General features: G+C 36.2%; 3 protein-coding genes and 1 non-coding gene across 4 annotated transcripts; 2 read left to right on the forward strand and 2 right to left on the reverse strand.

Moving 5' to 3' along the window:
- Positions 1-36166: 36166 nt before the first annotated feature.
- On the forward strand, positions 36167-48745 carry LOC129266157 (uncharacterized). Its single transcript, XM_054904000.2, has 4 exons — positions 36167-36286; positions 41937-42201; positions 42718-42951; positions 45601-48745. Exons 2-4 carry the CDS (start codon positions 41946-41948, stop codon positions 46056-46058), a joined length of 948 nt encoding a protein of 315 aa, XP_054759975.2. The 5' UTR covers positions 36167-36286; positions 41937-41945; the 3' UTR covers positions 46059-48745.
- Positions 48746-52066: 3321 nt separating this feature from the next.
- On the forward strand, positions 52067-74831 carry LOC135155187 (NADH dehydrogenase [ubiquinone] iron-sulfur protein 2, mitochondrial-like). Its single transcript, XM_064104048.1, has 12 exons — positions 52067-52315; positions 59734-59837; positions 61299-61408; positions 62993-63194; positions 64833-64945; positions 65523-65597; positions 66918-66995; positions 68680-68885; positions 69579-69708; positions 70563-70658; positions 71979-72120; positions 73202-74831. The coding sequence occupies exons 1-12, from the start codon at positions 52212-52214 to the stop codon at positions 73237-73239; spliced, it is 1398 nt and encodes a 465-aa protein (XP_063960118.1). The 5' UTR covers positions 52067-52211; the 3' UTR covers positions 73240-74831.
- On the reverse strand, positions 74207-89954 carry LOC135155188 (zinc finger HIT domain-containing protein 2-like). Its single transcript, XM_064104049.1, has 10 exons — positions 89590-89954; positions 84060-84209; positions 83120-83262; positions 82428-82552; positions 81494-81657; positions 80496-80565; positions 79980-80072; positions 79134-79293; positions 78039-78182; positions 74207-77108 (listed from the first exon to the last, which is right to left on the reverse strand). The coding sequence occupies exons 1-10, from the start codon at positions 89688-89690 to the stop codon at positions 76996-76998; spliced, it is 1263 nt and encodes a 420-aa protein (XP_063960119.1). The 5' UTR covers positions 89691-89954; the 3' UTR covers positions 74207-76995.
- A 6214-nt stretch (positions 89955-96168) lies between these two features.
- TRNAR-UCG (transfer RNA arginine (anticodon UCG)) lies at positions 96169-96240 on the reverse strand. Its single transcript has one exon. It is a non-coding gene; the product is annotated as a tRNA-Arg (tRNA).
- Between the last annotated feature and the right edge of the window lie 23577 nt (positions 96241-119817).

Raw genomic sequence — 119817 nt, forward strand, 5'->3', positions numbered from 1 at the left:
TGGTTGAATAATCCCCAAAACCAGATGTTAAATCATGATGGTTTAGTAAACCTCCAAACTGGATGTTAGCCCGTTAAGGTAGCAAGCCGAAGAACTGGGGGTTAAACCCTGATGGTTGAATAAGCCCCAAAACCAGATGTTAAATCATTATGGTTTAGTAAACCTCCAAACTGGATGTTAGCCCGTTAAGGTAGCAAGCCGAAGAACTGGGGGTTAAACCCTGATGGTTGAATAAGCCCAAGAACTAGATGTTAACCCATGATGGTTTAGTAAACCTCCAAACAGGATGTTAGCCCGTTATGGTAGCAAGCCGAAGAACTGGGGGTTAAACCCTGATGGTTGAATAAGCCCAAGAACTAGATGTTAACCCATGATGGTTTAGTAAACCTCCAAACTGGATGTTAGCCCATTATGGTAGCAAGCTGAAGAACTGGGGGTTAAACCCTGATGGTTGAATAAGCCCCAAAACCAGATGTTAACCCATGATGGTTTAGTAAACTTCCAAACTGGATGTTAGCCCGTTATGGTAGCAAGCCGAAGAACTGGGAGGTTAAACCCTGATGGTTGAATAAGCCCCAAAACTAGATGTTAACCCATGATGGTTTAGTAAACTTCCAAACTGGATGTTAGCCCGTTATGGTAGCAAGCCGAAGAACTGGGGGTAAAACCGTGATGGTTGAATAAGCCCCAAAACTAGATGTTAACCCATGATGGTTTAGTAAACCTCCAAACTGGATGTTAGCCCGTTAAGGTAGCAAGCTGAAGAACTGGGGGTTAAACCCTGATGGTTGAATAAGCCCCAAAACTAGATGTTAACCCATGATGGTTTAGTAAACCTCCAAACTGGATGTTAGCCCGTTAAGGTATCAAGCCGAAGAACTGGGGGTTAAACCCTGATGGTTGAATAAGCACCAAAACTAGATGTTAACCCATGGTGGTTTATATTTCATACATTATTTAATACACACACCTAAACATACTAAGACAGTGATGTTAACAATCCATACACACATCGATAACCATAGTGGCTGGACCTTTACCATACATCAATTTTTATTACGTGTCGCCTTTTTTCAGTTCATCTTAGAATCAGTCAGCGCCAGATTACAATTTAGCTATAGCACCAGGGGCCTGTTGCAGAAAGAGTTACGTTTAAACGTAAGTCAAAATATCAAGCGCAAGTCCCGAATACGGGTGCTTCATTGGGTGAAAATCAAGTTACGCAAGATTGTTTGAGTTGCGTTTGATCGCAACTCTTTCTGCAACAGGCCCCAGAGCTTGCAGTTAACCCATCGTCGCCTGAGAAGCATCGTGACTTTATCTAATTGCAAAAAAAAGTTTCGTGAAAATCTGATTTCGAGTTTTGATACAATGTTTGAAGATGATTTTTGCAATAAATTCCTTAAAATTTTCACACAAGAAACCATAAAGATGTCTTAAAGCTTATATTAAGTAATTACGAGAAATATATGAGCATTTTTCAGATTATACAGCTGATGAGAAGTTAGCACCCTTCCGCTTCTTGAATCTTTGTGGATCGCGTAGGGGCGTAAACTACTTAGCGACCCTATGCTTTTCAGTGATTATTCACTTTGTAAGAAAGGAAGGGGCAGAAACTTGTACAGCGCATGCGCATTTTGAATCGAGTAGTGATACCACATGTATGAGGAAATAATTATGATTGTTCCGTTCTCCCTTTTTTTATATTTTTTTCTTATTCAGAACCTATTCACAGCTCATCTTTACTTGTTTGCTTTATTTCTAATCTCCATCTGTCTATTTTTATATTTATTTCTTAATTCCTTGTTTTCATTCTTCGTTTTATTTCTAAAATGTCTGTCTTCTTTTTTTCCTAATAAGTGGTAAACATTTTTTTTTCTTTTCCTCTGTTCTTCCCTTCATTTTGTGGCTCTTGTAGCTTCGTCATATTCCCATTTACATAATTTCCATCTCAAACTAAACTTTTTTTTTTTTTCATTTTCTGATTTATAACTGTATTCATATTTCTATTTGTATTCTTGTTAATACCTTCTTCATCTTCCTCGTCTTTTTTTCGCTCTCTTTCAAACTTAATGTTTTCTCTTTATATCCCGTTATAAAGTCAGTTTCTTACACCTTTCACATTCTTTTTGATGTCAAGTTCTTTTTTTTCTTGATTTCAATATCGTTTCCGTTACGTTTCCTCTTTTAGGAAACACTTTTTCAAATATAATCTGAAAAATGAATTAATACTTCATCCCTTGAAAATTAGTGCATTATTCATTATTTTGTTGTTTACTTAAATCACAAATATGGGTTGAAAACATAGGCACGTTTTTATCAAATACCTGATAGAATGCATTGAATAAAACACATAAGTTCAATATCAATTAATTATATTTATTGCTATTGAAATTCACATTTTAACTAAAAATTTCAAATATGTACATGTGCATGTATAAAACACTGAAATACAGATTATTCTCATTGTAATTTATAACATCTCGTAAAATGTACATATTACATTTTGTTTGTTCTTCCATAAATACATTCAATTCATGAAAGCAAACTAAAATACATTATTATACAGTTCATGCATGTTTAAAGACATATTTTCAAATACATTACCTCTTTCTGTTGAGCACTAGATCTCTATTCTAAATAAAGCAATTTTTTAGTGTAGGCTAAGAAAAATAAGGCTACATGTAAAACTTAGCGTCAATACTTGTATATAGTATACAGAAATGTAACACAAAAAGTCAAAGGGAACCAATCAACTATTCTAAATAACATTCCTATGTATATCATTTTTATTGTTATTTATTCCTAAAATAGATATTTTCCAACCTTTTATTTAAATTTGATCGATATTTTGTTTCTAATCCCACTATATCTTCTTATTGTCATGCATATTAATTTCAAAAAGCTATTATATATAAATTGTTATTGTTTTAGTGATAAAGTGTATGTATAATCATGTTTCTATTCTTTCGAATGTTGCCTTACAAGTCATGGTCAGGGAGGAAAGCCTGTGGGCTTTAGTGATTTGAATAAATTTTCTTTCCCCAGGCATCTTGGACTTGTAAAATGTAAACAAAAAATGATCCCCAAGTTTATAATTAAAACGAACCATAAATGAATTTGCATTGAAAACATATTTTTTTAACTGAAAATAATATTTTCAAAGCATTACCAGCAGTTTTCTTCTTTTCCTAACGCGTGTTGAGACCTTTATAAGGTGTAATGCGCTATACAAAAACTGTTCTATTATTATTATATATAATGGAACTAAGTATTTATTTGTTACAAAAGTGATATTTGAAAAACATATATAGTGGTCTATGAGGTCACAGCGATTCTCGGCCATTTTGTCATGCCTTTGATAACAGAAAAGATTATTTATTCAGATTTGTTTTGTCTCTCTCGGTGGGTTCATAACGATTCTGTGCAATTTTTTCATACCCACGCCTGGCCAATTAGGGCGTGATGAGTATTATGAATAAAACGCTATTTTGTGGTTTCTAATATATTTTTTTTTCAAAGAGACCGGTTTTATTCTGTGTCTATAATCACTCAATGTATATAGGCCTGCTACCCCTTCCGAGCCTCTTTCTCCTACCTGCCTAGATTACAGCAAAAACTGCTGTGTCAGTTGGTGTACACTGTAAAACTATTGGGTAAAATTTTAACCAGCACGAGGGTAATTATGTGTCCAACCAATTTTGGGCAGTATTTTACCCAATGCGGGAAGCATATTGTCCAGTAAGGTAAAAAAAAAAAAAAAAAAAAAAACAGCAATTACTTTAGAATGGGCAAAATTTTAATCACACTGGATAAATAAAAATGCCCAAAAGAAATGTCCAATGTTGGTTGGACACATAATTACCCTAATGGAGCATTTTTACCCTATATTTTTTTTTAAGTGTACAAACCACACCATTCATTTTGTGATGGTGTTTAATTTGGTGAAATGCCCCCAACGTCCAATGACCATGTCGTTCAATGGCATTCAGTTCAAATTCACGTCGTCCAATAGCCATTTCAGACATTAGGCACCTCGTCTTAATGCCACTTCGTACACAAACCACTTCGTCCAATTGCTATCTCGTCAAACAGTTAGCTGGTTTAACATCATTGCCAGTTCGTCCCAATTGCCGTTCAGTCCAATCTGCCCAACTTTGGCAAAAGGAAGCAAGTGACACATCAGTCTCATTTGAGTTATTGTTATTTCTGAAACGGCCTTTGCATGTTGCACGTTCAGGCAAAATTTGGGGGAAGAAATTATTGTTCTATGGAAAGATATTAAAGAAAATACGATGTTAAATTGCATTGACGCCTGTGAAAGTGACGAATACACATTGCTCATTAATAACAAATTATGCTTTTGTAACTTGCTTCCTTTTGCCAAAGTACGGCAGCAATACCTACTTGGTCCAATTAGCAGATGGTGAAATACACACTTTCCTAATACCCATTTGTTTCAATTCTCACATGGTCTAATAACTGTTACTGGGGGCAGGCGTGGATGCAGTAGAAACGAGGAAACGGCCGCGGAAACGGGGGGGGGGGGGCTAGGTGGGCTTCAGCCCTCACTTTTTTTTCCAGAAACAATGTTCAAAGACGTAAAAAATACTATCTGATTGTGATTTGTTGCATGGTCAGCCCCCCACTTTTGGCTGAACCTCCCCCACTTTCAAAATCGTACCGTGACCCCTATGCAGGGGATATGCACCCCCCCCCCCTATTAAGGAGCTCCTAGCAGTGGCTGCACCAGGATTTTAAAACTGGTGGGTGGCAAAAAAGAAAAGTTTGGAGACTGAGGGGGAATAAGATTCATTTTGCATGTTTCACAAAATGGAGGGTGAAGCGTGAGCTTTAGCGACTAGGCCGCTGGATCCACCGTTTGGGTCCCTGGTGGAGTCCATGCAGGGGCAGAGAACGCATGTACACTACAAGAACTCCGGTGTTGATTTAACACCAGCCCGGAATCTATATATGTCCACACCAGAGAAGTGTTAAACAACTCCAGTTTCGTTTTGGTCTAAAACCAGAAAGGTGTTTATACAACACCAATTAATATTAATACAGCATCGGTTTGATTCCAAACTGGTGTTGTTCCAATACTTCTCTGGTGTGGACAGATCCCGGGCTGGTGTTAAATCAACGCCGGAGTTTTTGCAGTGTACGTGTTTCTATTACAGCATATGTAAGCGCTATTTCGCCAAAAGGGGGTGGAGCAGAAAAAATTGTTTCTTTTATTTTTCCCCGATAGGCCGCTAAAAGCATATTTATGTTGTTGGTTTATAGAGAAAACAGTCCCAACTGAAGTACATTTAGCTTTATTCTTACAAACACGATATAGGGTATCTTACATGGCCTAATAAATAGATAACGGAGCGCGAAGCGTGAGTTTAACTTGGGATACTTGATGTATTTAGACCATAGAAATAACATTCTTAGCAGCATTTGGCAGTATAATTAAGCGAGCGCGAATCGCGCTCTAAATTTTGTTATATTGATGGCACATTCCGAGTAATTTTTTTATCAAAATGTCATGAACAACAATGAAATGTAATTAAATTTCTATTTCATTTTCAGCTAGATGGCTTCACCCTCTCGCAAAATCAGTTGAATTACTTGTAAAGCGATATGCGCAGATAAATGGCGGTATGCGTATACATGCGTTTCACTAGTCCACACAATGCAGTTTTTTGTTAAGTCTACACCCTCCTCCTGATAATGAATTCGATATTGGCCCCCCTCTCCTGCATCCCACTAAGCACACTTTTAAAACGCTCAGATGACAGAGCTTGCACAAATTAATGAGTGAAAACCTATGTCATGTCTTATATTTAACTCGAGTCCTGAAGCGAATACCGCTGCTACACTTTGCGTTAAGACTTGCGACGTTATGAGTTAATATAGAAAGGCTACGACATTTTGCGGTTACTGTGACCATTATGGGCACATGAGAGTAATTCATCTGCGCGCAAAGCATGTCGGACAGGCGTAAGTAAAGATCACATGACTTTATTGATTAAAATAATTCATTAAAAATAGATCAAATGTTTGTATATCAAAAGAAGAACGATAGAGATAATGCTATGTTCATACTCTTTCATAATTAAGGCGTTTGGGGAGGCTAGACTGCCTTTTTGTCTTTCATTTTAATTATTATTACCCACAATGCAGTTCTGTTTTTTCTGGCAATGAACTGGCCGAAATTATGGTTAGTCTTATTTCAGGCCATTTAACTTTTGATTGAGCTGGGCAAGTACCTGATTAACATATCAAGTCTTAATGTACTGTTAATTGTGACTAATGTCAGTGAATTAAAGCAAAATCTATCGAGGGATTGATTTTTGATGATTTTTTGATGAGCTATGATATAACACGTGAGTGAATGGGGGTCTGTAATACTCATGTGTGCCCTTATGCGTTGGATAGTCATCGCATGATGTCACTTCCTGCGACGTGTTGCGTTGCTGTGACATTATCGGTTGTAACAGCTGAGGGCAGGGGCGTCGATCCATTTTTCAGATTGGGGGGGGGGCAAAATCATAAACGTTCCAAAGGCGCTCGATCGTACAAAACACCCACCCACACACACACACACACACATATATATATATATATATATATATATATATGACTCATGAGACACAGACACGCATCTCACTACACAGATAGTACGAGTGCCGAGAGTGAGCTCAAATTTCTTTATATTCTGAGCTGGCAAAATCATAAACGTTCCAAAGGCGCTCGATCGTACAAAACACCCACCCACACACACACACACACATATATATATATATATATATATATATATATATATATGACTCATGAGACACAGACACGCATCTCACTACACAGATAGTACGAGTGCCGAGAGTGAGCTCAAATTTCTTTATATTCTGAGCTGAAAACTTGATATTCTAAGCATTTTTGGTACCAATGATTAAGATTTGTATCTAAAAGAAGAATAGATGCGAGCGCGAAGCGCGAGCTGAAAATTTTGACATTTCGATCTGAAAAAATGACAGTTTACTGGACGTTTTTGATAAAGAACAAGCTATATATCCAAGAAAAGATGATTGCAAATTGAAGCAGTTCTTTTGAGGGTTAGAACTGAAAACGGGACATTTACATTCACCAATTTAATCATGAAAAGTATGGGTTTTTGCTACAGAAATGATGCGAGCGCGAAGCGCGAGCTGAAAATTTTTATATTCCAATCTGAAAAGCGGACATTTTGAGCACGATTTTAAATAAAGAACGAGTTGTGTATCTCAATCTCGCTTGCTGAACATTACAATCTTGTTTTTTTAATGCATATCCGGAATTATTGGGGGGGGGGGGGGCAAAATGATATGTTTGCCCCCCCAATATTTTCATTGGTGGGGCGATCGCCCCCCCCCCCTGCCCCCCCAGGATCGACGCCTCTGGCTGAGGGTGTACCAATCGCCAATTATTTCCCCCAAAAAATTGATCATCGCCCGATCTCAATTGCTTTTCTTTTATATGCAACATCGACGGTTTGGATAAACTCACAATATTTGTCTTGACAATCTAATTTGACACCAAAGAATGATCTTTATTCGTCTAATCCCGGATGGCTGTTTCATAACGCTGTCTAGATAATACTAGCGACCCTACGAACTACTGGTGATCCTTTATTGTGGATATACACCAATATCAATTGATGTAGATTGGTCTTTGATTTGTCTAAGATATATTGTCTTTACTCGTTTACTTCCAGGTTGGTATTTCATAAAGCTGTCAGAAAGTTACGAATGCCTCTATCTACAAACGACCGGTGATCCCTTCTCGTGGTGAACGATATACACCAAATTTTCGTTGATGTTGATTTAGCGCCTAAGAAAGAATCGCCAGTTTTTCGTAAATTCGCTCGTAACTTACGAACAGCTTTATGAAACACCTACCAGGGAGTTCAACGGACTATTGTAAATCAATAAGGAGTTTTCGCTACCATAACGCACGACGGATTCAAGAACACTGTAAATCTATTAGAAATGCCCGTCAAATGACAATGAACAGTTGGGAGGTCTTTATGACATTTTTAAACCGGAACCGCAATTTCGTCCTAAGTTTCGGACCTGACGAAGAGAAATTGCAATATACATGTATGTCTTTTGTCCAGTAGTTTCCATGACGAAACTACCTTTTTCATTTACCAATTTACGACAAAGACTTATTGTTGTTCATTGCCTTTAAGGGCAATTGACAATAGGTTTATATGTTATCGTGTCCGTCGTGTATCATGGAGCGAAAAAGTCCTAATGCCCAGTCCTAATCAGTCCTAGAATTCGGCTCTGTTAGGGAAACAATACACTGCAAAAACTCCGGTGTTGATTTAACACCAGCCCGGAATCTATATATGTCCACACCAGAGAAGTGTTAAACAACGGCAGTTTCATTTTGGTCTAACACCAGAAAAGTGTTTATACAACACCAATTAGTATTAAAACAGTATCGGTTTGATTCCAAACTGGTGTTGTTTCAATACTTCTCTGGTTTGGACATACATAGATTCCGGGCTGGTGATAAATCAACACCGGAGATTTTGCAGTGTACGGCTAGAAAAAGGTGACGTGAACCTTCGCGAGGCACGTGATCCATCGATGAGGCTGAAACTCGTCTACCCTTTCTGCTCCCCAAATTGGCCTCTATAAATATATTTTTAGGGTAGTTCATCGAACGACAGTAGTCAGTATACGCGAACTGTTAGAGAGGAATTGTGCCAAATCTTTATACCCCGGTGAACCCATTTACAGTGTACGGAGAATGCCCAGGCCAGGAGTTATTATCCAATAATAGGGTGAACCTTTGGAGTACACATGATTATAAAGCGAAATCCATAGTTGTCAAACGTTGTGCATATTTTCAGAACTATAGTTCAACGAACACCATTGTTTGGATCTTTAGATTGAACTTGTGTAATGCAACGTGGCTCCAATGTGAAAATAAATCACGATATTTATCAATCCTATAGGCTCCGATCTATCACACTGATTGTCGTACATAGTGAATCGTTTTGGTTGTGACATGTAAATCACGTGATTGTGGCAGGCTTTTAAGGAGTAGCTTATTTCATGTCTAGTGATAATATTCATGACTATATATATTTTGATGAACAGTTCATGAAAAAGGTTGCAGACCAAAACACACGTTTCAGTGCATCATCGCTGCTCTAAATATTTATCAAATTTTATGTTCGTAGTATCTTGGCAATTATTCTTCCAACTTATGTAGTTGATTTTTGTTTACTTTATAATGAAGGTAACATGCTATGTAACAATTATTCTCGAGCATAGTGTAGGTCGGAGCATAGCCGTACCCAGCAGGAGGGGGCAGTCCGCCCCCCTGTTGCACCCACAAATGTAATAACGCCAACAAATGTAATAACACTTTACCCACAAATGTAATAACGCCCACAAATGTAATAACACTTTACCCACAAATGTAATAACGCCCACAAATGTAATAACACTTTACCCACAAATGTAATAATTTCACCCACAAATGTAATAATGCACTTTACCCACAAATGTAATAATTTTTGATCGCCCACAAATGTAATAATGACTTTACCCACAAATGTAATAAATTTGAAGGGATTTTTGGCGAATCCGTTCTAAACTAATATCCTATAGTAATACGTTCATATAGCACAAAAGTGCAGTCTTTTTTTCCAGACCCGGTTAATTCAAAAATTATAATATAAGTCTGAAGTCTTTTTTCCAGACCCGGCTGTTTCAAAAATTATAATATAAGTCCAAAATCTTTTTTTCCAGACCCGGTTATTTCAAAAATTATAATATAAGTCCAAACTAAGATACGATAATGATATTCCAGTGGAATAAAAATGAGAATCGAGCTTAGTCTTTTCTCCAGACCCAGTTAATTAAAACTGTCGGAATAAATGTCTTTGTTGTTCTTTTGACTTGTACGGCGCGTATTGTGAATATATGTGCTAAGAGTAAATTGAGAATCAAGCATAGTCTTTTCTCCAGACCCGGTAACTAAAAACTAAAACCCTATAGTAATGCATTCATAAAGCACAAAAGTGCAAAGTCTTTTTTCCAGACCCGGTTAATTAAAAAATTATAATATAAGTCCAAAGTCTTTTTTCCAGACCTGGTTGTTTCAAAAATTATAATATAAGTCCAAAGTATTTTTTCCAGACCCGGTTGTGTAAAAAATTATAATATAAGTCCAAACTAAGATACCATAATGATATTCCATTGGAATAAAAATGAAAATCGAGCTTAGTCTTTTCTCCAAACCCTGTTATTCCAAAATTATCAATAACAATAAAACAACAAAAACAGTATAAAGACCCTATAATCTCATTAATGCTGGATAACAAGAACGTATAGCGTAGTCTTTCAGCCAGACCCAGTTATTTTTTTCAAATAACACTAATAGTAATAATAAAAAAAACTTCAAATCTAAGACCAAACAATCCTTCAACCTAAGAACCTGTTTTAAAAAGAGGTGTAGAGCGTTGTCTTTATTCCAGACCTAATCATTAAAAAAAATACGGAAAAAAATCTTCTAACGTAAGACCCTATCATATTCTTATTCTTGTGGAATAACACGAATTTTAAAACGTACTCTTTCCTCCAGACCCGGTTATTTAAAAAATGAATTAAAAAAAACTTCAAATCTAAGACCAATCTTCAATAGCTACACCCAGTAAAAAAATATGTCTATTACCAACACCCAGTTTTTTTTAAATAATACTAAGACCCCTACAAAACATTGTGATAATGCATGGGTAAAGCAAACATCCTTTCTCCAGACTTGGTTATTATTTGAAAAAAAAAATAGTTTTTACAAATATTCTAAAACGAATACCCAATAATCTAATTACTGTGGAATAACATGAAGATCGATTGTAGACTTTCCTCCAGACACAGTTATTTCAAGAATAAAAAAGCAATAGAACCCAACCCCCAACAACGAATCTAAGAACCAAGAATCCTCCAAATTAAGACCATGTAGAAAAGCACATGTTTAGAGCGTTGTCTTTAATCCAGACCCAGTCATTTAATAAATAATTTAAACAATCTTAAAAACATAAGACTTTGTCATATTCTTATTCCTGTGGAACAACACAGGTATTATGCTTAGTCTTTCGTCTAGACCCGGTTATTTAAAAGATAAACAAACTTTGAAAAAAAATCAAAGCTTAGACCAATCTTCAAAATTAAACCCAGTTAAAATGCTTGGGTTTAGAGTGTTGTCTTTACCTTACACACAGTTCTCTTAAAAATACAAATTAAGCGAAACATTAATCTTAAAACTTAGTCCCCAGCATCTTCCAAACTATAAAACGCTGTGATAACGCATACCACAAAAACGACAAATTAATCATAGGCGTAAATATTCATATCTGAATGATATGCGCCTTAAAACCCAAGATAACAACAACAACGTTATTCTACATCAATGATATTGTGGGGTCTTTATTAATATTGTTTGTTTGGTTTTATTGTTTCTTACAATTTCCTATTTTGAAATAACTGGGTCTGGAGCAAAGACTACACCATATTTCTATGCTATTCAATGTTGATAAGATTGCAGGGTCTTTGTTTTTTGTTGTTGTTGTGTTTTTAATGATTTTTATAACTGGGTCTGGAGGAAAGACTACGCTATATTTCCATGTTATTCAACATAAATAGGATCGTGGGTCTTTTTTTAAATTATTACTATTAATTTATTATTATTATTATCCATTTTTTATTTGAAAGATCTGGGTCTGGATGAAAGACAACGCTATATTTCCATGTTATTTAACATTAATAAGATAGTGGGGGTCTTTGTTACTTGTTGACTTAAAAAAAAAAAGATTTGTAATTTTGAAATAAGTGGGTCTGGAGGGAAGACTACGCTATATTTCCATGCTATTCAACATCAATAAGATTGTGGGGCCTTTGTTTTAATATTATTAAATATCTTTTTTATGATTTGTTATTTCAAACTAACTGGGTCTTGAAGAAAGACTACGCTATATTTTCAACTGGGCGTTGTGGCGTGCGCCTGTGATCCAAGCTAAGTGGAGGAAGTTACATATTGATGCAGAGGTTCGAGGTTCGAGCCCTGGTCACGTCTTTCAGATGGTGACGTTATAGGTCGGTCCCACTGAGACGTAAATAATCATATCTGATTGATACACGTCTGACAAAACTCAAATGCACACACACACACACAGTTATTCAACATCAATGAGATTGTGGGGTCTTTGTTAATATTGTTCTTTATGATTTGCTATTTTGAAATAACCGGGGCTGGAACAAAGACTACACAATATTTCGATGCTATTCAATGTTGAAAAGATTGCGGGGTCTGTTTTTGGTTGTTGTTGTTGTTTTGTTTTTAATGATTTTTTTTAACTGGGTCTGGAGGAAAGACATTTTGTTCAACATTAATAAGATCGTGGGGTCTTTGTTTTTTTATTATTATTTATTATTTGCTATTTGAAATATTTGGGTCTGAAGGAAAGACTACGCTAAACTTCTATGTTATTCAACATTAAGAAGAATTAATTTTGGGATCTTTATTTGGAAGATTGTTAAATATTTTATATAACCGGGTCTGGAGAAAATGTTTTATATAACCGGGTCTGGAGAAAAAAGGACTGTGACTTTGCGCTATATGAACGCATTACTATAGGGTTTTAGTTTAGAACAGATTCGCAAAAATCCCTTCAAATTGATAACATTTGTGGGTAAAGTCATTATTACATTTGTGGGTGACATTATTACATTTGTGGGTAAATGGTTTTAGTTTTTAGTTTTAAGTAACTGGGTCTGGAGAAAAGACTTCGGTTGATGCTCAATTTACTCTTAGCCCATATATTCACAATACGCGCCGTATAAGTTAAAAGAACAACAAAGACATCTATTCCACCAGTTTTAATAAACTGGGTCTGGAGAAAAGACTATGCTTGATTCTCAATTTACTCTTAGCGCATATATTCACAATATGCGCCGTATAAGCTAAAACAACGACAAGGACATTAATTCCACCAGTTTTAATGAACTGGGTCTGGAGAAAAGACTAAGCTTGACTCTTATCTTTATTCCACTGGAATATCATTATCATATCTTAGTTTGGACTTATATTATGATTTTTGAAATAACCGGGTCTGGAAAAAAGACTTGACTTATATTATAATTTTTGAATTAACCGGGTCTAAAAAAAAGACTTTGCACTTTTGTGCTATATGAACGCATTACTATAGGGTTTTAGTTTTAAGTTACCGGGTCTGGAGAAAAGACTATGCTTGATTCTCAATTTACTCTAAGCGCATATATTCACAATATGCGCCGTATAAGCTAAAACAACGACAAAGACATTAATTCCACCAGTTTTAATGAACAGTTTTAATGAACTGGGTCTGGAGAAAAGACTAAGCTCGATTCTTATCTTTATTCCACTGGAATATCATTATCGTATCTTAGTTTGGACTTATATTATGATTTTTTAAATAACCGGGTCTGGAAAAAAGACTTTGGACTTATATTATAATTTTTGTATTAACCGTGTCTGAAAAAAGACTTTGAACTTATATTATAATTTTTGAAACAACCCGGTCTGGAAAAAAGACTTTGGACTTATATTATAATTTTTTAATTAACCGGGTGTGGAAAAAAAGACTGCACTTTTGTGCTATATGAACGTATTACTATAGGATATTAGTTTAGAACGGATTCGCCAAAAATCCCTTCAAATTTATTACATTTGTGGGTAAAGTCATTATTACATTTGTGGGCGATCAAAAATTATTACATTTGTGGGTAAAGTGCATTATTACATTTGTGGGTAAAGTGTTATTACATTTGTGGGCGTTATTACATTTGTGGGTAAAGTGTTATTACATTTGTGGGCGTTATTACATTTGTGGGCGATTATTACATTTGTGGGTGTAACACCCCCCCCCCCCCCCACAAATTTTGGAAACCTACATTTTTTGCAGACTTTTTTCCAAAAAAAATAATCAAAAGTATTCACAGAATTATTTAATTTCACATAAAAATATGCAGAAGTGCCTCAATGACAAGCTCGGTCGCTTCGCTCCCTCGCTTTCGAAATTCTTCGAAAATCATCAAACGTCCTGCAACCCAGAAAAAAATTGCGTATGGCCTTGTAACGGAAAATCTTTAACATTTTCGAACTAGCCAAATTTTTGGCATTTAAAATGAAAATCTAATTTTTGATATATTTTGACATAATATCCCACAAACTATATACCATATTTACCCCCTTTCTTTTGTTCTTATTTTTTTCTTATGTTCTTGTATGTTACTTGGTTTTATTTGTTGGTATATAGGTGGCAGCACTTCATGAGACTTCATTGTTCTATTATATTTTTACCTTGTAATTTATTTTAATTTTCAATGAAATAAATTTAAATTGAATCGAATTGAATTTCATCTTGGCCATGGATTTTTTTTTTCCAGTGATGGGCATACATGTCAGTAATTTTGACCATTTTGTCTAGATTTTTACTGCCATATATCTAAAGTGGATTTAGTAAAACAGGCTGCGCCGATGAAACATGAAGTGTCTTATTGTTACATTTATTTTGTAAAACCAAACAGAACCAAATTTGTATCTAAAGTAAACTTGAATTTAACCCAAGAAAATTAGCATGGAATATATTATATAACAAATATTTATACGCAATTTCCTTTATTTCATATTACACATTGTTAGCCTTTCCATTCATGAAATCATCACTTCAAGTATAATTAGTATAATTTTACTCCCATATCCCAGCTCTGCGAATTTATATTAAAATTGAAATGATAGAGAAATCACTTTATGAACAATATTTTCTTTGATTAAACCTATTTCCTCATTATTTTCAATTTATTATAAGAATAATTAAGTAATTAGATATGGTTTAATTATAAACAACATGATCATTTTGACTTAGTGTCCTAAGGGGAAATAAAATAAATTACAGATAACATAATTTCTTGGTTCTCATTCTCTTGCGATTTCATAGCACATTAAAATTTATCCAGCACTTCGGGATTACACTTTAACATGCCCCAATCTTTTTTTTTTCTGAACATGCTGAAAGAACAACATCTCACACACATTTTGCGAGATTAATGCAGAGTCCTGGGGGGGGGGGGGTTAGGAGTACTTGGGGGTATTTGGTTCTGTTTTGAGGATTGTTGTCAGAAATAAAAGTTAAACACAAAGGACATAGCTCCAAAATATCAATGGAATTCGGAACAATAGACCTTCCTTGCTTGCTTGCTTGTGACCCTGTTTTCCAGCCTTTCAGGGGGTGCTTCAGCACTCCCACCACCCCTGTTTCCCAGGGCCATGGATATATGAGGGCTCTTCATTTTTCTTTCTTTTTTTGGCCTTGAAATCAATGTAGACCCAAGGTCAAATTGACCATGTTGTTGTGTATAGTTAAACCATATCTCATCACTTAATTATTCTTATATTAAATGGAAAATAATGATGAAATAAACTTAATTACAGAAAGTATTTGTTTATAGAAATGATTTAAGTCCTGCTGAATAAACAAACAAACAAAAAATATAGCAGAAATGATTTCAGATATACATGTATAGTAATTGATTTTTAAATTTTTTCACGTAGGCCCTACTCCAATTTGAAACCAATTGCCAAATGGGTATTCGATTGGAAATTTGTCCTGCGATGTTCCGCTCTTGACAACAACACTGAACATGCCAAACCTGGTTGGCACTTGGCGACAGATGGCGCTAATTTCAACGGATACCGCATTCGCATTGAGAGCGCACACTATTTTTTTTTTCTTTCCAAACGCTCATGTAAGTGAAAGTGAGGTTTAACAGAATCGCAAAAATAAGTATGAAGACAGACATCATACGCTTGTCCTTTATTGATCATCAGCACACTTGATTTAAGATGGTTTTATTCTTCTTCTTCTTTTTTTCTTGTGTTTTTTCCTCTAGGTAGGGGCGTTCGCATCCCATTTTACCCCGGAATGTAGAAAGTAACCTCACTATTTTCCCTACGCATTGTCCCATTTACATAGGTTTTGACATGTATGATGGTGGAACCTAAAGCTACGCACTTTGTTTACAAATATGCCAAAACTATGCCAATTTTAATATTTGAACAAATGATCTTTCACTAATTTGTTGCGAATATTCTAAAGATCCTTAACCGATTCAATTTCGGCTTATTAGAAAAACAGAATACAATGCTGTAGTCGGAAGACTAGTGGTGCAATGTTTACATTGAATATGATTTACATTCGAAGAGTGTATATCCATTAAAAAAAATCAAATTTAAATGATAAATAATTGATTGATTGAGACATGTACACATGTATGTATAAGTGAGATTTTATTAGATTATACCAGCCTGGGATTTTGATGATTGTGTATATACTAACCGACCAATCAGATAAGGTTTTGAGTCAGCACTCGATGTCAAGTGCCGCATGGTCGTGTGACCTTACTTCGCGCGTGACCATATTAGTCCGGCAGCCCAGGAGGTTTATTCAACCGAAAGCCGGACAAGCAAATGACCCCATAGCTGGATGGCATGGACCCTGAAGTTTACAAAAATGCATTGCTGCCGGGTTCTATCCGTGGTCTTATCTCCGAAATGACGTAATATATGACGTCACTACAAAATGGCCCTATTTCACAATTGTTCAGACATTCTACACATAGCATGAAGTCAAGGGGGAATATCTCAGCCAAATCATGCTTGTTTTGTATGAAACTTTCAAAATATATTGTTCAAATAGTGCACAAGAGATATGCAAAATTTCACGAACAGAAATTATTGTTTACATATGCAAATTACGTAATGAAATTTGCATATCATTAGTTTGGGAGATTTCTTGCATCAAAAATTGTCGAAAATCGAATCAGAAATTTATTTTCTTTTTTAATGTACTTTTAAATATATTTCCTCTCAAGCATAATATCATTCCCTTTATCTATATCTCTACTTTTAGAAAATATATGCCAATAATTGGAAATAACATTATAGACTGTGATTTCAGCCCCCTTTTCAATATGATGCGCACATAGAAATCATGCGTTTTTGGCCTATTTTTATCATATAGCTGAGGTGTGCGAACGATATGCCTACTTTATTGATGTTTCCTGCATTTTGCATAATATTTAATCTTCCAAACAACATATTTTCATCTCCACTATATCTCTGCTGATAAATAAATGATTTCAGCAAAGATTGATTGCCCACTGGGCCGTCTATAGGCTTCGTTTTCAGCCCAGTTTTCAACAATGAACCTATACCATGTATGACTGCATTATTGTAGTCGAGTCGGAAATGGGAGTTCCTTTGCACCATCATAATATATTTTTTTCACTCAACGTTTTTGTATTTAGTTAATGAATATTGATCTTCCCTTTGCAAAATCGTGTCCAACGGGGTTCAATATTGATATCTTTGGCGGTCCTCTTGGTTTTTTTTTTATGAAAAGTAATTATTTTCATATTTTTTGCACAGAGTGTGACAATGGGACAATCTTAAATGAATACGCATTTCACTATGATTCGGATAGTAGAAATCGATTGAATTCGTTTTCTGGACAGCTAATATATTTTGAAATAAAATTCATCCCGAAATTGCCATGATTTTGGTCAAAAATTTGCATGTGCATTGATATCTATCTGTTCAATCATTAACATCAACAACTATTGCACAATATCAGCATTCGACACGAAAGAGGACATAATATACCGATAATACTGAAACGCTTCATGACAGTATGTATGTCTAAATTTGCTTAGTTAAAGGGCAAATACCATATATTACTCGATATTGCGATAAAATGACACCAAAAAGCAACCTCTGTGACAGTATAATTTTTGTCTATCAGCTACATTATAAAGAAATGAGGGCGCAGCAAAGCCTACCCCCCCCCCCCCTTATGGGACCGCCGGAGTCCCCCATCCTTTTTTCGTATTTTGCCCATTTCTTGGAAAATTCAAGATTTTTGGAGCCCCATTGAAGGGAAAAGACGTTTCTGCTTTGCAGTAAAGGCATTTTTACTGTTGTTTAACCACTAAGGGATAAAAGAGTAGAGTTTTCTCTATCTGCTACATATAAAGAAGTGCTGGTACAGCAAAGCCTATCCCCTCTGGGGACTGCCAAAGTTACCCACCCTTTTTACGTATTTTATCCATTTACGGGAAAATATGCTAATCTGGAGCCCCGATTGAGGCAAAAAACGTTTCTGATATGGAATAAAGCCACTTTCATTCATTTGAAACTCCATGGAGATAAAAGAGTATAGTTTCCTCTATCTGCTACATATAAAAAAGTGCTAGCATATTGAAGCATACCCCCTTAAGGGAGCGTCGAAATCACCCACCCCTTTTTCATATTTCACCTATTTATGGGAAAATGTGCTATTTTCGAGCCCCCATTGAGGCAAAAAGTGTTGCTGCTATGTAGTAAGGCCACCTTTATTGTTTTTAAACTATATGGAGACGAAAGAGTAGAGTTTCCTTTATCTGCTACATATAAAGGAGTGCTGATACAGCAAAGCCTACCCCCTCTGGGGACTGCTGAAGTTATCCGCCCCTTTTACGTATTTTGCCCATTAATGGGAAAATATGCTATTTTCGAGCCCCCATTGGGGCAAAAAGTGTTGCTGCTATGTAGTAAGGCCACCTTTATTGTTTTTAAACTATATGGAGACGAAAGAGTAGAATTTCCTCTATCTGCTACATATAAAGAGGTGCTGGCATTTTAAAGCATACCCTCTTAGGGGGTCGTCGAAATCACCTACCCCTTTTCCATGTTTTACCTATTTATGGGAAAATGCTATTTTCGAGCCCCCATTGAGGCAAAAAGTGTTGCTGCTATGTTGTAAGGCAAATTTTTATTGTTTTTAAACTATATGGAGACGAAAGAGTAGAGTTTCTTCTATCTGCTACATCTAAAGAAGTGTTGGCATATTGGAGCATATGCCCTTAGGGGGTCGCCGAAATCCCCCACCCCTTTTCCATATTTTAACTATTTATGGGAAAATGCTATTTTCGAGCCCCCATTGAGGCAAAAAATGTTTCTGCTATATAGTAAAGCCAGTTTTATTCTTTTGAAACTACGTGGAATTAAATGAGTAGGCTTTCTTCTACCTGCTGCGAAAAAGTGGTTGCACAGCAAAGCCTATCCCCTCTGGGGGTTCCCAAAGTCACCCACCCCTTTTCCATATTTTTTCCAATATATGGGAAAATCTGCCAATCTTGGAGCCTCTGAAGAAGGAAGAAGTCGATATGCCAGCACTCTTTTTACTCTTTTTTATGTAGCTGATAGAAAAAAGCCTATTCTTTTATTTCCAAGTGGTTTCCAAAATCAAAACTAGCATAACTATATAGCAGAAATGACCTTTTGCCTGAATAGGGGCTCAAACACTGTAATTTTTTCAATAAAGAGGGAAAATAGACGTAAAAGTTGGAAGAGTTCGGCAGCCCCCTGAAGGGGGAAGGCTTCATTGTGCTACCACATCTTTATATGTAACTGATAAAGAAGATCATACTTTGTCATCTTTTTGTGCTTACAAAACAAAAACAAGAGCTTTACTGCAAGGCAGAAACACCTTTTGCCTCAATGGTTCTCCAAAATGACGAATTTTCCGAGAAATTGGCAAAATACAAAAAAGGATTGGGTGACTTTGGCAGCCCCCTGAGGGGTAGGCTTTGCTATGCCCTAACTTCTTTATATGTAGCTAATAGAGAAAAACCTACTCTTTTGTCTCTGAGTGATTTAAAAGAAAAAAATACATACCCAAAACAAAATTTTGCCACATTGGGGGCTCCGAAAAGCACGATATCATAATAGTCAAGCTACGGATAAGGGTGTGGTATGTAACCTTCTACTGGCTCTTGTGGGACTATGCTTTAAGGTGCCCGAAAGTAATTGCATGCAAAATGAAAACGCAGAGCAATGCCTCGATCCTCTATCTTTTTCAAAAGATTTCATTATTATAAAAGTTGCTTTGTGTAGAAAATGCCTTTTACCCTCATACACATGATACAAGTAATACATACCTTTCTATCGATCGCTAAGCACGTTACATGACTTTTCTGCATGTTAGGCACATCAACAAATGCGATGCAAGACAAAACAGATAGATGTCAATGCACATGATTATTTTGGTTCAATTATATTTATACATTCTTGTTGTTTTTTTCAAAATATATTATTACAGAAAACAATTTCAACCGATTTCTACTATCCAAATCATACTGAAATGCGTATTTATTTAAGATTGTCCCATTGTCAGACTCTGACAAATAATTGATTTTCATTAAAAAAAAGTCCAAGAGGGCCGCAAAAGATATCAATTTTGAACCCCGTTGGACACGATTTTGCAAAGAGAACATCAAGATTCATTAACTAGACACTTCAGGCAAATACAAAAACGTTGAGTGAAAAATATTTTGATGGTAGACAGGAACCCCCTTTTCCGACTTGACTACAACGATGCAGTCATACATGGTATAGGTTCGTTGTTGAAAACTAGGCTGAAAACGTAGCCTATAGACTGCCAGTGGGCAATCAATCTTTGCTGAAATAATTTATTTATTAGCAGAGACGTAATAAAGATGAAAATATGTTGTTTGGAAGATTTAATATCATGCAAAATGCAGGAAACATCAATAAAGTAGGCATATCGTTCGCACACCTCAGCTATATGATAAAAATAGGCCAAAAACGCATGATTTCTATGTGCGCATCATATTGAAAAGGGGGCTGAAATCACAGTCTATAATGTTATTTCCAATTATTGGCATATATTTTCTAAAAGTAGAGATATAGATAAAGGGAATGATATTATGCTTGAGAGGAAATATATTTAAAAGTACATTAAAAAAGAAAATAAATTTCTGATTCGATTTTCGACAATTTTTGATGCAAGAAATCTCCCAAACTAATGATATGCAAATTTCATTACGTAATTTGCATATGTAAACAATAATTTCTGTTCGTGAAATTTTGCATATCTCTTGTGCACTATTTGAACAATATATTTTGAAAGTTTCATACAAAACAAGCATGATTTGGCTGAGATATTCCCCCTTGACTTCATGCTATGTGTAGAATGTCTGAACAATTGTGAAATAGGGCCATTTTGTAGTGACGTCATATATTACGTCATTTCGGAGATAAGACCACGGATAGAACCCGGCAGCAATGCATTTTTGTAAACTTCAGGGTCCATGCCATCCAGCTATGGGGTCATTTGCTTGTCCGGCTTTCGGTTGAATAAACCTCCTGGGCTGCCGGACTAATTTCGCGGACGGTCGTATATCTCAGAAAGTACTTGATATCGTTAAAATCTGATATCACTACCAGAAAAAGTGGTCAAAAATTATCCTGTTGTGAAAGTTTCTAGTTGATAAGATTGGAATTTGTTTAAGCTAGGGCTAGGCGATTGGGCAGGCGCGCGCACCTGCCTCGGCCGATCCTCGCCCATGCGCCCACCACTAACTTAGCACTTAGCAGGCAGGGTAGGACTTCGGACACATCCACACATAAACATCTCCAACTAAAGTGAGTACACTAACTACCCCAACTTTCACTTCCAATCTAAAAAAAACACAAGGTAAGAGGATGTATTCCCTGTATGGGCAATGCCCCCCTCTCACCACCCAATTTTTTTGATCAACAACTGTCCTTTTTCCAGCCAAACGTTCTCTGCTCTTTAATTAATGATTAACATGGGCAGTGAAACCTGATCTTATCCTCAGCATAGCTTCAAACCACTACCTCTCTCTAAAAAACGCCCATTATCAACCACAATACAGTCCATGAAATAGGCACAATTTGAACACAAAACCAAACCAAAAAGCCTGTGTATCCACTAGCGTACCTACGGGGGGGGGGGGGGGGGGGGCAGGGGGGGGGGGCAGTCTGCCCCCCTGACGAGTCACAACCAATGCAAAAAACGTATACATACCCCCCTGACGAGCTTGAAAAACCTTTTTTGCCCCCCTCCTGACGAGGTTGAAGAATTTTTTTTTGCCTCCCCTGACGAGCTTGAAGACCTTTTTTTTTTTTTTTTTTTTTTTTTTTTTGCTTGTCAATTTTTTTGGCGGACGGTTTTGCCCCCCCCCCTGTGGAAAATCCTAGGTACGCCACTGTGTGTATCCATTGACATATTTTATGATTGATAAGATATCCAGGCATAAAGGATTTGGACATGTTCAAAACCATCACCCCCACCCTATGTGTGCCACCAATTCTACACCCTACACATACTACAATAGCCCCCTTTCAGCTCACCAAACGCAACATATGTTATTCATATCTGGTTCCAAAATACACTGGATTTACGATAGTGATCACTGGTGGAGGTGAAACATTACGCTGGAAACTTACATGCATTATCTTGCATTTTTCAGATTTTAGTTTCATCGAATTCAGCTCACTCCAGGCAGATAGAGCATCCACATGAGATTGCAGATGACTTGACTCGGATTTATGGAAAACCTCAGCAATCGTTAGGTCATCAACATATTTCCATCTCTTTGTGTTTGTCTCCGCAGCATCATTGATCATCATGAGGAACATCGCCCGGCCGAGATCGGTTCCTTGAGGAACCCCACTTGATAGCTCTCTCTGCGAAGATGAGACACCGCAATATTGAGTTGTCTGTGTGCGTTACATGAGAAAGCTAGCTATCACTGGGATGATATGACCGGGACGACACCCATTAAAATCTGATTTTATAGAGCCTTTGTATGGTCGATAAGATCAAATGCCTTCATAAAGTCAATTGTACAAATCGTGGCATGGTGGTCAAGAAGAAATATCTCAAAAGTCACTAATACGAAGTAACCGCGGTGTTTTCCGAACACCTCTCGATTTCGCCGCCCGATGTAGAAGGGGTCCTATAAAGGCTACGCACTCGATTTATCATGCAAAGAGTTAGCTATTCCTCCTATTTCCTGTGCCTCCATTTCTATAATATGTTCATAATTGTATAGGAAATTATGAGATTAAAGTGAATATAACTCCAAAATTCCAAACAGTTGCTGGTTTTCTCTGCATTTAGTGATTCATTTTCAGCCTCTGTAGAAATATTGAATAGTAATCGTTCGTCTCTGTCAAATCACAGTTCCACCACCACACTCAGAGTGCGCATTTTGCCATTGAAATTACATGCGCGATGAGTGGTGCGTAGCTTTAGGACCCCCTACCATAAAGGATTTTTTTATTGACTTTATGGTACACCCATTGTTGTGTGTCCGGGCGATCAATTTTAGAAGTTCATTTGGCAAAATATGTTAGGTAATATTATAAAGAACAAAATAGAAGACGATTACAACTGCTGAATTAATATTTTTAGTGTAATCCAAAGACAAAAAAGAAGGCTTCAAAATATCAAGTGTCCGAACACCCGACTCCCCCCATCCTTTATCTGAAAGTGGTCAGGAATCGGCATTGAAGATAATAGATGAAGAAAAAAAATCAACATCACTTCTGCATTTGAATGATTTAGAACAATGATGACACTTTTCCATGAGCATCATAAGTTTTTACTTAAATTTGAGAAAAAGGAGGAATGTACATTAATTTTGTTCTTTTCAATTTGTTTCGCAAGAAACTGGATTTGTTTTTATGATTATTGCATTAACCTCCTAGGTCATTTAAGTATATACATGTAGTTTGAACAAAATCAATTTCATTTAATCTATGATGTGTCATTTGATGAAAGTGTGAGTCTTGCTAAGTAGTCTAGTACTTATACGGATTTTGTGTGATTTGTGCAGCGATACAGGCAGCAGCGCAATTTACCCCTGGTAGAGTGAAAATTCAGACCATTAGTCTCTATAATGCGAAAGAGCTAAATAAATGCGGTCCTATATCCGCTCGGAGTGAGACGATCTTACCCCCTTTTGGAGTGGGAATTGCATCTTTTGAGAGTGGGTTTCACCTTTTTTTCAGTGATAAGGTCTAAAAGAGAGAGAAAAAAAGAAGAAGATGCAAAATACACTCTAGAATGGGCCGTAAGACACTCTATAAGGATGCATAAATCACTCCAAATGGATTTATCCATAGTATCACTCCGAGTAGATTGGGATAAGGGACTGCTGAGCTATTTTGTATTTGGAGGGGATTCTACAAAGAGGAGAGATCCTACATTCTTGTACTGATGTGCCTATTGCTCTCTTAATAATAATTTTAAAAAATATTTAAAATCTATGAGGCGCCGATTATCTAGTTATATTAAACAAATATATCAGGCTTTGAGAAAGTATAGTGGAATTATTTATCCGAGGTTGGACTGGCAATTACTATTTTTCCCGAGGGGCGAAGCCCCGAGGGAAATATAGTAGTTTTGCCAGTCCAACCGAGGATTAATAATTCCCACTATGCTTTCGAATGAAACGCCTGGTATATTTGTTTTATATCCTACTTTTGATAATTTACAACCAAAATCTATGTGTTGAGCTTGCAAAGTCCGGTTACTTGAGTTGAATTACCTACTTTTCTCCGAGCCACCGCGCTCAGCGGAACGCAGATTAATGCCTGCGCCGACGCATCACGGGACTTGCCCGGGAGAGAGAGCGCGCTGGCCGGTGCGCCCGAGAGTTTAGCTAGATATCCAGTTTTGCGAAATAATGACGTCAGACCTCGATATATCCAAAAATATATTGAGGTCTGACGTCACGCAACATCATAGTTGAAATATATTAGGTCACATAAATTGATGCTACTTGAACCAATCACTATACAGGATTTACTCTATGTAGGATATAATATTATATATTATCCCGTCTTTAACAGCTGCTTAAGCGCTTGGTTCATTCAAGGAATAAATCCAGCCGGGTACCCATTCACCTTACCTGGGTTGAGTGCAGCACAATCAGGGTGAATTTCTTGCTGAAGGGAAGCACGCCATGGCTAGGAATCGAACCCACGCTTCTCTGAACGACGCAGAGACACTCTTAGATGCAGCCGTTGTTTAGCCCACCTACATATAATATCGTAGCTAAATCACTGCGCATGGAAGATATATATATACATACATATATATATATATATATATATATATATATTTATATATTTGTGTAATACTACACCTACATTCAACTTCATCCTTTTTGGTAAGAATGATATATGAACAGATAAAACAAAATGGCCTATCGACAGCAAGCTTTTGCTTTACTTTAGGGGCATTCAATTTAAAGTTGAATGGGCTACCAGAGGACAATTTGTCTTTCTCCGACAGTTACCATAGTAACTGTCAGAGGCCAGTGCCTTTCAGCCAATCAAAACCAAGGATTTCACTGAAATTGTCAGCTCTGACAATCAGTATCAGCGCTGACAACTTTCATGAAACACCCCCAATTGTGGTATTGATCTCAAAATGATTCCAAATAGATTACAATAACATGACCACCCAAGTGTTTATATGTATAAATGATAAAACATATGTGCCAAATGGCTCAAGAAAAAAAAAAGTTGGGTAATCGCTGATAAATATGCAAAATGAGCATGGAATTCCATAAAACGTCGGGTATTATTTTGAACAATATTAATACACTGTCCCGCATATGCGTGTTTGTGTTAGTGATCATCATAATTATTGGTTTTTCAGGTATAAGGTTTTCATGATTTCACAAAGATAAGTTTATTTCAGAGTACCAGAACAAGATCTATGATAATATGGTGGCGTTTATTCTTGATTTTTACTAGTTTTTATTTACTTTATTTTACCTTTAAATGTAGAGCTCACTGTGTATTTCTCCTTTTTTGTCTATACACTTTTTTGATTGATTTGTGGAAACAAGCAAAATGAAGCAATAATGAGTCGATAAGCGAACAAGGTTTCACGATTTTGAAGCCTAACTGTCATACATCTATATTAGCCGATTTCTTAAAGTGATTGGTTAACATTGTTTGACTTTTTAAAAATCTGAGCTAGAAGGTCACACTTGTCACCCGTGTCTGTGATATGTTACAAAAATGAAGCCCAGAAAATATTGCGTTCAAAAATAATTATTTAGTGCTTCAAAAATTGAAATATAAAGTGACCGAAAACACCATCTTAATTTCATCCCATACACTTATGTGTACTATTTAGGCGTCTATAAGACGCCTATTTACAAAATCGGGGTTTGCCTTGTAGTTTTAGCTTTTCATTCTCAATAATGGTTGTTTTCAGGGTTTATTAGTTCTAATACATGCACTTGTACACATGTTTCATCTTGGTTTGATAATTTTTTAAATCGGCTGCTCACAAAGTTAAACAATACCTTTAACATTCACAGATACAAATAACAATTCGAGGGAAAAGGAAAATACAAAGTTAATAGTTTTTAATAGATTTTAATAGAGTTTTTACTCCACCACCTTTACTTTTTCACACCAATGATATCACACAAAAGGTGGATTCGGAATAACGAATCGTCGGAATTACGAAGTGTAACTAGATTTGTAATGTACGATAGATGCATGTGTGCTGAGTTTTCATTTCAGCTGAATATTTTCATGATATTTCAGCAGACAAGTGAATGTCCTAGATACCCTTCAAATCCTAGGTGTTCCCACTAGGGACGACGCTTTCATATGGCTTGCAACGTTTACTTACGTACTCAAGTCACGGTGCGCTATCACATTTTGAGTACTTTCGTAAAATTCGCGTCCTCTTACTTACGAATTTTTGGCTATTTGACCCAATTGAACCCAATTGGCTATTGGTCCCAACTAAAACCAATTCGGGGATCAAGTGGCCCAGTTGGTCCAATTAAAACGAGTCAAAAACCAATTGGGCATTTGCAGGGTCCCATTATAATTCCATTGGGGACCAATTGAGGACCCATTGAAGACACATTGGGACCAATTGGCCCCATTAGACTTCCCCCATGAATTGTAATGGGGCCAGTTTGCCCAATTGACCGTATAATAGGAACTCAACTGGTTTCTTATTTGGACCTATTGGACCTATTGAAACCTATTGATACCAATTTAATCCAAATTGAAACTAACTGAAACCCATTGAAAATTCAATGAGTTGGACCTATTGAAACCTATTGATACCAATTTAATCCAAATTGAAACCAACTGAAACCCATTGAAAATTCAATGAGTCTTGGTCTTCAATTGGTCCCCACATTGAATTCTAATTGGGACAATTGGCCCAATTGATACCAATTGACCCTAAAATGGGATCTACCTGCACTCAACCCAGGTGAGGTAAATGGGTACCTGGCAGGAATTTATTCCTTAAAACGCAGCGCGCGTAACAGCTGCACTGCTAATTAAAGCCAGGGTAATTATGCTGCATATACTGTAGAGCGCTTAGAGACTTCTGACAAAGTAAGTATTAAGCGCTATAATAAGCAAGTATAATTATTATTATCATCTAATTTGGACACGTTGTACCTATTGAAACCAATTGATTCCAACTGAATCCAAGTTAAAATCAATTGACATCAATTGAAAATCCAATTGGTATTGGTCTTCAATTGGTCCCCACATTGAATTCTAATCGGGCCAATTGACCGAATTGAGACCAATTGACCCAACAATATAGGACCTCAATTGGTATCTAATTTGGACCCATTGAAACCCATTGATATCAATTGAATCCAAATTGAAACCAATTGAAAATTCAGTGGGTGTTTCAATGGGTTTTAATTGGAATTTTGTCCTGTGTGTGCAGGAGGCTATCCTTGTCAATAGTTGAACGCCAAACAGGGTAACAACAATTCCCATATTTTAACATCTTTTTTGGTGTTTAAAGCTCCTTGGTCATGTTGGTCTGACGGGGCGGGAACTTGAACTCCCAACCTCATGATTGTGAGATGGACGCTCTACCAACTGAGTCAACACACAGGTTAAAAACTGCATATCATTGTAACCAGTCCAAAAGTATTATTTTAACCTTGAAATTATGGTATGGACAACAAAATCATACCTCCTTGGTGGATTTTCAATAAACTATGTCCTTTTTTTTAAGTAACAGCAGTCATTTTAGACACTATTTTGAAAGCCATCTTATATTTTGGACATAATGGACCACAATTCCCTTGCCAATTGTAGAAAAAATATATTCCAATTTATTTTAATCAATTAATTATGCTAATTAATGCATAAAATCATTATTTGGGTGTAAATGTTATACAGAATATGCCCCAAAACTGCCTGGCACTATTTTGTTTGGACACTCTTCTTACAATTATTATCAAATGTATATTTGAATGGCAGTATCCATTTTGTTTTTCTTTATGCATTTTATTGTTTTATATATTTATTTTTTATCAATTCTTTTTTAGTCTTCATGCTTTTCATTGATTTGTCGATGAAAAATCATCGAAAACATTATTTCAGTCATAAATAACAAGAAAAAGATTGCGCTTAATAAGTAAAAATAAAGCAAAATTATGATACATTTGTGAATGTTGGCTACATCTAAAATTTGCTGAATTCGGATATAAAATCACGTTTTTACGAGCAATTTGGGGGTCTGACATGCACTTACAAAATGTTGCGTAACTTCAAAACCACACATTATGACACGCCGGAAGGGAATCAAATATTTATATTCGACACCAACTAAAAAACTATTTGACGCGGCAAAATTCTATTTGACACAAAATATATTTGACAAAAAATATATTCTACAAAAAATGTATTCGATAAAAAATATATTTGACAAAAATATATTCGACAAAACATGTATTCGACAAAACATATATTTGACAAAAATATATTTGACACAAAATATATTTGACAAAAATATATTCGACAATACATGTATTCGACAAAACATATATTTGACAATATAAAAGAATATATATATATATATGTATATATATATTTGATAAAAAATATATTTGACAAAATTATATTTGACACAAAATATATTTGACACAAAATATATTCGACAAAAAATATATTCGACAAAATATATTTTACAAAAATATATTCAACAAAACATATATTCGACAAAACATATATTTGACAAAATTATATTTGACAAAATTATATTTGATAAAAATAGATTTGACAAAAAAATATTTGACAAAATTATATTCGACACAATTTTATTTGACACAATTTCATTTGACACAATTTAATTCGACACAATTTCATTCGACACAATTTAATTTGACAAAAATTCATTCGACAAATTTCATTTGACAAATTCGACACAATTTCATTTGACTTTACACATTTGGCGTACCATACGTGCGATGTCAAAAATATATTCGTCAAAATTTCATTCCACAAAAAGTAGATTTTCTAGAATAGAAAGTAAAAACTAACCCGAGATACGGCCTGTAGCTGGACAAGCACTAGATCTAGGCCTATGCCTACTGCTGCTGCAGATCGTCCTGCCTCGACCTCGTCCTGGTCCAGTACTGGCTGCACTACTAGCACCTCGTCCAGATCCGGATCCAGATTTCTATACAGATAACTGACATAATTATCACTAATACCATTCTGAAAACACCATATAAGTTTAATCCATCAGAATAGGCGGATTAAGGTGGGGTTCGAAACGGTTAATTGCCCCTCCCCAATGATGGCGGTGCAAAAAAGGAAGAGAAAATAAAACCAGCAAAATAGAAAGAAGAGGAGGAAAAGAAAGAAGATTGAGGATGAAGAAAAGTAAAGGAAATAAGGGGCACGGAAGGATTCGGGAAAAAAATCAGGTCATCAAATATTTTGCTCGCACATAATTCGCGCTCGCATAGCATGTTGAGTGAGACAAAAATGTTTAAGACGGATCACACTGAGCTTAAAATATTGCGTTTTCAATTCGAGTCAATATAATTATGAAAATAAAATCTACTCACCATCAGAGTTTTAATTATTTTGTTAAGCGAACTTATCGTGTCTATGTAAAAAAATATTAAAATGTATTTAGAGATTGTGGGCCAATCAGAAAGCTTGTTACACCTGAAATCTTTGTACATTTTCACGGGTTAGCCAAGAGTATTTGCTTTTGAAACGTGTAAGGCCGAGGTCGTGCCTTGAAAAAAAAAGCTTAAAGGAAAAAGAAACCTTTGAAACAAGATAGCTTGTGTGAAAACAGAAAAATCAAAGAAACAGATCAACGAAAGTTTGAGAAAAATCGGGCTAATAATGAGAACGTTATAAGCAATTGAATATTGCGATCACTAATGCTATGGAAATCCTCAAATTGGCAATGCGACAAAGATGTGTGATGTCCCTTGTGAACAACTTTCCACATTACTTTAGTATATGTTTCACTTAAATTGCCTCTTTTATCACATCTATCAGTAGATCATGTGTTCTCTCTAAAGGAGGGCATGTAATACAGATTTTTAAGGAATACATCATGAATAAAGAGTTTGTTCACCATTAAAAAAAGCAAAAAGATAAATTTTGAGGGTATTTTATAGTCCATCAAAGGGAAAGTTGTCCACATGTGACATCACCACTGAACTAGAAATACGTATTTCTAGTTCAGTGGACATCACACATCCTTGTCGCATTGCCAATGGGAGGATCTCCATAGCATTAGTGATTGCAATATTCAAATAAGGACCAACTTGATTTAACAATCCTAATCCCACATGTTCAGGGAGGAATTATCGTTGTTTCACATGACAATGAGGAGAAAATTAGAATATTCCATACTTCATATAATAAAATGAAAAAGAAAAAGTGAGTGGATGACGTCATCAGTCTCCTCATTTGCATACCGACCAGGATGTGCATATAAATGTTTTGTGAAATTAAGCAAAACTTTAAAATGTCATAACTTTCTTATTTTACATCCGATTTTGATGCAATTTTCAGTGTTATGCTTGTTGGATTTTTCTCTTTTTATTCAAATCAACTTTTTGTGGGATAAACTTGTCCTCTAACAACTAAATCTAACACGCAATCTATCAAGCAGACCAATAAAAATGAAAAACTATTTGTTGGAGTGGACTTGTCCTTTAATGAGTATAATAACTCACTGATGTACTGTACAGACTGATCTTCGGCTGATCGTTTATATAGATCACTATAACGATCAGCCGAAGATCAATTTCAGCTTAATCTGGCTTATCTAAAATCTATCAACATGTTTTCAAGGCTACTCATTGTTCAAAGTCCTCACCCGATACCATTTTAACCAAACTTTCTTATCACCATCTGCAATAGGCTGGAATTTTCCGGCTAAATTGGGTGGCTTTCCTTGAGCTGGGCCTTTTACTTTTTAATAGCAGTCTATTTCCCATTGTCGAAATATTTCTGCAGTCATAAAAAAGTCACGTAGCTCCTTGAAGGGGAATCCAGCCGAAATTAAAACTTGCTTTACGAAGAGGAACAAAAAAAAACTAGACAAGTTGATCCGTGAAAAAAATGAATTTTTAAAAGTTGTATAAATTGGTAATGAACTTCAAATTTGCCGCACGAATAATTATGATGTCATAGTGATGTAAGGCAAGAACTACTCTTCCATGTACTCCAATACATGAAATAGCGAAAACGTATATTTTTTTTCAAAAGTTTTACTTCGAATTGTATATTTTTTTATTTCATGAGGACATAAAACAATACACTACCTGGGTTACATTTAGATTACTGCCCCACGGAAATTGGTACTTAGGCGTAAACCACAAATTACCGATAAGTAAGTACATGTTATCCTTGCACTTTGTTATAATTTTCTTACCCAGTTGCCAATCTGAAATCTACATATTCTTAGGGATCTCAATTTTAAAGCAGCGATAACTTTCTTATTGCTTTCAACATTCTGTTTTATTCATTTTTATCTTTTCCGACACAGAAATTTATGACCAAGGCTGGATTCCACTTTAAACCAGGGACATCATGTTTACGTAAAAAATCATAATCTCGACACAATATGCTTTAATCTTATATCTCGATTTCCTTGATCTTATTAACCCTTTACCACAACATAGCTCCTGGGGGCCTGTTTCTCAACATGTGGACAAGTTAGTCATATCTTTATCCACCATCCACAGAGTTAGTTCCAATCTTACTAAACCTGTTTCTCGAAAGGCTTCCTAACTAGAATACCTTGATATCGATACTATCGGTAAAAAGAGCAGACGAGACGTACCCTTAGTCACAAAATAGCATAATTTTCAAAAAGAAAAATTATGACAAAATTGCAAATATTGTGATAAATTGGGAAATAAATCTTTTCATAATAACAGCACAGGAGAATTATGCATCATACATGCTTAGACCATGAAGACTGGAGCATTCAATTGCAGGGAAAATTAAATTATGAATAATTCATTTCATGACTACAAAATTCACTTGTGGACTTTTTTTTTATAGTTTACGAAAGTAAACCATATCGGATTTCTTTGTAAAATGATAATTATACGGTCTTTTACGATTCCAAACGTCATCAAAATATAGTTTAACGAAACATTTTTAATTATTGATACCGAAACATACGATATTTGACAAATTATATGCATAAATTAGAGATAGAATTTATCCAACTGTTAATAGGGGTCGGAAAACAACAAATACGAGTTCAGTTATGGATGGCCTGACGATCTTTATCGATTAAGTCATTTTACTATTTCAAAATGAATAATTTTGTGGCGTATTACCAAAAGTTTTTATAGTTTCTTTGTATTACAATTATCATTGAATGCATTATCCCACTTGTTTTGTGATGTAATTTCAACATATATGATTGATTACGTAAGATTATAATTTTAAAATTTCTAGGCACTTTTGCATGTCATAGTCTACCCACGTGATGCCACTACGTCATTAAGAAAGAAGTTATGACAGGCTCGGAGGTGTCTTAAATATTAAGTGAGGTTGTTGTACCCGATCTTGGTAAAGAGGGCTTCGTGAAACGGTTAGCGGACAAGTAGCTCACTATCTCCGTTTTAGTCAAGAAATTAGACTCATGACTGTGTTGAGAAACTGGGCGTTGTGGCGTGCGCCTGTAATCCAAGCTATGTGGGGAAGTTACAAATTGATGCAGAGGTTCGAGGTTCGAGCCCTGGTCACGTCTTTCGGATGGTGACGTTAAAGGTCGGTCCCAGACGTAAATAATCATATCTGATTGATACACTTCTGACAAAACTCGAATACACACACACGGGCCACTTGATGCTTTGGGTGCTGCGCGTGTTATTCTCCAAAGGCAGCACTCCCTGCAAATCTTGTAGGTATGGCAAATTGGAGGAATGAAGTGAAACCCTTTTTTCATTGTCTGATTTCTCTGGACCAAAACGACCTTCTTTTTAAGGCGAAGCTTTGTTGTTGTTTTGTTTTGCTTGTCGAATTTACATAATAAGCACCCCCTTGTTAAAAAAAATCCTTCTCAGGGCTCTGTACCGCAATGCCATTCCGATCATCCTTATTGTAGTTTACGTTTTTAATCTGTCATTCTTCGTCAACGTATATATCTAAGAATCGTGGTTGAAGGACCTTTTTTCCTTCATGGCATTTTTCAGTCTCGTGAACAAAAAGAATGGCCATTAGCCGATATCCCAACATTCTAGCGAATTGCTCTACTTATTATGGACCCGTTTGCAATGCAGAGACGGATCAAGCTCTTGCCGATAAGGGAGTCGAGGGGCTGAAAAATATTTTCAGCAACATTTTACCATAAAAAGCTTAATTTTTAGGGAGTATAGTCCTTACTAAAACCCAAGGGCCATTCTTACGAATATAAGGTATCTAATAAGGCCTGAATAAATAATGCGAGTGCGAAGCATCAGCTCATTTTTTTTTTCATATTCCATGTAGGTCGACCTGAAAATCGAACATTCTAAGCAGTGTTTGTAGCCATTGGTGCAAGTTGAAAAACGACTGTTTGTAGTGAAGAGAATAGGGGAGACTAGGTCTAGTTGGGACACTTTTTACATTTTGAAATCTATACCATGAACAATACAACAAACAAAGAAGTCTGTATTATTTTCTCAATGAGAATAACGTTTGTCCGTTTCTTATTGCAAACAGAACAAACTTTTTGTAGTCAGACATATTGCGTAATCAAATTTTTGTAACAACTCCCCCCCCCCCCATATGGAGGAAAATTGTGAATTCACAGAACCCCTTGTTATGTGAGTGATTTCACCACTTTCATTTTTTTTAGAGTACCATTTTGAAATGTGTCTGTACCAATTGAAATGAAGTCACTGATTTGCCTTTTTCCCTTGATATAAACCGATGCATGCGAGTTTTACACACAAATGAAATAGTGCTCGCTCAGTTCACCCTGATAAAAGTTTGTTGTAAAATAACAGAAACATGTTGATGAAGCTGTGAGGAAAATCCGTAATAGATTAAGAAAGTTTTTCGAATTCTAAGTTATGGATTTGTGACGTTATAATCGAGCAGCTGCCCATTATGTTATGTAATATATCATGCTTGAATTTCATTTTCTAATGGTTCCTGATGACTTATTGTCTGTTTTCTTTTCATGATCGGGTGTGAAATGATTTGTCTATTGAAGTACAAAAAGTACAGTAAAATCGATTTTCGATTTTCTGAGAAAATGAAATTTCATTAATTTTTTTAACATTCGCTATGTAGAAATGCTGCTCGCATATGACGTCACAACTAAAAAAAATTATAATAACTTTCAATTATGTGATGGATTTATCTCAAACAGGGGCGTAGACAACGGGGGGGGGGGGATGAGGGGGATGCATACCCCCCCACCTCACAAGGTGGGGGGGGGGATGGCATGTACAATCATCCCCCCCCCCAGGTTTTGGGGAATTATATTTGGTTACTTAATAAGTCATAATGATGATAATAATAGTAATAATAATAATGATAACAATTATAATATTAATAATAATAATAATTATGATGATGATAATAATAATCCTCATCATTATTGTAATTGTGTTTATTGTTATTAGCCGCATTCACACGGTGAAAGCCAATTCAGACGGTAAAAAAAGAAAATAAAGAGACCGATATGTTTGTTTGTTGAGCCATGAATGCTCCTTAAGTAAGTTTACCAACTTACCGCATGTCTCTATTATCTGATTAGCAACTGTTAATCAAGCTGTTTTTGGTATGGGAATGAAGCAACAACTTTTTTCTTTTCATCGAGACTACTTTTCAGGCACGAACCGAGTACTAGCAATACCTTCTCATATATGATATGTATTATATTTATTTATTTATTTATTAGTTTATATCAGATTATATTACAGGTATATGATATTTATACATATATATATATATATACATTATATGCATTTATTTATTAATTCATTTATATATTTATATACACGTTATTTTCTCAAGTCGGTTTTTATTGAAATACATGTGTGGTCTGGCCCACTCGTGTTATAGGCATTATACATTGTGTGCAAAATGCATCAGCGCAATCTAAAACAGAATAGAAAATGAATGTGATACAACAGTATACATAATAATTCGTGACAGAGAGTACCATACTACTATCTTTATAACAAGTATTATTCAAACAAACATATATAATTATGTAAAATCATGAATTGTTCAACTTCATGCTCCCACTATATGATTATTGTTACACTAATACTGATATCAGGACTGACTGGTATACATTAGTTTGCAGCAGCTACATCTTTTCTGTATTGTTAACTATTTATTTATTTTTGTTTTCTTTAAGATGCACCTTGTTTTGTATTCATTTAAAGTATGTTGATTGATGCATGAAGACATAAGTTTGAAATGTTTTAAGAAGTTTGTTTCATGTAAAGCGCAGTGTGAATTTACCCTGTCTTGAAATGCGAGATAAAAGGAACCTATTAGTATTAGCATTATTATTTATATTAGTAATATTTTTTATTTGTATTATTATTGGCAGCCCAGTCATCCCCCCAGGTGTACGAACCTGTCTTACGCCACTGATCTCAAACCTTCAGCAATTTTTAATGCTATTTTTACAATAAACTTTTTGTTAGGGTTAACTCCCGCTTTAACATTCTGTCAATATTCTGTTCCGATTCACCAAATATCGACAAACACTTTTTTGCTATTTGTCAATATGACGGCCATTTGAGCAAACAAAAAAAACATCGAAAAAAAAAACGAGGGGGGTTAGTCTCGTATCTGGAATTCCCAGGAACTCTTTATTAGTCAGATGATTGACCAATCAGACGGTTAACCAATCACATTCTTCTTATTCTAATGAATATTCATAACGGACAAGAATATCTGGCATGCGTGTTGTAAATCAATAAATAGAGCTAGATGCCACACAATCCCGGCATTTCCTTTCAACCGCAGACAAGCAATTATCGATACGTCTTGTCTTCACTCTGTTTCTCATTTTGTACTTTTTTTGATTGCGGTAAGTGTTATATACCATCAAGTGATTTATATTTGCATTACGTTTATTTACACATAACGCAAAGTGTGCGTTTGCGTGTGTGTGTGTGTGTGTGTGTGTGTGTGTACATGGGCTATGGGCTATGAGATGGTTGTATAGCGTCCTTTATTTAGTAGTCTAGCTTTCGATCTTTGATCTTCATCAGGACTGTAACTCTGTAAGCATAAAAAACGCAGAATACAATATGATGGCTTAAATCAGAGGTAGGCTATAAAATGGTGATGTTTCAGTTTGCTTAGAGTATCGGCACCAGCTTAGATGGAAAAGGGTGTTCTTCTGAGTATTTTGATACCTCATTTAACAAAATCGGTCAAAAATTGAGAAGGTGCCGCCAAAAAAAATGATTTTGGCTCCATAGGACCACCCCCCTTTGAAAACGTGTATATTATACATTTCTTGACATATTTTGTAACATTTCTTGGCGATAAATGCACAACGCGGATATATAATTTTTTACCGCACCTCTCACTGACTTTTTACTTTCAAGTCTCGCACAACTTTTGAGACTGAATTTGCGACACTCGGGTGCGCGGTTCCAAAGTTGTGCAATATTTTAGAAATAAATGTCGGGCCTAAAATTGCCCCAATAGATGATTCCGTGTACAAATCCAGTGTAAATTCTCTATGTAGCCACAATTGAAAAATATTTCATTACTTTTTTTTACGTTTGCTGACTAAAAACAATTGATTTCATATTATTTACGACTGAAAAAAGTATCGCTGACGATTTCCGTCGAAAAAAAAGCATTAAAAAACAAAGAAATACATAATGTATAAAAATTATGTACATGGATGTTTAGGAATGGCTGTCTGATCCAGCTTGGGTTGAGTCATGGATCACATCCGAAGGGTTTTCTACAAAAGTGCATAAGAAAAATGACCTGTTTAATATTCAAGGTCACATGATCTAGTGGCCCAATAAATGATCAAACTTGGTAAAAAATATAAAATTTCACCCAAAGTATCAACTCTGGCTTCGATATTATTAGATTCATTGGATTATCAATTGGTTGATAAAAACTTATAAATCAACACAAAATTCACCCAAACGGATACGGAACATATAGGCTATTACAAAAATGCACTCAGACACTTCCATATTTGGCCTATTTGGGGCCACGCACACCCAGATAAGATGTTTAGGGCGACACCTTCTCATTTTTTGGCCGATATCAATAAAATGGTATCAAAATTCTCAGGAGATGAACCTGCATCAAATAAGCAGGTGCCCCAAGAAATCTGGAACATCTCCCTTTTTTACCCCTGTATAGCCCACCTCTACTTAAATGTATTACTTAATTTGTTTATATGTATAAAGGTTTGTGATCTAATCGTAATCACCCTTGTTTATGTAATCATCATTATTGTTAATAACATTGTTATTCACACCAGCCCCACCAGCCCCCCCCCCCCCCTCACATGTAACCATGTAGTAATGACCCCTAAGTACCCCTGATGTAATAAACAATACACATGTACCCCTTCAGTTACCCCTTTCATCTCTGTCAACCCAATGTTATACCCTAATGCACATGCTCTGTATACTTTATTCTGTCCAAAAATTGTGTTCTTCATACTAATCAGTCGCTGATGAGCCTTAGGGTGAAACAGTCTGTACGACTAGCTTAGTTAAGCAATCCAACCAATAAATTATTTATACTCAGCTCATACACAGTCGAGCACTATTAGATATTGCAGTATATCACTATATACTTACCTACCTAACATTGTTATTCATATTTTTTATCACTAATAAAATTAGCATTGTTTGTACCATCATAACTAATACTCTTAACACTACTGCTATCACTGGCGTAAATCCGTGTTGATGGGTGGGGGGGATGACTGAAATATTTTGGCATTTTTTTGCAATCATGTTTTAGATATGCAAGCAATTGTCATTGATATGTCCACAGTGGCGTACCGTGGGTCACGGCATTGGGGAGGGGGGGGGCACCAGCAAAATTTTTGAATCACTAAGTGAGTGCGCTAGTGAGCGCGCGGAGCGCGCTAAGTTGCCATTTATACTGACCTAATAGAGACATTTTAAGGACAATGTCATTAAACGGATATGTATCTCACTGATCAAATAATGCGAGCGCGAAGCGCGAGCTGAATTTTTTTTTATATTCACACCTAAAAAGGGACAATATAATCAAATTTGTGTAATCATGATAGGTACCTGTCTCGCTGAACAATGCGCGAGCGCGAAGCGCGAGCTGAAAACTTAGATAATTCAGACCTGAAGTGGGGCATTCTAAGGTTTCTTTGTAGGAATTAACTAGGACCATACGTATTTCATTAACCAAATGATGCGAGCGCGAAGCGCGAGCTGAAAAGTTTTGATATTCAGATCGGAAGAAGGGACATTTTAAGGACTGATTTTAGGAATTCATGAAGAGCAGACATATCTCACCAATCCACTAATGCGAACGTAATCACGGACAGGAAATGTTTCATATATACGAAGACCTTAACATGGGGCAATCACTTTTGAGTCATGAAAAAGAAGCATATGTCACTACATTAAACAATGATAACTCAAGTGCTAGGAAATATATTTGGTTTATATTGACTTGAAAACGGGATGTTTTAGTACAACAGGATTATATATCTCGTTAAACAGACAATGCGAGCACCAGGAACAATAAAAAAATGTTTCATATAGTTGTAATGTAACATAACATAATTATAATATAATATAACATTATAATGAATAATATTTTCTTCTTTCCCACTACGTTTCTCTTCCTTTCTCCCTTTTTTCTCCTTTTCCCCCTTTCCCCGTTTTTTTTTTGTCAGCCGATGGGGGGCATGTGCCCCCCATGCCCCCCCGTAGTTACGCCACTGTATGTCCATATGGCAAATACCCCTCCAATATTATTATCTTTTTTTACCTCATGATGGTTTAATGGTTTTATTAGAGATTACATTCAAAATATTTTGACATTCCATCTTAATCCCTTCCCAAAGACCCCAACATTGATGAATTGGAAGAAACAGGGGTTTCTCTTCAATGTTATAATAAGGACATAAGTATTTCGTTTGGAAATGGTGAAATGGCTCTTTATTTGCATTTTATGATTCAATAATATTGTTTTATTTGTTAAGCGGTATTTTAGGAAGAATTTTCACCAATAAAACAATTATCTCTTGTGATTTTTTTTTTCATTTCTTTCGTAAAAAGTGGGGAGGGGATATTTGTACAGGCCATCCCCCCCTCCTCGAAAAGTGGGGGGATATATCCCCCCCATCCACCCGGGATTTACGCCAGTGACTGCTATTGTCATCACTATTACTTCTATCATCATTTCTTAATATCATAATAGTTATTTCTGCTAACTTAACTAATATTGCACATCAACAAAAATGCAATGACACAAGGGAATTTGACAAAGTAATCAAGGAGAGTAAGTGACATTTTCATTCAGTATATGGCCTAGGTTTGAACTGAAAATGAAATAAAGGTATTTTAACGATTATCAGCCGATAGTTCGACAAGTCTTGACTCTCAGACCCTTTACTGACTTAATAAACCGATGTCTATGGACAATTACACGCACTAGATCCTGCTCGAAATTTGACGGAATAAAGTCATATTTTGGTATGTATTTCCACTCCCCCATCATATATGTTCTATATTAGGGCTAGATATATTATTCTGAACCTTCTCCATCTTTTTATTTCCAATTTTAGTGGGGATGCATATGGATATATTTCATATTTGTCAGACAATTTACAATGTCTCGATTTGCCCGGTTTAGCAACAAGAGCAGGGCGTTTAGGTTTCGGCCCGGTTTCCGGCTATTTTATCTGGATTCAGTGTATGCTGAATTGAAAGCGTTGATCCACCAATGTGAAATATTGTATAATTTGTATTATTTATTTGTGAAATGAAAAGGAAAATAATGATATGTGAATGTTGATATAACAGAGCAGAATATTATTCGTATAAATAGATGGACGTATGGACACTATATCAAAACAATTTTTTTGTTAGAATCAAATCATTTCAGAATCAAATGAATGTTTAACTTCATTGATGTAAACAAAGTATTTGGTTATTGTTTTATATTTATATTTATAGAAGCAATTTAATACGTATCGTATTTTTCGTTGCTGGCAAAAGGCACTCATCCAGCATGTCCAGGAACGAGGTTATATCATTAACCCGTAGAAACCACGAAGAAGTATTATGTCAAAATATTAAAAAAATATCATCACGAAGTCTTCAAGGCTAAGTAACCAGTTGTTACTATTTCGATGAATTATAAACAAATGCAGATAAACTTGCGGCCTTTGTTATAATTAAGTTCAACCATTTATATGCTATATAGGCAAAATTATTTAAATCAATGTGTGCAAAGCTTAGCAGCAAATTGATAAAGTCAAAGAAATTTGTGACTAATTCCAAACTGCAAGAATTTTATAGATATTACCTCTTCCTATTATTTTGATCAAACAGATGTGAATTATAATCATAATTTCGATAACAATTCGGTTTCATGATCATTGTGATTATACTGTTTTAAAGGACAATAGAAATGCTTTTTGAAAACAACAATGAAATCATTGCATGTGAAACGAGATGCAGTTTGATATAGCAATCGTATTTATAATTAGTATGCTGTAAGCTGAACCATGAATTCATTTTATGTAAACAAAGAATTATTTTTGTTTTCTATATTGTTCAGAAAGATCGAATATACGTTTCATGACGTACTATATCGGTACTGAGGGGGTGTTTAACAAAGTGTTAAGTATACTTACAGGCTGTACAGCCATGCTTAAATGCCGACGCAAACATGGTTTGTTTGAAAATCTGAAAGTTTGGGCCGTTTTGAAGGGTTGAAAAATTTGAAGTTTATTTATTTAATCAACAACCTATTCTGGATATCGTAGATAATTAAAACAAAACGAATTTGGGACGCTTAACATAACGGTATTTCAATATTACATATTCAAACAAGCAATTCGGTAGTGTATTCGCGCTTTACATTGTAAAGCGCAATCTTATTAATCAATAAGCAGCAGTGCGCGTTCTTTTAAGGCCACCGAACACCTTACGACTGTTCGCGATCCGATTTAGGAACAAATCGCATTTTGCTCATTTTCTGAAAATGTGAATGGAACGTGTCATTTTATTTGAGGTTAAAATTAATTGAAAGAATACTAATATAACCATTTTGAAAGATTGCAAGCCTTTATCTTGGAGTAAAGGCCATATTACTTATTAGTTTCAAATCGTAGCCATTCGTACGACTGCTATGACGTCATTACGACAAGATATTAAATTCGCTTTCATTCTAAGAAGGGTGATAGCATAGTCACAGATTTGAAGTAGGTATTCGTATGATGATTTAGAACATTGCACAGTAAGATATTCCAAGTCTCAATATTAGCTTCAAATTCTACTACATTTTATTCTGAAATCGGGTCGCAGACCAATCGTAAGGTGTGCGGTCGCCGTTATATACTACCAATGCGGTGCTGCCTTTTATACCGCACGCAAATGGAAATTTAAGTGTGACTCTAAGCATGCTAAGTAACGCTTTGTAAAACACACCCCGTACCTCTATTTCTTATCACTATTTATTATTATTTTTTTTAGTACAGAGCTATGGCTGAGTTCAAAGTCATTACGACCAGTAGCGATGTTCCTGTGGGGTGGCGATTGGCGACGCATGAGGAAGTAGAAGGTTATGAGGAAAAGGTTGTGGGCTTACTTGGCGACATAGATGTATGGGCCATCGCTAAGCTTGCAGACGGATGGAAAATTTCCGGTTCGGGGTATAATAACCAAATTCAGAAATGTGCAGATCCTTCCGAAGAGATGGGCCATCGAGTGATCATCAATATGAACAAATCTTTCAAAAGTAAGGAGATCATATTTATCTTAGAGAAAATCCCATTCGGTCCCAATGTGGATTGTAATAATCCTACATTATGATTTATCCGATACCTATTTCTCCTTAAAGACTACAGTTCACCACATAAAGTTGATTTCAACCAATAGAGGAAAATCAAACAAACAAGAAAAGCGACGAAAATTTCATCAAAATCGATTGGATAATTTTCAAGCTTCGCTTATTTTTACAAAAATAGTTATAGTTACAATACAGCAAATGAGTGTCAGTGGTGTCACTCACTCGTTGTAATGAATATGAATACCGAACATGGTTAGAATGTTCCGTTTAAAGATATAAGTCTAAAAAAAAAAAAAAAAATAGCTCTCCCGATTCGCGCTGGCATACTAGTTTTTCTTTCTTCATGTCTGATCAAATAAAACAACGTGCCTATCCACTTTCAGTTATACTTCAGGAATATATGTTTTTAAATTTCTGTTTGTAATCTTTCCCAGACGTTTTAACCAGAATTCTTTTTGATGTCAGTCACTAGAGTCCAAGATGAGATTCCTGGTGGGTGGAGGTTGGCGACTTACATGGAGGTGAAGGATAATATGAGAAGTGTTATAGATTTACTTGACGAATGGACCATCGCCAAGCTTCAAGATGGGTGGCAAGTTGCCGGTGGAGGATATGGCAACAAAGTTGAGAAATATGATGATCCCAACAAAAATTTCGGGGACCAGTTGCTTACCAACGTGATGAAGAAAGAATTTAAAGGTAAATTCATCGTTTTTATATTAGAACAAAAACCCATTTCGGTGCCTATGTGGATTGCGATATTCCTAGATTACGATTGTCGGATACCTCTAATATAATAATATAGAGCATTTCTAAAGCGCCAAATCCACATTGATTATGTGCTCAAGGCGCTGTAATATACTTGGCGTATTATTATTACCCCGGCTGTAGCTGCGCGGCCATACAACGGAGGGAAGCTGGAAGAGTGTTCCAAAGTCGTGGGGCAGAGCTTGAAAAGGACCTATCACAAAAAAAAAAAAAAAAAAAAAAAAAAATCGTTTTTGCTTTTTTGACTGTTAAGAAATTTTGATTTGCAGAACGTAAGGACCTACTGGGAGTATATGCCTGGATTAATTCAGAGAGATATTTTGGAGCATGTCCTTGAAGAGATTTGAAAGTTAGGGGTAGTATTTTTAATTGTATACGAAATTTAATGGGGAGCCAGTGCAATTGTTTAAGAGTAGGTATTACATGGTCATGTTTTTTAGTGAGGGAAACTAGACGGGATTTTCTGGAATTCCATGGAGCAGGCTATTGCAACTGTCAAGAAGTGAACTAATAAATGCATGAATTAGGACTTCAGTAGATGACTTAGAGAGATATTTACGAATTTTACCAACTTTTCTTAGAGCGAAGGATGCTTTACGACAGTTGCTGTTGACATGGGGACGCATTGAAAGGTTTTAATCAAACAAAACACCTAAGATAGTAACCGTTTTAGAGGGATGGATATAAACATTTGCAATTTGAATTGGAGGTAGCTCAGGGGTATGTCTTCGATGGGAGGAGATATGCAGGACTTCAATCTTGATATCGTTAAGGAGTAGATAGTTCACAGTCATCCAGGAACGAATGGCACAAAGACAATCTTCCACTTCAGTCTGCAACATTCGGAGAGCTTTCCAGACTTGAATGAGATATACAGTGCGTCCCAGAAAAAAAACGAAACTGAGATTTAGCGATGATTTATCATAACTTAATCACAAATACAATAGACAAATGACCTACCAATGTAAAGCTTAGAATCTCCTCTTTCATCTGATATTACTGAAATTATTCCTCATTCACGCATGAGCGAGCAAAAAACAATTTGAAGAAAGGATACCAAAAACTCATTTGGCGGGGGGTATCTGAATTTCAAAAAGAAAATCACATGTCTTAAAAGTTCAATATCTGCTCTTTAATTTGATACCTCAATTACAGAAAATGGTCAAGAAATAACAAAGTTCTGGTTATTTGAAATAAGGCTTGAATTTCCATAATTTCATTAAATAAACTGTTTTCACCAGTTTCCCACAGAAGCTATCGCATGGTTAACAAAAGACTTAATGCATGACTGATCGTAAACAAAACGGAGTGTCGAGTGAGTTTGAACGCTAGCCTGTAAAACCTCTTCATTTTATGAAATTATTGAAATTCAAGCCTTATTTCAAATAACTAGAACTTTTTTATTTCTTGACCATTTTCTGTAATTGAGGTATCAAATTAAAGAGCAGATATTGAACCTTTTAAAAATGTGGTTTTCCTTTTGAAAGCCAGATACAACCCGCCAAATGACTTTTTGGTATCCCTTCTTCAAATTGTTTTTGCTCACTCATGCGTGAAGGAGAAATAATCTTAGTAATATCAGATGAAAGTGGAGATTCTAAGCTTTACATTGGTAGGTCATTTGTCTATTTTATTTGTGATTAAGTTATGATAAATCGTCGCTAAATCTCGGTTTCGTTTTTTTCTGGGACGCACTGTATAATTGTGTGTCATCAGCATATATCATACACGATAAACCATAGGAATGTATTAGATATTCAAACGGTGTCGTGTAGCATATAAAAAGTACAGGCCCGATGACCGAACCTTGCGGCACCCCCCATTTAAGTAGAGTAGGATCAGATCGTGAGACATCTATGATCACCTGTTGATATCGTCTAGTGATGTAAGAGTCAAACCACTTTGCTACAGTTCCAGAGACACCAAATCGTGTTTTCAGCCTGGAAAGAAGAACATCGTGATCAACTGTATCGAAGGCTGATGTCAGGTCCAAAAGTATGAGGATAGCATCATCTTACTTATATTCCGATGATAGATCTACGAACATGGACGGGATAACCTAAATTATTGTTGTTGCCGTTTTATTGTTTTTTATTATTATTTTGGTTAATATTTTTTGGTGTTTGTTTTCAATTCTTCATCCAACTAGTTTTGTGATGGAGTGCTATTTTGTTTTACTCTATTTATAACGCATTTCTTTCTTTGTATTTTTTTTTCATTTCAAGATGGAAGTCGTCGACGGTCCTATTCCGAACATAAACAGCATGATAATAGTTGATTTTAGTGAATAAAAGTTAAAGCAAATATACATTAACAAGATGACTAGAAACATTTGATTTGTAAATTATATATAATATTTTTTTTGAGCAGGTCTGGATTTGAAAAAGCCTTCCAAGAATGATATGTAGAGTAAAAACGTTGTTTGAATTCAACGCTGATTGTATATGAACGTTACATTCGACGGTAACAAAAGATAAACATAAGCATTTAATCAAAGTCCTACTTTAAATATATTTTCTCAAATTTCTGTTTGTAGTCTTACCGAAATGTTTCATTAAAAAAAATCTTGTTTGGTTTCAGTCACTAAAGTCGAATATGGGATGCCTGGTGGCATGAGGTTGGCGACTTACTGGGAAGTAAAGGATTCTATGAAAGATGTTACTGATTTGCTTGATGAATGGACCATCGCCAAACTTCAAGATGGGTGGCAAGTTGTCGGTGGAGGATATGGCAACAAACTTGAGAAAAATGATGATCCCAACAGAAAGTTTGGAGACCAGGTGATCACCTTAATCAGGCCAGTGAAGGATGTTCGTGTTGTTGGAATCGCAGAGGGCATCACACGGGATTGGAGTTGGGCGACGAAATCACAGGTCGAAAGCGTAAAGGGAGATGTAGAAAAATTACTCGGAGAATGGTCTATTGCAAAGCTCCTAGATGGATGGAAAATTGATGGTAAAGGATACGACTATAAGATCACCAAGTGTGATTCTGATGAGGGTATTACGGAAATGGTTATTGTACAAGAATCCTTCTAGAAAATAACGATATTAGCAATTCTGGATTAGGGGTGGAGGCAAACTTTCCAGCCAGACGTTCACCTTGATTCGGGGGGGGGGGGGCTCATATTAGATTAGGCAATTCGGGCCATGCGAAGAACTTTTCCAATGGGAAATGGGTAAGAGGGTTAATGTGGCTATTTTAGAGACATTTGAAAGCGAGGGATTGAAGAAACCTAGTGGGTTATAGAAGCAATAAGTTGCATTTGCACTTTCATATTAAACAAGGGAACATGAACGATTTGTTACGAAATTGTGCTGATTGTTTCATGAAGGATAGCAAAGTTTTCCATTCGGCGGTTTAAGGGGGTTTGATTCAGCACCCCCCCCCCCTCATTCTTGAATTTCATTATTTCTGGATTTTCAAGAAGTTTTGTCTTATCAAGTATAGGAATGAAGAAAAAAAAGGATGTTTAAGGAGGATTAGGGACTCCATAAAGAGGCTGATCAAATAATCGGGATACATCTAACATTTACATGTTAGAAAAATATTAATGTATTTTTTTGATAAAATATGTATATTTTGTTCACTTGGCTCATACTCAAGAAAATTAAGTATCAAAATAGGTAAACGCAGAATTTCTTCCCTTTCAACTAACAATGAAAACAAAGGGCTGTTTTGATAACTTTAGCATGTTTAGGACTGTAATATAGGAGTTGCTAGTGTTTATTTATGATCGGTGTTGACAATTTCAGGCCTATTTCAATACTGCCTTCTGTGTTAAAAAAAAGTCCTTCAGAAAGCAGTACACGATTGCATTCGTATTTTTAAGGGATCGTCCAGGCTGGAAATATTTGTATTTCGATAAATACAGTAAAATTCACAAAGCAAAATGCTGAAAATTTGATCAAAATCGAATAACAAAGTTATTGAATTTTAAAGATTTGCATTATTTCAGTGAAACAGTTTTAGGCATGTCTTTATGAATATTCATTAGGTGGGCTGATGATGTCATATCACCACTTGTTCTTTTGTATTTTATTATGTGAAATTAGGTTTAATCAACAATTTTCTATTAAGAACTAATTGGATTGACAACTAATTAAATGCATTAGTCATTGATTGCCGCAACTTATTTCATCATAATGGAGACACATCATTTACACAATGTATGAAAAAATGAAACATTTATGATTTCATGTAATGACATAAGAAAAAGGAAAGTGGGGATGTGATATCATCAGCCAACCTAATTAATATTCATGACGATATGCATATAACTGTTTTCACAAAATATTGATAAACTTTAAAATTCAATAATTTCGCTATTTGTTATCAGATTTTGATGAAATTTTCAGCATTTTGCTTTGTGATTTTTTTATATTTATTTAGATGTAAATATGTTCAGTGATATAAACAAGATAGTATATTCATCCACAAAAAAGCTTGGTCATTTCTTTCGGCACAAAAGGAAAGTTGGAGAATAACCAATTCACGATCAAAATGATATAGTAACAACCTACCGTGTACTGATGAAATAATATATCTATAAGTGTTATACTTGACTCACAACTGACGTGGTCTTAACATATCAAGTATTATTTCACGTACAATGGGATGTATTCACCGCATAAAGCAATGCCTGATAAAACTCTTGTAAATTTATATTTTTGCCTTAATTTTACCACAAAATGATTATTGTTGCACTGCATTGGGAAACTAATCAAAATAATAAATATAAAGGTTACACTTCGTAATTCCGAAGGTTCGTAATTCCGAAGGTTCTTTATTCCGAAGGTTCGTAATTCTGAAACACGTAAATTGCCTATACCTCGATGTTCGTTAATCCGAAAACGAAATAAGGTTCGTTGTTCCGAAGGTTCTTTAGTCCGAAAACGAAATAAGGCTCGTTAATAATTTCGTTTTCGGACTAACGAACCTTCGGAAATCCAAGCCTTCGGAATAACGAAGCTTCGGAATTACGAATGTATGCGAATATAAAAGCCCTAATTTATTTCAAATCGCTGATTACTCGTCGCACATTTTTAAAGCATAGTGGGGACCGGTATTGGGGACAATATTAAAGTATATATATATATATATTGCACCTGCAATGCACTAAATTTTATCCTCGGCATTTTATTCCCAGAAATTGAGTTCAAAAGGAGGTCATTCTCTTATAAAGCAAGCTCCCTATTAAATTAACCCCCCTTTTTCCTTTTCAATCCATCAATGTTATCAATTCTTTCAACGAGAATACCAATTGTCCAAACATTTATTTTGACATAAACTCTGGTATTGCTTCCTCCAATGTTTTGGTTTGTTTGTTTTATGTTTATTTTATACATTATAACTTTTGTTTTACTTTATGTTAATTATCATTTGTATTTATGTATATAATATCATGTTTATGTTCTAATATATTCTGTTTGTAAAAGCGGAGGGTTCCGTTGTAAAGCCGTTTTTGTATTAACTAAACAGGAATACCAGGCACCTTAGTATATCATATATAATAAAGAAAACATGAATAAATGAATAATAAATAATAACAAGATTTTAGAAAACAGTTTTGCGCATGAGTACAAGTGGGCCTGTATAACATGTATAATATATTGTCTTGGAAATGCGTTTATCCTTAATTGTGAACAAAAGATAGAAATGTACTTTTATTTAGAATGGTTATACGTTAAGTAATTATAGTAGATTAAATGAAATATATTTAAAACGTGATTTTGATCACTCTAATATGTTATCATGTCTATTGAACTTGTATGAGGAAATAAACGTATGTCAGGGGTGAGATTCGAGGGTGTGAGACTGAGAGTGCATCATGTGTGCCTCTGTTATGGGCAGGTGAGGGTGTATTAAGGTCGGTTTTGACAATCTAGTTCCAAGTGCATTTTCTGGTATTTTACCATTAACCGGGGATGTCCCCGGTTCAGATTGCCATGCCTTTCAATTCCTCATGTCGTTCAAATCGTTTCATATAGCATGTATAGTAGACTGATGTTTTGTTCAAGGACAAGTCCACCCCAACAAAAAGTTGATTTGAATAACAAAATAAAAATCCAATAAGCATTACACTGAAAATTTCATTAAAAGTGGATGTAAAATAAGTAATTTAGAAAATATTTAAGTTTCGTTAATTTCAAAAGAAAAAAACAGTTATTATGCACATCCTGGTCGGAACGCAAATGGGGGATCGATGACGCCATCCACTCACAATTTCTTTTTTGTATTTCTTATAATATATGAAGTATAATAATTTTCCTCCCCATTCTCTGTGAAACAAAATTTTCTTCCTCCCTGAACATGTGGAATTACCACTGCCTTAACATTTTTAGTTCTGTCACGTTGGTCCCTATCAAACCTATACGAAATTTAAATATTGCGTAATTCAAACATAACAAATTTTCTCATTTGCATGTCACGGAGTTGTGCATAACTTTTTTTTTTTTGGGGGGGGGGATAAGCGATTGTTTTAATGTCATAACTTTGTTATTTTGTATCTGATTTTGATGAAAATTTTCAGCGTTATTCTTGATTGATTTTGCTCTATTAATTCAAATCAACATTTTTCTGAGGTGGACTTGGCCTTTAAACAGCACCATTCGGTCAATTAATGACAAGTGATGTGTGTATAGGGCTGCAGGAATCGTCCACGGTTAGTGAACCATGCTTACTCTTGCAAGGAAGTGGAAGAGAGGGAGAAGGAAATGAAGGGATGGATAGAGGGAAAAGTAAGTTACAGAGAGAGTAGGAAAGTGAAATAGGAAAGAAAAGAAGGGGAATAGAAAGAGAGGGGATAGAAAGGAAAGAGAGAGAGAGAGCAAAAAGAAGGGATTGGGTGAAGAAAACGATAAAGGGGAGAAAGAGAAGGAAAGGGGAAGTAGAAGGGCAAATAAAGGGAGGAGGAAAATAAGAGAAAGGTGAAAGAAAGACAAAGGAGAAAGCAAAAGGGAGAGAAGAAAAAGTAAGAAAGAATGGGATCATATAGATAAAACGAAGGAGAGAATGGAAGGAATGTGGGAGAGAAAAGAAAAGGAAGGGAGAAGGTGAAAAAAATATGCGAAGAAAAAGAAGTAAAGAGGGGAGGGGAGTAATAAAATGGAAACGGAAGAGAGAGAGAAAAAAGGGTGTTGAACATGGATACCAACTAGAGAGGTTTCGGAGAGATGAAAGGAGTCTGTTCCAAAGACGGGGGGGGGGGGGGCAAGAGATTGAAAAGACTGAGTTGAAGCAGGCCTTGTATTTTTAATGACATAAATAGCAGTTACAGAACGAAGAGAGTATGTGGATCTTTGTTGTTGAAATAATGAAGAAATGTAAGAAGTGTGGTTGACCGAGATTTGGGGGTTGGAACAAGCATTCGATAATGTGATAATGTATTCTATCAGAAACAGGTAGCCTACAAAGTTTGAAGAGGGGTAGCATGACACCATTTTGGTTTTTGAGAGATTAACCGTGCATATTTGTTTTGAAGAACAAAACAAATAACAAAGAAGAAAAACAAATGGAAGGAGCAAGAATATTTTTAGTAAGGGGATGTACATTTTTGTAAAACAGAGGTCTCTACTGAATTAGAATTAGAAATCATAAATATTGACACGACGTAATTCAGTTTTTTTTTCTCCACGTTTCACTAAGAGGGAAACAATTTTTTATTCATTCGTTTTTTTTTTGGGGGGGGATAAGTTTTTGCCAATGGGGGGGGGGCGAAAAAATCACCAAAATTTCCTCGATCGCGGCAGCTAATTAATGTTGATTTTTTTTAAATAAAAAAGGGGAAGTCCTATTGAGGTTTTAAGTACATTATTCTTACATGCAAGGTAATGTAGGTCTATGAAATAATTTCATTAAGCCAGAATAAATAAATCCGGCGTGAAGCGCGAGTATATTTTTATATGATATATATATATATATAGGGCCTTTATATATATATTTTTTTTTTGGGGGGGGGGGGGTTATCGCCTAGCTCTTCAATTTTTTTCTTATTTTTCCTTTCTATGCGTCGATCGGCAATGGGGGGCGGCCGCTGTTGCCAACTGGATCCGGCAATGTTGTACGTGCCCCTAAAGTTAAAGGGGAAGTCCACCCTGACAAAAAGTTTATTGTAAAAATAGCAGAAAAAATGATAAAAAATATTGCCGAAGGTTTGATAAAAACTCATCAAATAGTTAAAAAGTTATTAGAATTCCAATTATTTGATTTGTGACGTCATATGCGAGCAGCATTCCTACATAGCGAATGGTAAAAAATCAATGAAATGTCATTTTCGCAGAAAATTGAAAATGGTTTTCACTTTACTTTTTGTATATCAATAGACAAATCATTTCACACCCGATCTTGAATAAAAAACAAAAATAAGTCATCAGGAACCATGCAAAATTTGAAATTCATGCATTTTATATTACATAACACATGGGGCAGCTGCTCGTCTATGACGTCACAAATCCAAAACTTTGAACTCTAATAACTTTCTTACTCTTTAACGGATTTTCCTCAAATCTTCACCAATATTTTTTACTATTTTTTCTGCTATTTTTACAACAAAGTTTTCTTCAGGGTGAACTTCGCCTTTAAATGGAAAAAAAGTAATTGAATAGTATTATTTATGAATTATTAGTACCCGCATAGGGCTACCCCCTACCTTACTTTTTTTTTTCCTATACTGTATATGGAACAAAAAATGATGAGATCAGCCCTATGCGGGTACTGCATCTGCATGCTGACAATTCTCCTGCCGATGGTGATTGTTAAAATAATTTATTTGGTGTCCATAGTGGTACAATTTATTTTGCTTCATCTCTATGTATAATTTTTTTTGGAATGATATTTTAAGCTATATAATAGGCAATCTGTAAAAAAAAAAAAAAAAAAAAAAAAAAAAAAACCTTATCATGTAAAATGTATACTATTAAATGAAAGGTTTAAGTATCAAAGAAAACATTAAATTTCCCCCAAAATGACAGATTTTCCTCGTTCTAGAAGAGCAAGATATGCCATTGGCAAATTGCCGAGGATCGAACCGCGGACCTTCAGTCGCCATCCGGATCAGTGACGTAACCGGTACGTACGTAAATGTTATACAAACATGTGATGCTCGCGCGTCACGTATCGCCGGCGGCCTGCGCTGCCCGCGGCGCGGCCCGCGCACTCGCTTGATCGACCGATCGCCGGCAATTTCCAACATGGCGTCAATTTTGGGACGAGCATCGCACAAATTGGCGTCTAATCTCAGAACCGTTCTTACAAATCCTGCTTTAAGCAGAACACCAGTTGTATCTTCGACAAGGTAATGATAATTTGGTTGAATTATCGTATCGGTAGTCACGAGAACCTTCAATATTTTTAAAATTTTTGTCAAGATCATTCATTGCATAATTAGGTTGTCTGTACTGTAGTCCCACACGTTGTTATTTACGTTGGGATTAGTGTAGGCCGGCCTAGCCTAGGCTAGGCCTAAATTCTAACTTCTAAGTTAGTAGGGCCTACGTCCACTTACTTAGATCTACCGCTTCCTCGAGCGAAGTTCGTGCAGGCTCCACTCCACTTCACTACGCTCCACCTACCCGAACTTCGGGCCCGTGAACTCGATCTGATATTCGGAGTAGGCCTATGCCTGAGTCGAATCGATTTAAAAATCGGTGTTCGATCGATGTCGTCGAACGCCGGTGCAGATTTTGCAAAATTGGTGCATCGAAAAAAAAAAAAAAATACGTCGGCCTGGCCGATTCATTTGGTTCACACAATCAAACATCGAAATAAACAGTAATATCAAACTTGACTACTACTTCATAATATATATTGCCCCCAAAATGAAACCGATTGTGTAAATGTCATGATGCCTATTCTGTCTCAGTATTCACCATTAATTTGAAGTTTATTTCGATCATAGTTCGAGTCTTACTCGTCTGCTCGTGCCGAGATAATTTATGCACGATGAATTTATGAATGGAAGTTGCATTGATCCACCCATGGCTACATCTCTGCCGCCGACTACAGAATAATTGAAGCTGAAGGCACGGCGCATTCAACAAATAACTTTATTTTCCGAAAAATGAATAAGAGGACTTACAGAATGAAGTCCTCCTACGAAACTTACCAAACGATGTGAAGTCAATTCCTCATAATTTGCTGAATATCCCTCAAAATGCGTCATTTAAAGGAGAATGAAACCCTTGAAACCAGCTGAATCCATATCAAAGAGAAAAATCAAAGAAACATATTGTTGAAAGTTTGAGGAAGATTGAATGAATAATAAGAAAGTTATGAGCATTTAAATATTGAGATCACTAGTGCCATGTAGATCCTCCCATCGGCAATGCGACCAAGATCTGTGATATCACACACGTACAACTCCCTCATTACTCTAGTACTTATTTCACTTATATTCTCACTTTTATAGAGTCTATCACAAGGTGAGGTGTTCTCTTTATGAGAGGACAAGTACAGAGGTTTCACAACATTATACCATTGAATAAGCAAAAAACCATAGAATAAGCAAAAAGAGATGTTTTGGGGTATATTTTCAGTGTCCAAATGGGAGAGTTGAACGTGTGTGACATCACAGATCTTGGTCGCATTGCCAATGGGAGGATCTCCATAGCATTAGTGATCTCGACATTCAAATGCTCATAACTCTTTTATTGCTAGTCCTATTTTACTCAAAGTTTTGTTGATCTTATTCTTTGATTTTTCTGCTTTCACAAAAGCTAACTTGCTCCAAGAGTTTCATTCTCCTTTAAGCATTGATTTTTCTTCTCGTTGACAAAATACGAAACTAAAAAAGTCACCTTTCTAGCTCTCAAATTTTTCGTCTAATGAGCGAAAGAGGGCGCGCGATTTATCTTCATATCAAAGACACTACAAGGGAAAGACTAGACCCAAAAATTATCTTACTCGTAAATCGATGCAAAGCGTTACGCAAAGTCGGCAAAGTGTTCAATCTTTTTACTGTAAAGACTTTGGTGGAACGTTAATTGACAAACGAACGGTAGCACTTGCGGGGCTTTGTTCAAGGTACATAGAATTTTCTATATTTTTTGTTTAATTTGTCATCGTTTTGAATATTTTCCAAAAAGTATTATCGTCAGCAAAAATAATAAAAAAGTATGTTTTTTAAGTTATTGCATTTATTGGGGTCTCTATTTTATCAAACAATTATTGAAATTGCGCATACAATGAATCATGAATCTAGTTAAAAAAAAAACACACAGCTGAATTAAGGTTGTGAACTGTATTAGCGCCACCAACGACCTCCTTTTTATTTCCGTGGAAGAGACATGCGAAGCCACTTTCCAGGCGGAGGTAAGCGATTTTGCTCTTTTTTGTGTCCTTTTAAATTAAAAAAATATGTTAAAATTGAAAATAGAACGCTTTATACCATAAAAAGCCCTGGGGCCCGTTTCTCGACACCTGGACAAGTTAGTCGTATCTTTATCCACCAACCACGGAGATAGTTCCAATCTTTCTAAACCTGTTTCTCGAAAGGCTTCCTAACTAGAAAACCTTGGTATCGATACTATCGGTAAAAAGAGCAGACGAGACGTAGCCTTAGTCACAAAATAGCATATTTTTCAAAAAGAACAACTATGACAAAATTGCAAATATTGTGATGAATTGGGAGATACATCTTTTCAAAATAATAGCACATGTAAATTATGCATCATACATACTTAGACCATGAAGATTGGAGCATTCAATTGCTGAGAAAATCAAATTATGAATAAATCATTTCATGACTAGAAAATCACATGTGGACGTTGAGATGGGTACCCCCGGGACATCGAATTATAATAGTTTACGAAAGTAAACCATAACAGTTTTCTTTGTAAAATAATGATAATTATACGCCCTTCTACGGTTCCAAACATCATCAAAATATAGTTTAACAAAAACAAAAATAAATCTTTGAAACTGAAACATACGATTTGACAAATTCTATGCATAAATTAGAAATAGAATTTATCCAAATGTTAATAGGGGTCTGAAAACGACAAATACGAGTCCAGTTATGGATGGCCTGACGTGGTAGAATCTTTGTCGATTAAATCATTTTACTATATTTCAAACTGAATGGTTTTGTGGCGTTTTACCAACAGTTTTTATAGTTTCTTTTTATTAGAATTATCATTGAATGCATTATCCCACTTGTTTTGTGATGGAATTTCAACCTCTATGATTGATTACGTAAGATTATTATTTTCAAATATCTAGGCACTTTTGCTTGTCATAGTCTACCCACGTGATGCCACTACGTCATTAAGAAAGAAGTTATGACAGGTTCGGAGGTGTCATAAATATTTAGTGAGGTTGTTGTACCCGATCTTGGTAAAGAGGGCTTTGTGAAACGGTTAGCGGACAAGTAGCTCACTATCTCCGATTTAGTCAAGAAGTTAGACTTATGACGGTGTTGAGAAACGGGCCCCTGGTGAGTAGCGGAATGGGTTTCGGCTAACATCATTCACGTTATGAAGCGATGTTAACGACAACTCTAAAATCCACTACAAAAACACAATGGTTGTTCGAGGTTCGTATAGAATATACTAACCTCGCAATAGTGTGAGTGCCATTGATCGTGCATGCGCAGTACTGTGCTTTAATCAAATCAGAAAATGGCCGGAAAATTGATGCGATCAACGTAAAGTAAATCTTGCTTTTTCATGAACAATATTAATATCATGACCATAAAACATGATTTAATCGTAATATTTAAAGGACAAGTCCACCCCAACAAAAACTTGATTTGAATAAATAGAGAAAAATTCAACAAGCATAACACTGAAAATTTCATCAAAATCGGATGTAAAATAAGAAAGTTATGATAGTTTAAAGTTTCTTCATTTCACAAAACAGTTATATGCACATCTCGGTTGGTATGCAAATGAGGGAACTGATGACATCACTCACTATTTCTTTTGTATTTTATTATATGAAATATGAAATATTTTGATTTTCTCGTCATTGTCATGAGTAATGAAGTTTCATTCCTCCCTGAACCCGTGGAATTCCATTTTAACATTTTGTGCTTCAGGCAAGGAGGTCCTAATCATCAAATTCGTAAAAATTGAAATATTGTAGAATTCAAACAATAAAAAACAAAAGAAATAGTGAGTGAATGACATGATCGACTCTCTCATTTGGATGTAACTGGCCTGTTCATATAACTATTTTGTTAAAAATAAGCAAAACTTTGAAATGTCATAACTTTCTTATTTTACATCCGATTTTGATGAAATTTTCAGCATTGTGCTTGTCTGATTTTTCTCTATTGATTCAAATCAACATTTTTCTGAGGTGGACTTGACCTTTAACAACAATTTGCATATGATAATCATTCATATGAATTTAGAGCTTGATGTGAAACGTTTGTATTTCGTTTCAATTTTAAATGGCGGACATCACATGACGATCGACATGAGTGAGTGCACTGCACTTTTCTAAAAAATAATTATCACGTCAGGATTGATTATCGAACATTGTCAACATGTAGAAACTCTTTTGAAGATCGTAATATCACCATATAATAATATTTTACATGACAAAAACAGAGAAAAATTACTTTGATATTTTTCCCCATCAATTTGAAGCTTGTTTGTGCCCATATTTGGGCTCTGATTTCATGAATGGAAAATATGTCAGATGTCATCGAACGCGCATGCGCATTGTGCTTCTTTTCTCGGAGCTCGGAGACGTCCATAGATGGAATAAAAAATAAAAATAATGCCAGTATAATACTATTAATTCTTCCATATGAACATAACATACTTTGCAGACATCGTCAATATTTTTAGTATGGCCATAAAATCTTATTAAATTGTAATTATTTAACATCCAATAATAATTTATATGAATTTAGAGCTCGATCCGAGACATTCAAATTTATTTCGATCACAAGCTCTTGTGTCTAAAAAATGGATTATCATTATCAGGATTAAGTCTCGAACATTGCCAGAACTCATATTCCACAATCTTTCCTCACAATTGTTATATCAGTATTGAATACCATTTCAAATGACCATCCAGAGAAAATGACGTATTTATTCCCATCAATTTATTTGGAGCTAATTTTTTATCCAACCACCCCGCCAACTACACAATCTCAGGCAAGTTACAGCGCTCTCCCCGCTGTTTGCACAAGTTAGATGGCACTGGCAAGCACGCCTGTCGTTTCGGGAGAGTACGGGGCTGCGGACGGGGCTGGTGCGTGCGAGTCTGGACTGCGAATGCTAGTGGACCGAAAATCATTTGGATCGACTCTGCGTGATTCATGTCTTTAATATTGTTTCATTTTAAACTTAAATATGTTATCATCTGCAAATATCATTGTTGAAGATATTTTGGGAAGAATTCTGCATTGCTCCCCGGCCTTTTTTGTGTTTTGTGATCATGGAAAATACAAACAAACGTTGCTCTGTCATCTGCTTTTGCAACGCTCACCCGGCCAGCGCAGACCGTCAGTGCATGTAGTGCATGCATAGCGCATGCATCGACAGCTGGCTGGCCGGAGAAAAAAAAATGACTTGATTTTCCCCGTCTTCAAATTTCGATGCATCAATGTTTGATCGAATTAAAGCTGTCGAACACCGGTTTTCAAAATAATCGATATGACTCAGGCTTAATTCGGAGTGACAAAGGTGGGATCAAAAAGTTATTTATTGTAAAAATTAAAGAAAAAAATATAACGAGAAAGAAAAATATTAAATAGCTTAATTTCTTACCAGTAGAGGCGCACGGCCAATATGGGAGACTGTCTCCCATGGGCATGAGAGAGATTATCTCCAATATCAAAGACTTTTGTAAAGAATTTGGGTATCCAATTTCAGATACAGTCTCCAGTTTGGGAGACCAATTTCCTTTGTTTACATTTGCTGCAAAACAAAAGGATTACGGTACCTTGGCAGCAAATAATAATGTGATAAGCAGATTACTCATGAAAAATAAACCCCCTTTCACCGTCTATTTTTGTTTTGATAAGGCTTTTTTTTGTCATCCACACTCAAAACAAATGGGCTTCTGACATCAGTGAGACAAAATTTTGGGTGGAAAAAATTACACTTTTGTTGGTGTTGTTTCTTTTGTTCTTTTGCAAAGCAAGTCTCCAATATGGGAGAGAATCTCCCATATTGGAGAGAGTCTCCCATATTGGCCGTGCGCCTCTACTGCTCTACACCCTTATTTCACTCTGTGTCCATCCTCCTGTTATCCTCAAAATTGGTGATTTTGGTGATCCAAATCCTCACATCTTTTCACGGCCGATTTCAAAACATCGCATGCGATCGGTCGCAGGCCAAACAGCATAAATATTTATATTGTATTGGATGGCTCAGAAAATACCTGAATTCAGAAATAATCAAAGACTAAGAGTTTGGAAAAATATTCCAAGAATCAGTGGATCTCTTGTAAGCCAATGCAGAATGCAGCACAAACTTCAAAAGTTCATGAAAATATCACTTGTTTTAACCAAAAAAACTGATTTCCATACAGTTACAATTTATTTTTCATTAGTAACTTGGGGATCATTTTTGTATTCACCAGAGCGTTCAAAAACTTGAATTTTTGGAATATTTTTGTGTAGACCCTCTATTTGTGGAAAGTAATACAGTGTATGGCAAGAAAATTTTCATTTTTTAATCTCTAATCTTAATTCAGAAAAAAATAAAAGAATCAAATTTACTTAAGAGCCAAGGTATATGATGAATAGATGTAATAGAAACTGACAGTGTCAAAAAAATCAAGCATTAGTCTCAAAGACAAAAAAGAGGAAAACAAGCCAAACATTGCCAACCTTATTTAGCCACACGAAGTATTAACAGAGAACAAGGTTATATCATAACCTTGTTCATTAAATGAGTGGTACATCTGCTGTTTGGGAGGAGTTTTTAAAAATTTTCAGATTTTTTTTTCCTCCTACACAGACAAACGTCTCCCATTGGGCTCGTAATGATGGAGGTTTGATCTACACAGAGTATTATTTACAGTATGGAGAAAAGAGTGCACTCACGGCAGCACCCTCCTCGACCTCAATCATTTAGATTCTAAAGTTATATCTAGAGTGGAAATACATACCAAAATATGGCTTTATTCCGTCAAATGTTCGAGCAGATTGGAGTGCGTGTAATTGGCCATAGGCATCGGCTAGTCTAAGTATCGGCTTATCTCTAGAAAACCCCTTCCAGTATCAGCTCTGCTATGCTAGCGAGAAGAATCTCGACTGCAGTTACAACGACGTGAGTTTGAGTCCCAGTTCGGTAAGAAACACTAAAAAAAAATAGAGAAACAGGAAGCGAATGAACCGGAAGTCTCAACAATTTTTTGTTATTTTGGGTGGCTGTCGCTAGAGGAACTTTATCCCAGACGTAGAGAGCTGGACAATAAATAACCAGGGGGTACATGACAAACATTCCAAGATCGGGTTCATTCGCTTTCATGTTTGTAATGCAGCTGAGCGTACGAACGCGGCAGCCAATCACGTTCGTGTTACCATTTTCAGTTCATATCGTAACACAAACATTATTGGCTGGTCCGTTCGTATGCTCAACAGCTTTTTTTTTCCAGCATATTTTTCGGAAAGGTAGTAAGATAATTATATTTATTATTATTTTCTCTTGATTAATTGCAGCTATTTTTTTTTTTTTTTTTTACATGTACATGTGTGACAGTATTTTGTGAGCTCTCAAAAAAAAATTTGTTGTTGATTTCCATAAACAGAGGTAAACAATGGCAGCCAGAGGTGAAGGACATCGAGCAATATTCCAAGGCTGTGATGTATCCCGATGAAAACACTGCTAAATGGCCATCACCACCGTGGGATGGTAAGAGGGTCATTCTCAAATACTTGCCATGATCAATAAAATGATGGGAGCATTTCACGAAAGATTTGTCAGTGATTTTTTGTTTTCTGATGAAGGTTACAGAGTTTCAGCTGCTTGTTTTAATACTGTACATGTATGTTATAGGTACTTTCTATAGCTTAAATTCTATAAAAATTTCTTTAGATGGACAGAATTAACAGATATACTTGGATTCAGTAATAAAGTACGTACATGTAGGAGCTCGGGGAAATCCCCCCCAAAAGAAAAAAATAAAATAAATGCTTATAATAGCCCTAGAAAAAAAAAAAAACCCAGAAAATCCTCATTTACTTAAAAGTGTTAAAGCTTATCCAAAGTTGCATGTTTAGGCAGCACGTTGTGGAAAGTAGCCCTTGGAAAAAAAAAATGATCTTGGCATTTTTTGCCTGTTTGGATTGGTCATACTATATACAAACATTGATTTTCACTCCAATTAATGGTAAGCAGCATATTGATAGATATATATTTCATGAAGTTGCATGTAGATTGATAATTATAAGGAACAAGTGAAATTCACTGCAGGATTCATTTGAGAGTGTATTTACATTTATATCAGTTTTTCAACTTAAAATATGTTATAATCATATCATGTCCAATAAAAAATTAAAACTGCATACATGGAAGCACCGTGGTGTAGCGGTTCTGACTCTCGCCTTGTAATCAGAGGGTCGTGTGTTCAAATCCCACCATGGCCTAGCGTCCTTTGGCAAGGCGTCAATCCACACTTTGCCACTCTCACCCAGGTGCTAATTGGGTAACGGTAGGAAACAACCGTCAAAGCGTGCGCCTAACAGGCTGCTCGAAATGCTATGAATCCAGTGACCGGGTAATAATAATTGTGAAGCGCTTTGAACAGTCGTAGATTGATAAAGCGCTATATAAATTATTATTATTATTATTATGACCAGCCATCCCTGAATCAACAATAAGTCACCCACAATGAATTTTAAGATCTTTATTGAGATTGAACAAGCACATCCTAAGCTTTAAAATAATATGTAATTAGTCCGATTTGATCACCAATTACTCACTCAAATACTTTGATTGAATGCAGAGAAAACAAAGCGAGAGCTCGAGAAAATAAGGAGAAAGTAACCTTTGAAATTTGGGTCCACTCAAGCATGAGACGTGCACACTGCAATTTCAATGAAACTTCCAAGCAGTCCGCAAAAACTTCAGTTCAGGAAACTCTTGTAGCTTGTTTTCTATTCAACTTAACAACTCCAATTTGTTACAGTATAAAGATGAAGAAATGCTCCTTCAGACAAGCAAAGTTTTGAATTTTGGCTTTTTGAAGACCAATTCACTGCTTTGGCTAATTTGGCCTGGCGACTTATTGGTGGTTTTGGGGTGGTTGGTCACGTATACTCTTTCGTGCAAATCCATCAAAGCTTCTTCTTTTTTTTCCCATTCTATTCACAGATCGAGATCCTGTAGCAGAGAAAGATGTTGCCAATTTAGTGATCAATTTTGGTCCTCAGCATCCTGCTGCTCATGGTGTGCTTCGTCTTGTTTTGGAATTGAGTGGAGAGGTAAGAACCGGGGGTGGTTTCGTATACGTGTACAACCATCCTTGCACTATCTATGGGGACATGCCACGTGTAAAAGGCATGTACAGTGTAATTTCAACAACAAAAAAAAGGAGAGAAGAAATATGTACATGGATATCTTACTATCAACCTAAAATCTGAAACCAACAAAAAAATAAAAAAGAAATGCTTTTGATACATTTGTAATTGAAGATTTTGTGTAATTTCTATTGTGCCGATAATAGTAGAACACGTAAGTGTATGTGATGAAATTAAGATGGTGTTTCCAGTCACTTTATATTTCACCTTTTTGAAGCACTAAATAATGATTTCCGGACGCAATTTTTTTCTGGGCTTCATTTTTGTAACATATCACAGACACCTGTAGGTGACAAGTGGGACCGCGCAGCTCAGATTTGTTAAAAGTCAGATCAATGTTAGCCGATTCCTTTAATTCATTCACATATGTTTCTAAGGATTGCCTGAGAAGTTTATGCTTTATCATATATACTTATATGTCTTTTGCACATTATCAGTTGTTCCCCATTCTTTTCCTTTTTTTTCCCCCACTCTTATGCACCAGTTTATTATGCCTTTCTTTGTAACCTGTTTGACCCACCTCTCACTAATTATCTTGTTATTCATCCCTCTATCACTGTTTTGTTCCAGATCCTGTTTGATGTTGCCTGCCTCATTATCTTAATCCCTCTTGGCTTGAGGTCTTTTACTGGCCTTACTTACACTAACTTCCCTTTGTGTCTGCCTACTCCTTTTCTTTCATCCCCTCCACTAACCTGATTGGTCTTCTCTACTCACTAATGCCCCTTTTGTCTCCTTGTTTCTAGTGTTGCTGTAGCTTGTTTGTGGTCTATATTATGGTTGTTCCACTTTATATGTTTGTCATTTTGCCTCCGACGAAGATTCTGCTAGGATCAAAAGCTTAGGCCCCTTTTTGACTTTCTAAGTTATACTTCTGACGATTTGAAGTTACTGTCCAAAGAATAAATGCCACGGGCCAGAGATGCAATTTAAATGAGTTTATTAAAGAAAATGGTATACTGAAGATCATTAACTCAGAAAACCACATGTGGTACAGTGTGTTATTGCTTGGAAAAAGACCCTACCAGCATGACATTAGGAAATGTTATGCATATTTTGCTAATTTCTCTGCGTTTTAGTGTTATAAAAAGAAAAAAATATATAAGAATAGAACAAATTGGGTGGTAATTTTATTATATTTTCCTGTAAAGCATGAATTATGTGACTTGGGGAATACATGTATCTCATTGGGTGATTTCAAGTCCGGTGTTGGCCTTGGTGTTGGAATTTGGATTGCTTCCCCTAGCTCCAAAACTTATTCTGAGTTTGTAAAACTGATCCAGATCATATTATTGACATCTCAACAACTAGTGAGTAACTTTTCAGGACCATCTTCGTTATATGTTAGGTGTTATACTCATGTTAAAATTGACCTAACACCAACACCAAAAGGTCAACACTGAACTTGAATTCACCCATTGAGTTTCCCCTGGGTACTGACGGATTTCCATCCTTTAAACTAGAATATTCCCTTTTCACTCTGTTTAGAGTATAGTCCGCTGTGACCCCCACATCGGTCTCCTGCACCGTGGCACAGAGAAACTGATTGAATACAAGACGTACATGCAGGCCTTGCCGTACTTCGATCGTCTCGACTACTGCTCCATGATGTGCAATGAGCAAGCCTACTCCCTCGCCGTTGAGAAGATGCTGAATATCACCGTCCCCGAGAGGGCTAAGTACATCAGGAGTAAGTAGACATGTAGTATACAGATATTACACATCATCTAGGGCAATAGCAAGAATTATACACACGAGATACCTTTCAGACATCAGGAGTAAGTAGACATGTAGTATACAGATATTACACATCATCTAAGGCAATAGTAAGAATTATACACACGAGGTACCTTTCAGACATCAGGAGTATACAAATATTACACATCATCTAAGGCAATAGTAAGAATTATACACACGATATACCTTTCAGACATCAGGAGTAAGTAGACATGTAGTATACAGATATTACACATCATCTAAGGCAATAGTAAGAGTTATACACACGAGATACCTTTTAGACATCAGGAGTAAGTATACATGTAGTATACAGATATTACACATCATCTAGGGCAATAGCAAGAATTATACACACGAGGTACCTTTCAGACATCAGGAGTATACAGATATTACACATTATCTAAGGCAATAGTAAGAATTATACACATGAGGTACCTTTCAGACATCAGGAGTAAGTATACATGTAGTATACAGATATTACACATCATCTAGGGCAATAGTAAGAATTATACACACGAGGTACCTTTCAGACATCAGGAGTAAGTATACATGTAGTATACAGATATTACACATCATCTATAAAGGCAATAGTGAGAATTATACACACGAGATACCTTTCAGACATCAGGAGTAAGTATACATGTAGTATACAGATATTACACATCATCTATAAAGGCAATAGTAAGAATTATACACGAGGTACCTTTCAGACATCAGGAGTAAGTATACATGTAGTATACAGATATTACACATCATCTATAAAGGCAATAGTAAGAATTATACACACGAGGTACCTTTCAGACATCAGGAGTATACAGATATCACACATCATCTAAGGCAATAGTAAGAATTATACACACGAGGTACCTTTCAGACATCAGGTGTAAGTATTTACATGTAGTATACAGATATTACACATCATCTATAAAGGCAATAGTGAGAATTATACACACGAGATACCTTTCAGACATCAGGAGTAAGTATACATGTAGTATACAGATACTACACATCATCTATAAAGGCAATAGTAAGAATTATACACGAGGTACCTTTCAGACATCAGGAGTATACAGATATCACACATCATCTAAGGCAATAGTAAGAATTATACACACGAGGTACCTTTCAGACATCAGGTGTAAGTATTTACATGTAGTATACATATATTACACATCATGTAGGGCAATAGTAAGAACTATACACCTGAGGTACCTTTGGTAGTATTTGAAACAAGTGGGGGTGGTTATTCTAATGCGAGAGCATAATGATATGTATTACATATTTAATGAGATAGTGAGGTGGATCCTTCTTATCTGATAAACCATCCTCTTAAATCCATGACTGGTCAATAGAACTAGTCATTAGTACCAGTCATTAGCAAATTTTAATGACTGGTCGTGTGATAGATTTCAGCCAATCATTTGTTTAGAATTCATATCACTGATTTGTACACGCAATACCAAATGGAATTGTAAACTGTTGTGAATGACGATTATAAAAAATGATAATACCAACATCTCTTGAGCACCTTTTCTTAAAAGATACCGGGAAGAAAATGTCTCATCTATTTAATTTCTCTTTTGATCTTTAGTCATGATGAGTGAGCTGACCAGAATTGCCAATCACATCATGGCCGTGGGAACTCATGCCCTGGACATTGGAGCTATGACCCCTTTCTTCTGGCTTTTCGAGGAGAGAGAGAAGGTCAGTTCAAATGGTTTATTTCCAATTCATCTAATACCAATTCGTCCAATTGCCAACTCGTCTACTATCATTTGGTCTACCATCAGTTCGTCCACTATCCACATGGTCTGATTTCCAATTCGCCCCCTCACCATTTTGTCTAATAACCAGTTGGTCCAATAGCCATTTAGTCCATATACCATTCCGTCTAATTGGACTAAGTGTTAATTGGGCGAAAGGAATGAAAATAAAATGGATATTCGACTGACTGGTTACGAGACAAGTGGTCATAGACAAAACTGGTGATTAGACGAAGTGATATTTCCACCAAACGGTTGTTCTAAAGATGGAATGACATTAGACTAAATGAAGGTAGGGCATGTGATGAGTGGACGAGATGGTAAGAGACGAATAAGCAATTTACGGTTCAAATTGCTATCCGATTTAGCATTCAAAGAAGTCCTTTTCATGAAGTGTGTTTTATTGTAATACCTCACCTGTATGGACTTAATCATCTTAATAGTCTTTATAGTAGTATTTTACAGCCAAATGTTGTTAGTAGTAGTATGACAATCAAACATTATTTTTCTTTTCCCAGACCTTTGAGTTGTATGAACGTGTATGTGGAGCTCGTATGCATGCAGCGTACGTCAGGCCTGGCGGTGTCTCACAGGTAAGAAGCAATGAAATGATTAAAATTTAGAAGTAGCTTTTTGGAACACAATTTCTTTGTTATTTTCCCTACAATACATGGAATGTGCATTATAATGCAGGATTTCCAGCTTATCAGGGCAATCAGGATAAATTTGTTAATTTTTTTTTTTTTTCGTATCACCTTTATTCAAAACAAAACATGGAAGGTACATACAATGTAGAGTCCGGGTTACTTCCCCTAAAATGCTAAATTTTGGTTCACAGACTTTTTCTAGGAATCTGATCAAATGTTCTTTAAAACAATTTTTAACTGTTTTTCAATGGGAATTGACAGGGACCGTATTTTGACTTTAAACCGGATGAAATTAATTCATCTTAATCAGTAAAAATAAAAATAATTATACATTTATGAATTTTGGCTAAAAACACTATTTGCATTGGATTTGTACACAAATTCATGTTTTTGGGGTCTACATGCACCTACGAAATGTTGCGTAATTTCGGAACCACATACTCGGGGGGTCACAATTTTTGTTTCAAAAGTTGCGTGAGAAAGTAAAAAGCGAGTGACGCGGTCAAATAATTTTACGCAGCAGATTTATCCCGAAAAAATGCCGAGGGGAGGGGTGAATCAGCCCCCCCCCTTGTCTTAGTAGGGTTAAATGCTGGGAACCCTCGATTGCTGAAATAGGTTTGTGGAACAATTTTCATATGAATATATGTGTATGCACTTTACTTGGTTTACTGTGTTAATGAGGCTCAAACCATCAGCTCGTGAGCTTGTCCATGGATATACTAGTATTTTAAAACATGGACAAGTCATTTTTTTCGGCCATGAGAACAGGCACTCACCTTGCAAGTAACCCAGGTGTATCATGAACCTCTTTTATTTTCTTTTTGAGATATATGAATACCCTACTCAAAGTCTTTCCCCGGATGTAATTGAAGGCATTTTTAACAAATCAATGGTTGCTATGTCGGGCAGGAGTGTGTATTGATTTAGGGATTATTGTCTGCACATGCTCAGATTGTTCCTATGAACTGGCTTATGAAACAGTGCCACAGGTATTCAAATTATATAGGCAGCCTTAATTCATAAGTTACCAGGTGACACAAGTTCGATTCCCACTTGGTGCGCTAGTGCCCTTTGGTAAGGCATTAATCCTCATTACCAGGTCCCTCGGTGAGGACCTTAAGCAGTCGGTCCTCCGTTTGCTTGCTTTCAAGCATTCATGCTTAGCAATCTGGTAATCAAAGCACCACCATCATCACATGCATTCGGTCTCTTATTTCAGAGTCTTTATCCTGATTATGATAATTTTTTTTCATATCCCTTTAGGACCTCCCTCTTGGCTATCTAGATGACATGTACGATTTCATCAAGAACTTCTCAATACGTATTGATGAGCTGGAGGAGGTAAGCACAATAGTCCGCTGCGGCCTGTTGCATAAAAGAAAACCTTTCTTTTTGGCCAGTTTTTCAAACTGTTAATGTCAATGGCATAATTTTGTTTGTCAAGAGTTTTTTTTTCCTTTGTGGCAAAAGATTTATTTAACTGTCCCCAGGAGTGTGCATTGGTAGTATTTGGTGAACACTTTTTTTGCAGTGGGATGCACAAAAAGTTGAATGTCATGTGATGCATTTTAACTACTTGTGACGCTTAAAAGAAATACTCCTGTTTTATATTCATTTATGTAGTCATTACGGATGGTTACCGCAGTTTAGCTAATTATGAAGTGAATCTCCCTATTAAATGTCAGTTGTTATTGTTATTTATGTAATTTGATCCAAGATGTAACTTAATCCAGGAAAGATTATTACCAGAGAAGTCATCTTGACTCAAGTTTGCCCATGTGAGTGAACATGATCTGATGAGAGTTGTGTGTCTTCGGGAGAAAAGTGAAGAAACGCGGAAGAGCATGTGAAAAAAAACTCCCAGGAGCTGCCCCTCTTGATGTGTAATATTTTCCTGATCTAGGATTGGCGGAGGGATGAATATTAAATGTGTGCAGTCGAGAATCCCTCAATATTCTTCGCCATAGTTATGTGTAATAGATAGATAGATAGATAAATGGTTTATTAATAAAAGCAAGACATCATCGCGGCCAAGGCCAAATTGCGATGTATTGCAAGGTGATAATGACAAAAAAATATTCAAACAGTAACATAGATAATTACAAAATAAATATTACGGATAAAGTATTGTATTGAAACTAATTGTGTTGTGGAATTCTAGAAAGAAATATTAACTGAAAGTGAATTGTGTGTCTGGGAAATTAATAGTGTGTATGCCATTGAGGTATTCAACTATAATAAAATCGGAAATGATTAACAAATTAACAGAAAGCATTAAACAAATAGGCAAGAGGTATTTCAAATGACGAAAACATAAAATGATAAAGGATTAAAAACTATATGATTCATGCATGTGCTATTATGAGTTTATGAAAAAGTGGGTAGCGTATGTGTTAATAATTTGTTTAGTATACTGCCAGTTTCTTTAAATTTTACGTTGATTTCAAATAATTACCTATAAAAAAAAACAAGTTATCTATTTATGAACAAATCCTCAAATCAGTGAAAAATATGAAGATTATGGTCAGAAGCGTTTCCCAGACCTGCCAACCAGTACGTTTTAGCCGTATTTAGTACGTTTTTGCAACCAAAATACGGCAATACGTGTTTTCTTTGAAAAATACTTTTTTTTTTTTTTTTTTTTTTTTTTTTACTAAATCGTAATTTATTGAGAAAAATAATCTCTATATGTCTCTATTTCATAAAACGTACACAAATATGGTTAATAGATAAATGTAATTTCAGGTAACTTTTTTTTTCAATCATTTTGTTAAAACCAGTGTGAAGATATACACATGTTTTAATGTTTTTTTTTTCATCTGCAAGAGCAGTGCGCATTTTAGCTTGCATGCAGCTTGAGCGCCGCGATGAGCGAGTGCGCCAAGCATTTTATTATGAAATACACTTTTTGGGGGAAAAATACATTTTTTTTTTATCACAGAATACAGTTTTTCATTCCTAGAGGTTGGCAGGTCTGGTTTCCTGGTGTGTAATATTTCCTTGTTCCGTAATTTCCCTATCACAGATGTTGACGAACAACCGCATCTGGAAGGATCGTACCGTCGACATTGGTGTGGTAACGGCCGAGGACGCCCTCAACTACGGATTCAGCGGGGTTCTGCTGCGTGGATCCGGGATCAAGTGGGACCTGAGGAAGGTCCAGCCGTATGACGGCTACGAGAAGATGAACTTTGACATCCCTATAGGATCCAAGGGAGACTGCTACGACAGGTTGGTGTAGCCAGGGCTCCACACTAACCTTTTTTTTTCTACTGGTCCAACTTGTTCATGTGGGACCAGTAGTTACCCAGTTTTTCCAGTAAATCTTGCTATTTCTGAAAAGGTACTGGCCCGGCAACAATTTTTACCGGTTTGGGACCGTTAGACTGGTGCCAGTGTCATACGCTGGTGTAGCAATCCTAATCTCTTTGTTCGATGAAGTTCAGATACTTTTGGGAAAACCATTAGATCTATTTTATCCCTCCCTTCTTTCAATCTTGTTTCTTTTATTGTTGTTTTTCCCCCTCAAGGCCTGAATTATTAGATATAATGAGTGAGTTGTGTGTTTACATGCCCTTCTTGTGTTTCATAGATGCATGGAAATTAAGTTGTGACATTTTCACTTTCAGATATTAAAGTGTCTGCACATTTTTTCTTCTTTTTCGTCTTCCTGGATGCTTTTTTAAAAACCATTTGAGCAATGCTAAGTACAACAAAATTCAGGTTTTTTTGTTTAAACAATTTTATTTTACCAACACCTAAATGAATTAAATTGTGGTTTTCAGTGATAACAGATATGAAAGTGTCTACACATATTTTCTTTAATGTCTTACTGGATGTTTTTTTTTGTCCATTTGAGCCATGCTAAGTACAACAAAATTCAGGGGTTTAATTTTTTTTTTACCAATGTCTTTTTTTTCATAGGTATCTTTGCCGAGTTGAGGAGATGAGACAGAGTCTTAGGATCGTCCTTCAGTGTTTGAATGAGATGCCAGAAGGCGAGATTAAGGTGGATGATAATAAGATTAGTCCACCAAGCAGGGCTGAGATGAAGGTGAGAAAGGAGGGATAGGATGGTGACGATACTGGTGATGATGATTGTTGTTGTGATTATGATGCTGGTTTAGGTTGATAAGAAGGGTATTCTTAGGATCGTCCATAAGTGTTTGAATGAGATGCCAGAAGGCGAGATTAAGGTGGATGATAATAAGATTAGTCCGCCAAGCAGGGCTGAGATGAAGGTGAGAACGGGAGGATAGGATGGGGATGATACTGGTGATGATGACTGTTGTTGTGATTATGATGCTGGTTTAGGTTGATAAGAAGGGTATTCTTAGGATCATCCATAAGTGTTTGAATGAGATGCCAGAAGGCGAGATTAAGGTGGATGATAATAAGATCAGTCCACCAAGCAGAGCTGAGATGAAGGTGAGAACGGGAGGATAGGATGGGGATGATGATTGTTGTTGTGGTTAAGATGCTGGTTTATGTTGATAAGAAGGGTATTCCATCAAGAAGAGCTGACATGAAGGTGAGGTGATGGGGAGTGCGAGAACAGGATGATGTTAAAGATGGTGGTGGTGATGATAATGATGGTGGTGATGATGGTGGTGGTGATGATGATGATGATGGTGAAGATGATGTTCGTGATGATGGTGATGAGGTTGATGGTGATGAGGATTATGATGATGATGATGCTAGTGATGGTGAAGATGATGGTGATGGTGAAGGTGATGATGGTGATGATGATGATGATTATGATGATGTTGAAAGATATTGAATATTATGATGAGAATTTGATAATTGTTAGGGTTAACGTTAATAAGAAGAGTCTACCGATCTGGACAGATATAATGACGGTGATAATTATATACCTAACCTCTTGGATCATATTTTTCGTCATTCCAGGACTCTATGGAATCCCTAATCCATCATTTCAAGCATTTCACTCAAGGTTTCCAAGTTCCTCCAGGAGCAACATACACTGCCATTGAAGCACCAAAGGTGAGTTATTATCCTATAAGGGGAAGTTCACCCTGAAGAAAACTTTGTTGTTAAAACAGCAGATGAAATAATGAAAAATATTGATGAAGGTTTGAGAAAAATCAATTGACCCTAAAAGGCCCCCTCTACATTTTTCACGATAAATCCGCGCAACTTTTGAGACCAAATTTGCGATGCCCGGGTACGCTGTTACCAAACTACGCAATGTTATGTAAGTGCATGTCGGACCCAAAACAGCTCAAAAAAGGGAAATCCATGTACAAATCCAATGCAAATTGTGTATTTAGCCAAATTTCATAAATGTATCATTATTTCTACTTTTACTGATTAAACAGAGTCTGTAAATTAAAAATCAGCAGGTTGAGGCAGTATGAAAGTTGATTATGCAACAAGACACTATAATGATCTATACTTGCCAAAGTACCAATATGATTTTTCTCGTTACATTATTAATTACAGAGGACCTATTGTTTGGAATAATTTGAAATCAGAACAGAAATCTTGCCAGTCAATGTCTCTTTTTAAAAGACAATACAAATCATATCTTATTAATCAATCGTTCATTCAATAGACTATCAGTTGCCTGTTTTCGCCCTTTTTTGTATTGGTGTATGCTTTATTTATTGTTATGTTATGTTCGGGGACTAGCCTTGATAGGCCTTCGGCCTGTGCTGGTCCCCTGCATCCGATACTTGTATGTTGTGCTTTCATTTGTTGTAATTGTTATCTCTAAAATTGTATTTTGCTTTTTTATCCCTCTGCCTCTTTATAATATTTGTAAATATTGTTTTATCATGTTAAATGTATGATTTTATCTTGGATGCAAATAAAAGGCCATATCGGCCAATCGATCAATAAGAGCAAATGTTTTATTTCATGAATAAATTACCATAATTAGTTCATTAAATGAAAAATCTTATTACTTAAAAAAATTAACCATACAGCCTTGTAGATTATATCGCACACTACCACTGTGGAAATTTTTGCGGCGCTCGTGCGATCGAAGGTCGAGATCTCAGCGGGGGGGGGGGGGGGGGGCGGAATCCAATTTTTTGTTGAAAGAAGTTACGCCATGGCCATCTTATATTCTCATTTTACTTCTCTTTCCTCTCTTTGTCTTTAAACTCTCATTCTAATTTCTTTTTCCATCACATCTTTTTTCTCCTCCCTCCCCCCCTGTCTCTCTTTCCTCTCTCCGCCCTACTCTGATTCTTCCACCATATTCATTCTACTCTAATTGTTTTATTCTTATTTTTCTCATTGTCTCTCCCCCCCCCCCCCCCATCTTTCATTTGCTCATCATCATCATTTCCTTGACAGGGTGAGTTTGGTGTTTACATGGTTTCCGACGGCTCCAGCAAGCCTTACCGGTGTAAGATCCGCGCTCCCGGATTCATGCATCTCGCCGGACTTGACAAAGTGTGCAAGGGTCACATGTTGGCCGATGTTGTAGCAATCATCGGTGAGTGCTTGTAATTTTGCTTTTGATTGAGTGAGAAGTTTGTATTGCTTTATGGGAGTTGTGGCATGCGCTTGTAATCCAGGCTACATTTTAGAAGTCATGAATTGATGCGGACGTTCAAAGTTCGAGCCCGACGGGTCACTTCTTTCAGATGGTGACGTTAAAGATTGGCCTCAGACGGGCCCCGTCTTACAAAGAGTTATGATTGATCTAATCAATCTCAAGTATATGGAAATCCATCAATATAATATTTTTCTTTAGGGAATGTGCTCAATGTCCTTTGAAAACAAAGAGAACCATACCGAATTGTCAAGAAAACAGTCAACGTATGTCCATTCATCATATCTAGAAAATATTTTGAACTAACATGTATTTTATGTGTTGACGTTGCTTTATTTCCATAGTTGCAATTAATCGGATCAATCAGGGGCCGATTGCACGAAAGGGTCTTTCCAAGGACCGTCTTTCGTGTCGCCCATCTTTTATGATACGCCATGTGAAACGCATTTCAAATAAATTATCTGCAAATACATTTTATTTGTCCGTTAAAATAAACAAAATATTTGTTTATAAAATGATGTGATATCTCATGAAATTGTATAAAATTTGATTTAAAAGCAAGCTTACGAATTTTATTTGTTTATCATAAATTTCAGAAATACCCCGCTTATAGCGCATCATAAAAGATGGGCGACACGAAAGACGGTCCTTGGAAAGACCCTTTCGTGCAATCGGCCCCAGAATTCTTCGTAAGATGGGCCCCCGCCAGTTAATAAAGTTCCTGTATGAACTGATCAACCTGATTGTAAGACATATCCCCACTTCTCTCCATCCGCACTTCACTTGAAATTCTCAAGCCATGGTAATTTGAGAGAAGATACAAATTTCATGTGATCTATCAAGGTCAAAGAGAAGATACTCATAATTGTACATGTAATCTCAAATGTGTAATCAAACCGTATTTGATGATTGTAACGTCTGTCTTTAGTTTGGGTTATCTGATTTCTTATTCCTATTCATACACATGTTTACCAGAAATGATAATTTTCATTTTTAACAGACTTTTTTTTCTTGTTTGCAGGTACACTGGATGTTGTGTTTGGAGAAGTGGACAGATAGACCTACCTTCATATCTTCAGACCGTCACATACTCATCAATTCAAGAAATCTTCGAGGGGGGGGGGAGTTAGATATGATTAAAAATTCCACAAGTTTTCCTGAAGAGATTATTTAATGATATCTACTGAAAATACCCATCTTCAACTGATAGTACAAGTGGGTCTGTCTATAATTATATCACAATTACAAGCGAAAGCTGTATTTAAAGAAAGTTTTTTTTTTTTTAAGGACAGGATCCTTACATACATGATTCAATGAGGAATTATATTCTTGGGAAATGGTCTTTCCACAGGTTATCCATGTATACGGGTAGTTGGTGAAGCAGGTTGACTGTTTGTGAAATCTGTATTTAGAGCTCCTATCTGGAAGATAACAGTTTGATTAAACCCGATTGGCTTCTGAATTCTTGAATTTCCATTGGCTTTGGAACGGTAACACCAAATGGTTCATTATCAATTGGTCTAATGCCAGCCCATTCATCCAACCTCGTCTACTATCATTCGGTCTACCATCAGTTCGTCCACTGTCCACATGGTCTAATTGCCATTTTTTCCACTCATCATTTCGCCTAATCACCAATTGGTCCAGTAGCCATTTAGTCCATATACTGTATCATTTGGTCTTATTGGACTAAGTGTTAATTGGGCAAAGTTATAGACAATGAAATGGATATTAGACCAAATGTTCATGAGATGAAATGGTAATAGATGAACTGGTTATTAGACAAAGTGATGATTGGACCAAATGGTTGTTAGACAAAATGTTGGACGAAATGGCATTAGACGAAATAAAGGTAGACCATGTGATGAGTGGACCAGTTGGCAATAGACGAAATGGCAATTTACCACGCCAAATTACAGTATGCAGTTGGTTAATGATGTCGGTAGCAAAGTATTAATATTGTAAATAATGACGAGTTGTAATTCCAATTTTCGAAAAAGTTTGAGTTTATTGATTCTTATACTAGGGGGGGTTAACAATTACCTTTTCTTATGATAAAAACCACATATTTCAGGTATCAATGTTAACAAATATAGAGCATAGGGTTTGGTTCTGTGAAGGATAATTAATAATGCTTTTTAAAAAGGGAAAGATATCATTACTTCACGTATTTAAAGTTTAATGTATATTCTGTAAATAAATCAATCGGTCAAACATAGATATTGAAATCCTGTAAAAGCAACCTCTCAAAAGTGAATATTGGAAGAGCAGAGATTTAAAGGAACGAATGTTGAATTTATACATGCAATGCATTTCTTAATAGTTAGTCACAATGCTCATCCTTGTGTGTGCCATGAACTGTGTTGAATATATTTATAGTATTAAAACTTTTTGCATTTTATGACTACATAGCTTGCTCATATAGAGGTAAACAGAAGTGTTTCAGATATTGAAGACTTTCTGAATGTTACTTGGAATTTCTGATTTCCTTGACCTGTTAAGCCCTCAACCTGTCTAGGGTACATGTGTTAAACTGAAATCAAAACATGTTTAGCAGGTTAAAAGTTTACTTAAACCTTATAGCAGGCCAGTGTAAACAGTGCGCTACGAGTACCATTGTTTGAAAGAAAAAATAAAGTTAACTGAATTGATATTGTGTTTTTTTTTTTATTTCTGTAATGTCATGAAGTCATGTGATTGACAGTACGATCAAGGAGGTTTAAATGAGATGGAGTAACAGCAAACAAAATCCCTTTGAGTAAGCTTCGAAGCCGCCAGCAGAAAGTATGTCAGGCATGCACTTTGCTCAACATCTCTTGCAATTGTGTAGACAAAATTATTCCCACATGACTCCGCAGCTATAGGTCATACAGAAAAGGAAATATGCTTTTGTGATAATTACTTTTTCGCCGCATCCGGTCTGGTTATATGTGTAGTACATAATTCGGAGGCATGCGAAAATAATCTATGCAATATGTCCTGAAATATGACTCAAATTTGCTCGACTGGACATGTGCGGGCACTCATCTGGCATATACAGTAATGAACAACAATATTCCACCGACCACATTTGAAATTTTCATTCGCCGCAAACGATCGGAAGTGTTAAAATCTGGTTTCAGTAAAGGTCAAATTCTTTCTTTTTTCACTAATTAAAGGTTAATTGATATAATCTGGGCAAATATCTCGTAATAGTGCTTGGTTATTGATGTTTTGTCATGCATTCAAATTTTAGTTTGGTTATTAATATGAAAGATAGAAAATCGATACAAATGAAAATTCGTAAAATTTCACCCCTCGGATTTCTTCACTGAAACTGGCGGCTTCGAAGCTGGACATCAAAAGGATCCTAATTGCCGTTCTTTCTTTTGTGCTTCTTTAGAAATGAACAGCTGCTTGAATAAATTTGTTGATTGTTGGAACTCCAGTCATAGAATCTTCTTGGTATGATGAAGCTGATTTTGGACAGTTTGGAAATGATACATTGTCTCTTTATAGCATGTGGGCGGGGGCTAAAGCTATGTCTTTGTTTTTATGGGAAATAAAACGATACATATTTCATGACCGATAATGACCGGCTTATACAAATAGCAAGAAATGGTGAGAGAAAGAGATAAACGAAAGAAAGAAGGATGAGCAAAAAGATAAGATCACTGAGAGTAAAGTGAGAAAGGAGCACTGGGGAAAGAGAAAAAGAGGTAATCTGAGCAGAAGAAAGAAGCACAAATCCGGAGCAAGAAAGAATTAAAAATAAGGAAGACACTATGACTACCGGCCGGATTCGGGATCACTACAAAGGGTATAAGTAGCAATACTCTCGCACCAAGCACTCTGACAAAAACCTGACTATTGTTAGTGGGTGTGTTTACGACAAAGTACACCAACACAGACAAATATTTTGTTGTAACAATTTCTTTTTTACTGTAAAAATATTCTGTTTGAGACAGTAAATCACCTACAACTCGGGAACTTGTCTGTTTCCGACCCGATTGCGCTGAAAATAGGCAGACCCTGTGGCATAATCAACAAAATTATTGCTGGTATGCATAACTAATTTTTTCCAAAAAAAATGTGTGATTTCATTGATTATGCTAATTTATACACAACATCAGATTTCTGCTTTAAACCCAAACATATATAGGCAATTTTGCTGGAGTCAAACCTTTGGGATAAAAGAAATCTGTCCGATTTACAAGAAAGAGGTATGTAAAACACATTTTGCATAATTTGCATAAAAATTACCTTAAATTGGCTGAATATTCAACATGTGGCAGGTGGACGACGGAAGAACAACATTGGCAAATTTACTGTAGGTCCAATTATAAATTCTGATCTCAATACTCTTTCATAGCAATGAAAGATAAGTTACCCCTAAAAATACTGGGGCAGCGGTCTGATTCACCCCCAAAGATGTATAGCAAAAACTGACACACATCTTTCCTAAAGTACAGGAAAATTTCATTAGAATCTTAATAACAGTTTGTAAAAAATGACAGTTCCAAGGTTTTATTAACTTATACATGTAGAGCAAACCTATGATTTCATGTCTAAGTGTACATAAAGAGATTTGTGGTGAATTTGACTTAACCAGTTTTATTGATTATGCCTTGGTCAACATGCATGCCAATTTTTTTTTCACGATTGCTCAGTCGATGGCTATGTTCCGAGGGAAGGGGGGGGGCTGAATCAGCACCCCCTCAGTCTTGTTACGCATAAAAATGGCCCAGTCTTTGCATGGTTAAGCTCCATAAATTACATGACTAATTAAATGAAAGTTCTTCCTTCATCATCGTGGCCAAATGTTTAATGGAGAGGTCAGCTGATTTCTTCAATAAGCTTGCTGGTTTTTCTAGGTTGCACTGCCGCAATATTTTTCTCTACTCCAGCCTTCACCAACTCGTGTTTCTGTACATCCCTCTCCATGGTTTCTGAAAACAGAGAGAAATAAACAAAACATTGATATTTCATGACACAATAATAAATTGATTTACTTTTCTCTTTGGCCACGTCGTTCGACTAGAGTCACATACAGCAGACTGCCATTCACAATACACACAAAGTGCTTCAAGTCTATTGTTCATACACTCATACACGATAGTGATGTATGCTTCACATTGTACTGAGTACACACAAAGCTTTTTCTTTACAATAAACCAATCAAAAGCTATTCAGAGCTAAATTAGCATAGTCCATGTAAAACTGCTCTTAAAGTTTCTCCTTGAAATTAATATGGCGCAGGAGTGATTCTGTCCGTGGCGGGTGGCGAGTTAATTTTTCTTTCTCTTCATCTTACTTCTCTTTTGCCTTTTCCTCTTTCTTTTTACTACTCTCTTCTCTTGTTCCTCTCTCTATTCCTCCTCCACCTCAATCATTTCTTCCTCCTCTTCTTCCCCTACTCCTCCATCTTATTTCTTCTTCCCAATCTCACAAGAGAAATATCATGCTTTACCTCCGTTTGGTCCGATGTCAATTCGTCAAATTACCAACTCGTCTACTGTCATTTGGTCTACCATCAGTTTGTCCACATCCACATGGTCAATTGTCATTTCGTCCACTCACCATTCCATCTAATAACCAGCTGGTACAATAGCCATTTAGTCCAAACACCATTTGGTCTAATTGGGCGAAATTAATTACTAAGAGAAAATAGGTATTAGACCAACTGGTTACAAGACGAAATGCTCATAGACGAACTGGTGATTAGACGAAGTGATTATTGGACCAAACGGCTGTAAGACAAAATGTTGATGGATGGAATGGCATTAGAATAAATGAAGATAGACCATGTGATGAGTGGACGAGTTGGCAATAGACGAATCAACAGTTTTAATACCAACATCAAATTGCTATAAACTTACTATGTAGCACTTTGACTTCAGCAGCCTTCAATTTCATGACTCCTCTGTTCTCCCTGACCCAAGCTAGATAAAAGGTCACCTTCTTCTTGGCTAGGAACATCGCTGATTTGGATTTCTTGATATCAGAGCGACTTGTTTCTGGCACTAGGAATGAAAGAGGAAAATGAAACCTAGGATCACAAAACTTTCTCAATTACATGCACGAAGCTCACTCTGACAATAATTTTGTTTTTCTTTTGTACAAGAATAAAACATAGAGAAAATATTGCTGAAGGTTTGACAAATCCTTCAAGGAGTAAGAATGCTATGATTTTTTTAAATAAATGTTTTGAATTTCTCATGTCCTATGAAGCAGCTGCTCTATTTGTTACTTATTACTTATATAGATTCCATTTTATAAAAGTTCAATTCCATTGTGCATTACTTTTTGGTATTCAGTGATGCTTGGTTGTAGAAAAAATATAATGCAGGTGGTTTCTTTGGAATATTTAAAAGTCATAATTTCAGCGGGTATACAACCTTTCAACAATCATTAAAAATAGTAATAGGCATTTGTATAGCGCCATCTATAGTGCATCCAAGGAATCATTCCTGCTGGGTACCCCAGTACCTCCACCTGGTTTAGGATTCAGCACTACTACTACTATACTCATTCGTGCCCTGAGGCACATAAGACCTCCACGCTTTCTTTCCATTTTTGGCGGTCTCTAGCACAACCCCTGGCCTCATTCGAACTCTTCCATCTGTAGGTATTTCTCTCCTTCTCTACAGAACTCCTCCATTTTGTTTTCGGTCTACCCCTTTTACGTTTTCCTCCTGGTTTCCATGTTAAAGCAATGTAACAATGATAGTCATCTTGCTTTCTGAACACATGACCTACCCAATTCCAACGTCTTCTATCGAATTCCCGACTCATTTTGTCAAGTTGAGTGGGATTATTGAGCTCATAAAATTCAGCGAAATGTAGTAGATTTCTTGCTAAAGGAAAACACGACAAGGCTGGGATTTGAACCCTCAACCCTCTGATTGGAAGACAAGAGTCCAAACCACTAGACCACAACGCCCCAACTATACCCACAAGTCTAATCAACATACCTTTGTATATCAGTTTTGCTTGTTTGAGAAGCTGATGAAGGTCTGATAGTGCAGATTCTACATAGAAAGATGGAGACGATTTGCTTCTACCAAGCATGATATGAATAACATCCTGGATGAGAGAAACCAAATGCTTTCTTTCGCTCGAGACAGATTTCAGCTGTTAAAAAAAACAACAGATGATTGTAAGAATATCAGTAATAATGGAGCCAAACTTGTTTTTGAATGATAAAATTGCTTTGATTTCTGAGAAACATGTAGAATTTGACTTGTTTTATCAGCTGCGAAAACAAACAAATCATCGCAAGAACATAATGAAGCAAAACTTGTCTAGGCCAAAGCTACAAGGAATCTATAAATGGCTAACAAATTTAGTACCTAAATATCAGAAAGCTACAGACAAAATATTTTCCAAGCTTTGGATAAGGTTTTATCTCAAGAGAAAAGAAAGAGATAAATCTTGTAATCAGGCACCCAAACAAAATTAATTTTCATGTAAAATTGATAATTCATCATCATAGCTGTTTTAGGGCATAAACAGTCAAATAATCTAGTAATGATTTGGAATAGTTTTATACAGAATTAACACGGCTTAAGACAGGCTAAAAAAAAATGTAATTGAAGGAAAAATACAAACTTTGGGCGAAGTTGCGAAAATATATATGCTACAATACAAGAGATTTTGATTTTTGTTTTTTTTGGGGGGTGTAACAATCTTGATGTAAATACCATTATTATTTTCAAACCAACCAAGATAATTATCAGATACATACAATTAATTAAGGTAACAAAATCTGAAGTTGTAAAGGGCATTGATACTTCAAAGATATCATCTCCCATGCTTGCCTGAGTAATGGTCTGTATTGCACTTTCAATAGCATCCTCTGTCGATGAAAAACTGACATTAGCCGACATTCCAGGACACACTTCTAGAAAGCTCTGTAAACACAGGGATGAAAAAACAGGTGGAAATTTCTGAATGCATTTGTAAGTAAAGACAACGTTACAATTTAAGAAAACAAACAAACAAACAAAATTAAACTCATGAAGAGAAAATACATGTATGTAGGAGCAGAAAAAGAAGACAAAGAAGAAACTTGTGGAAGAAGATCAAGGGTGGGAAGGAGAAGAAGAAGAAATAAGAGGGGAAGAAGAGGGAGGAGAATAGAAAAGAAGAAAAAGGAGGAGAAAAAAAACCAAAAGAAGGAGAAGAAGAACAGAAAGAGAATAAGAAGAACAAGGAGAGACCAAAAATATCATCTCTCATTGGAAAGATAATATATTAATGAAAGAGCATGCATTTCACTGGTCTCTCCATAATTTTCAAATAACAAAATGATAAGACTGAAGAAGATTGAATACCTGGCATGCATGTAGCGGTATGTCCATATGTGATCCATTGTAAAATCTCACAACAAAAGCATAGCAATATCTGAATCACGATGGTTTAAGGATAATAGTAAAGCTATCAAATGAACATTACATTAATCAGTGATAAAATTGTCTATTGTATCTGACCCACTTCAATTAAAGTGAAACAACTTTAGACATGGAAGTAGATATCACTTTTGTTTGCAAGTACTTTTTGCTATGCAAATCACTCAATAACTTAGCCCCAAAATATTTGCCTGATTGTTTAGAAATTTATGTCCCAGGTAGAAGAACAAGATCCTTCGAAGACCCACTGATATTAACACACATCCAACTAAATGAAAACAGACCGGAGATAGAACCTTCATGTTGCATCCTCAATGGAATGGAACAAACTCCCTCTAATACATAAAAACGATCCCCAATTGTTGAATCATTTAAGAAGTCCCTAAAAACTTATTGTTCTAGGCAACTGCCTTCATTGAAGAATGTACTTGCTCAGAGGTGATAGCTTCAAATTGAGGGTACTGCTGAACTGTCATAGACATATTAAGTTGTTTTTTTTCATGAATTTAATAATAATAATATATACTGATTTATATAGCGCAGAAACTATGTGCATATATATTCTACTGCGCTGCAATTAAGAGCTGGTGAGATGCTTGAGAACAAAATTAGAAAAGGGGGTAAAGAAATGTATGGGAATTATTTGAACAGATAGGTTTTTAGTTTAAGTTTGAACGTCTCAACTGATGGACAGGATCTTATTACATACGGCAAAGCATTTAACCTCCAAACTGACAGAAATTTGTATGAAAACACTTCCCCATGGATATAATTTTTTAAAGATAAGAACAATATTCACCTCGAAATTAATCCACTGTCTACAATGAACTTGAACTGGATGGTGTGTACAAAGCTTTATGTAACCTACAGTCATGAACTAAGATTGCGTTTTTCCAAAACTTCAAAATAATATCAAAGGATACAGCACATTGATCATATTGAAGACAATGAGAGGCGATGTTGGAGTCTTGAGCAGCTCAGAAAGCCTGGGGACAGAGTCTAGCAGCATGGGAGGGTCAGAGGTGGTGACCTTTGACCCTTTCTTCTTGTGCGTTTCCTCCTCTACCTCACTGATGAGTTCCCTGTCCTGGGGACATTGTTGTGACAAAAATAAGAAGATGAAAAAACAAAGAGTTACAAAAAAAATTGTAAAAACAATAAAATATATCAGACATTAATTTTGGTAGAAATTTTCTCTTTTTTTGTAGTTGTTATGAATGCCACACAAAATATTCTCACAAAAAAGTAGCTCTCTAGGATCATTGTTTAGTGAAATAGAGCAAACCGTATGATTTCATGAATAAATTAGCATATGATTTTTTTTTGCAATTTAGAATGCAATGGCGAAGATTATGTCATTCTCTACCTTCGTGCAAATTTTTGTTGCGATCCGCGGCCGAGATCTTAAGGGGAAGGGGCCTAAAAGGCCACCCCCCCCCCCCCATTGGACTTTAAATTATGCTGCACGTCATGGTTTCAGGGAGTTATTGAATCTCTTTATTTGACCCAATGCACCCAGAATCTTGCATTATTGGAACATTGTGGTCCAGTGGATTGGTCCCTGAACTTTGCAACAGAGTGCCATGGGTTCAAATCTGAGCCATGCCATTATTTCCCTCAGAAAGAGAAATTTATACACATTATGCTGCACACATCCCAGGTGTTAAGGTAAATGGGTATTTGGCAGGAATTCACTCCTTCAAATGCTTGTGCGCTGTAAGGCTAAAAGCCAGGGTAATAGTGTCCAAGTCAGGACTTTGGAAGCACATAGAAACATTATATCATAATGTGATATACGCAATACAAGAACCGTTTAATTATTGTTATTATTATTTGTATTAAGAACAGATTACTTACATGCTTGGTCCACCAGGGGGTCCATTGTTCCAGCATAGATCCCAAAGCTCCCGCACGCACGACCTCTTCAAACTCTTGCCTCTCTTGCCTGGTCAACTTCTCCCACACTTTATCAGGCTCATTGTCTGAAGAATTGTAAATACAAAATAATATTGTCATAGACTTACTCTAATTACAAGATAAAAACGTATGACCTTCAACAGTTCAAAGGGAGGGATGGGGTACACATCACATGCACTCTGAGTATAAGTCTAAGGACTACCCAAGTCCATGATTGTTCATTTTGAGTAAATCAGTTCAGTTCAGTTTAATTCATTTATTTTCAATATGCAATATCAACAAGAATGAAAACAACATGTAAAGAGAAAAACAAAAAACTACTGAAAAGTTTATAAAAACTTGTGGGTTGTAGCTCCCAGTAAAACAAGGAGAACTAAGTTATTTTGATAGTTGTATATAGTTAGCCACACTACCAATGAAAGTAATCCAGTAGCCTTTGGAGAGAGCAAAGAGTTAAAAGCATGCATCCTGTAACACACATATTAGATATTGATATCTTATCGTTGATTTGAATACATCGTACTTCATTGCACACAGATCAATATAATCAAGCGTAAAAATCCCCACTACGATCGATCGCAAAGCTTTGTGGTACAGGGCCAAGATGAGAGGGGATGGGGAACCTTTCTTACCAAGATCTAGACCAGCTAGTCTTTTCTCCAGACTTTCAGTCCCTTCACTGTCATCTGCATCATCATCATCATCGCTGTCATTACCAATTTCTTCTGCGTCAAGCCTGGAAAGCATCTCCAGCACAGCCTTTTTGTCATCAGAGCTATCGGCAGGAATGTGATAATACAATTTTAATTTTCAACGCAGTGGCTCAAAAAGAATAATTATGCTTTCATAATAAACATCTAGTAAATTAAAAAGATTGCCTTTCTTGAAAAAGAAAGCATTGGCTGAATAAATACGAGGTCAATTATTTGACTTTCAGGAAAAACACAGTATATGTATAAGCCCTTATTGACTTTACTCATGTAATCCCGTGTCGGTCATTAAATTTGGTTTTTCCCAGCCCAACTCATAAAGCCTTTCTTCATAGGGTTTCTCAAACCATTACTCATGGAAACAGCACTTTGTATCATTTTGTTATAGGCTTTTGAATGAATTGACATTCATTCTTTAATTCATATTGATTCAAAGAAGCACTTTTAGATCCTTCTCATCATGCCAACATTCGAAAGGATAACTATCAAATTGCTACAAATTCAGGGCCCCGTCTTACAAAGAGCTACGATTGATACAATCAATAGTAACTCTATGGAAATCTATCAGTGTCATAATTTGCACAATGTCTTTTGTAAACAAAGAGAAGCACAGTAAATTTTCAAGAAAACAATTAATGCATGAATATACATCATACTTAGAAAATATTTTGAACAAACATGCATAATAGATGTTGATGTTGATGGCTTTCACAAGATCCCATAGTTGCGATTGATCGGATCAATCGCAACTCTTTTCAATCGCAACTCTTTGTAAGACGGGGCCCTTTTATTACTATCAAGTCCAACCAAAGATGGGTCATGAAGTGTCACTGTGATATGAGTACCTAGTGCTGCAACATACCTTCCTTTGGTTTCTTTCAGCGCCTGGATGAAGTTGTTTTTGTAGAACGACTCGGAGCAATTGGCATGTTTCTCGCTCTTGTAACAAGCGAGGGAGCAATAGGAAATGTTGCATCTTGGGCAGGTGTATGATGCCTGGACTTTCACGCACCTTTGTGAGACCAAAAAAATTGTGATTTTGTTTATTTTTCATTTCTTAAAACCAAATAAAATCCTCAAAAACACGTTCCAGTATTTGGCAACTAATAAAACTGAAAGCTTATGTGAATTGAATGGAATTGAATTTATTAGAATGTCACTGGCATTCGCCAATATTTTATTCAAAACAAGAAGTACAAAATAATACAAAACAAATATACAATTCAAGGAATATAAGCAGATAAACAAAAATTAAATAGTATTTCGTCAAAAAGAGAAACAACTTATGTCTACTTATAAATAGTAAATGCATCATGACATAAATAATAGAAGGGAGTGTGATAAGCATGCAGGTGATATACATACACATAATTATACATACATACACATATACACACATATTATACATGTATACATACACACATACATATACATACATACACGCATACAAATGTACACAATCAACATAGGAATCATTCGGATAGATATTTTGATATAAATTGATCTATATTCAAAAGGTAATATGTCCAGTTATCCTCAAAAATGGCATGAATTCTACCTAGTCTACATGTACAATATGAAAAATAAGCATGAATCAGAGCACACATCAAAAAATTATGATGAGGTGAAAAAAGGTTGGCAATGTTTGGCATATTTTCTCTTGTTCTTGGGGATAAATGCCTGCATTTTTTGACACTGTCAGTTTCTATTACAGCTGTCCATCATATAACTTGGCTCTGAAGTAAATTGAATTCTTTAACTTTTAATTTTTTTTTCTAAATTAAAATGAGAGATAGTTTGGTGACAATTCAGACCAACTCTACTTTCCACTAATAGAGAGCCGGCGCAAAAATATGCTCAAAATTAAAGGTTTTGAGCACTATGGTGAATATAAAAGAATGATCCCAAAATTAATGATGAAAACAAAATCATGACTGTATGGAACCGAGTATTTTCGGTTACAAAAGTGATATTTTAAAGAATTTTTAAAATGTGTATTGTATGTTGCATAGACCTACATGTACATTGTAGATTCACTACGGGCAAGGTGGGTGCAGTGAACAAGTGAGGCAGAGATAGAGTAAAGGTTTAAAGCCTCTCGAACCCTAAATCCTGCATTCAATTGCTTTGAGGGATGGTCCGGGCTGAAAATATTTATATCTAAATAAATAGAGTAAGATTCACAGAGCAAAATGCTGAAAATTTCATCAAAATCGGATAACAAGTTACAAAGTTATTGAATTTTAAAGTTTATCAATATTTTGTGAAAACAGTTATATGCACATCATCATGAACATTCATTAGGTGGGCTGATGATGTCACATCCCCACTTTCCTTTTCCTTATGTTATTACATGAAATCATAATTGTTTCTTTTTTTTCATACATGTGTATTAAAATGATGTGTCTCTTTTATGATGATATAAGTTGCGGCAATAAATAACTAATGCACTTAATCAGTTGTCAATCCTATTTTTTTAGTTCTTGGGAGGAAATGTTGAATAAACCTAATTTCATATAATAAAATACAAAAGAACAAGTGGGAATATGACATCATCAGCCCACCTAATGAATATTCATGAAGACATGCCTAGATCTGTTTCACCGGAGTACCGGTAATGCAAATCTTTAAAATTCAATTTACTTTGTTATTTGTTATCCGATTTTGATCAAATTTTCAGCATTTTTCTCTGTGAACTTTACTCTATTTATTTAGATATGAATATATCCAGCCTGGACCATCCCTTTAAGGTCTCATGGTGCAAGCATCAGGTCAAAGCTCTAACATTATGCTGTACTGACATACCAGCATAAGAATACACAAGGGCGACGGGCGATTTTGCCCCAACGACTGCCCAAAACGCCCCTAAAATTTCCAAAAAATGCATGCTTTGAGGCGAACATTCTTTCTAGAGTCACCCAAAGATCTGTTCCAAACAATATTCAAGATTATTTAGAAAATCAATATTATAAAGTGTGACAGAAGAATATTTGCATTTACTGCACAATTACTTTGTACCCCTAAAAAGGAGCCCTTCAAACAAAAGAATTAGCCCCCAAATCCTGCTCCGCCAACTGAAATTCAGTTTTTAATTTATATTATAGTAATTATTTATAACTAAAATGTAAAATTTATGTGAATAATTATTTGTTAAATAATAAGTTGTCTATAAATTGTTCAACAAACGGTGCCACATACTCATAGCACATGTCATAGTAGATACATCATCACAAAGTGAGTCAAGAGTCAAACCCATTGCATCACGCAACATGGGAAGACTTTAGAGTTGCAAGAAGGTGATCAGTCTGGTAAGAAACCTCTCACTTTTCCTCTTTTTAATTTCAAAATATGCATAAGGTGTATAAACGTAAAAAAAAAGGATTAGATCTTTGTTTTTCAAAAAATGAATGTGGAATATGGGGAGTTTTTAGGGAAATCTATCATTGTTTACCACGTTCGACATGCTGGTCGACCGATACCGAGGCTAGGAAATGAATATTCATGACGTAGAGATCAGGGAATTCCAATACCGAGGCTAGGGTGCATGTGCGGAGTGCGAAAAAAGGGAAATTTTCCCCTATCTCTACATCATGAATATTCATTTTCTAGCCTCGGTATCGGTCGACCATTTTGTTTGCAATTTTGAAAGCGAGAGAATGAACGCGGCGTAACTTTCCCCTATTTTGAGGGTCCGGTATCTGCCTCGATGTCAGGATTCTGCCTCAAGATTGACCTTCATCCATACAATTGAGGTGGGTGCATAATTTTTTTTTTTTTTTTTTTTTTTTTTTTGGGGGGGGGGCATTTTTGCTACCCCTAACATGGTGGGAACCCGTGTCTGCCAACCATAGTATGGGCAACTAGGCCTCGGGGACACAGATATCGATTTAGGATACCCCATTGCAGCAGTCATTCCTATGCTTCTTCCCAAGAACCTGCAAGGACTGGAACAACCTCCGACAGGATCCATTCATTTACCCCTCTGTTGATGCCTTCAAAGCCTTCTTGAGTGGGATGCAGAAGTAAACATCACAAACAAGAATGATTTTACTTACACAGGTATATATTCGCAACTGCACTACAACAACTTAATTTATTATGAAATAAATTAAATGTACCGGTACCGGTATGTGAAAAGTTCCACACATGTATACAACAACAACAACAACATCCACACATGCACACACGACCATGACGACTAGTGCGTTTATCTTTATCCCCTTGAAGCAGCACTTACTCTGGAAGAAAAGGAAGACTACGGAGTACCGCCGGTTCCGTGGTCTGGGCTCCACTCCCTCCATCCAGCCCGCTTTGCGAGCAGGAGCTCCGGCCTGATCCCGCGCCGGCTGGTTACTTTACTCACTGACAGTGACACTAGTCACTACCACTCTAGGCGACACCCCAATACTTACCCGTGCTAATAAACTGGGACTCCACTCACGCGCGTTTGGGCCTCCCTAGCTTAGAACTAAGCACTAATATCACCTTAAAAACTAAATCTACAAGGTATGTATAATCTATTTACAACTTTAATAATGTTTAATCGGTACTCACCGGTTCTTTTGTTGCATTTTCAGACCATTTCTCACAATTCTTCGTAAATATTTGCGGCAAATTTTGTCGCCATAGACAGCTTAGCATCCATCTTTATTGATAAATGGAGCGCCCTTTACGATAGTTGTTAATGCCGCGGAGAAATCGTTAGGCATTTTGGCCTGTGTTCAAGGCGTTCTTTCTGTTTTATTTTTTATATTGAAGATTGTGCATTTGTTGAATAGCGCCGTCTACGTCAGGTATGAGATCGAGTGTATAAATACACTCTTCCAAAATAATTATGATTCCGACCTGGCGCTGTTTAACTTCAATCTCTTTCACCTAAATTAGCGATGAATGCTAGCATTATAAAATATATATTATTAACGTCTGACGAAAAGAATAACCAACCGATCAGCTGACGAGAACGCGAATCACGTGATCTTCATATCAGCTTCGATCGCGAGTCAGAAGAGAAGAGCAGCTGCCCAGAAAATCAGGAAAAAGCTGTGAAAATGTAAGTTCCCCTTCATTTCTTTCATTTGTTGTTGTTGCTAACGATGCATTTACACTATAAAATTATAATTTAAATAAGAGAAAGGAATATAGCTTGTACTTGTGATATAATATATAAATATCCTGTTCTCAGAGATTTCTAACCAAAAATACTACTGATGTCGCCTATGAGGTCCATACATGTAATGTTGGACCTCATTGGTACTAGGAGTGGTCACTACTATCTCACCGAGAATAGCGAATTTCAATTTAAAAAAAGAATTGATAAATAGACTCTAGGTGGATTTAAAGGGTAGAATTCCTGTGAATTTAGAGGAGTACTGTCTACTGAGCATGTTACTAAGCTAGTGAAATTGAAAATTTCAAGAGTCATTATGGACTCTCAACTGAAATTCCATTCCCAAGTAGCCAACGCAGTCTTCTTGAAAGCTAATCGTGTGCTTGCTATGATTCGACGCACTTTCTTGCATAGAGACAAAGAAAACATCAAAAGGTTGTACAAGTCACTCGTGAGACCAATTCTTGAATATGCGAATGGAATATGGTACCCAAGATATGCTTCTGACTTGAAGGCTATTGAGAAAGTCCAGCGACGAGCGACCAAGCTAGTACCAGCCCTGAAAGAAATGGACTATGGCAGAAGACTGCGTGAAATGAAATTACCCTCCATCAAGTACAGACTGCGCAGAGGAGACATGATACAAACCTATAAAATAATTTATGGCATTGATGATGTGAATAGAGACCTATTCTTCACATCAGCCACCACTCAAGCAACGCGTGGCCACCCTTACAAGCTATTTTTAAAAAGGAGTAGACTGGCAGTGAGACAAAACACCTTCAGTGTTAGAGTGGTTAATGACTGGAACTCCTTGCCTACTGAGGTAGTCACAGCATCAACAATCAATGGCTTCAAGACAAAGTTAGACAAGTTCTGGTCTGCGTGGCATTATGTTCACGCATGGGAATAGTGCCTATTTCATTCCAATACATTAATTGGCACAGCACATTGCACAAATAGCACAGACTCAGTTTTCGAACTTAACCAAGCTAGAAAGACAACAAGCTAGGAAGACAACAAGATAGGAAGACAACAAGATAGACCTGGAAACTTGACTGCAGGAACAACTGTATTTTTCCAGTAGATGCGGTATAAAGGTATAAAGGTATAAAAAATTGACAGTCCTTTATTGAGCTTACATAGATTTCCACACATGGGACTGAAGCTTCTCAACGACAACGTTGTTCAATAAGCTCAACTAAGCATGTCAACATTTTCAGAGTTTATTCCTAGACTATTGAGAATTAAATGACACATTTTGACAAGTTATGAAGAGACTTACATGTTACACACTCTAGTCTGCGCCAAAGTTGTTTCATTTTCTTGAATATCATCACGCAAACGCAGATCTCCAGATTCATCTTTGTTCATGGGCGCTGCCATCTTGTAATAGCGCCGCCGCGCCACCTAGTGACCACAAGGGCAATCAGAATGATTTTTATGATAAAAGTTTTTTTCAATTAAAAAAATCCCTGTGCATGCCAGATGCATAAGAGATTGAGAGTGACAATGACGACGATGGTGATGGTACTGATGATGATGGTGATATGATGACAGGTTCAGCCCCCCACCTTTTTCCAAAAACCGTGTACAAAAATGTAAAAATGACCATATGATTTAACCCAGAGAGCTCCAGCCCGCGTACTGGAGCTCTCTGGGTTACATATGATTGTAATTTTTTGCATGGACAACTCCCCCCGCTCAGTCATATTCCCCCCCCCCCCCCACTTTGAAAACCGTTCCGCAGCCCCTGGATGATGATGATGATGATAAAGATGATACTGATGATGATGATGATGATGATGATGATGATGATGATGATGATGATGATGACGATGATGATGATGATAACGACGATATGATGATGGTGATGATGATGATGATAATGATGGTGATAATGAAAGAAAGATCAAGATGGTGATGATGGTGAATGTGTTTGTAACGATGTAATGATAATGATGATTGGTTTTCCTTTAGAAACTATACATATATAGAATTCAAATTTAGCAAATTACTACGGATATCCAATTTTAGCGTTATTTACAAGATATTCCCAGGGGTCCTTCAATAACGTTTATGCATTCATATAAAAATAAAATTACAAATCGAATAGGGGCCTACATTACAACCCTTGACACATCAATGAGAAATATATACATAGACAATCACATCCCTCCATCTCTAATTAATGCAACAACAGGAAAACCAAGATAGATTATTCATTATTGAATTTACATGGATCGTTGAAACTTGACAACAATAAATGAATTGGTAATTGTTTCTAAAGTGTACAGCCCATATATACACAAACAATTTGTTTTGAATTTGGTCTTGAGAGACTAAGGTGGTATAGCTAGCCCTTAACTTATATCACGATGACATCACACATGCGGCAAATTTGAAGTCTTAAAAAAACGTTTTTAAAACGTCTAAAACCTACCACATTGTGACGTCCATAAGACTTTTTCACAAAAAGTCCAAAACACCAACTTGGAACGTTTTTAAAACGTTCATTTGATAGCTGGGTTCCTGCATGCAGAGCGTGAGTGATGAGTATGGTTTATGAGAAAATTGAGTTTTCATCTCGGAGCAAAATTAGTCAAAACGTTAACCCCCTCAACCCCCTCCCATTTACTTCAGTAGAGCAGTCACCATATGGTCACTGAAGTGAACGGGAGGGGGAGAACTGAGTCTCAATCCATGTTTGGCTATGAGGACAGTAGCTTCCTTTTGATTATAGAGCCCAAATTTCTTACCTGTTTATTTTATTTCATAAATCTATTTTTTTTATTATTATTTGTTCATTATTTGTTTATGCATTTATTTATTTGTAATTATAATAGCTATTATTATTGTTATTATTACTATTATCATTACTATTATTACAATGTATTATTATTTGAATTATTTTTTATTCTCATTTTATTCTTTATTTATTTCGTCATTTATTTTAATTTCATCATTATTATGTTTATTGTTATCATTATTATCATTATTATTATCATTATCATCATCATAATAAATAATAATTTATTTTTTTAAAGGATTTTTCTAGCGCAATTATCCACCTTGCTATGTGCTCAAGGTGATCCTATATTAGCTAAGCTAATTAGCTAAGCTATATAGTCTACCGATTCTGGTGCACATAGCTTTTTGAGGAATAACTTCCTGCCGGTACCCATTTACCTCACCTGGGTTGAGTACAGCACAGTGTGGATAAATTTCTTGCTGGAGGAAAACACGCCATGGCTAGGATTCGAACCCATGACCTTCTGTTTAAAAGGCGAGAGTCATAACCACTAGACCACGACGCGCCCACATCATCAACATCATCATCATCATTATTATTATTGTGGGGGTGGGTTAAGTACCTCCACGTAGCTGTACGTGTACGCCAATTCCTTTGAAATCTCTAACGAGGATACGTGCAAGCGTCTGATTCGAATCCGATGCCTTCATTGGCATAAACCTAGTAACGTTTAAGTCTCATCGATTTATATAGTTTTTCATCTTTATGACTCAGAAAGATATGGGGATATATAATCTTCGACGCCGCAGCACAACCTTCATGTTTACAGAAGGCCTTTAAAGGGCCTCCACGTTGTTAACGCATGGCTACGACACATAGCAAGTGAATTAGAACAAGCCTATCAGCAAAAGTTATTTTCTTTTTATCTGAACGATAAAAGATTCAGTCTGCAAAAATTAAAATCCCTGGATGAGATGGCCGTTTCATCATTAATAACTAAGAGGCTATTTCCTCGAGAGGCCCTATATGCTTTCATAAACTTCCGTCAGTCATTCAGGCAATAGCTATTACCACGTCAAGGTTGAAATACAGAGGCGTTATCGCGAGAAATAACACGAACTCCAAGGGTTTATACATCATGTACTTTCCAGCCTTGATAATTTTGAAAATCGGTTTTCTCCCTAGTATATTGGATAGTAAGTGACGTCATTCTTTTCAATTGAATAACAGAAGCAGTGCTTCCACTTTTCAATACGGAACTCCCTGGAATTTACTCTGAAAGTTCTTGGAATTTTACGAAATATCCTGGAATTTTCCAAATGTTCTCTAGTCTTCCACAAGATATATTTCTCTTCTATACCACTGGCGTAATTCCGTGTTGATGGGTAGGGGGATGACTGAAATATTTTGGCTTTTTTTGCAGTCATGTTTTCAGATATGCAAGGAATTGTCATTGATATGTCCACAGTGGTGTACCGTGGGTCACGGCATTGGGGAGGGGGCACCAGCAAAATGTTTGAATCACTGAGTGAGCGCGCTCAGTTGCCAGTTATACTGACCTAATAGAGACATTTTCTGGACAATGTCATTAACGGATATGCATCTCACTGATCAAATAATGCGAGCGCGAAGCGCGAGCTGAATTTTTTTTATATTCACACCTAAAAAGAGACATTATAATCAAATTTGTGTAATCATGATAGGTACCTGTCTCGCTAAACAATACGAGCGCGAAGCGCGAGCTGAAGTTTTCGTATATTTTGACCCCAAACAGCGAGATTTTGAGAAATATATTTTAGGAATCCATTAAGAGTATGCATATCTCACCATAGTCATCTAATGTGAGTGCCAAGCGCTTGCTGGTTTATAAGAATTACATCTGAACACATGAAACACTTTTTGTAGTCATTGCAATCATGATTATCATACACACTCACTAATCAAATATTGCGAGCGCGAAGTGCGAGCTGAAAATTTAGATAATTCAGACCTGAAGAGGGGCAACCTAAGGTTTCTTTGTAGGAATTAACTAGGACCATACGTTATTCAATATCCCAATGATGCGAGCGCGAAGCGCGAGCTGAACATTTTTGATATTCAGATCAGAAGAAGGGAAATTTTAAGGACTGATTTGAGGAATTCATGAAGAGCAGATATATCTCACCAATCCACTAATGCGAACGTAATCACGGACAGGAAATGTGTCATATATAAGAAGACCTTAACATGGGGCTCATCACTTTTTGAGTCATGAAAAAGAAGCATATGTCACTACATAAAACAATGATAACTCAAGTGCTAGGAAATATATTTGGTTTATATTGACTTGAAAACGGGATGTTTCAGTACAACAGGATTATATATCTCGTTAACAGACAATACGAGCACCAGGAACAATGAAGACGTAGGCCCTGGGCAAATTATGTTTCATGAAGTCATGATAAAAATGTTTCTTATGTAATGTAACCTAACATAATTATAATATAACATTATAATGAATAATATTTTCGTCTTTCCCACTATACGCTTCTCTTCCTTTCTCCCTCTTTTCTCCTTTTCCCCGTTTTTTTTTTTGGTCAGCCGATTGGGAGGGCACCTGCCCCCCATGCCTCCCCCCCCGTAGTTACGCCACTGTATGTCCATATGGCAAATACCCCTCCAATATTATTTTTTTTTTTACCCCATGATGGTTTAATGGTTTTATTAGAGATTACATTAAAAAAGAATTGACATTCCATCTTAATCCCTTCCCAAAGACCCCAACATTGATGGATTGGAAGAAACGGGAGTTTCTCTTCAATGTTATGATAAGGACATAGGTATTTCGTTTGGAAATGGTGAACTGGCTCTTTATTTGCATTTTATAATTCAATAATATTGTTTTATTTGTTAAGCGGTATTTCAGGAAGAATTTTCACCAATAAAACAATTATCTCTTGTGATGTTTTTTTTTCGTTTCTTTCGTAAAAAGTGGGGGATGTCTGTACAGGCCACCCCCCCCTCCTCGAAAAGTGGGGGGGGGGGATATATCCCCCCACCCCCCCGGGATTTACGCCAGTGTTCTATACACACACAAAAAACATGAAATATGTGGGGCTCAGTGCAGTAATTGAGCAAATAATTGCGAGTGAGTGAAGCGAGCGAGCGAGCAAAATTTTTGACATTTTAATTAAAAAGATCTAATTTTGTGATAGATTTTGACATAATATTCTGAAAATAATATCACTCCCGAAAATGATAACTACCTGGAAAACTTCCTGGATTTTTTTACTTCCTGATGGAATGATCCAGGAAAATAACAAAACTTCCTGGAATTTCCTGGATTCAACTGAACAGAAGTCGCGGTACACGACGATCTTTCTGTCATGATCCCATTTTTCTACCTTTTTTTTTTCTTTTTTTTCTCTGTTAATTCACGCAATTTGAAGAATCATGGGATGGATACGGTTGCCCCTTGCTATCAATTAGCGTCTCCCTTGAATTTAATTCCCATTTATTTAAAAACAAATGAAATTTGAGAGTGACTGTATGAACCGATAACGCATTGCAAACACTCCGGTGTTGATTTAACACCATGCAGCCCGGAATCTATATATATGTCCACACCAGAGAAGTATTGAAACAACACCAGTTTGGAATCAAACCGATGCTGTTTTAATACTAATTGGTGTTGTATAAAACGCCTATCTGATGTTAGACCAAAACAAAACTGCAGGGTGTTGTTTAACACTTCTCTGGTGTGGACATATATAGATTCCGGGCTGGTGTTAAATCAACACCAGACTTTTTGCAGTGCTGTAAAATAGTTTTTATTTTGAATGCAGGTATAGAATAATAGGTTGTCTCTTCATCGCATTCAAAGTTCCGTAAAAACCATAAACAAACCAATAACTAGGGAACTACATGTATTCGAAAGTAAATTAGGTCGGTGACAAAGGATTAATCTTCCTATAAATTCGACGGAAATTAGATATTTATTTTTCTATTGTTGAAACCATGTCAATACTAATTTCCAGAGTCATGCAAAAGTTAGAATAATGGAAGCAAAAACACACACAATAAATACGACTTATATTGAACCTGACTGGTGTTTCATAAAGGGTGTTTCATAAAGGTATTTTTTTTTGGGGGGGGGGTTATTTGTTCATTTTGTTGTGTGGCAGCTTGGAAGTGCAATATTTTCCTTTAAGGTTTCTTAAAATCAACTGTTTTCTGTTGCCACGTTCATATCACCCATCTTGTTTTATAGATGTGTATAACAGCAGTCAATTGACAACAGCCGGTGAACAGAAATTATGATAAGTACTCCTCAGGCATTTCATTGGAATGGTTATGTATATTGTCAAGTTTCCTATGAAAATTTGTTTCATGTCATTACATATTCCAATGTTCATGAAAATTGAATAGACATAAACAAAAACATGGACCTAACAATCGACTTTCGACAGCTCTCATATTAAATGATGTATCACATTCACGTGTGGTGACAGCTCTCATATTAAATGATGTACCCCATGTTTATGTTTTCGATGTTGACTTATCATAAACCCTGCATTCAGATGCATATTGATAAAAATGCGTTTAATCGACAGAGATTATTGCACTGTTCGTCTGGATTTCTTTCCCCTTTCCTTTCGAGGCCTTCATCAGTGTCAATGTATAAGCTTAAGATGGAGGCCTCCCACGTGTCAAAATGTATTATAATAATAATCCGTTTTTATAGCGCTTTATATATACATCGGAACGACGTGTCTAAGCGCTTTACAGATATATTATTACCCCGGTCATCGGATTCAATCAGTCATTCCCGCACACAATGTGTGCACATCCTCCACTCCCTGGGGAGTATTCCAGTCAGTCGCTGGTGAGGCGCACACAGTACTGGACAAGCTACTATTATGTCGATATATGTATCATGTATATATATGTGTGTATATATATATAAATATATATATAAATGTGTCACATTATACATGTACAACGGCTTTGGCAACTCTTTTATTTAAATATATTGTGAAAGAAATGGATGAAGAGAACAATGGTAGGCGTAGCTTAAATCAATGTTCCCCAGAGCTATATGCCCTTTGGAAAAATTGGTGATGCCGAAAAAAATGTCTCTGCCGGGAATCGAACCCGGGCCCCCAGCTTCGAACGCCGGTGACTTAACCTCTAGACCACAGAGACGGGTTAGTGCCTAGGGCGACCCCGATCCGATTCACCGTCAGATAGACAGATTTTCGACAATATACCATTCATAATTTCCTTTGTCGGGTGTAGGTGGGTTTTGAACAATGACAAACCGCCATGCCTCAGCTGGATCAAAGCTATTGCTTTAATACAGTACACGTATGGGAGAAAGTATACAAATGTGTAACATTATACATATACAACAGCTTTGGGAACTCTTTATTTTAATATTTGTGAAAGATATGGATGAAGAGAACAATGGTTCTCTTCATTGTTCCCTTCATCCATTTCTTTCACAATATATATATATATATATATATACATGTATATATATATATATGTATATTCTGCTATTTGTTTTAGTAATAACAATAATAATAATAATAAATATCAGGTATAATTATATTTCAATTAGAATGTAAGAATGTATGTGTGCATATGTTATTCACCATGTCATTTGCTTATTGTTTTGTTATGCTGAGACAATGATTACACTTTTGAATATACTTTGTCAAATCAATATTTGATTTCGTATAAGTTGATAATAAAAATGATTTAGAATCTGATTCAGTACCATCGAAAGACAACCAGTCAAGCGTGAAGTTATGGGTATAAACGCCATAGGGAGCAATAGTGATTTGTTTAGTCCTTCAAAAAATTGAGGAAATAGTACTTTATAGGATAGGCATTTTCATTTTTTTTTTACTATTGATGTCAAGAGATCTATCTGATTTCCATCGACTTTCTAAGATACCATAGGATCACGTGACGTGACTGCCAAATGACAGGTCTCTAATTTTGTAAAGAATCGTCACTCATTTTATTACTAGTATCACCAATATCAAGCACATCAATGATTAGTTGATGTGTTAAAAACCGATTTGACATTGTGACATTTCGATGGCAAGTCGAATTTCAGCTACTCAATAGAAATTGAAATGGATGATGTCTCGTTTCCGAAGGGCCAGAGCGCTTACTCATCGATAATCCTCGTGATGCGTTATTATTTGGTTCAGTCCATCTCATTAATTATCTAACGCACTTGTCTCTGTATTGGTATTGATCTCAGGTTTACTTGCTGAGACTGTTTCAGTGTTTGATAATAGTTTATTTCATTCTTTAAAAAAATCTCATAAACATATTGCTCCCCCTAAACAGTTTCACAACCGAGATAAAAGGCGTGAAGGAAAACAAAAAGAAGGATATGAAAACAAAAATGTATCATGTGAATTATTTTCTGGATATCATATTAAACCTGTAACAAAATGAGATCTTAATTTCAAACTTTTTTTTTCCACTATCTAAAAATCCATCCCGTCGGCTACATTCTTTTCCTAAAACTCGTTACGACACTTAATAGTGTAATGTAGAATTGGTGTTACTTGGTCTAGCAATGGAATAAAATACACGTTCATACTCGTGTATACATCACACACACCCACACAGTGTGCATACACCCTCCCACCCACCCACACACAAGTCGTTTACAACCTCGTATACACGCAAACATTTGGAACATCTTCACCCACTATACATCCATAAATCCTAGTTTAAAATAAATATCTTGAAGAGTACCCAAAGATTACTCCTTGGTCCCTTACTTTCCATTCTTTACATTAATTATTTTTAAAAATTCTTCCAATATTTTGTCATTTATTTTGTTTGATGATGATTCTAACCCTCTTCTGTCTCACCGTGACCAACATACACTACTGAATCTTTTGAATGCAGAACTTCAGTTCAGTCTTGGATTATAGAGCTAACAAGTTGTCACTTAATGTTAAGAAAACCAATTATATGATTTTTAGTAAGTCTCTTAAAAGTTTACTTGTACATGTAGTCGTGGATAATGTAAATTTATTACAAGTTGAATATATCATATTTCTTGGGCTCTATATCGCTCATGATTTGTCTATGAAGTGTCACATTAATTACTTGGGTCATTTGACTTCTAGAAGTATCGGTATTTCAAACAAGCTAAAATTCTCTTTTCCTGATTATATACTATTAAATTTAAGGGCCCTATATGACTCTCATTTCATCACGACTAGGTGATGGTATTTTGGTTTGGGGCAATACAAACAAGACGTTATTAGATATGTTATTTAATTTGCAAAAGCGGGCTATTAGGTCGATTAACCAATCTGTATTTTTATGCACACACAAATCCATTATATATTTAAAAAGATATAATATATATTTTTTTTATAAATAACATATATAATAACGTCTATATATCATATAAGATAAAATCTTGAAAATTCATGATCTATACGAATTTCATTTGTTTACATTAATGTCAAAAACTCTAAAAAGATGATCTACCGGAAAAATTTGTATCCTTGTTTTAAAGAAACAACCTCATCCATTCTTATCCTACCCGCCAAATTGACTCATTTCACCTTTCACGTACTCGCATGTTATTTGCTCAAAGAACAATTGTATTTGACGGACCAAGGTTTGGAATCATCTTCCAAACGAAATAACTAGCTGTTTATTTTTAAATATGTTTAAATGTAAACTGAAATCATTTTTTTTTGTCCAGTTATGGACCCCGTTAAGACGCACTGGCTGAGCATATATAATTTATTTGCTCTGTACATTTTAAACATGTTAAAGGTATTCTTCGCTCACATTTGTCCACTTTCCCTCTAATACCCCCGCGATTATACGCTAATCTTTAATTGGCTTTTCCTTTGTAGTCTGATTTTTTTTGGTATTAGTGTCCGATCTCCTTGATTACTAATTTCATAATTACTTTAAGGAATCTGCAGACATTACAAGCTCTGCTTTTTATGCAGGTTCCTTCATATTTCACCCAATTTACTGTCATTATCTTTTGTATTTTGTATGTAATCAATTGTATATCTTGTATTGTATTATTATTTTGTTATCTCGTGAAGTATGACAAAATTGATTCAATTCAGTTCAATACTCATCCGCTCCATAAGCCAGGGAGGGGGAGAAATATGGATGAGGGGGGGGGGGGGTGAGGGAGACAGACAAACAGAAATAGGGGACACATGTGCACAGATACAGACAGGGCGACTGTCAAACTTCATGTGAGCGCAGGAATATAAATATTTCCAGTCCTGATATTATGACATGTCAAGTTCATTTAAGTCAAAGATGGAATATACTCGGAAAAGGGTTTTCCCAAAGCTCATCCGTTTTCTATTCATTCAGGAAGGGTTTGCCATCTGCTGTTTCGATACCCCATTCATCTAAGCTCAATCAGTCACCCTAAATGCAGTATGTCTTCGGCGATCGTAGCTATTTAACATCTACTCCATCATGTCCATGGATTACTTTAACACCAAAAGACAGAAGATAAAATCACCAAAATAATGCCCCCCAAAAAGAAACAAAAGTGAATGCAAGAACACCTCTGCGCTGATTCATAAAGGTATTCAACAGTCGAAATGTGTAGGCAAAAGTGTCAATGATACGCATTGCCAGCAGTGGCGTATTAGGCCAAACATTTTAAAGGGGGCAAAGTGGGCGAATCGAGCAAAAATTTGCAAAAAGTTGCGAGTGAGCAAACATGTTGACATTTTTTTATATAAAAAAATCTAATTCTGTGATACATTTTGACCTATTCAGATAATAATACCATCCCTCGTGTCATTCCTTGTCCTTCTTTTTCTCCTTTGTTTTCTTGGTCGTGGAAAAATTGGGAGTCCATTGCCCTCCAGGCACCCCTCCCCTTTTGAAAACTTTGCAAAAGAGATGATAGCTTTGGAGAACTTCGATCTATTAAAGCTACGTTTATCGTTGGTCTCCATATCTTTCCCAACTTAAATATACATGCATATATAGTTATGTATATATAACTGGGCAGAGGCGTCGATCATGGGGGGGGGGGGCAGGGGGGGCAACCGCCCCACCAATGAAAATATTGGGGGGGCAAACATATCGTTTTGCCCCCCAATAATTCCGCATGTGCAAAAAATAAAATAAGATTGTAATGTTACACAGAAATCAGCAAGCGAGATTGAGATACACAACTCGTTCTTCATCTAAAATCGTGCTCAAAATGTCCGGTTTTCAGATTAGAATATTAAAAAATTTCAGCTCGCGCTTCGCGCTCGCATCATTTCTGTAGCAAAAACTCATACTTTTCATGATTGAATAGGTGAATAGAATGTCCCGTTTTCAGTTCTATACCTCAAAAGAACTCCCACTTCGATTTGCAATAATCTTTTGTTGGATATATTTCTTGTTCTTTATTAAAACCGTCAATTAAACTTTTTTTTTTCAGATCAAAATATCAAAATTTTCAGCTCGCGCTTCGCGCTAGCATCTATTATTTTTTGAATTTGTTAAAATTTAATTTGTTGGTGAGATGTGTGTGTGTGTGTGTGTGTGCATATATATATATATACATATAGGCATGTGTGTGTGTGTGTGTGTGTTTGAGTCTGTTTGTTTTGTGTGATCGAGCGCCTTTGGAAAGTTGATTCATGATTTTGCCCCCCAATCTGAAAAATGGATCGACGCCCCTGTAACTGGGTAATACCTTGGTCACATTTGCTCTACGGCGGCCGTACGGCGAGTCGAAAACAGCCGTTTTATTAATTTTAATTCAAACCACCTATGTATAGTTGGACTAAAAATGTTAAAACGGCTGTTTTCGACTCGCCGTACGGCCGCCGTAGAGCAAATGTGACCAAGGTATAAGCAGACCAGACCTGTGGTGACCTACTTGATATCACTCAAAATATCTTTATGGAATCTCATTTTCCCACGATATCAGGTATTTGATGCATATCAAAAGCGTTCATTATTTTAGGCGTAGTTATTGGATGACGTGTCTAAATTAATGAATAAAGCGAACATGATACTGACAATTAGCAAGAATCACGCAAACCTTGACCAAACTGTAGACAGAAAGACATTTGAAGTCCCAAGTGGCCTCAGAAGATAATTTTCAAGTCGGTTCAATTAAATTCCTATGTCCGTAGGGAACATGACATCGTGCCTAAGCACGTCATCAGGCTCCAAATAATTTTATTATATTTATGCTATATCGCCTGCTTAGTCTCAACAAAGTAATGTCTGGAAAAAACAAGAGAAAATACCCCAATTTGAGTTTATAAAGCCTATAGGCCTACCCTGCTGGCTCAAGTAGGTGTAAGCATAAATTTTTTTTCTTCATGTTAAAAGTGTTGTGGAATTTATTACGAAGAGGAAAAAACAAACCAAACTAATACCATGTGCACACTCTGACTAGCTTGTGCTATTAAGAGCGGCGCCGCATCGGAAGAGGGGGGGGGGAGGGGCAACCGCCCTTCCGATTCTTTATGACGTGATAAAAAGGAGGAGGAGGAGAAAAAAAATAGGGAAATATTTCTTAAAAAAATAAAGAAGAAAGGAGAGTATAAAGCATAAATGCCTTTTGTCATGGAAGTCTATAATTTCCCTATGTTCAAATTATTGAGAAAACATGACGTAATTTGTTGGTCCCCTGCCCCCTATCAAATTAGCGTCGCGGCCCCTTTGGATTGATGGGAAGCGTTTCATCAATATCCCGGTCCAACAAGTTGTCAGATTTGATAACTTTCCTTGATTTTGATTAGCTTAGAAGCACTGTTACTAGGGTAACTGTCGGATAAACTGTCGGACAAGTCCTTTCATGAAACGCTCCCCTGGTAAAAGCAAATAAAGATATAGGAATTAGGTATACATTTCGAGGCACGATACATCATTAATAAAGAATCTCACTTTATCATCAATCTTTACCAATCAAATTTATCATGTGGAATGATATTATGTTCTATGATATTCAAAATAGAGATGGTCCGATTACTGATCCATGCGGAACACCACTTATCACATTTAACCCTTCTCATGAGAACCGAATGCTCCCAGAAGGACCTAATTGTCCCCGTTATCAATTTTTCACCTTTGGGACATACGTAAGTGGTAAATACCTTTAATGACAAGCATCGGCCTTCGAAGGGAGAAGAAATTTTGGGCACAAGTAGCAATATCCATCAAACACCTTCATGGCGTAACTGAGGTGTATAATGTAAATAAAACATAGACAAAATTTGGCATGTGAAAAATATATGCATGTCATTATTCAGCATTAATGACATTTTTTATCAAAATATTATAGAAAAGACAAATTGGCATTGCCATCACGTGCAAAGATTACGATCCAATTAGGCTGCAATACAAGTCACCTACACAATTCATGAATAATAAATGACCAGTTCATCACGTTTCGACGATGCGTTACGAATACATATTTATTTACCGTGGGCTGCGCGAAGTCCACGTCTACAACCAGGCACGCAGACGACCCCAGTCACACGGAGAAGGCTGACACATGATCTGATCGATAATGACATCACATTCAATGGAACAGTCGATCGTTTCGTATTTTTGAATAATAATCGGACGGAGGAATAGGATGGGATGCTTGTTAAAACTCGAAACATGTATCCCAGTCACCGGCGTATTGATGTATATTTTAACTGGGTATTTGTCACAGCGTGGGATAAAATGGAAAGGTAGAAGTAGTTGGAAAGCAACACGGAATACTCAGCCACCAGTCATTGCCGGGGGGGAATATATGATGATTCTTTTTTTATCATCCTATTGAGATTTTCAGCCACCTTATCTCTTTGGGATCTAAAATATGTTTGGCAAAATACAATAGGTCTGTATCTTCTTCGAGTGTCATAATTATCACACACTTGCATTGTATGTGTCCAGCTACACAGAGATATGTCACTATGATTTCCTGCGCATACATTCGTAATTCCGAAGCTTCGTTATTCCGAAGGCTCGGATATTCCGAAGGTTCGTTATTCCGAAGGTTCGTATTTCCGAAGGTTCGTTAGTCCGAAAACGAAGTGAGGTTCGTAATTCCGAAGGTTCGTTAATCCGAAAAATAAATGAGGTTCGTAATTCCGAAGGTTCGTTAGTCCGAAAACTTAATGATTATCTAACCTTATTTCGTTTTCGGACTAACGAACCTTCGGAACATCGAACCTTATTTCGTTTTCGGATTATCGATCCTTCGGAATAACGAACCTTCGGAATAACGCCACAAATGTTCGGATTAACGAACCCTTTTACGTTTTCGGATTAACGAACATCGAGGTATAGGCAATTTGCGTGTTTCGGAATTACGAACCTTCGGAATAAAGAACCTTCGGAATTACGAACCTTCGGAATTACGAAGTGTAACCGATTTCCTGACGCTACTCTAAACAGGAAAGAAAAACAACAAAACACAATGCATCCAGGACCCCGTCTCACAAAGAGTTACGATTGATCCCATCAATTATAACTATGGACGGCAAGCAACGTCAACATCTATTATGCATATTTTTTTCAAAATATTTTCTAGCTACGATTATATATTCATGCATTCATTGATTTCTTGAAAATTCATTTCGCTTCTTTTTGCATACAGAGGACATTGTGCACGTTTTTCGTTGAAAAAAAATATGGCACTGATGGATTTCCATACAGTTACGATTGATCGGATAAATCGTATCGTAACTCTTTGTAAGACTGGCTCAGGCCTACATTTTGATTAAAGGCATGTCGTTTTGAAGACAGGATAAAGAACATACTTTTTGATTAGTTAGTAGTAGTCTTAACAAAGAATAGGCGTACAACCAGTGCAATTAAAAAAAAGAGCTACTTTTGACGTTGTGATTAAACTTAGAATTTTATTCGTGGACCCCCCCCCCCCCAAACACACACACAAACAAACATAACTGCTTTATCATAACTTGTACAACTATTTCTCTTGGTAGAGCACAGCAACAACATATGTATATATCGCGTTTTGACGAATATGCTAGCAAAGCTTTTAACAACTTTCGTCCAATTCATCGAACTTTAGGAAAGTGGCGCCAAAACTATACATCGCATGCTTTAATGTGATTATCCCCAGAGTATCATTGGCCGTTGGTATTAAGTATATCAATGGGCGATCAGTTCTACGACAAAATGATAAATTCATATCTTATTCTGACAAGGATACCAAAACCATTAGAGTCACCCACCCTAGATTCTATCACAGTCAAAAACGGCGACGCCATTTATTGTTAAGGCGTGGCGCCGCCAACAAACTTCCGCCACCGATTGCTTAATGCATTGCATATCGAGATCTTCGTTGTTTACCTCTCATGAAAACTTATCATTATTAGATATTAAAATCTCGAGGTTGCATCGCGATATTCCATTTATTAAGAACGGTGGGAAAAGGGGAAATGTTTCACTCACGAACTTGGTAGAATTGGTACAGCACACCTGTCAAGAGAATGGAAGAATCCAGATGATACCACGCTTGTCATGTGATCTGGATGATTATCTCAGTTTTCGCGCCGGATGCTCTATTAATTCAAATTAATAGTTGAAGAAGCAACAGCTGGACGGAGCAGAGCACGACCTCCGAAGATACAGTAGAGGTAAATGTGGTCGTTTTCCATTGAAAGTGTGGAAGAAGAGTCCGTGGCGTCTTGTTCATTGGAAATACACCTGTATCAAGGAATAATAGGAGGTAAGTACTTGCTTTTGTCTATCATCTAGTCATTAAAAGTCAAGTGCCGTGGAGGTGCCGTGGTCGAGTGGTTTAAGGCGCCTGACTAGACACATGAAAGATGAAAGTCCGAGGTTCGATCTCCGGCCACGGCACTTATACCAGTTAAGGCATTTTCTCACCAGTACTCTTTTATCCTGCATTAGAATAAATGAAAACATCATTGGTATTCTTGACAAATATATTTGTGGCCCTTAAAAAATGTGTACGTGTTTATATAATGAAAGTTTATGAGCCAATGCTTTTTTCGTATTTGATGATTTCATATTTTCTAGGGCCTTCTCTTTTCCCAGTGTTTAAAACGGCAATGATATATACAAACAAACTCGGTGAAGAACAGTCAAAAGAGGCTCAATTATTCCAATTTAACTAGTTTCGTTACAATTCTTCAGAATGTTTATACATGATGTTGCATTTTTATTTATGTATTTCGTTTTATTTTTCATATCAAATTGCTAGTAAACACTTTATAATAGTAACCTTAAATCTGTTTAAACCTTAATCTAACATGTCATTTGTCGCTTATCCTCCCTCCATCTGATTCCCTGTTATATGTATATATATATATATATATATATATATATAAAGAATATATATCATCAGGCTGGTTGAGTTTTACTGATCACAGTGAGAGGACCATACTTTTTAATGAATTACAACCAACTTCACCGTGAGATTATGTCACCTGATCAATAACTCCACACGTACAGTAACCCTGCATTTATGTTCAATGCATTTTATGACAATGCGTCACTTTGGACAAAGCCAGCAAACTAACGGACCCATTTTCACCAAGGTGAAAAGCAATCTGAACGAAATGGAGCGAAAAAAAAAAATTAGCTATGGTTTGTAAATTCGAATGTTAAATACGGTATATTTAAAAAAATCATTTTCAAGCACTGTGTGTCTTATCGGTAAAAAGTAAATTTGATTTGAATTCGAATGCAATTACCTAAATCCGATCGTGAAGAAATTAAATATCGCGTCCGTCTTAGTGCCTATATGGCGAATGGGCATTTCAAGTTAGGTTTTCATGACAAATGCCGATAAAATGTTCAATACCCCTGGAAATTTTGAGAGAGCAAGCTCTTCAAAATCTCCTACGCCTGAATGATTGAACGACGCTTACTCTGGCCATAATTATTATAATCTACCGTAGGATAATTAATTAAACGTCGGTTATCGAACTGACTATATCCATGCAATTATTATGAAAAGGATAGGCACTAATGCATTTTAAGTATTATGATTGAGGGTATGGTATGAAGGGTTGTATATTAATTGATAAATCATTCAGTTTATTAATTTTATATTTATTCAGTCATTGACTTATCCAGGTGGTAAGCATATAATAAGGTTTGATGTTTATATCAATATCGGAATTAATATTAACCATAGGGCTGTGACTCTTCGAACTACACAAACATAAACAAACATGTAATGTAACACTGAGAAGCGCAATAAATAATTAACCATGTATACTAACATAGGGCCTATAATTATCCGAGCCAAATGCACACACGCGTACAAAAAATAAATGTGGTGTGTTTATACCAAGGGAAAGAGGATTGTTATATGCATGAGTGTTTAGATGTGTAGTAGAAAGGATGTGGGTGTGGGTGTTTATGTGCGTGGATTCGGAAGAGTGTGAGAGTGTGTGAGAGTTCAGATGAGAGCCTGTGAGGGTGAGGGTGTGTGTGCATGGGTGATTGCAAGCTGGTGTGTGCGTCTGTGTGGGTGTGTGTGTCTGTGTGCAAGGGAGAGAGGGTGAGTTTTAGAGAGAGAGAGAGAGGGTGTATGTGTGTGTGTGTATGGGAGATTGCAAGCTGGGGTGTGTGTGTGTGTGTTCAAGGGAGGGATGGGGGATGTAAGTAGGTGATTTATTTCTACCGGAATAAAAAAAAAAACGCATTCCTTATACCGAATTTCTGAACATCTTAAATGTGGAACAAAATAATTCCCTACTGCTGTATATAAAATGCGAATGTTTTGATGCTTGCATCCACCCATGACAGTTAACCTTGTCCAGTAGTGACACTCTCGATAATTAACTCCTTAGCCTTGGGGGGGGGAGCGATTTTATTTTTTTATTTTTTGCGTAGATGGGTTTGTTGTGTGTGTGTGTGGGGGGGGGGGATATTGTCAGAGAGAGAAAGATAAAGCACAATGAACATGATTTTAAGCTGACGTTAAAAATATAAAACTGTTTTGTATGCCTACATGGGGGATGAGTTTGAGTTCGCATTATATTAGGGCCTTTACGTCGTGTAACTAATGACTCAATGAAGGCTAACTTTTCCATCTTTGATCATATTTTTGATTAAAAAAAGATAGAATGGGAGGCTGCAGACTAAATGATAATTGTAATCATATGAACATTCCAACAAATAAAGCGCTCTTATCTATGAACAGGAGGAAATTAAATATCACCTAACGTCATTATTATAATAATAAAAGTTCTTCCACCGGGCCCTGCTATTGTTATTACCCCGGCTTTAGCTGGGCTGCCTTGGCGCTCAAGCATTCAAGGAATTTCTTCCTACCGGGTACCCATTCACCTCATCTGGGTTGAGTGCAGTACAATGTGGATATATTTCTCTGTTTCAAAGTCAGAAGACTAATCCACTATAGTATATATATAAGTACATGTATATATATATATATTTATATTTAGATATGTGAGTGTGTATTTGTGTGTGAGGGTGTATGTGTATATTTATTATCGTTTTGATTTCTTTTAACAGTCATTTAGTAATTTACATTTTTTTATAAATAAACGATTTTTTGATATTTTTTAAATCATTATTATCATCATCATTAGTATGACTGTTATTATAATTAGGAGGGGTGCCATTGTATAAACTTGTACACTTCGGTAAAACTGTGTTTCATTCAATTCTTCTTTCCTTTTGAGTTGTACAGTGCTTAAAAATACAAGCTGAATCATAATAAAACAACACGTCGTATAGGTTAGAAGGCTATTCTGGGGAATATCTTCCATCCGACGGCCTTGGTTTCATTCATAATTACGCCGAAAGTTGATTAATTATTTGTGATATTCCCGTAGAGGAGCAGTTGAAACAAAGGTTATACATGAATAGAATGGTGAAGCATCATCGTGTATTTATAAGCGCCTGTCTCGCCGAGATTTCTCTCATGATAGTCAGGTGTAGAAATATATATATTTAAATACAGAAGGGAAGTCAACAATCCTCTTTGGACAGAGGCCTTTGCAACGGATATATCGAAGCCCCCCCCCCCCCCCTAGTCTGCTATGCAGACTCTGAATGGCTCGTGAAGTGGGATCTGCAGCTGGTTTGCGAAGCAAACCAGCCTGAAAGGGCGAGCGAAGCGAGCCAGCCTCATGGGTTCGAGTCCACCCTGGGCAGATAACTGAATTCCAGGTTGTGTGTAAACGTGTCACTCCCATGTTCCTTACTTACAGGCTGTGTTACAGTGGAAAACACTCCGCATCCGAGCTCTACCACTCAGCCACATTGGGATGCTAAGTTTCACTGATGAATAAAAACCAAAACAAATCTCTTGCATCGGTCGCTACTCTTTCTCGCACACAATCGCACACAATCGCCTTCCATCGCAACATTTTATTGTAAACCGTGATGTAGGTTGAGTTTCCACATTACAGTTCATTATAATCAGTTTGACGAGCAGAAAGGATCACTGATTTTGGTTACACTTCGTAATTCCGAAGGTTCTTTATTCCGAAGGTTCGTAATTCCGAAACACGTAAATTGCCTATACCTCGATGTTCGTTAATCCGAAAACGTAAAAGGGTTCGTTAATCCGAACATTTGTGGCGTTATTCCGAAGGTTTGTTAATCCGAAAAAGAAATAAGGTTCATTAATCCGAAAACGAAATAAGGTTCGTTGTTCCGAAGGTTCGTTAGTCCGAAAACGAAATAAGGTTCGTTAATCATTTCGTTTTCGGACTAACGAAGCTTCGGAAATATGAACCTCATTTCGTTTTTCCGGATTAACGAACCTTCGGAATTGCGAACCTCATATCACTTCGTTTTCGGACTAATGAACCTTCGGAATTACGAACCTCATTTCGTTTTCGGACTAACGAACCTTAATTCGGAATTACGAACCTTCGGAAATACGAACCTTCGGAATAACGAACCTTCGGAATATCCGAACCTTCGGAATAACGAAGCTTCAGAATTACGGTTGTATGCGCTGATTTTACCCCTACCACGATAAGTATTAAATGATACTGCACCCCTGGACCGCACCATGAGAGGATAGGTAGCATATGATCCAGTTGCAATCTCCCCTCCTATGTCATTTCTGAAAAAATATAGTACAAAAAAAAGAACATTGTCCTTCCCGCGGCTCCACCCCAGTGAAATATCATGGAAGAATACACACGGCTTGTCATCCAAGTGTCTTGTTACACACAACCCCAACTCACACCCACACCCACACATCCTTCCTTCGTGCACTGTTTTTCTTTACAGATATCATAATAGTATAAATACCAATCAAAGCGATTTAATTTCATATATATTTCTAATAATTGAACGAGTTTACTCACGCAAAAATCACAATCAAAATATGTCAGGTATGTAATGGTAATAAGAAATGATAGGAACCATGTTTATCATGACCGGCTCTTCATCCGGGAATTTCATTTTCCGATTTGGCGCGCTCTATCCGATGGTGTCTTTAAAAGTATAATGAGGAGGAAATCCCAAGAGTGGTTTTGGAGAAAATTTTTTACACCTTACTCAAAGTTCAGCAAATGTCAGGAACGAGCCAATGACAATACACCAGAAAGATGTTACTCGTTGATACCATTATTAGACTAGACACATTCTGGAAAAACAGGCCTATATAAAATTTAAGAAGCATTTTGGGGTAAAAGTTGGAAATTGGACTGTTTCACTCAATTCAAATATGCTGAATCTGATAAGATCGGTTCCCAAGCTTATTTCTCATGTTTTGACCACCTAATTTGCATAAACAAAATGGCTGCCATATTGACAATTCAGAATATTATTTCGACAATGTTCTTTAATTATATTCGCTTTCACAGACATGAATACTGCAAAATCCTGCATACATACGTGTACCTTTCGGGAAAACTTGTTATTTTTGTTTGCGGCTAATTAATTATGCAAATTTATGCATATTTTGGATCATTATGCTATAATTTGATAATTTCAGCTCAATTTGTTTATATTTTTGGTACAAATAGCATTTACATCATTATAAATAATTGTACGGCCCTTAGAATATAATATCACAGTGAATAATAATGTATTTTATTGTTTTTGAATTTCTTATGTATTTTTTTGCATTTTGTACCTTTTGCTTTGTACATGTTTTGTTATGGGATCTGTCAAATTATTGATTATCAGTGGCAGAAAATAATAAGCTTCAATTATTTAATTATGTAATCACTTTTTTATTCGCATACATCCATGGGCATAAACAGATTCACCCACTCCCACACCCACATCTGCATAAAAAGGTAAACTCCTGCACGGAGGGCCTTCCCATTTAAAAGCACACTGGTGGAGATCCAACGAATTTCATGAACCTATCTGTATTCAAGCGAATGTCACTATTAATTGCTTATATTTTTATTATAAAATGGTATCTTGAATTATGATATCAATCAATTCATTCATATTTACAATTTTAGATTATGAATTATTAAATTTGAATCATAACAGTACTGTAATTCTCAACTCCTTAATAGTCAATCAGTTGCATTTAATATCCTTTGGAGTAGTTATGTTCCCGACCAACAGAATCTGATCACACATACATGTATATATATTTAGTGTGTTTTTCTTCAGCAAAATGAAGTGAAAACCGTCTGCTGAAAATGAGATGTCCTGTGTTTTTTTCCATTACGCTCGTCAAATTGTCCCAATATTGAAAAAAATTATCAGAACTGAACCCACATATAATCCATCTAATTTCTCATTTTGCCTATAAATTAGACCGTTTTCCGTGTTTTAAAAGCCAATTTTTTATCATTGGACTTCATGAACGGATTACATGTGCATCTCCATAATATATCTTTTCCAATGCAGTACTGCACCTGTCCTATCAAGGATTGCCGCTTCATCCAACTTAGAGGCATCCAGCTTCCCCCAGCTTGATAAACACCTTTACCTTCGGGGTGTTGAATGATCAATGTCAGTTATCATCGATTTGGTGTTCAATTGGATGGCTTGATTGATAGGGCAGCCTCATATTATAAAAGTCATCTCTAATTGTTGAAATCAAACCAATTTAGTACAAGTATTCTGCGGAGGCAGTTCGTATCGAAGTCATCGTGTTTGTGTTCTTGAGATATGTCCGATTCTCATGTCACAGATCCATAGAGAAAACCTAAACTTTTGTCTTGAGAGAGAATCTGCTGTCTTACCAGATCTTGTTTCAGGTGTTAAAATGCTCGGAGTGCACCTTTTCAATACCGCAGTGAATTGTGTAATGTCTTCTAGGCCATTCATCGAACTTCTAATATTCACACATCTTCATATCTTCATAAGATAGACTATTTCAAATTGATAACGAAGATATCTTTCAGAGGATGGTGGGTTCCTGGAATGTTTGGCGTTCCTGTGGGTGATTATTAATCCACTTATTTTGATCGGTATTAAACCCAACAGCATCCAATAGCTTACCCAGCTCTGATAGGCTGCATGCGAGTCTGAGATATCACCATCAAAGTCTAGGTCGAGAATTTCTTCGATTGTAGAGCCAGGATTTCTCTTTCTATGAGGAAAGCAGTTGCCTAAATAAGTTATGTTTGACTTGTCAACCGGTTTTGATACCAGTGAACATGTCATTCTTCTTGGGAGACTGACAGTCTGTTTTGGAATTGATGATTCTGCACTCCAATGGCAGCTTTCTCTTACCTTGCCAACAGAGCTGTATGAAGCTGTATTCATCACTGGCATGCAGTCTCCTGTGACTACCCTTTGATATGGAGTTCCTTGGGAGTCTGTCCTTGTCCCTTGTTCTTCAAACTGTACATCACTCCTCTTGGCTCTGTAATGTGGCAACATGGTGTTGGTATACACTTCTATGCTGATGACATCCAGCTGTATACCTCACTTTTGATCCAAAAGGTAAATATACAGAGGTTCGTGCAGCTGCTGTTGTTGGTGCTGCCATTGAGGATTCGATGTTGGATGAAGGTCAACTTCCTGGAGCTTAACAATAAAAAGCAAAGTACCGGTATCTTGTTCTGTCATCTCCATATATGCGTAATTATTATGACTACAACTCCAGTCTTAATATGTGAGGAAGCTATATATCTGCAGTATGCAAGGCTAGATCTCTTGGCGTAGTCTTTGATAGAACAATGAGCATGAAGAAACACACATCACATGTCTGCCAATCTGCATATTACCTGCTCCACAGAATTGCTGAGATCAGACATTGTCTTACATGAGGTGGTGCAGAAAATATCATCCATGACCGGATAACCTCTAGACTGGACTTCTGCAACTGTCTCCATGCTGGTTTACCTTCAACAGGCATCTCTAGCACTTTTTAACCATAGGTCACAATGTGAAAATTTGTTCTGCATTGGGCAGTGACTGGGCTGGAAACCTTGTTTTGCCCATGTTTTAACCATGGAGCTAATCTGTGTTTAGCCCCATGTTTTTATCATTTCCTCTTCTGTATTCAGTATCGTTCGTCAAAGAATCTTCCAAGGTAAGGATTGGATAAAAGCTGTGGTTTTCAGTTTTCACTTTGATGGTTGACTTGGGGAAAATGTATCGTTGCAACATAAATAAATAAATCGGTATATAATGACCAAAAAAATTAGTAAGTGATGCAGTAATACAGACCCTTTGCATTTATTACAAATTGTTTTTTGGTTAACTGCCATGATTGCAGTTCTGATGGAGCTGAATCAAAGATATAATTTTGCTGCAAGGATAATAACAATGTACTGATACTTATATCCGATTGATAAACTGCACTGCGTAAATCATACGTTTAATTGATTATTTGATCTGTTATGAAACATTTTAATATATCTATTTCAAGAAATTTAAGTTCAGCATAATTACAGGTTTTCCAACTTCTAAACTCTTCTTTTCTTACGGGTTCATTGAATTTGGTAAGTGTCATGATTATAGGATCAGCATCAATGTTTTTATATTGGGCATGTCTACTATACCTTGCAAGTATATTACTTTCTATATACAGGTGTGGGTGTGGGAGCATGTGTGTGTATTTGTTCCTGAGTACAATTAACAGTTGTGGCAAAAGAAGTTTATCAAATGATTCAATCATTGAAGCTCAATATTTGTCTGCCATTGATATTATTTTTTTAAAGATCTCATATCAAACATATACAAAGCAAATGGCAGAAAATACAAGAACACAAAAGAAATATCAAAGAACAATAAAATACATATAAAAATTGACTTGAATATTATATTCAAGGGCTAAACAATTATTATAATGATACAAATGCTATTTGTACTCAAAATAATAAACATTTTAGGTGTAATTTTCAAATTATAGCATAATATTGCAAAATATGCATAAATTTGCATAATTAATCAGCGACAAACAGAAATAACAAATTTTCCCAAATGGTACATGTTAAGTATGCAGGATTTTGCAGTATCCATATCGGTGAAAGCGAATATCATAAAAGAATATTGTAGAAATAAGATTATAAATTGTCAATTTGGCAGCCATTTTGTTTATGCAAATTAGGTGGTCAAAACATGAAAAATTGGCTTGGGAACCGGTCTTATCAGATTCAGCACATTCAAATTAGGTGAAATAGACCGGTTCCCAACTTTTACCCCAAAATGCTCCTTGAACTCAAATTCTCCCCATATTGGTCTTGTCTTATATGTGCAGATCGTCAAACATGAACGTAACTCATTATGATGCAGCCGAAGTTGGTGTTTAACATCTAAATTGCCGTTCGTAAAACACCCACAGACCACAAGTTATACACGTAAAGGAGTTTTAACTCAAGGAGGGGGCTTTGAGATTATTATTTCTATTTCATTTTGCAAGTATATTATTGACTGAAATGCAGTATAATTTTGGATATTGCTGATCACAATACCAGACAAGATTGGAATAGTAGAAAAAGTAAGGTGCACACAGTATATCCTGGAGATTAAACTTCTGACAAATGTCAGATCCGACAAATGCACAAAATATAGAATTTTTTGTTGGCAAAGAATATAGAGGGGTTCCTTGTCCACTTCTTTTCTTGAGATTAACTCAGTAATATGTGGTAACTGGTATCTGGCAACTTGTCTGACATAAATGACGTTTCATATATGATGACCTTCTGTGATTTGGATCGGCTTCACTGTAACTATGATACCCATAGGATAAAATAGAAACAAAATCCGTCAACTCCGTTCATGAAATGCTCCCCCCTCCCCCCCCCCCCCTTTGATTTGTATTGGTATTACAAACCGGCCGAACGTTTATTCGTGCTAACAACTCTTCTCACTTCCTAGGTCTGAGATGAGATTCCCTTGGTAGTCATACGACTGTAAACAGGTAAAGGTTTAAACGTTCACCTTGTCCACTCACGTAACGAACAATTCGCCACGCAATAGTCACACTAACGAAACAGACTATAGACCGACCGATTGCATGTCATTGGAAATAACGTAATATATTTGGTTGGTCAAGAATAGATATCGTCTTTGTGACTGTGGCATATTCAAAATGTAATCAGTAATAGATGAGCCCTTGACAACGCACAGGAAGGCCAAGGCTATTACTGCGAGTACTTATAGGAAATGAAATTTATATGCCTCAATAGTCTTCTGACAGACAAGTGAAACGGAAATCGAGTAATTACGTCTTTCTAATTTCAGTTTTATTTTGGGGACTATAGTTGTTTTTATATATAATTAGAAGTCAGAAGATCTTTAGATTATTTGACTTAGTACGAACTCGCCGTATTGCCGTAATGCATACACACCAAGGATACCAACTTCGAACCGAGCGATGTCGCTTAGTTCTGTCGGTCTGGGTCCCGTAACACAAAGGTTAGCGATTAATCGTACGCTTGATTTCTACGATTGATTGTATATTGTAGTCAATGCAATCAATCGTAGAAAATGTTTCTCCGATAGATTGCTAAGTTTTGTGGTAAGGGCCCATGGAGTCAGTTTCGCTGGTGTGTCTTGGCATAAAGTTAATGAATAAAAATAAATTAGGTGAAATGGTAAGTGGCTTCACTTGATGATGATTGCATAAAACCTACAATATTCGGAAATAGAATAAAAAAGAACAGGCAAGTTGTTTGCATGCTATAGATAACTCATTCATCATCATCATATTATAGGAGGTCAGGGTCATATCATTCTGCGAGTATGATCAAATTCAAACTATTCAATGCCACTGACACTATAATTTTGAAAGCACACCATTGGTAAAGCCAGGGTTAAACCAAAAGCGATTTCTCCAAAGGTGCCGAGAATCGAGCGGAATGTGGCCCAATTGCTCCGATTAGCCGATTGACTACCCGAATTTTTACCCGAATCGGAACGAATATCGCCGAATGCGCCAAGCTCAAACCGTTACGCCCCGAATGATACGAATAGGTCAGTATCTGCCCAGAATACTCTGAATGCCTCCCCTAATCGAACCGAATGTCATCCGAATACATTCCAAATGTAGCCCGAATAATATTTTTTATAGTCACATTTTGGATTATTTTGGAGGGTATTCGGCTGGTTTAAACATGTCAAAACGAACCGTATTCCGGCGATAATGTTCCCGAATTTTCTCGTATTTGTGAAATCGAATTGATTGTGCAATGGTTGGGTCTTCACCACCGCTTCCTGACGCCCCCCCCCCCCCCAAACAAAAAATTATTATCCTTGAAAAAAACTTACAAAATGTTTTATTTTAAATTTGATATTCATCTACACTGATCATTTATCAGCTTTAGTTGATGGGGATTAAATTGTTGAGAATCTGATTTAGAACGAATTTCATTTTCCAATCATTCGTGAACTGATGTATAACACTCGAACAACTTTATCAAATATCCTTTGACGAATTACTTTATGTTCTTTGACAACACGATTGTAAATACCTTCACACCGCATCATTTTCTTTTAGACGCATTGATAATGCGAAATCTCTATCCATATTGCGATTCTATTTATGAAATTTTTTTTTAAACGTATCCATTTTTTATGGACTGAATATCATTATCATTCTGATGACATGATCCTATATTACTGAAACATAACTTGATATCGGCAACGATCAACATTTTCAAAGTGACTAAAGATTATGGGGGGTGGACGATACAAATAAAGCCCAATTACTTGATGAACCCCATGAGGAATTCGGTCTTGCTCTGAAACCACGTCAACCGTGTCATTCATTTTGGTAATTAAAGAGAAATATATCAGGAATGAAAGTATGATGGGAATAAAGACGTGATAAATGATAATTTAAAAACTTGACGAAGGGAGGAGAGGAAGATGGTGAGTATAAATGCACGAATATAGAGATGTTGGAAATATGGACGAATGACAAATTATTATGAAAAGAAGGAAAATAATATGAAAGAACATTGTCTCCTCCCCTACTCCAAGGCTCCTCCTCCTACTACTACTACGACATTTTTTTTGCCACTACCACCACAATCTCCGCAATCACCGCCACCGCGACCACAACCACTGCCACCACAATCAGACAATGTATTACATTAGACGTCTTTCTCTTTTGATCGTATACTATTTTAGCTTATACTGATCTTTGGTGTAGACTTCGCTGATGATGATATCAACATTGAATTAATATCGGAGTTTTCTTACAAAAAAGCGTTCACTTTAAAAACTGTGGTGTCAAAACTGACACCAGTGGGTGTTAATAGAGGACCACACCCTCTGGTGTTAAAATTACACCCTAAAGATTGAATATAACACCAAAGAGTGTACATGTAACAACCAAAGGTGTTGCAATAACACCTATAGGTGCTAAACTAACACTGTCAATTTAACACCGGTGTAAAATAACTGGTGTGGTCCTCTATGTACACCGGTTAACATCGCAGTTTTTGCTGTGTGCAATTGAAAGGTGCATTTGTGAACTGTAGTAAAAAGACCACTTGGATTAACTTCCCCGTATAAGAAAGGGGATGATCGAATACATCAAATGATCGACTCAATCTTGGGGCATCTTTGTAACTACGCCATTTAAATCCTTGGGGTGAAAAATAACTGGGCAATCCCCGATCTCATCTAGTGATGCAGGTCAGCACTGTCTCCATCTCGTTCAACTTCCCTAATCGTCCAATTGTCTCTTGAGGTTTGATATTGAGTGATCACATTTAATGGGTTAGCTAGGCACTGGAAGATCATTCTATCTCTCTCTAACCCCCCCCCCCCCCGAAGAAAAAAATACTATTGTCACTATGCTCTAGAGTAGGCCTACTATAGTAATTTTCTTAATAGGCAAGATAAAAATTTATTACGCAATTTAATGTTTTTCAATATCATGATCCACCGAGTTAAAAAAATTGTAATTATTGATACAGATAGCCTTTGCAACATTTAACATAATTGTATTGCCCTACAAAGAGTGTAATATCACAGTCGATGCTTCTGTAGTATTTTTTTAAGGTTTCATTGTATAGAAGACAAACATTTTCCTGGTTTATATTGTACCTTTTCTTGTACTTCTCTAAGTTCTCTTTACTTTTATGTTTTGCTCTCTCTAAGCTCCTTGACCATTTAATCAGAATGGAAAAGACACTTTATTAATCCTATGTATTATTTTTATCATTATTAATTTCTCGCATTTGTTTTATAATGCTTTGTTATGAGATATTTGAAAGAAATAACCTAACAGCGATAGTATCATGGTTATATATCCAAATTTTCGAATAAAAAATAGTATACAGTATGGTGGTAGGCTGTGCGTGGCTGTAGTGTGGGACATGCGTACCTGTGGTTGTTGGGGTGCGTGGATGTGTGTGGGGATACGCGTAGCTGGGTGTAGGAAGTGTGCATGGTTACATGGTTATGTAAGGGGTGTGCGTGGTTGTTTGGGGATCTGCTTGTGAGAGTGTGTGTATGGTGCGTGTATGATGAGCGTGAGGGTGTGTACGAGTGAGGCGTGTCCGTGGCTTGTATTGTGTGGGCCATGCCTAACTGAATGTGGGGTGTACGTGGTTATGTGTAGGGATGTATGGCTACGTGTGGATGTGCCTGTTTGTGTGATGGAAAACTTTATAATGAAGGTCTTTGAATCCGCGTCGGTGGTTAAGATCATTTCAACTTGGTTATGCCACTCTAAATCAAAAAAAGATACTACTTTATCACCAATGTAACAGCATAGGTTTGCTCGTTACTGTGACTGAAATAGTATGTTTGTAGCCTCATTTACTCTATGAAGAACAGTGCATGGCATTATTCTAAATAAATCATGGTGACATCGACAACGACGATGGTGCTGCAAGTGACAACGACTTCCATTTTTTTTTCTCCCTCCTCCTCTTTTTGTGTACTGTCCTACGCCCCTCCTCTAACTACGCGACTGCGAAATTTAATTGATTCTTAATGGAGTAACCATCGTCCCCTAAATACTATTTGATGTGTAAGAAAAGGGGAAAAAATCAATTATTGATTCGCTTTATCATTTTCTATGGTCATTCGGAGAAGAGCAGAGCTGGAAAAAGTTGATTAGTGAATTAATTCCCTTAGTGCTAATGTACAAATATATGCATGACTGCTTTAAGCATATTCGTGAAGGTTACTAAATAGGTCTTAACTAAATATCAAATATAAGTCCAGGCTTCTTACTTGAATGGGCAATAGCCATTACTTGATATTAATTGCTCGAATTACTTCTAAAAGCTTAAGCGTGTGACCATCAATTAGTAAGTAGAAAAAAAACGCTACAAATTAATCATGGAATGTGCAAAAGTGAAAAAAATTAATAGTAACAGTGGTGTGGTTGTCACCCTCATAGAGCCGCTCCTGGCTGAGAAAATTTGACATGCTCTCGTCAATATTTTTTTCCATTCATAATTGTTTCCAATTATGTGTAGGAGTAACTGGTGAAGACCCAATAGAGTTTTTCCACGGAAAGTCTACGAAGGCTTTATGGTGCCATCAACCTTAATGAAAAGATACCCGTTGCGACATAATGTTGTCGACATGTCGAAATACATAGTAGATAACGATAATGCTATATTAACAAGTGTATTTAATACGTTATTTCACCAATACGACTTTTAACAAATTTACAAGTCGTGTTGTCGAATCGTGGTGATTTATTTTGTTCATTCAATGACATTCATTTGGTATTTATATCATTGTCCCGATAAGGACGTATGAAAACAACGAAATTAGCAATATGACGCTAAATGAAATGCACAAACTATAACATGGACATGAAAAAAAATTCAAGGTTATTACAACAGAAAATATACGTGTACATCTATAGTTACATAAAAATAATGTTTAAATATCTTGCCACGATGACTTATAATTACAGTTTTTGGCAAGATAAAATATCCTGCCATGCCGTCAAGTAGATCGCACTTTGAAGCTTCCCTAAAACCCCACGCAAAGTCACATGAATATCATTAGGTGACATGAATCGATTATTGTTCACGGTGGCTTACCCATATCGAATCCCACGCAGTGATAAGTCTGGAGTTAAAGCCCCAGGAAGGATCACATTTGTCGGTAAAAGCGGTAAAGCGTTCATGCTTCAAAACCCTTCATTCCCAACGAATCGGAATCAAAATTGGGGCCCGATTTTCGGGATAGACTCATTTGAAGAGATTTAAAGTGAGAACCCATTCGTCATATCTCTGATGTGACGACCAAATATGACGCCTACACGGGAAATGCTTCCGTTCGTATAATTTTATGTTAGTTAGGGTTTATTAAAACCGAAAAAAAAATATTTATATGTATTTTATTCATTCATGTATCGAACAACTATTCATATGTGTATATCAATTAATCCATTTATTCATTCGTTTATGT

This window comes from Lytechinus pictus, chromosome 8 (assembly GCF_037042905.1).
Source record: "Lytechinus pictus isolate F3 Inbred chromosome 8, Lp3.0, whole genome shotgun sequence".
Taxonomy (NCBI): Eukaryota; Metazoa; Echinodermata; class Echinoidea; order Temnopleuroida; family Toxopneustidae; genus Lytechinus; species Lytechinus pictus.

Coding starts and splice junctions, on each gene's coding strand:
- LOC129266157 (XM_054904000.2), top strand. CDS start 41,946: ATGGCTGAGTTCAAAGTCATTACGACCAGTAGCGATGTTCCTGTGGGG. Junction 42,202..42,717: donor TATGAACAAATCTTTCAAAA/GTAAGGAGATCA, acceptor TTTTGATGTCAG/TCACTAGAGTCCAAGATGAG. Junction 42,952..45,600: donor GATGAAGAAAGAATTTAAAG/GTAAATTCATCG, acceptor GTTTGGTTTCAG/TCACTAAAGTCGAATATGGG.
- LOC135155187 (XM_064104048.1), top strand. CDS start 52,212: ATGGCGTCAATTTTGGGACGAGCATCGCACAAATTGGCGTCTAATCTC. Junction 65,598..66,917: donor GGCCTGGCGGTGTCTCACAG/GTAAGAAGCAAT, acceptor ATATCCCTTTAG/GACCTCCCTCTTGGCTATCT. Junction 70,659..71,978: donor CTGCCATTGAAGCACCAAAG/GTGAGTTATTAT, acceptor TTTCCTTGACAG/GGTGAGTTTGGTGTTTACAT.
- LOC135155188 (XM_064104049.1), bottom strand. CDS start 89,690: ATGGCAGCGCCCATGAACAAAGATGAATCTGGAGATCTGCGTTTGCGT. Junction 81,658..82,427: donor CCCCCTGGTGGACCAAGCAT/GTAAGTAATCTG, acceptor CAATGTCCCCAG/GACAGGGAACTCATCAGTGA. Junction 79,294..79,979: donor CAATACAGACCATTACTCAG/GCAAGCATGGGA, acceptor TTTTTTTAACAG/CTGAAATCTGTCTCGAGCGA.